The 144,179-nt window shown below is 35.6% G+C and overlaps 1 protein-coding gene and 3 pseudogenes across 3 annotated transcripts; 2 read left to right on the top strand and 2 right to left on the bottom strand.

The window, feature by feature from the left end:
- The first annotated feature begins 2,021 nt into the window (after positions 1 to 2,021).
- LOC118611196 lies at positions 2,022 to 2,140 on the top strand (annotated as a pseudogene).
- Positions 2,141 to 8,417: 6,277 nt separating this feature from the next.
- On the top strand, positions 8,418 to 49,024 carry TMEM168 (transmembrane protein 168). 3 transcript variants are annotated; one of them, XM_016138068.2, is made up of 5 exons: positions 8,418 to 8,530; positions 13,127 to 14,383; positions 38,749 to 38,891; positions 40,834 to 41,108; positions 46,257 to 46,867. In XM_016138068.2, exons 2-5 carry the CDS (start codon positions 13,256 to 13,258, stop codon positions 46,802 to 46,804), a joined length of 2,094 nt encoding a protein of 697 aa, XP_015993554.1. In that variant the 5' UTR covers positions 8,418 to 8,530; positions 13,127 to 13,255; the 3' UTR covers positions 46,805 to 46,867. The 3 variants fall into 3 exon arrangements, with proteins under 3 accessions (XP_015993554.1, XP_015993553.1, XP_015993555.1); XM_016138067.2 differs by lacking the exon at positions 8,418 to 8,530 and adding an exon at positions 8,676 to 8,898 and having other exon boundaries at positions 46,257 to 49,024; XM_016138069.2 differs by lacking the exon at positions 8,418 to 8,530 and adding an exon at positions 8,920 to 9,005.
- On the bottom strand, positions 44,676 to 44,794 carry LOC118611055 (annotated as a pseudogene).
- A 3,250-nt stretch (positions 49,025 to 52,274) lies between the features above and the next one.
- LOC107507071 lies at positions 52,275 to 54,569 on the bottom strand (annotated as a pseudogene).
- Positions 54,570 to 144,179: the final 89,610 nt, after the last annotated feature.

The following is a 144,179-nucleotide window of genomic DNA, read 5'->3' on the forward strand; positions in this document are numbered from 1 at the left end:
TCTGCCTAGAATTTCTTTTATTATATTGATTTGCATGGCTACTTTGTTTTCGTTATTGAGATCTTAGCTTACATGTTACCTCCTCTGGAGGACCTTCCCAGTCCACACAAACTACTGCAGTCTCTTCACAGAACTGTCGTCTCTGAATAACCCTACATGAAGTTTCTTTTTCCTTGTTTGTGTGTCATGTAGGCAAGGCCCTCATCTATCCTGTTTTGTATCTTCACCCTAGAAACGGCCTCGCATAAACTGGTGAGCAATACATGCAAATGAATTCATTTTACCAAGTGAAATGACACAGGACCGCTGCTGATACTTAGTTTACGAATTTTGGAGGGTGGTCTGATTCTGTTTTATTAATTAGTTTAACACAATGTATTCTCAAAATTAGGTTATAGCTCAATATATGCTTCAGAAAAGTGAACTGGCTTGTAGAAATATAGCTTAGGTCAATGATAAGTGACTTAGAGCTATATAATTTTTTCTCCGCTCTACTTACCCTTACCCATTTAAATTTTTTATATCTTTGTCTCAGACCCAACTTTCTTACCAGGTCTCAATACTATCCAATTCCTACCTCCCCCTTGTCGCCAATAAATAATTTAAGTTTGTAAACCATCATTAGCTTTACCACATATTTAAAAGGAAGATTTAGCTAATTGATCTCTTCAAATCCATAAGTAATGCTCCAATAGCATTACTGGAGCTCTAGTTTATTCACATAAAGGACACTACTTTCCAACTACTTTCCACTGGCTATGTATTCAGATCATTTCCACCACTAAATACTATGAGACCTTGGGAAAATAGTCACAGAGTAAGAATACAACACATAGTGACTTATTTATTTTAGCAAATAGCCTTTAATAACCTTGTTCCTTTTTTCTCTGTCTCGCCTCTTCTGTGCCCTCCATGCACATTGACCATTTCACCTCCATCATTACCACCCAATTCAAAATCTCTGATATCCACTCTCTAGAACTATGCTGAGCAAGTTAATCAGTGTTAAATTTTCTTATCTTCTATTTTCTCCCTCATGAATTCCCAGAAAATGATGTAAAAGATACCCAGTTTATTACAACCAACTTTGTAAGAGTTCAATGGAAACTGCAAGTTTCAACATAAGCTTGTCTTATCTCTTTAAAATATGAATTTGTAAAGACAGGTAACCAATTCTTCAGTATTTTTCATTCAACTATCCAGTTATTAAGCATAAAGTATGACAGTTAATATAAATTAGAAGAATCACCAATTTTGAGTAGGAAAGGATTAGGGATATTACAGCCTTAAATGATAAGGAAAAAAAATCCAAACACTTCAATTTCTAAAGTACTGACTTCTCTAGCTCTACAAAAGCACACCCACTGTTGCTTGGGCTACATTCCAAGTTAGGAGTATAACCTCATTCATGGAGAAAGTACTTGTCTGAATCTATCAACTAAAGTTATGGTACTACAGAGGTTGAATACAAGGACAAATTGGAGACTTGGTAGCCCCTTTTGACATGACAACAGCCTAGAAAATGACTGGAGCAATGCAAAAGATATATATGTGGAAAATACCATTCAGTTCTAAAGTCCTTTCAGTAGTCATAATAACAATTATCATTTATTAAGTAACTATTATCTATCAGGTCTTAGATGCTAAGTAAACAGAACATTGTCTCACTTTTATCCTCTCAAAAAGTCTTCGAAGTACTATTATCACAATTGTACTAGTGAGGAAACCGAATCTTTGAAATGTTAAGCCATTGTCTAAAGTTATAGAATTAGAAAAGTGGCTCAGCCAGAATACAACTTAGGTCTATCTGATTTCAAAGCTTATGCTCATTCACCACATTACCTGGGTTGCCTAATCAATGTAACTGAATGAGTATATCTTTTTGAAACTAGTTTCATAAAAATTGGGCACTATGTATATGATGCTGTGAGGAAGTAAAGTTAAATAAGATATAAGTATTTGCATTACACTGTGCAAGGCATTCTTTTACTTACCAAATTCTGCTATCAAGATAAATCATAGTTTACAGCCATGCCACCCTGAACTTGCCTGATCTCTTCTGATGTCAGAAGCTAAGCAGGGTTGGGCCTGGTTAGTACTTGGATGGGAGACTACCTAGGAAGACCAGGTGCTGTAGGCATTTAAAAAAAAAAAAAATTATATATATTATGCCTTCAAGATGTCTTTCCTTATAGGAAAGACAAAATACATACATGAAAAGTATAATACAAAGTAGAAAAGGACTGTCAGGGAAAAAATTGAAAAGGGAGTCAAATATTTTCTCATTAAAAAGTCAAGAGAATCAGACAGTTGTACAGGTGAGTTTTATTAAACTTCTATGTTCCCTTTCTGCTCTTCTTCTGCTCCCCAGGGGACCACATGGGGTCTACATATATCAGAGTACAATAGTGGCATTCAGTCACACATGTGTAATACAATAAACTGAATTATGTTTACATATTTGAGGTGCAGGCACCCTACTACACTAATGTAACATTCTAAATCTGGGGTCCTATTCCTAGCTGCAAGCCTAGATCACAGCCAGACCTGGGATCAGCCAGGCCTGGGACCCATACAGTAAAATGAGTATTTGGAATAACTTAAAACATGTATGTTGAATATTCTCAAAGAAGGGAAATGCCATCAAATAAGAAATAGGTTATAACATAGTAATAGATCTTTCAAGGGGGAAAAAGAAATTAAAAAAGAAAGGCTGAGGGAATTTTTTTTTTAATAGCCTGAGTAGTAAATTAGTAGCTGTGATATCGAACTAGATAATTCTTCCAGAAAACAGCACAAAAAAGTGGGGGGAGGTAAAAAATATGAAAGAAACATGAAGTGTAGATACAATTTCAATATATATTAGAAATAGGAGTTCCACATAAGAGAATAGAGAAAAGAGAACAAAAGGAAATACTAGATAAAATAATGGGCAATATTTTTCCAGAATGTAAGAATGATTAGAATCTTTCAATAAAAAATGATTGCTAAATAAAAATACAGTTTTCTTAAACAATTAAAAACATTACCTACAAAGGTAATCAAATTGGCATCACACTTTTCATCAGCATCTTTAGATGATTGCAAGACGACAGCATTATTTTCAAAATGTTAAAAGGAAAATTACTAAAAAAAAAAAAAAAAAAAAAAACTTAAGGCAAACTGTAATTCACTGACAGTGTGTGTGCAGAGCGTATTGTAAACTGACAAGGTCCTTGCACTCTGCAAGGACAATTAAGGGTTGCCTGGCCTCCACAAATTGCTTCTGAGAACAAGAAAGTACAAATGTAGCTGCAGGCAGAAAAACAAGTGAAAGTTATGATAAGATGTGGCTTTGGAGAAGTAGAAGAAACAGTATTGCTATGCCTTAAAGAAACTGCTTATGCCAGCAATTGTATGTTCTTGTATAAAAGCAGCTTGCAAAACTAAAACTGCCACTGCTCAACCATCAGTGGACAGTGGACCTCCTGATCCTAGCTTTCTGTCTTTTCTTAATCTCCCACCGTTCCCACTCAGGTAAATTTTCCAGAGCTGCACTGGACATGGCAGGATTTACCATTTGCTGGATGTGGCAAGTGAGAACACAAAATGGTTCCTCTCAGGCAAGAAAATCAGAAGTATGAATTAAGAGTCTTAAATATGTTCATATTCTTTAACCTATTTATGAATCTATTCCAAAATGATAACCAGAAATGCAATAAATCACAAGTTCAGTGAGCCAAAGTGCTCATCAGTGTATTATTTTTGATAGCAAAAAATAAATAAATAAATAAATAAATAAATCATGATTCAGCCATATAAGGAAATATTTGCCATTTCATTACAGTGGAAAGGCTAATAAAATAAGGTGCATCAGTTAAAATAGCAAACCCAAGTTCTTCAAACAATAATGACATTTATTATCTTAAGAATTTGGGAGGTAGAGAGAAAGAGTTTGTTAAGCTCTGACAAAAACTGCTTGTTTTCATCCGTTATTTATTCTCCCATCTTTCTCAGAAAGAGAACTCTGATTTTTGATGGGTATTTGGCCACTCAGAAACTTACCACTTTTCCCAGACTCTGTAAATACTAAATAGAGATCAATGTAATATAAACTGAAGTATCTTATATAACTTCCAAGAAGTGTCATTAAAGTGGGGGCGTGGGGAGTACATTTGCTTCTTGTACTTTTTCCTTTCTGTTGATTGGAGTTCAGAAGCGATAGCTGGAAATCAAGTAGCCATCTTCAACTACAAAGATGTCATGTCCTTAGTGGAAGTACAACAAAGAAGAAGTTAGGATCTTTAATACTAAGGAGCACCATATCTGTTCTGGAACACCTAGGTCTAGACTTTTACAAGACAGAAAAATAAACTGCTATTAAGCCACTGAGTTTTCTGTCATACACATCTGAACCTAATCCTAAAATCTGGGCTCTACCTTTAGTGTTTCTGATTCAGTGGATCTAGGGGTAGAGCCTGATAATTTGCATTTCTAAATAGTTTCCAGGTGATGCTGATGCATCTGGTCTAGGGGCCACACATGGAGAATCGCTGCAATAATGAAAGTAATAACTCAGTGGTTCTCAACTCTTTCTTCATATTAGAATCACTGGGGAGCAGAGCAGGGAAAGTCTTTAAAAACACACAATCTACCTTACTCCAGAGGAGACTTTAATTTAATTGATCTAGGCAGGGCCTGGGTCTGGGAATAGATTAAAAATCTTCCAGATGATTCTAATTATACCAGCATTCGACACTGTAACCTTTTCTCTTACTGTGAACAGCAGTAGTGAAACTGAAATGCCTGTGTTCCCCGAGGGAGGGGAATATTTAGAAAGTTGCACTTGATGGTCTAGGACATGAACCTAAAAGAAAGGTTTAATTGCCTGCTCTGGAACAGTCTTTTAACCTTGGTTGCTCTGTCAGTGAAATAGCGATGAAAATATTTACATCACTGTTTTTTTAAAGACTTAATTACACGGTATAGGTGAAAGCACCTTGTAATCTCAAAGTTTTGAGTAGAAATAATAAGGAATTAGGTCCAGCAGATCCAGATCATCTATGGAAAGAAAATCTGTTGGTTTAGCTCTTAACAGGAATTAAGAATTGAAAGTAGGAGGAAAACAAGCAAGAAGATATGAAGAAATAATGTAAGAGTCACCTGCGACTCCCTGCCACAGAGGACTGAAATGTATGATAGAATCATCCATTTCTCTATTTTTTAATTTTTAAAATTGTGATTATATTTTCAACAGATGTTCTTAGCCTGAAATAACTCCTCTGGGAGAAATTCCTGGCCTGGAAGACCTTGTCTTCATAAAAGTAAGTCTTGAGGAATGGTTGTTCCTGCTATTAGGATCTTGACACTCCCATTGATAACTATGCTTGAAATCTCCTGTCACTGAAGTGCTTCCCAGGTGGCTGTTTTATAACCTGGTATTTGGCTGTGAGTGTGCCAGATATCAGGAACTGACCCTGATATTTTTAGTTTGAGATTAAATAGTGCCCAGCAAAGGGGGTTTTGATTGTGTCCTGGAGGGCCTCATGAACCAGACTGAGTTTAGACTTTATTCTGTAGCCTGTAGAAGAAGTCACTTGGTTTTAATCCAAGAATTGGTGCTAAGAGTGTATCAGAGGGCCAGTGTGATGCATTGATTAGTCTGGGGTGAAGGTGATATCAAGATGACCAGCATAGAAGTTACTGAAGTAATTTAGGTATTAGGACCTCAACTAGGGTAGTGGCAATGGAAATTGAAAGGAAATAATAAATGCAAAAAAATATGGTAGGTGAAAATGAACACCTGGCCTTCACAATTGTCAAGTTTTTCCAGTAAATACTGGTAGCCTTCAACAACTAAAGATTGATGAGAGCTACCTGTCTCCTACCTTGCTACTTGGTAATGTCTACGGTGAAAACAAGTCTCTGCTTTAATGCTACTATGCAAATATTTATCAACAAGCAAGCATAAAAACAGTACACAAACAATATTTTGTGAGAAAGTACCAAACAGCAGTCTACATTCAGGGAGCCAATCTGGAAGGTGTTAGTCTGCTATAGTCAACAATGTTTTATACTACATTTATGCAAGGACAAAAGGGCCTATACAATATTCTAGCCAGCCACAAATCTTGAACACCTGTTATTTCCACAATGACAAATTATTTCTAATCTTTTATACTATTACATACCTCTAGTGCAGATTTACTTATATTGGAAGCACTTGTATATTCAACTTTGTAGTAGAGATTACTGATTAGTAGAGATTGCTTTATAGTAGAGATTGCTAATTACCCACCCCAGAATCTGCAGATTAAAGTTAGGTCAAACACATACACATCTCACTGAACTATTCTAAAGTATACTGATAACAGATGGGTACTAGACTTATGGGTTGATCACTTCATAAGTTATATAAATGTGTAATCACTATTGTACACCTGAAACTAATAAACATTGTATGTCAACTGTAATCAAATTTTTAATTTTTAAAAAAGTATACTGACAAGACAACAAGCATCAAAAATGGTTTCAAAGTCACAAAATCATGTTTGAGAAAGATGAAAAAGCACTGTTTTAATGAGGTATTAGTGCTGAGGAAAATAAAACACCTGTAGCTGATTTAAGCAAGAAAAAAATTTATTAGAGGATATTGGGTAGCTCAGAACATTGCTAGAAACTGAGGCTTGGACCTGCATGGCCAGAAAGTACAAACAATAACAAGACGATAGAGATGATGGGAGAGGGGTCTGTGGTTCCCATCATCATAAACAGGCATCTCAAATCACTGAATCACTAATACTGGCTGCCGATTCCACCACTAGAACTATTTTCAATTCTATGCTAGGAGCCTACTTTGCTATGCTCCTGCAGTTAACCATAGAGCAGTTTTCTGTGCCATTTTTGAGTCAATAGCTTCCATCTGGTGGACATTATTGGCTAATCAAGTCCTTCGCATTCCAGTTTCGGCCAACAGATTCCAAGGTAAGGAATTCTCCAAACATAGAAGAGGGGTTCAGGTGGTAGAAATGAAAAAAAAAAAAAAAAAAGAGAAAAAAAAGGTAAATGTCCATTAAAAGCAAGTTGAATTAGAAGTGATGACAATGTATTCAAGTAGAAACATCGAGCAGGTAATTGGATATTGACACTGTGTTTCCCACAGATCCAGAATTACAGATTTGGAAATTGGGTAGTAATTGCATTTAGAGTTAGATAGGAGTCTGAAGACAATCTAATTCAAACTTTTAATTTACATATTAGGGATCTGAGTCTGAAAGTGCTTCATCACTATAGATGCACTGCCCAACTCCACCCTCAACATCTATTAAATGAAAATGCAGAAATTCACACTCTATTAGGAGAGATAGGACAAATATATAGATAACACTAATAGAAAATAAGTAGGAGGAGAGAACTAGTGATTGCTGAAGGCCTACTTTTTTAAACCAATATTTAAGTGCCAACTGTATTAACAGGCACTATGCTCTGCCCATTAATGGTGAACAAACATTTACATGTCCCTGTAATTGAGAAAATGAAAGCAGGCGGGGTCCACAGAGTTGGGGGAGTGTGGTGGAAAATCAAACTGGGCATGAAAAGGGGCCAGACTACACAACAACTTGTCTGTACGTTTTTAAGGATTTTGAGCTTAATACTAAAAGGGATAAACCATCTCAAGGCTTTAAGGATTTTTTTTTTTTACATATATCATCTAATTCCTACAACCCTGTAAGGTAGGTATTTATGAGCATCCATTTACATAGGAGGAAATTGGGGTTCAGAGAGATTAATTGACCTACCTAAGAGCTATAAACAGAAAACAATGGTAGGGATAGAAGGTAGGAAAGCAAGCAGGGCTTCTCAAAGAGGGAAGGGGAATTCATACTTTTTGGAGGGCCCACCTCATGCCAGGAAAAAAAAAAAAAAGGTTTCACTGAATGTTCACAACAAGTTTGCGAAAAAGTTTCTGTTACCATATTTTAGATGGAAAACGCGAGGTCGCACGTAAGGAAGGGGAGGAACCAGGACTCAAACCCCAAGACCATCCTGCTCCACTGCTGCTGTGAAATGCTGCCTCCGTATCATCTCCTTACATTTATTTAGCGTGCTCAGAATACAAATTAGAATCACCTCTGGACTTTAAGAACCCTCAGTATTCGAGGCTGGTGAACGTATAAGAGATGGGGAATTCGGGGATAATGGAGTAGGTCGGAGGTGGGCGTTGTCGGTGGAGGAAAGACCAGGGCGGTATAGTAAACGGAGTCTTAATTTAAAAAAGAGAGAAGGGCTTTGAAGGCAAGCGTAAGGAGCCTGGGCTTTATTTAGACACAAAGCCATATATTATACGAAAGACATTAAAGGGCAGCAAAGCCTCCTGCAGTATTTACAGTCCACGTGTTGCAGTCCTGCCCGTCCTACCCGTTTCGGTCCAGCGCGAGGCGGCGACCTAGACGCTTGATGGACACTACCGGTCTGGTCCTTCATGGCCTTCCGACTCCCTGTTCTCCGCTGCTGATCTCAGGTCTCGAAAGGCGACGGACCTGCGCCCTAGGTGGGGTATCGCGTTCCCATAGCTTGGGAGACACCTGCCTTTTTCGCCTGCGCTGCGAGTTTGGTGGGAAGGGGGCCGAGCCTCTAGGAGGAAGCGCGCCGCGCAGTTTGACCCCGGCGGCGTTCCGTACCGTCGCGGATTAGGCGGCAGGAACATGGTGGCGGTGGCTCGGCGGGTTATGGAGAAAGTTACCAAAAGGACTGGCCTGTGCTAGTGCGTACAGCCTCGGGCCCAAGACCACATCCCCACCCTGGCCAGCCACCACCCCGTTTCGAGTCGTAGGCCCAGCCCTTAGGGCCCTCCTTTTACTGCGTTGCCGCCAGAGCCGATTCTGAAGATTAAGAAAGCGTTGGCAGCGGCCTAGTCAGGTAGGGGAGTTAGCGGGTAAACAGCAGGACGGCGAGCCCTGGGCACGGACACCGCCCAGGGCTCCCCGTGGTCTGGTCCTCAAGCTCCATCTAGCCGGCTTCCAGGGGTAGGATACTTACCGCGAGAGAGATTGACGGTGGGGCTTGGAGAATGAAAAGGGGTCCGGGGCCGGTGGGGGAAGTTGGAGGGGGGAGGTGCAGCTTTCCATATCCGTCATCATGTCCTCATTTAGCTGGACGCCGGGTCGTGTTCGTATTCTACCAAAGTGGAGTGGTGATCAAGAACTGCCAGGTTCCTTCTCGGACTTCCCACATCTTGTTAGGAGGCGGAATACAAGAATTGCTGTTACTGCCCTATTGCTGAGGGATTTAATAGTTGAGGCACCATTCTTCGCTTATGAGATGGGCTCAGGCAGTTATGAATTCATAGAACTGAAGCACTGGAATTCCCCGCCCCTGGCTGCTCAGTTTGATTCTTTCAGCTTTTGACACTTTCCCGATAGGACGGAAATAGTTTCTGATTTGAAAGATGATGCAGATGATATAGTGTATTCTCTGGTGAGCCATTCAATAGAGATAGGGCATGGAAGGGAACTTACTGATTTAGAGGACTTTGGATGAATTAAGTCAGGGCTGGAATAAGGCCGAGAGAGAAACAATCTGGAAATTTATGTTCTCTCCCTTAGCTCTCCTACTTATTAGCTCTGGGATATTGGGGAAATTGTTTATTCTTTTCGCATATTAATAAATGTCCAGTGACTGGCATTGTTATTAAGTGTAAGTATTTCTTAATTTGTCTTTATTTCTAAAACAAATATTTGTTAAATACCTACTTCATACCAGACTTTGTGCTAGACCCTGGGCATATAGTATTGAAGACAAATTTTCAGAGACTTTGTGATCTAGTGGGATATGCAAACAAGTGATCAATATTTTACTATTATAGAGGAAGTACAGGGATCATATAAATGGGCTAGGGGTGATCTCCTTAAGAAAACGACTTAAGCTGAGACCTAAAGAGTAGGAGTGAGCTTGGTGTGAGAACTGGAGTGGGGTCTGAAGGAGGAGTGGGAATGCCCTTGGAGAGGGAATAGCATTGGTGCAGTTCAGAAATGAAAGGTCAACATGGCTGGAATACAAAGTTCAAGAGGGCATTCATGAGGGCAGAGAGTTATTCATGTCTAACACAGAGTATCTTATAAGGCATTTTAAGTTTAAACGTGATTGCTAAGGGTGATGGGAAGCCATTGGAGGGTTTTACATAGTAGAGTGAAGTGACAAACTTTGGTTTTAAAAATGGCCCTAATTGGAGAAAGGCAAGAGTGGATACAGGGAGATGGTCAGGCATGAGACAGTGGTGGCCAAAATTGAGATTGTGACCTTGGGGATGGAAAGAAGTATAAATATTCAAGAGGTGTATAGGAAGAAGAGTCGACAGTACTTGGAGAGGATTAAATGTAGGTGATGAAGAAGAAGCAGCTCAGAGGAGTATATGGGTTTTATGAAACAGATTCTGGCAGGCATTAGTTAAGTTTTCCCGTGTGTAGACTGACTCTTTTTGAGATCCATTTTTACCTGCCTCTCGAGTAATTAATTCCCCAGCGATAGCAGATCAATTGAAAAGGATCATAATTCTCTCTAATTCAGGCTCATTATTTTGAAAAATGTCAGAATGGGAAAAGACTTTAGTAAATTAGCCATTTAAAAAAAATATTCCACCATGTTCATTTGGTTCAGAAGAATGGCTGCATATATTACATCATATGGATGTGCTGTATTTTATTATTTACATGTTTTCATTTACTTTTTTCTAGGTTTTTATCTCTATTAACAGTGAAGAACTGAGCTGGTGCTTTTATTTGTATCAAGTAGATTAACATATGTGTGTGTGGACTTAGGGAGAGATAATTGAAGAGATGGAAAAAGATGAGATTGCTCATAGAAAATAGGTAGTAAGAGAAAAGGTTGCTTAGGATCGAACATTAGAAGATTGGATTGAGAATGAACAGCATGCAAGGAGACTAAGAAGGAGAGACCAATAGTTAGGAAGAAAATCTGGAGACTGGTCTTTGGAAGCTTAAAGGATGGGTAGGTTTCAGAAGGTGAGAGGGTGAGAGGAGTCAACGATATCAAAAGTCGTTCGAAGATGTGCAGTATAATGAGTGAAAAGTACCCATTGGATTTAGGAACTTAAAAGCCATTTCAGAATTTGGCAAAGCTGTTTATTGTGTGGTGGGAACCACAGTTTTAGTGGTGTGAAAAATAAAGCAATCGAATATTAGCTGTCAAAAATACAGAAAGTTGAACCTGGAAGAGGAGATGAGGTTGGGTGAGGATAGTTTTTGTTTGGTTGTTTCTGTTTCTCGGTTTTTTTGTTTTTGTTTTTTGGTATTTTTGAAGAGAGCTTTGCCAGTGTTTAAATTCTATTGGAGAAGAGTGGGAGTTTGGAGAGAGGCGAGAGTATGAAGTTCTGAAAAAGACAAAGGGGAAGGGATACTTAGCATGGCTGAAAAATTTAGCCTCTGATAGGCAAAGAACATCTTTCTTTTGTTGTATTAGGAGATATAGGTAGAGGTGGGTTTGTGGTGCTGGAAACCCAAATTCCCTTCTGATTTTGTAGGCAAAGTCATCTGGTGAGAATGGAAGTGGGTTTCAGAGACATGAAGATAGGAAAGAGAGGTTTGGATAGTCACAAAATGGAAGAGAGTATTGACCAGAGAAACACGGAAGGATGTCTGTGGTTAAGTGACAACCATTTACCTTAGTGTGTAATTTTTTTTTTTTTCTCCAGCAGTGTTCATTCATCTGAACTCAGACTGTACCATCAACCGTTTGAGGATATATATTCCAACATACTTGTTGAATAATTATATAACACCACATAGGAGTGATGTTAAAAAAAAATGCACTGCCATCTATATTTTATCAGTTTCTCATACTTAAATAAAAAGATAAAGCCAAAATATACATGGAAGACATTTGATGTAGAGGTGTGTGGTAACCTTAAGTAAGAAATGATCGAAAATATAATTGAGAAAAATCAGTTACAATACTGAGCTAATTAAATAGATTCAGCTATTAAAGAATGTATTTGTTGAATATGTAGAAGTAGAATTAGTAAAGTTAGAAGTAGAATTAGTGGAATCTCCCACATATCCCAGAGTTGTCACCCAGTGATGTTCTTTAGCCAAATGGGTAATTAAGGGTTAATTCCAGCTTATCTCATGTTTCTTTTGGGTCTTTTTTTTAGTCTCCTGCTATTAAGAAAGTATAAATAAGCTGATCACAAGATAGCTACTTTTTGAATTTTTATCTGGTTGAATTCTCCATAGATATTCAATGTGACCAAGAACCTTTGTATGGATCCTTTCTTCTGAAATTTTGAAGAATTATCTAGCAGATAGTTAAATCATTTTTAGACCACTGTCATGTTTTAACTACAACTTGCAGGGGGTGGGAGGTACACTTAAGGTTGAAACAATCATCTGGGTTCTTTAACAAATAATCATTATGGTAACTTTTTTTAAGGTAAAATTATTACTAACTATTGGTTAACATTTCAACTTTGCGATTTTGCCTATAAAGGTCAGGGATTGGTTTGCTACAGAGATAGGTTTGATAATCAAAGTAATTTAGTAGAGATAAAAGTACAGGGAGATTATGGATCAACTTTAGGGACTGAGTAACACAGTCAAATTTTGCTTCTAGTAAATTTGTTAGTTAAACTATGTAAAGACTAAGACTTTAGAGCATTTTAGAGCTACCTTGTAAAAAGATGTAGAGAATTTTAGGCAAGTAGTAATGATCGCTTTTGTGGACACTGGTGCTTTTCAAATTAGAGGTAATGATGAAGTTTCTCAGTTGTATTTAAAACCTGAGAAGCTTTTCATTGTGCCAAATCCATCTGCTACAGTCTAAGTTGACTTTGTCTTATTTGCATGCTGTTTAATTAGGCTAATTCCTTACCACCTCCGGAAAAAGTTTCATTGTTGATAATTTAGTCATACAACCTTAGCATATGATGAGTAGAAAGCACATTCTTTTTGGTTTAAATAAACTACTGAGTTTTTAAGCCAGAAACAGTTATCATTAAGACACATTCAAGTCAGGTTTTAAACTGGGATTCTGAAGAAACTTTACTTCTCACTTATTATTTTGTATGAATAAGCTGCATGTGAAAGGTAAATTACATAAAATTAATGTTGAAATTTTTTTTTCTTCTTTTCAGATCACTATAAAGAAAAATTCCACCAGAGAAAATGCTAAAATAGGAGTTACAGATAAATGTGATTTGCCGGATGAAATACAAGCACTTAATTTTTGTAACGTGGGAAGAAAGCCCAAATTGCCAGATTACATGTGTAAATCATTGCGTTACTGCTTTAGTCATTGTCTCTATTTAGCAATGACAAGACTGGAAGAAGTAAACAAAGAAGTGAACATGCATTCTTCAGTGCGTTATCTTGGCTATTTAGCTAGAATCAATTTACTGGTTGCTATATGCTTAGGTCTTTATGTAAGATGGGAAAAAACAGCAAATTCCTTAATTTTGGTAATATTCATTCTTGGTCTTTTTGTTCTTGGAATTGCCAGCATACTCTATTATTATTTTTCAATGGAAGCAGCAAGTTTGAGTCTCTCCAATCTTTGGTTTGGATTCTTGCTTGGACTCCTATGCTTTCTTGATAATTCATTCTTTAAAAATGATGTGAAAGAAGAATCAACCAAATATTTGCTTCTAACTTCCATAGTATTAAGGATATTGTGCACTTTGGTGGAGAGAATTTCTGGTTACGTCCATCATCGACCCACTTTACTAACTACAGTTGAATTTCTGGAACTTGTTGGATTTGCCATTGCCAGCACAACTATGTTGGTGGAGAAGTCTCTGAGTATCATTTTACTTGTTGTAGCTTTGGCCATGCTGATTATTGACCTGAGAATGAAATCTTTCCTAGCCATTCCAAACTTAGTTATTTTTGTAGTCTTATTGTTTTTCTCCTCATTGGAAACACCCCAAAATCCAATTGCTTTTGCATGTTTTTTTATTTGTCTGATAACTGATCCTTTCCTTGATATTTATTTTAGTGGACTTTCGGTGACTGAGAGGTGGAAACCCTTTTTGTACCGTGGAAGAATTTGCAGAAGACTTTCGGTCATTTTTGCTGGAATGATTGAGTTTACATTTTTTATTCTTTCAGCATTTAAACTTAGAGACACTCATCTCTGGTATTTTGTAATACCAGGCTTTTCCATTTTTGGAATTTTCTGGATGATTTGCCATATTATTTTTCTTTTAACTCTTTGGGGATTCCATACCAAATTAAATGACTGTCATAAAGTATATTCTACCCACAGAGTAGATAACAATAGCCTCGATAGAATCATGGCATCCAAAGGGATGCGCCATTTTTGCTTAATTTCAGAGCAGTTAGTTTTTTTTAGTCTTCTTGCAACAGCGATTTTGGGAGCAGTTTCCTGGCAGGTAAGCATATAGTTTTATTATGTCTGTGCTTGTGATGTATGATTAAATGTTTGCTTCAAGTGTTAAATTATTGAAATTGAAAGGTCAATTTCCTGATTTCTAAAGGAGATTAGTTTTTGTTGCTTATTTAATTTTGTTCAAGGAATTGAAGTACTGAATGAATATTGATAGGATAATTTAGTTTGATCTTTAGCAGAGCAGTACTAAATGTTAGGAATACTCAACATGTGATGTACCCGCCTACCTTCTGGTTGTTCATTAACGAAGCAATCATAGATTAAAGATTCTTACAGAATATTGACATTCGAAGAGTGCTTAGAGATTGTACTTTAATCCTGTCATTTTACACATGAGGAAACTGAAAGCCAGAGAAGACATTCCAGAGTCACTTGTAATAGCCAGAACCAGGTCACCGAGCTTCTATCTAGTCTACTGATCTCCTCACTACAGTACATTTCTTTTACATAGCCATTTCTCTAAAAATTTAAATAAAAGGTGCTTGGATACATAACAGTGTATCAAGTATCTAATTACAGATCAGAGACTCTTCTAAGAAAGAAAAAATTAGGAAGGAATGTCTCTATTTTTGACACAGTCTAGTGGGAGGGGGTCTAGGCAGGCATGTAAACAAAGAATTATTACAGTGTTACAAATGCTCTAACTAGAGTACAACAGATTGAGATGTAGGACATAAAGGAATGCTAACTGAGCTTGGTGCAATTCTCTACTTCGCACCAGTTAATTGCTGCAGAATAATTTCTAGATGTGAGTATTTGAAGGGTGATATGGAGACTTGCCTAGGTGGCAGCCTGTGTGGGAGTCAACCAAATAACCAAATAATGAAAACATTGTGAGTGTTGCTTGAGGATATCTTCCTCACTTTACTTGCCAGTGCTAAGGACTATGAGAATGATGACGATGGAGAAGGTGGGAAACTAACAAGAGTTCTTCCTCTTCTCCTTATTAGCTCCTTTCCCAGTCCTACTTTTTGATTTCCAAATTAGCCTCATTCATACTTGACACCTTTCCAAATCAACAAATCCTATTAACCAAGTATTTTCTAAGTCAACAAATTCTTGTGGGGTTTTTTTGTTTCTCTTTTTACTGGTGGTCTTCGAATATAGTATGGATGCCACTGGAGACACACAAAAGCTTTCCAAGGAGTATGTCAGCAGAAAATTTTAAGAAAATCAATTTTCAGTTTTTCACCTTCCATTCTACTCTTTCTTAAAGTCGATCTCCTTGAGAATGCCTTTCAATTTAGGTGTGGAGCAGTATCTCATTGTGGTTTTAATTTGTGTGTTTCTAATGACATTGAGTATCTATTAATATGTGTCTTAGTCATCCATTTATCTCAGTTATTGAATATTCAAACCTTGTGCCCATTAAATTGTGTTGTCATCTTATTTTTGAATTTTAAATGTTCTTTTTATGTTATAGATACAAGCTTTTTATGAGATATGTGATTTGGAAATGTTTTCTCTCAATGTTATCTTTTTCTCTCAGTGATACCTTTTGAAGAGTATAAGTTTTTAATTTTATGAAGGCCAGTTTATCAGATATTTTATATGAACTGTGTTTTTAGTATCATATCTAAGAAATCTTCACTCAACCCTAGGTCACAAAGATTTTTTTCTCATAGTAGTTTTATTGTTTTAGCTTTTACATTTAGGTGTATGATCTATTTTGAGTTGATTTTTGTTTATGACATGAGGTAAGGGTCTATTTTTTTAAAAAAAATATGGCTTTCTAATTGTTCCAGCACCATTTGTTGAAAAAGTTACCCTCTCCCCTGTTGAATTGCCTTGATGCCTTTGTCTAGAATCAATTAAATATAAATGTAAGACTTAATTTCTGAACTTTCTTTTTTGTTCCATTGATCCATGTCCTTATGCTAGTACTGTGCTGTCTCGAGATATTTTCTGATTTCCCATGAAATTTCTTCTTTGACCTATAGAGTGTTTAAAAGTTTATTGTGTAATATAATTGGGGGATTTCCCATATTTCTCTTTCTGTTACTGATGTATAATTTAATTCCATGTAATTAGAAAACATATTTTAAATTATTTTAGTCATTTATTCAGACTTGTTTTATGGCCTGGCATGTGTTTTATTCTGGAGAATACATCCTGTTCATTTGAAAAGAATGAGTATTCATTGTTGTTGATCAGGTTGGTTGTTGGTGGTGTACATGTATCTATATCCTTGCTGATATTCTGTCTAATTCTGCCAATACTGAGAGGAATGTTAAAAATCTCCATAATAATTGCTAAATTGTGTATTTCTCCTTTCAATCTTGTCATATTCTTGCCTCATATTTTGGATCTCCATTCATAAGTGTCTATACATCTTTAATTATTATACCTTCTTAATATAAGTGATCTTTTTTAAATAATTGCGATAAACAGTTGAGTAGTTACAGAAACATAATGGTCTACAAAGCCTAAAATACTACCTGACTCTTTCAGAAAAAGTTTGCCAACTCCCATTCTAGGCCAGTGCTTCTCAAACTTTAATATACAGAGGAATCACTTGGGGGATCTTATTAAAATTCTGGAGATTGGAATAAAGTGATTTTGGGGGAGAACATGAAATTCTGCATTTATAAAAATCTTAATGGTGATGCAGAAACTCCTGATCAGAAGTACACCCATTGACTAGCAAAGTATTAATTTAACTGTTCAAGATTAACGTGAATCTACTTGAGTTTTGTCTGCATTCTCCAACTAGTTGCCATTTGGTAACTACTGCCTATAGGTGTTGTGTCTTTAAGGCAATTAAATTTTTTAAAGTTTAATTTTATTTGTACAAGTTCTAACCCTTTGGACTGATGAAAGTATCAGAAAATAATAATAGCGAAAGGCAAAAACTTAGAAGCTTTTTGAGGCCAGGACTATTTTGGGCATAAATCATCACTATTAATCCAAGTAACTTTTAAGGGCTATCTCAAATTCTTTAAATTAGGTTTTAACTTTTTTTTTTTTAATCGAACTGTTTTTGCTTAATCATTCCAAAATGATATCGATACTGATTAGTTTCTTAATATAATCTAAGCCCATTTTTCACATTTCTGTGGGTGTAATACTCAAGTACTAAACTGATTTTCCCCATTAAAGTATCCTTCAGTGGATTTCCACTGGAAAAACTTCTGCCAATTGGATGTGGCAGACCCAATGTGACAAGAAAAAAAATGAACTAAAAGAAGCCTTTTAAGTAGACCAGTTTAGTCAGTCATAGATAGATTCAGTGAAAGAGATAGATTGAAATCAAGAAACTAGGAGGAAAAGATAAAGGCCTAAACTAAGGTGATAGGGAAATTCTGTGCTAAGAATAAGACTAAGAATAATCAAGGGAAAAACTGATAGATCTTGAGAAGTAAAATATAAAGAGAAATAAATTGATGAAATATAGAGTTTAAGAATGTTCTGAACATGGTGGATAGTCTAAAAATGTTAAAAAAAAAATGTTAAAAGAGATTGAAGGGATCAGACGAGAATGTAGGATGGTGGGTTTTATTGAGTTCATGACTTAGTGGGCATTTTTTTTTTTAATTATATTTTAGGAAGTCAGATGAATTCATTTTACTACCAGAGAAGTAAAGCCAAACAAAAACATGAGATAATCTGCCTCATAGAGCACAATTGTATCTTAGAACTTAATTTCCCAAAATAGGCTTTTTCTCATTTAAAAATTTTTTGCATGTCAGTAGTTTTGGGTTTTTTGTTTTACTTAATAACATGATTTTTTTAATTAAGGAAAATTTTGCATACAGTAATGTTCACCCTTTTTAGTGTACAATTCTGCCATTTGACAAACCACTTAGTTGTGTGACCACCACTACTACAGTCAAAATATAGAACAGTTTCACCTCCTCCCAAAATTGCCTCTTGCTCTTTTGTAGTCAGTCCCTCTTCTAAACTAGTATTTGTCAACCACTTATCTGTTTTCTGTCCTTAGACATTTTCTTTTCCAGAATGTCATATACATGAAATCATATAGTATATAGTTTTTTTTTTCATTTAGCATAATTCATATAAGGTTCATCTATGTCGTGTATGTCAGTTTATTCTTTTGTATTGCTGAGCAGTAGGGGTGTATGGGTGTCTCACGGTTTGTTTAGTCATTACTCAATCGAAGGATATTGAAATTATTTAGTTTTTGATGCTTATAAATAATGCTACTGTAAATATTCATAGATAAGGTTTCTATTTTACTTGGATTGCTGGGTCATATGGTAAACATATGAATTATATGTTTAACTTCATAGGAAACTGCCAAACTGTTTTCCAACATGGCTGTATCATTTTGCATTCTTTCTAGCAGTGTATGGGAGTTTCAGTTGCTCCACATACTTACCAGTGTTTGGTATTGTCTGTTTTGTTTTTGTTTTTAACCATTCCAATAGGTGTGTGGTGGTAACTCTGTGATTTTATTTCTATTACCCTAGTGACTAATAATATTTAGTATCTTTTCATGTGCCAACTCACCACCCACATGTCGTCTTTGGTGAAGTACCTATTCAGATCTCGGCAATTTTTAAAATTGGATTGTTTGTTTTCTTCATATTGAGTTCTTTATCATTTCTAGCTATAAGATCTTTTATCAGATATATAACTTGCAAATATTTTCTCCCAGAGTATGGCTTGTTTTTTTCATTCTCTTTTGTTTTTTGAAAAGTGGAAATACTTAATTTTGCTATAGTCTAATTCATTGACTTTTTTATGAATCATCTCCTAATGTCGTATGTAAGAAATCTTTACCAGACGTCATTTGAGTGAAATATTCAACCCACCCCACATGGATATCTTGTTTTTCATTAGTTTTACTGAGTTTAATAACATTTTCGGAATGAGTCAGTGGTATTTACATGAAAAAGCTGGGATTTTACCATTAATTTTTGTTGTTTTGTTCACAATTTTAGTCCAATTTTAAAATGCAACAATACAGCTGTTGTTTTCTACAGTTTGAATTATGTTTATGGAGTGTGCTATTTACTTTTCCCCTTTATACTTTTTCCTTAAGTGAGTCATTAAGAAAGACACAGTGCTACAGCATTTTGTGGTAGTGTTTTTGTTTCTGTTAAAGTATAGTTGACATACAGAATTAGTTTCAGGTATAAAACATAGCGATTCACCATTTATATTCCTTACAATATGATCACTGTAAGTCACAATACAAAGTTGTTATGATAATATTGACTATTTTCTTATGCTGCACTTGCTGCACTTTATATCCCCATAACTTTTAAAAATGTATATAACTGGAGGTTTGTACCTGATATTCTCTTTCATCTTTTTTCATTTATCCTGCATCACCTTCCCCTCTGGCAGCCATGTTTGTTCTCTGAGAATCTGTTCATCTTTTGTTTTATTTGTTCATTTGTTTTATTATTTAGATTACACACATAGTGAAATCACATGGTATTTGTCATTTTCTTTCTGACTTATTTCACTTACCATAATACACTCTAAGTTCATCCTATGGTTGTCGCAAATGGCAAGATTTCATTATTTTTTATGGCTGAGTATTATTCCATTGTATGTATACTCCATGTGTTCTTTACCCATTTATCTATTGATAGATACCTAGGTTACTTCTCTATCTTGGCTAGTCTAAATAATGCTGCAGTGAACACAGGGTGCGTATATATTTTTGAATTAGTGTTCATTTTCTTCAGATAAATACCTAGAGTAGGTGTCATGGATGGTGTTGTAATTCTGTTTTTAAGTTTTGGGAAACTTCTGTACCGTTTTCCGTAGTGGCTACACCAATTTACAGTCTCACCAACAGTTCCTGAGGGTTCCCCTTTCTTCACATCCTTGCCAACATTTATTTGTTGACCTTTTGATAATAGCCATTCTGATTGGTGTGAATAATATCTCATTGTGGTTTTGATTTGCATTTCCCTGATAATTAATATTTCAGCCATTTATATGTATTCTTTGGACAAATGTCTGTTCAGGTCCTCTGACCAATTTTTAATTGAATTGTTCATTTTCTTTTTTTTTTTATGTTAAGTTGTATGAGTACTTTATCTATTTTGGATAGTAAACCTCCTTCACACATATCATTTGCAAATCTCTGCTCTCATTCAGTAGGTTATCTTTACATTTTGTTGATGCCTTCCTTAACTGTGCAAAGCTTTTTAGTCCCATTTGTTTATTTTGACTTCTGTTACCTTTGCCTGAGGAGAGATATCAAGAAATATATTGCTAAGACTGATGTCAAAGAGTTTATTACATGTTTTTTCTAGGAATTTTATGCTTTCAGGTCTTTAATCTATTTTGAGTTTATTTTTGTATGTGATGTAAGAAATCGATCCAGCTTTATATTTTTGCATGCACTTACCCAGTTTTGCCAACACCATCTATTGAAGAGACTGACTTTTCCAATTATATATTTCTGCTTTTTTTGTTTTATATTATTTGGCCATGTATGTTTGGTTAGTTCTGGGTTTTCAGTTCCATTCCATTGATGTCTTTATCTGTTTTTGTGGCAGTAGCATACTGTTTTATAGTATAGGTTTAAATCAGGGAGCATGACACCTCCAGCTTTGTTCTCTTTCAAGATTGCTTTGGGATCTTTTGTAGCTCCATATAAATTTTATGATTATTTGTTCATTTAATCTGAAGAGTGCTTGGGTAGTATGGACATTTTACAATATTCTTCTAATCCACAAACATTGTATATCCTTCCATTTGTTTGTGTTGTCTTCATTTTCTTTTTTCAATGTCTTATAGTTTTGCCTTTTTGGTTGAATTTATGCCTAGTTTTGTTTGGTTTGGTTTGGTTTTTTTGGATGTAATTGTAAATGGAATTGTTTTCTTAATTTCTCTGATAATTCATTATTAGTGTATAAAAATACCACTTACAGATTTCTGTATATTAATTTTATATGCTGCAGCTTTTTTGAATTTGTTTATTCCGATAACTTTTTCTTGGAGTCTTTTGGGTTTTCTACATACAGTATCATGTAGTCTGAGAATAATGACAGTTTTACCACTTCCTTTCCAATTTGGATGTTCTTTATTCTTTATTTCCTTTTCTTGTCTAATTGCTATGGCCAGGACTTACACTAGTATGTTGAATAAAAGTGGGAGTTTTATTCTTGATCTTAAAGGAAAAGATTTTAACTTTTCACCATTGAGTTGATGCTAGCTGCGGGTTTGTCATGAATGGCCTTTATCATGTTGAGATATGTTAACTCTATTTCCAATTTCTTGGGAGTTTTAATCATAAATGGATGTCGAATTTTGTCAGATACTTTTTCTGCATCTACTGAAGTGATCATATGATTTTTATTCTTTCTTTTGTTAATGTTCTGTATTACATTGACTGATATGTAGATAATGAATTATCCTTGCACTCTTGGAATAAATACCATTTAGTCATGGTATATGATATTTTTAATGTGTTGTTGAATTTGATTTGCTAATATTTGAAAATTTTAACATCTATATCCATTAGGAGTATTGGCATATATATATATATATATTTTTTTTTATGTCTGACTGCTGTTGGTACCAGGTAATGCTGGCCTGGTAGAATGAGTTTGTAAGTGTTCCTTTTTCTTCAGTTTTCATGAATATTTTGAGGATAGGTATTAATTTTTCTTTTTTTAAATAATTGGTAGATTCACCTGTGAAGCCATCTGGTCCTGAACTTTTGTTTGTCAGAAGTTTTTTGATTACTGATTCAGTTTTGTTATTAGTGTTTGTTCAGATTTTGTTTCTTTCTGATTCAGGCTTAGAAGATTATGTGTTTCTAGTAATTTATCTGTTTCTTTTAGGTCGTTCAGTTTGTTGGCATGTAGTTATTCATAGTTTTCACTTATGATCCTTTGAATTTCTATGGTGTTGGTTTTAACTTCTCTTTAATTTTGGATTTTATTTATTTGGGTCTTTTTTTATGATGAGTCTAGCTAAATTTTATAGATTTTGATCTTTTCTACTATTTTTTAGCATCTATTTCATTTATTCCCACTCTGATCGTAATATTTAATTTACCTTCTTCAACTAACAGGGCTTTGTTAGTTCTTTTTCTAATTCCTTTTGGTAGAAGGTTAGATCGTTTGAGCTATTTCTCATTTCTTGAGTAGGCCTGTATTGCTATGAATTTCCCTTTCAGAACTGCCTTTTCTGTGCTTCATAGATTTTGGATCATTGTATTTCTATTTTCATTTGTTTCAAGGTACTTTTTTGATTTTTCTCCTTAATCCATTGATTATTTATTAACATGTTGTTTAGCTTCCACGTGTTTGTGCTTTTTTCCCCCAATTTTTCTCTCAATTGATTACTAGTTTCAAATGTGTTATGTTCTGGGAAACGTTCCACGTGTACTTGAAAAGAATCTGTATTGTGCTGTTTTGGCTGAAATGTTCTGTAAGTACCTCTTAAGTCTATCTGCTCTAACATGTCATGTAAGGCCACCATTTCTTTGTTGATTTTCTGTCTGCATGATCTATCCATTGATGTAAGTGGGGTGTTAAAGCCCCCTGCTATTATTGTCTTTATTTTTTATATACCAAATACAGGTTTTTAGTTTGCAGTTACCATGAGATTTTTATATCAGTCTATTTTAAGTTGATGGTCACTTACGTTTAAATGCACTTTAAAAGCACTATGTTTTTATTTACCCCCCTCACACATGTTTGTTTTTTTAGATCATAGTTTACATCTGTGTGTGTATAGGTGTATCCCTAAATTTATTTTGATGATACCTATGATCTTAGTAGGTTTTTTTAACCTTCATACTACCTTTATAATTGGTTGATCTACTAAATGTTTGCCTTTATCAGTGAGTTTTTTTTCCCCAGTGTATTTTTTTAGCTTTGGACTTTTCCAATTAAAGAAGTTTTTGTTTTGGTTTGTTTTGTTTTAACATTTCTATTATTGTTAGTTTAGTTGTGATGAATTCCTTTAGCTTTTTCTTGTCTGGGAAACTATCTTTCCTTCAATTCTGAATGATAACTGTGCTGGATAGAGTATTCCTGGTCATAGTTTTTTTTCGTTTTGTTTTTTGTTTTGTTTCCATTTCATCATTTTAAATATATCATGTCATTCCCTTTTGGCCTACAAAGTTTCTCTGTAAACTCAACTAATAATAATATGGGGTTCCCTTGTATGTAACCTTTTCTCTTGCTGCTCTTAAGATTCTAGCTTTATATTTAACATTTAGCATTTTAATTATGACGTGTCTTGTTGTGGGCCTCTTGGAGTTCATCTTGTTTTGGACTCTTTATACTTCCTGGACTTGGATATCTTTTTACTTCACCAGATATGAAAGTTTTCAGGCATTATTCCATCAAATAGGTTTTCTGTCCCTTTCTCACTCTCTTCTCTGTTGGGACCCCTCCGGTACAAATATTGGTATGCTTGGTGTTGTCCGAGATAGTCCCTTAAACTATCCTTATTAAAATTTTTTCTGTTTCAGTTTGGTGATTTTCACTACCTTGTTTTCCATATCGCTGATTTGTTTTCCCACATCATCTCCCTTGCTTTTGATTTCCTCCAGTGTATTTTTCATGTCAGTTATTTTTCAGTTCTGAATTTTTATTCAGTATTTTCCTTTTAGTTGAAGTTCTCATTGAGTTCATCCTTTCTTCTCCTGACTTCCTTGAGCAGCTTTATAACCATCGTTTTGAACTCTGTTAGATTGCTTGTCTTCATTGTGTTTAGTTCTTTTTTTTTTGGAGGGGGGAGTGCCCTATTCTTTTTTTGGAACATATTCCTTTGTCTCCTCATTTTGGCTTGGGAAAGGCTGCAGTGCGAGCCAAAGTCAGTGTGTGACCAGTCTGGAGCTGCTCAGGAGCTTCAGCCAGGCCCTGTGAGTTGGGTGGGGCAGGGCAAGAAATCAGTGGAATGAAGGGGAGGGGCAAACAATGTTAGGTTAATGAAAAGTGACAGATTTGTGGCCAGCCAGATGGAAGGAGAGTACAACAAAATACAAATGGCACCTTCCAGCTGTTTTGTCCTCTGAGAGAGTTCCCACTGATCTCTGCCATCTCTGGCACTTGCCCTAAAGTTAGTCAATTTAATTTCTCCATATATGACCCAGGCACTTCTCAAATTGCTGTCTTCGTGCTGGAGCTTGAAGCAAGTGGGTTTCCTAATTAGCCCTTTAAGAGCAGTGGCAGTGTCTCAGTCACCCACAGTCCATTTCTTGGAAGTAATCCCTACTGGTTTTCAAAGCCAGATATTGTGGGGACCTCTTTTCTCACATAGATCCTCTAGGCTAGAGAGCCCAGTTTAGGGCTCAGACACCTCACTCCTCAGGGTGGATTATGCTGTTGATTTCCCTCCTGCTTGTAAATCATCACACCATGAGTGCGGGACCTGACCATACCTTGTCTCTGCTCCTCCTGCCCATCTCAATCTGGCTTCTTTTTGCTATCTTTAGTCTTAAGGTGGTTCTCAGCAGTGGTTGCTCTATATTTAGTTGTAATTTTGGTGTATTTATTGGAGGAGGTGAGCTTTGGATACCCTGCCATCTTGACTGGCAATCAATCTGGTGCTAGTTTTATTGCTCAGCTCTAGGTTTTTCTGAAATTAGAATAATTTATAATTCTTATAAAGATAAAAAGAGAGGCAAGTATCCATATACCCAAAGAAATATACCCCAGGTCTTGCTCTTTAGAGACTCTCATATGCTTTCATATGCCTTTCCTTATCACCCATTATCATTTGCAGATTTGGGGTTTGATGCAACTTTGTATAAAAGCCCTTTTGACTCAAACCAGAAAGACAGTTGATTTTTCTATATGCAAAACAATGAGTGTGACACATGTAACAAGACCTGCCTCACATAAAAGACAGGGATGGAATCTAGAGATGCAGCACAGTTTCATTTCTAGCAAGATGGCAGGTTCAGCCATATTACTTCACTCGGCATGGGAGCAGGGAGTTTTCAAATATGCTACCAAAACTAGAATTGTATATGTTTCATATTTTTTCTTTTGTTTTAGTTCTCTTCCTAAAGTTTTGAGCTATTTTAGTTGAAATGAGAGGGGGCAAGATTAAGGGTATACTTTTTTCCCCCTCAACTTTATTGAACTGTAATAGACAGTTGCTCGTATTTACATTGTACCGTTCAATGGGTTGTTTTTTTCAATTATAGTTGGCATGCAATAATATATTAGTTTCAGTTGTACAGCATAGAGATTAGACCTACATAACTCACAAAGTGATCACCCCACTAAATCTAGTACTCCTCTTCCCCTTTGCATATTTATTACATTATTAACTATTTTCCTTATGCTACATTTTATATCTCCATGTCTGTTTTGTAACTATCCATTTGTACTTCTTAATACCTTTGCCCTTTTTCCCCATTCCCCAACCTCCCTCCCACCTAGTAATCCTCAGAATATCTCTCTGTAAGTTTATTTCTATTTTTGTTATCATTGTTGATTTTGTTCTTCAGATTCCACATGTATGTGAAGTCATGCGATATTAGTCTGTCTCTGTCTGACCTATTTTATTCAGCACAGTACCCTCTAGGTCCATCAAAGCAATATCTTTTTCCATCCCTTCCTTTTAGTCGGTGTGTCTTTTAATCTGAAGTGAGTCTCTTGTAGGCAGTATATGTAGGGGTCTTGTTTTCTTATCCATTCAGTCACTATATCTTTTGGCCGGAGCACTTAATTCTTTTCCATTTGAGGTAGTAGTTGATAGGAATGTACTTATTACCATTCTTAATTCATGTTTTTGATTCATGTTTTTCTTCTTAAAGAAGCCCCTCCAACATTTCCTGTAATACTGGCTTGGTGCTGATAAATTCCTTTAGTTTGTTTTTGTCTGGGAAACCATCTGTCCTTAGACTCTAAATGATAGTTTTCCTGGATAAAGTATTCTTGTTTGTAGATCCTAGGTTTTCATTATGTTGAATACTTTGTGTCAAGCCCTTCTATCCTACATAGTTTCTTTTGAGAAATTAGCTGTCAGTCTTATGGGTGCTCCCTTGTAAGTAACTAACTGCTTTTCTCTTGCTGCTTTTAAGATTCTCTCTTTGTATTTAACCTTTGGCATTTTAATTATATGAAGTGTCTTGGAGTGGGTCTCTTTGGTTTTCTCTTTCTTGGGACTTTAAGCTTCTGGGGTAGTATGTCTGTTTCCTTCCCCAGGTTAGAGAAGTTTTCCATCATTATTTCTTCAAATAGCTCTTCAACTTCCTGTTTTCTTTCAGGTACCCCATGACATGGATAGTTTTACCTTTAATAGTGTCCCATAGGTTCATTAAATTATTACTATAGTCTTGGCTTTGTTTTTCTTGATGTTCTGACTGGGTGTCCTTGACTGCCCCATTCTCTATATTGGCTCAATCCTCTTTATACGCTCTGTTGATTCTATCTAATATACTTTCATCTCAGATAATGCGTTCTTCATTTCTGACTGGTTTCCTTTTATAATTTCCATTTCCATTTTAATGTTTTTTTCTCTTTGTTAAAGTTCTCACTGAATTCATCTACACTTCTCCTAAGCTCATTGAGCATCTTTATAACCAGTGTTTTTAACTCTCTGTTAGATTGCTTGACTCTGTTGTTTCTGGATCTCTGTTCTGTTCTCTCATATGGTTTCTGCATCTTTGTCTTCCCATTTTGACTGCCTTTCTGTATCTGTTTCTATATGGTAAGCAATGCTCCCAAATCTTCTGGTTTTAGTCCTGTGGCTTTAAGTGGTAGGTGTCCAGTAACACAGTCCTGAAGAGTGGTTCAGGTACAGGCCAAGTACCAGCCTATGTCCCGCTGCAAGCAATCCACAGATGCTGTACTTACAGTTGCTTCAAGAAACCACACCAGAAAATGAGGCCAACTGCCACCAGTGTGGGTCTTGGCATTTCTCAGCAAGGAGCACCAGTCTTGGAGAGGACACACCTGGATGTAGCTTGAATGGGGCCAGGAGTTGGGGGAGGCAGAGTTTCAGGGAGTCTTCTGGGTGGAGCAATCTCTGTTATCCAGTTCAGTGACATCTCAGCTATGGTGGTGCTGTGTCCCCACACTAGGTGCAGGGGAGAGCTCAAAAGAGGATAATGGATATAGGCACTGCTTCTGTCTGGGAGACAGACCTACCTCCAGCCCTCATTCCAACACCTCAGTGACCCCTGTAAGTCCCTGGTGCCCCCTGAGTAGCCTACCCACCTCTGGTGCTCAGAGCAAGCAGATCCGTTATCATGAAAATCTCACATACACGGCCCCTTAAGAGGCATCTGCAGCTGCAGGCTGCAGTTGCCACAGCCTCTGTCCCACTCAGCTGCTTGGGACTGGGCAGTGTCGCATCTTCACCCCTATCTTCCAGTGTTGCAGGTTGATTAATTATTTTTCTCCCTAGTTTTAGTACTTCTGTTCCTTCAGATTCCAGGTGACTTTACTTGTTGTTTGCTCTGTGTTTCTGTCACAACTTTGATTTGATTGCAAGAGGGTTGAACAAAGCCTCTATTATCTACACCTTTTTTTCCCATCAGGGTATACTTTTTATTTGATTTTTTTTTATTCACTTCTGCCAGATGCTGTGAAGCAGGAATAGATGCTTTTGTTTTGCTGCAACACCAATAACAATGGTCTGAATATTATTTTATTCATAAAGAACATTTTTCTTTCCCCCAACTGATATTCCAGCTTTTAATTTTTTCCTAAATTTTAATGGGGAGATAATTTTTTTCATTTTAATAATAGGAAGACCTTCCATTTATTAACTGTTGTGCTATCTACGTGCTGTCTACCATTCTGTGTACTTTATTTAATCCACATGGTATTATGAGGGCTCATGAGATAGGTACCATTATTATTCCCATTTTATAGATAAGAGACATGCTTGTGAGATTAGGAAACTTGCTCAAGACTACCTAGCTGGTATGAATCCAGGCAGTGTGCCTTCACAGCCTTCACTGTTAATCACTTTTCTTAGTTCCAGGTATTTTTAGAATTTAAAATGAGCATAGAGACTATTTGGTGTAGTCTGTTTATTTTGCCCATGGGAAAAGATATGATTCAGTAGACTGCCTGAGTTTGATTTCCATACCCGTGTTGTTTCACCTTCATTGAGACAGCAGTCCCCCCAAATTTCTATTTTTGCTACCTCTTTCAAGGGTACTCAAAAAAATTCTAATGCATTTACTAGGGCCTTAACTCTACACCAAGATTTCATATATAACAATAGCCATTTAGATGAAAAAGTAATACCCTTTTAGATTTCTGTTTTGATCATAATGAATTTCAGTTTTAAAATGCTTCATTGCTAATTATAGCTACCATTTTTTGTATGTCAGACCTATTTCACATACTTCAAATCTATAAAGTAAGCTAATAAAATAAATATCCCCCATATATAGATGCAGATTCAAAGGGTCAATTAATTTGTTTATGTACACATGATCATTGACTGAGCTGGGACTGAACCAGTCTAACTCCAAAGGTTGAGTCCCTTCCACTACTCTCTGTTTCCTCTACATAAGGGAAAAATAATCACTTGACTAAAGTAGCTTTCCTAATGTTCTTAAACTTCCTGAACTATGCAAAATTTTGGAAGTTGCCTATTGTTATTTAGGTATGGGTTTCTCACATTGAAAAGCATGATACCTTCATTTATATATTGTTTTGTAAAATACATTTATATGTTATTTTTCGGTTGGTGTTCATTTTTTTTATTTCTATTTATAATATTTCCCAAATCTGGCTTACTTAAGGTGACTCAGACAAAAATATTTAGCAACAATTATTATATCTCATATGTAAATGCCAGATTTTAAAAAATGAGATTCAGACTGGTATCTATATGTTGCATAAAAAAACTTGTTCTTATTACCTGAGAAATTTTAGGATATGAAAGTGTTAAATATTTTGACCATGACTTGAAGCCCAGCTGAATACAGAATTAATAGCTAAAGGATATTACTTACAGTTATTTACCGGTCTGCTCTTAAGTTCAGTTTATACATGCTTTGAAATTTGAACCATGTCTTAAAGTTTGATCATGAGCTTAGGTTGACTTGGAGAAGCAAAGGAAGAACAGTACCTACACTTATTGGTTTTGATCAAACAAGTCAATCATATTTGTTATAGGGAATTGTTTAAAATGTAAGTACTCCCAAGTCACAAATAACTTTTAAGTCGAAGCTAGAGAATAAATGTTTGCATGCCAGTAAAATTGGAGCTTTCTGAAAGTGGTGAATGGATAAAACATCATGAATTTATTTTGCAGCCCCTGGACATGTTTGCCATCTGTTAAGATTGCAGATGTATTGTGTTGCCAAACTGTTTGTGTGTGTTATAATATATTCGATGTTGTTTTTCTAAGCTTGCTTACTCAAAGTAACCTAATAAAAGTGTTTAATGATTTTTTCTGATAAATTCGCTTTTTAAAAATTAATGAAAACATTTCAATTTTCTACTAAGATTATAAAAAGCAAATAACAGTTTGTTGTTTATGAATTGTAATCAGTCAACATCTGAATATCTGGTTATTTAGTCCTGTTTTGGTAAGTATTATCATCAGGACATAAAGATACTGACTAACATCAATTAACATTTTAATTGGAATTTTAAATTACTTGAGTCATCTACGAATTGGCAGTTGAACTTTATCATTTATGTAGTTCACTGCTGAATTATAAACTGTTTAATAATATTTTTTTCTAATGGTAGAAACTACATTTTCATTTTACAATAAAAATCTTAGTGCTGGTAGCTTTGTAGAATTCTTGAAGGTAATGCAGAAGTCAGTAATAACCATTGGTATTCTATACACATGAATATTTAAAGAAAGGCCAGTCTCTACACTTATTTTAATAGTGCCAAGCTTAAAATAAATATTTCTAGTCCTGCTTTCAGATTTTCATTCTTTTCTGTAGAAAATAATAAAAAAAGATAGATTGCAAATGAATAATCTTAACCAAAGAAAAATAGTTTGACTGAACAAAACAAGAAGTGAATATTTTTGATGGTACAGCATTCTAATCTTTTACTATTTATATTTCAAAATTATTTATTAGATACCATAATCTTTACATATGAATGTTAATATATATATATATATATTTGTCTCTATGTTATGAAATTTCCCAGTAATTCTTGGTACAGAAAGAGTACGTGAACTTTTCATTCTTCTAGAAACTATCCTGATATTAAGATTAATGTACAAGGATATTTTTTTTAAGAGGATGCTATCGTAAGTCTGTTCTTTAAAATCCTATACTTATGTCTGTATAGCAAAATAAATAGACATGCCTGTAAGATTATTTAATCAACCAATTTCGTGTGGTCAGAATACGTTTTTAAGTGTATTCCTTTAGATAGCAATGCACTTTTCTTTAGAATTCTTACCACTATTTTTACTTTCTACAGATGCTTCACCTATCTGTTTTTCTGGCCCCTAATAGCATTTGAATTTGTGAGCTTTGCTTTACATTACAACATGATAAATTATTTAGTTTCTTATACTGCTATGTTGATCACAAAATTATTAGTTATGTGAAGTTAAAAGTAGAAATAATAAAATTGTCAGGTATTGGTCCCGCTATTCAGTAATTTATTTTTAGTGGTTCTGTTACATGAGTGGATGACATAATTTGAAAGTAATCCTTTTATGTGACTAGGAGTTTAATTATTTTAATTATAATAGATCAACATATGCAATAGGAGGTATAGAAATTGAAAAGAAAGTAATGAAATTATCAGTATTTATAGATAAGGTGATTATCTAGCAAACCTGAGAGTTAAGTGAAAAACCAGTTGAAAATGTTGTAGTAATAGTTGCGAGAATTATGTTGCGTGTTTAAAGTTGTAAACTATGTCATAAACAGTTGTTCTTTTTCCACCGATACTGTTATCATTAACCTACCAGTATAAAAATTATGTAAGTTTTTATGGACTTATATAACATAAATTATATGAGAGCATATAAAATGTGCTTGTAGTGAAAATACATATATTTATTTTTGGTTTTATACTTTTATTTTTTTATTTACCAAATCCACCCTCCCCACCCCCTTGCCCTCTGGTAACCACCATTCTCTTATCCGTATCTTTGAGTTTGGTCTTGTTTCTTTTGTTAGCTTGTTACTTTTTTGTTATATTTCCCATATAGGTGAAATTATACTGTTTTTGTCCTTTTCCAGCTGACTTATTTCATGTACTTTAATACCCTTGGGACCATCTATGTGTCCCAAATGGCAATACTTCATCCTTTTTATGGCTAAGTAGTATTCCATTATATGTATACCACATTTTCTTTATCTGTTCATCTGTCAGTGTATACTTAAGGGATTTCCATATCTTGGCTGTTGTAAATAATGCTACAGTGAATATAACGGTGCATATATCTTTTTGACTTAGTATTTTCATAGTTTTTTGATAACTACCCAGAAGAGGAATTGCTAGATCATACAGTAGTTCTAGTCTTAATTTTTTGAGGAACTTTCATACTTTCAACTAGTGAAATTGAACATCTTTTCATGAACCTGTTGACTATCTGTATATGTCTTCTTGGAAAAATGTCTAGTAGATAACTCTGCCTATTTTTCATCAGATTGTTGTTGAGCTATAGGAATTCTTTACATATTTTCGATATTAGCCCCTTATCAGAGATATTGTTTCCAAGTATCTTCTCCCATTCTGTTGGTTGCCTTTTTGTTTCGTTGGTGCAGAAACTTTTTATTTTGAAGTAGTCCCATTTATTTATTTTTGCTTTTGTTTCTTTTGTCTTCGAAGTCAAATTCACAAAAACACCTCTGAGACCAGTTTTCAGAAGCTTAGTGCCTATGTTTTCTTCTATGTATTTTATTGTTTCATATCCTACATTTAAGTCTTTAATCCATTTTTTCTTAATTTTCATATGTGGTGTAAGATAGCAGTCTAATTTTATTCTTTTGCTTACTGCTGTTTAGTTTTTTCAGCACCATTTATTGTAGAGAATTTCCTTTCTCCATACTTGGCTGTTTAGTTGTAATTAGTTGCCCATATATGTGTGAGTTTTTTGGGGGGACTCTCAATTCTATCTTATTGGCCTGTGACTTTTTCTACCAGTACCATAGTGTTTTAATTATAGCTTTGTAATATAGTTTGCAAATGGGGAGTGTGATACCCATGTTCTTTTTTTTTCTGGATTGCTTTGGCAGTTCAGGGTCTTTTGTGTTCTATACAAATTTGAAGATTTTTTGTTCTCAAAAACTGTCATTAAGATTTTGATAGGGATTCCACTGAATCTGTAGATTGCTTTAGGTAATATGAACATTTTAACAATGTTAATTCTTCCAGCTGATCATGGAATATCCGTTTCTTTGTGTCTTCAGTTTCTTTCATCAATGTTTGGTAGTTTTCAGTGTACAGATCCTTTACCTCCTTTGTTAAATTTATTCCTAGTTATTTCATTCATTTTGCTGTGATTGTAAATGGGATTGTTTTCTTCATTTCTCTTTCTGATATTTTGATGCGAGTATATAGAAATGCAACATATTTTTGTATATTGATTTTGTATACCGCAACATTACTATATTTATTTCTAACAGTTTTTTTAGTGGAGTTTAATGCTTTCTCTATATAAAAACATGTTATTCGCAAATAATGATAGATTTACTTATTCCTTTCCGCTTTTTATTTATTATTCTTGCCTAATTGCTCTGACTAAGATTTCCAGTACTGTGTTTAATAACAGTGTCAAGAGTGTCAAGTCTTGTCTTTCTCTTGTTCCTGATCTTAGAAGAAAAGACTTCGGTTTTTCACCGTTGAGTGTGATGATATCTGAGGGCTTGTCATATATGGTCTTTATTATGTTGGGGTACTTTCCTCCTTTACCTGTTTTATTGAGAGTAATTATCATAAGTGGATGATGTATCTTCTCAGATGCTTTTTCTGCATCTACTGAGATGATCATATGATTTTATCTTTTATTTTGTTAATGTGGTATGTCACATTGAACCATATTTGCATTCCTCAAATGAATTCTACTTGATCGTGATGTGTGAATCTTTTAATGTAGTGTTGTATTCAGTTCACTAGTATTTTGTTGAGAATCTTTGCATCTATTTTCATCATACACGTTGGCCTGTAATTTTATTTTATTGTGATGTCCTTGGCTGGTTTTAGTATCAGGGTGATGTTGGCCTTGTTAATTAGGAAGCATTTTCTCCGCTTCAGTTTTTTTGGAAGAGTTTGAGAAGGATAGGTATGAAATCTTCTTTGAATGTTTGGTAAAATTCACCAGTGAAGCCATCTGGTCCTGAACTTTTGTTTTGGGGGAGGGTTTTTATTTTATTTTATTTTTTTAAATTACTGTTTCAATAGCCTTAGTAGTAGCAATCTGCCTATTCAGATTTTCCAGTTCTTCATGATTCAGTCTAGGAATGTTCTGAGAATTCATTCATTTCTTCTAGATTGTCCAATTTAGTGGCACATAGTCTTTCATAGTATTTTTGAATAATTTTTTAATTCTGTGGCAGGCTTGTAAATGCTCTTTGATTTTATTTATTTGAATCTTCTCTTATCCTTAATGAGACTAGGCGGAGCTTTGTCAATTTTGTTTATCTTTTCAAAGAACTAGCTCTTCATTTCAGTCATTTCTATTTTCATTCTCTATTTTTCTCTCTGATTTTTATAATTTCCCTCCTCCTATGGGCTCATTTTTTTTCTAGTTCCTTAAAGTGTGATGGTAGATCGTTTATTTGAGATATTTCTTATTTTTTTAAGGTAGGCTTGTATTGCTATAAATGCCCTCTTAGTATTGCTTTTGGCTAATCCTCCAAATTTTGGTATGTCATGTTTTCATTTGGCTCTATCTTTTGATTTCTTCTTTTATTTCTTTTTTGATAAAATAGTTGTTCAGTAGCATGTTGTTTAATCTCCACTTATTTGTGATTTTTTTCCCAGCTTTCTTCTTGTAATTGATTTCTAGTTTCTTAGTATTGTGACGTGAATAGATGCTTGATATGATTTTAATCTTCTTAAATTTATTGAGACTTGTTATGTATCTGAACGCATAGTCTGTCCTTGAGAATGTTCCATGTGCACTTGAGAAGAATGTGTATTCTGTCATTTAGAGTTGGAAAGTTTGATAAATATTAAAAGACTACTGCAAATATCTATTAAGGCTACATGGTCTAATGTGTCGTTTAAGGCTGATATTTTGTAATTAACTTTGTGTCTGGATGATATAGCTGTTGATGCAAGTGGGGCATTGAAATCCCCTAGTATTATAAAACTATTAATTTCTATCTTTAGGTTGGTTAATTTCTTTATATGTTTTGGTGCACCTAGGCTGAGTGCCTATATATTAACAAATGTTATGTTTTCTTGATGGATTGTCCCCTTTATCATTATAAAATATCCATCTTCATGTTTTATAATCTTTTTGTCTTAAAATCTATTTTTTGTATAAATGTGTTTCCACTCACTTTTCTGTGGATACCATTTGCTTTCAGTATCATCTTTTACCCTTTCACTTTGAGGCAGTATTTGTCTTTGGATCTGAGATGGGTCTCCTAAAGGCAGCATATTTAGGTCTTGTTTTTTAATCCATTTAGCTACTCTGTGCCTTTTGATCGGTGAGTCCAATACATTTGCAGGTAAGGTGATTATCGATATATGAGAACTTACTAGAGCCATTTTATTCTTGTTTTCTAGTTGATCTATATCACCATTGTTTCTTTTCCCTTGTGTTTCTCTCTGATACTTTATTTCTTATTAAATTTATCAGGGTGATATTGGTTAATAAATTTCTATAGGTTTCACGTGTCCAATTCGATAACACATCATCCGTATATTGCATTGTCTGTTCACCACTCAAGAGTCGAATTGGTAGTTTTCTGTGATGCTTTTTAGTTTTTTTTCTTTTTTACATTTCATGTCTCAGCTCTGGATTTTTGTTTTGTGATTACCATGAGGTTTATTTAAAATGTCACATAGATAAAAGTCCTTTTTATTCTAATAGTGTCTTCATTTGCCTATATGACTTCAGTTTTTTCCCTCTTCCTCTTTTATGTTTTTGTGTCACAAATTGTCCTTCTTTATGTTGTGCTTTTGTTACCAAATTGCAATAATTATACTTATTTTTAATGCTTTATGTCTCCCTTGTAACCTTTGTGTTATAATTGTTTAATACCCTACTCTAAAATAGAGTTGTAATTTCCTGCTTTTTTCTGTCACCTTACTCAAAGTTTTGTATACTTTTATCTTTTTGTTTCAAGTAGGAAAGCTAATTTCAACATTTCTTGAAATGCTGATCTTATGTTGGTAAATTCCCTTGGACTTTATTTCTCCTTCATATCTAAAAATAACTTTGCTGGATATATTATTCTTGGCTAGTGCTTTTTCTTTTTCAGTATTTTGAATATGTTATTCTACTCCCTCCTGGGGTTTATACTGAGAAATCTGATGATAATCTAATTGTATTTCCTTTATAGGTTACAGTCTTTTCCCTGGCTGCCTTGAAAATTCTTTATCGTTAACTTTTGAAAGTTTTAATATAATATGTCTTAGAGAGGTCTTTTTGCATTTAGATCATTAGGTCTTCTGTTAGCTTCTTGTATCAGATGTCCATCTCTTCCTAAGATTGGAAAGGTCACATCAGTTATTGCTTTGCATAGGTTCTCTGATCCCGTCTCCCTCTTGTCTCCTTACGAGATACCCATTTTTTTTTCTTTTCTTTTTTCCCACCTTTTTTCTTTTTTTTTTTTTAAGTTTATTGGGGTAACATTGGTTAATATAATTATGTAATTTTCAGGTGTACATTATATTATGTACATCATGTATATTATAGTCCTCTCCTGAATTTGCATCCTGACCTTGTGTCCTGTTATGATCCAACCTGGATTAAGTGGTCAAACCGTGATTAAGATATGTAGTGTGGTAAAGCCCCCAATTCTCTGGAAGAAACAAACAAAAGTCCTCTTGGAGAAGGTACCATTTTCCTAGGCCTGAAATTAGCCATATAATGATTTTTTTTTTAAATACAGTTTTTAGCTCCTCAATATAATTAAGCATACATAACTGGCGTTAAGACCAAGAAACAGCTGAACCAGCAGAAGGGACAGGGAACAAAATGTGCTGAGATATTGAAATGATCAAACACAGATAGAAGACCATCATAAAAAGTTCATAATAAAAGCAAAGGAATTACATAATGGTGGGAAGTTGGAAACTATAAAATGTGACACGGCAGATTTGAAAAAGAACTAAACAGAAGTTAGAATCAGAAAATAAAATGCCTGAAATTAATTCAGTGTACAAGCTTAACAGATTAGATAAAACTGAAGCAAGCATTAGTGAACTGGAAGGTATAGTTCAGAAGAACTATATGAGGAGCATAGAAGAGGAAAGAAATAGAGAAAATTCTATACAGAAGAAAAGGGTAAAACTCAAAGAGGATACACTAAGAGCTCAATCTGTATTTTATTGAAGTCCCAGAGAGATAGGAGGAAATAAAAGCCAAAGGAAATATTTGAAATAATATACAAGTAGACCAGTGAAACAGAAGAGAGTACAAAAACAGATCCCTTAATAATTGATTTATCACAAAGTAATGTGGAATGGTTGATATTTTTAATAATTGGAAATTGAGTCTTCATATAGAAAAAATAAAATTGGGTCTTCATATAGAAAAAATAAAATCATGTCCATATAAGACGGTGAACTTAATCGATAAATGTTTTGTGTGTTCTGACTGTTGCCCCATCTCTCTCCCTCTCCTAGAGTCTGTTCCATGAGACACAACAATTTTGAAATGAGGCCAGTTCATAACCCTGCAATGGCCTCCAAGTATTCAAGTGAAAGGAATTGTGCATCTCTCACTTTAAATCAAAAGCTAAAAATAATTAAGCTTAGTGAGGAAGGCATATCAAAAGCTGAGATAGGCCAAAAGCTGGGTCTCTTGTGCCAAATAGTCAAGTCGTGGATGCAAAGAAAACGTTCTTGGAGAAAATTAAAAGAGCTATTCTAGTGAACACTTCTTGCTGATATGGAGAAAGTTTTAGGTGTCTGGATAAAAGATCAAACCATTCACGACGTTCCCTTAAACCATAGCCTGATTCAGGGCAAGGCCTTAACTTTCTTCAATTCTATGAAGGCTATAAATCAGTAAAAAAAAAAAAAAAAAAAAAAAAAAAAACAGCAAAATATTTAACACTTCATCAAAGATGAAATCCAAATGATCAGAAGTATTTAACATAATCAGAAAACTAAGTACTTATTTTGGTTTTGTTTATCATAACAGCAAATTAAGAGGAATCTAAATAGCAATAATGGGTAATAAGCTAAATAAAATTTCATACAGATAATAGGAATGCCATTTGGTCTTCACAAGTGATTTTTAGAGTTAATAGGTCTACAATATATTCAAAAGTTTACAAAACACTAGATGTCATCTCTGGTAAAAAATATATATTTTCATGAACATATATTGCAGGATGTTTGAAATAGTTTAAAAAGATAGTACCTGTGTATGTGGATGATAGTACTTGCAATAATTTTAGCACTTTTTTACTTTGTATTTTCTAATATTTCTAAATTGGGCACGTACTGTATTATGTAATTGGTAACATAGAACATACCAAAAATAGGGCATTTTGTCCATTTTTCTTTTGTGGGAGTCAGCTTTCTATTTTATATTAAATTCTGATCAAATGAACCACCTTGCACACAGGACCATGACTGTGTAGTATGTGCTGTAGCAACACAGAATGTAGAATAGTATCAGTATTGTAAAGATATAGAACAGGACTGAGTAACTGTCATCCTTAATTTTCTTTTCACTTAAATGGGTCCTAAGTGTCCTTTATTTATTTATATATATATATTTTTTACAATTTTATATTTAGTCTATAGATAGTCTACAACTTTTCAAAGGAAAGCTATAAGATAAATTTAATTCATTTTGATAGCTTTAGGATCTTAAATTTTTTTAAAGATTTTGTTCCCTTAATTTCTGGACTTTTCACAGAAAAAAAAAAGAGTACCTCCTGAAGTTTCTTTTTGATAAAGTAAATGAATGTGTTATTTGAAAAATGGTTTGGGTCATGTGGGTTTTAAGAGGAAAGAATTTGTTCTCTGGCTTTTTCTCAGACTTATCAAGAGCGGTTATGTTTTTGTTTTGTTTTTTAGTTTGAGTGTGTCATTATCTGACAAATTTAAAAACTATGTGCTGTGTTTTTTTTGCCATGACTTCCAAGAAGCTTAGAGGTAAATTTAGGCTTCACTGCACATCCATTTATTCTTGTCTGCTTCAACTTATAATTGATCTTAGATCATTCATTGTCCTTTTTATTCTTTTTGGAAGTAATGGCCAGAAATGTAAGTAAATATTCATGTACGTAAATATATATATACATGCACACACGTAAATACCATTACACTATGTAAACATGCTATTTTAAATTTCTTTTAGCCAGCAAATGGAATCTTCTTGAGCATGTTTTTGATTGTTTTGCCATTGGAATCCATGGCTCATGGGCTCTTCCATGAACTGGGTAACTGTTTAGGAGGAACATCCGTTGGATATGCTATTGTGATTCCCACCAACTTCTGCAGGTACAGTAATCTAGTATACAGTAATTAGTAATAACTACTTGATTCTTAACATTTTCTTAATATTTGTATGACTATAGTTATAAAATTTGATAGCTCATGTTCTCAAAACTAATATTTTCAAAATATAATGCTGTTGCATTTTTTTTATTCCAAATGTTTAAAAGCCTTTACTCTGAGTAATAATATAATCTTCAGGATTCAATTTAAATATTTTTTTTTGTTAAATGTGATTAGCTTTTATTTTAGCTAGAAATCAGGAAATATGAATGGATTTTCTAAGGAAACATTCTACCCTTTCTTTAGAAAGGGATATCTTGTTTAAGGAAATATCCCATGAAACAACATAGTGAAATATAATAGAATGTACACTGGACCTGAGAGTCCTAAATTCTAGTTGCCATAGGCAAATCATAACTTCTCCGAACCTCTCAGTGTCTTTACCTAAAATGTAAACAACAATACCTATTCTGCCCATATCAGAGAAATGTTATAAAGAACTAATGAGAATATGAATATAAAAACACTCTGCCCACTAAAAATTACAAATATCAGAAATTCAGAAGATTGGCAATATATTTTTTATATATAGTGTGTATATAAATATCTATATTTGTGTATATATATAATATATATTTGATTGCAATTATATTTCAAAATAATTTTTGATCCCAAATATGTGGCAGATCTCTCTAAATCTGTAAATATTAACACATTAAAATTTTTCTTTTATATAGTTAAGTACCTTTGTAATAGAAAAAATGAGTTCTTTGCCTTTAATGAATTCTAATGACCAAGTAAGTTTTCATCATAACTTTCCTTGGGGTGGGGAGGACTTGAAATCAAAAAATTTTTATCTGATTTCAAATATTTGATATAAAACCCTCAAATAGACTATTTGTATTAAATATTTTCCTCCATGTTAAAGACTTAATAAAAAGTTGAAGATTCTCATGAGAAGTAAAATAGATTTAGAAGGGTCCTGTAAAGTAAGATGTGACGACTGCATAGAAAGAGTAATTTGCACAGTTAGATTTTTATTCCATTATAATTTTCATGTATTTCTTTTTCTTTTTTCTTTTTTTTTTTTTTTTGTAATTGTTAAGTATTACAAACCTGGAGTAAAAGTTTTATTCTTTTAATGAAAACTGAAGTGTTGTAAGAATAATATTGATAATACATGAAGCAAAATGTAAAGTTTTCAAAATTCCTGATAGAAATTCCTTTTCTGGTAGGAGTGATGGTTTCCTTGTGCCCTTAATTTTGATAGAATTTTGATTTTGCTAGTTGTAGGACCTTGTTTATTATCTTTACTATAGAGTACCATTGTAAATTTGTTCCAGGACCTAGATTTTAATAATTGTTCTTAAATGCCATTTACTAATAGGTAACTTCTTCTATAATTAATATATCTTATGTTAGTTAAACTTGAGCACAGCTTTATAAAGATATTTTTAAATATAGAAATTAAATAAATATATAATTTAAAATATTACTTCCATATTTTATTAAAAATGTTTTCTCAAGAAAGAAAAGTCTTCATGATAGTCCCCACCCAGTTGTTCTTAAAACATTTTTGGAGTAAAATTAGTATAATTTCGCTTTTAATAAACCTTGTACAATACCTGTCATTTGGTGAGAAGATATGAATAAAGAACAAAGAGTTAGTACTATCAACATTTGGAGATATTATTCTTTCAGCTTTAAGTTTGATTATAGTTTTATTGATAATAAATATAATTTTTAGAAACTAGGCTTTGAAAATCAAAGCCTAGTTCTTAGCACTATAGGAATTTTAGAAAAGATGATTTTTTAAAAAGCCTTGCCATTTAGTTGACAGCAACTATTATGATTCCTAGGTAATTAATTATAAACGAAGGACAAAAATGAGACATAGAATGAATACTTCTTAAACACCAAAGTAATCTTTTTTCTCCTTTTTCAGTCCTGATGGTCAGCCAACACTTCTTCCACCAGAACATGTACAGGAGTTAAATTTGAGGTCTACTGGCATGCTCAATGCTATTCAAAGATTTTTTGCATATCATATGATTGAGACCTATGGATGTGACTATTCCACAAGTGGACTGTCTTTTGATACTCTACATTCTAAACTGAAGGCTTTCCTTGAACTTCGGACCGTTGATGGACCTAGACACGATACATATGTTTTGTATTACAGTGGGCACACCCATGGTACAGGAGAGTGGGCTCTTGCAGGTAAAGTCATCTCTGGCAGTTTTCACTATTGGAGATATACCTATTGTGGAAATCTATCCTTCACAATGAAACACTAAATTTTCAAATTCTCAATTTTCCACTATACGGTTTACCAAGTATACTATGACTTGTTTTTTTTTCTTTTCTCTAGCATAGAGGTAAATGATTTTATTGGAAGAAGAAAATCTGACTGATCTGAGACTTATAATCAGTTTCACTTTAATGTATTTTCAGAATTATTAGAAATAGTAACATTTTTCATGAGCCGATTAACTTGACTGGTACTTTTAAGTCTAAATGTTATGGACGCTGAATTTAATAGTCCTTCACATATACAGTTTTATTTATGTTAGAAAGTTCACTAGAATTTTGAAAAGCAGCTGATGTAATATGGTGGGAGAATCACCTAGGTCAAGAGACTTTGGTTTTGGTCCTAATTTGCCACAGTAGTGTTATGTAGGTAAGTTACTTAACTTCTCTGGCTTTGGTTCTCTTATTTGTAAAATGAGAGGGTAACATTAAATCTCCAGCCAAAGGAGAAATGAGATCTCCTTATATTATATGTAAATTTGTTTGTTGGTTTTCCCAACTAAAATAGATACCCTGTAAGTCAAGGACTTTGTTTTATGAATTATTTGCTTTGTATCTAGAACAGATCCTGGCGCATATTAGGGGATTCCTAAATAATTGATAGTTGAAACCATTAAATCATGAAAAAAAAAAGGGTAATTTTCTTATTTTAGATTAGAAATAGTTCTTTTAAGTTTAACTATATCCTTTTTAAATAAAATATTTTAGATGTTTTATACCAAGAACACATAAAAATAATAATCCAAAAAATAAATATAAATAGTGTTTCAGATCAAACAAGAATATAAACGCAACTATTATAGAAGGACAAAGGCAGAGCCAGTACAGGAACTCCAGAAAGAAGGAAACAAACTCAAGGTTAAAGTAGAGATGATTTTAAACCACCTTGGTGTCACTAATTTCTTGCCAGATTTATAACCAGAGTTTTATGATAAAGAAAAATAATGTAATTTTTTGTTTTTGTAAATAAATATTGAATAACTCAATGACTGGCAAACTAACATTTATTGGGCACATTTGAAGCATAACCACTATGCTTGGTACTTTATACCCATTAGATTTAGTCTTCACTTGAAATCTTTTGAGGTAAATACTGTCACTTCTGTCATCTACATTTTTTAAAGGATGTTAAAACTGAAAGTAGTCACATAACTTATTTATTGGTCATACTATTGATAAGTGAGGGAACCATGATTCAAGCTCAGATCTGCCTGACTCCTAAAATGTATTTTTTTCCCCATTGTACGGTGTTGCCACCAAGAGCAAAAAAACACAAAAACCAAAAACAAAAAAACCCAAAGGTAGAGAAAAGGCATATTCTGGTTAAACAGATGTTTTTTTGTTAGTATGGTTCACCCATTTTAAAAATATACAATGTAGAAGAAGGTAGTCAACATTAAAACTACTCGAATATAGTTTATAAAACCTTAACTTTTTAATAAATCAATATAGCAAACAACTTTTTAACTTTTATGGCTGATTTAATTCCAGGTAAAGTATTCTGTGTACTTAAGAGCACAAGAGAAAAAGTTCTAGTTAATTAAAAAATCTTCAGAGATGTAGAATTTCAGAGCTAAAAGCAGGAATTAATTACTGAAATGTTCCTGAAATGCTTATAATAATAAACTATCCCCAAATGAAATGGGAAAAAGCATAATTTTGGTGGTTATGCATAAATCTTTAGTTATTGTTAGATATTACAAGAAAGTAATTTTAAAAGTAAACTTGTATTTATGTGAAGGATTTATTAATATAAACATTTTTCAAAAAGTTTGCATTTTTCTTAAATCTTAAAGTTTGTTTAAAGTATATTTTTAAAAATATAGCTTTGGAAATAAATTCTAGGTGTCCAGTTTAGTAATATTTGTGTTAGCCTTTTCTCGTCTTAGGAAAAGTAAATAAACAAGATATATATATATATATATATATATATATATATATATATATATAGTGTGTGTGTGTGTGTGTGTATCAGTATTCTGAAATTTTCATTCACTATCAGGAATAATTTATGAAGATTTAAAAACTCTAAAGTTAGGTTATATTTTAGGTAAATGTCAAGCAATTACTTTCTGGAATAGTATCTTTATTTTTTTTTAAGTACTGTTACCAATAGACCATTATCGAGAATTTCTCTGTTAACCAAGATTTAATCCTTATGTGTAACTTTCTTTATCAGAGACTTTATTGTTAAAAAATAGAAACAAACAAAAAAAAAAACCAATGGAGAAAGCAAAGCTTGATAGGGCCCTCCCCTAGAGGGGTAGGTTTTGTTCTATAATTCAGCATTTGTATACTTACACCTGAGGCACATGGCTCACTTGCTGGTAACCAGATTAAACCAGGCCCAGAGGCTGAGCCTTCTTTTCAGTCAGGTCCTGCTGGAGACACAGCCCTCAAAGGCCATTTCTACCTCAGAAATAGCATTGAACACCCCTCCTCTGAAGAAGATGCTTTAATCCATTCTAAACCAAGTGACACAAAGAACTCTGTGCTCTGAGAATTTTTTTAATAGTTAGCTTTCTAAAAACCTCTATATAACAGGAGAAACATCATGACTGGATTTTATGTGAGTTAGCAAGTTAAGAGCAGAGTCAAAACAAAATATGACTGCAAGAAAAAGAACATATATTTGCCCTTTATTCCATACTCATAGTACTTCTTAGATTATGTAGTCTTATACTTATGGGGTTTTACAACATGGACCCTGATATTTTTGCCTTTTTGCTTGATGGTAAAAAACAATGATAGTAATGACAGAAATAAATGAAAAAAATGTAGATTATCTGCAAAGTACTTTATCACAGACAGAGCTTTTAAAAAGCAATCTCGGTTACTTGAACTGCATCTGATGATGGTTTTATGAAATAAATGTAAGTACTTTACATCTGGAACAAAAGCCATGAACCAATTCATAGGGGAAAGCAGAGCGAAACAAAACAAGAGAGGAGAAATAGTGTTTAAAAGGCTTTAGTGCTTCTCTAAGTCTCTTGTTGATATCTAAAGAACATGTGTATAAGAGAATTAGTGTAGAATGTGCTGAAGAATATTTATTGAAATAGTGTGGAAGACAAATTATATAGTCATGTTTTACGGCAGGTGGAATTTGTATAATAGCACTGTAATGTCATCCTCTGATCTCTAGAGAAATTTAATAGAATTGTCAATAATGAAAAGTTAACATTTGACTATCTTTGGAAAGGTATCTTCAGGAAGTATTTAAGACCAATTTATAAAACAAGTTTTCATTGTTAGAGTCTAAAATATAGCAGGCCGAAGAATAAAAGAAAATTAATTATTCATGAGGAATGTGATATACCCTGACTTAAGAGGATATATTACTAATAGAAGCTAATTTATTATTTTAGGCGAGGCAACCCTTGGTTGACCTCACAGATTACAAGGACCTTGTCGTCTTACAATCCCTATATATTTATCTGTCTGTCTGTCTATCTATCTATCTATCCATCCATCTATCGCCTACAGCACCAGGTCTTCCTAGATAGTCTCTTACCCAAGTACTAAACAGGCCCAAACCTGCTTAGCTTCCGAGATCAGACAAGATCGGACTTGTTCAGGGTGGCATGGCCGTAGACTACTAATAGAATCTAAATTCTGAAGGATTCTTTCTCACTTTAGTGTTGTCATTTTGATAATTTAGCAAAGAGTATGATTATTCTTGGTAGAAGTGTATTATCTGATATTAGGTTTTGGATCTTGCACTAGTAAATTGTAGCATGTTAAAACTTTCTAATTATAAAAATAACATGCTCAGTGTAACAATTTTGGAAAATATAGAAAAATATAACAAAAGCCATCTGAAATCTAAACACCCAGCAATAACTACTGCTATTATTTTTGTAGATATAATTCTGTGTCATGCTTCTTCTAATTTCGAATACTTTCACGTCATTAAAATTTCTTTATAAATACCATTTTATTATAATTTTCTAATAAGGTTTTATCATAATTTATTTCCATTCCTCCTAGCCATTTCAGATTTTACACTGTCTTAGATAAGAGAGGGAAGAGGGTCTTTATATGTAATTGTTTGCCCCCATTTCTGCTTTTTTTTCAGGATAAATATCTGGAATTGTAGTGACTATATCAGTGTACCATTAAAAGAGCCAGGACTAGGGTAAGGTGAGGATAACAGTAGGCCTCAGGCATGAAATTTAAGAGGGCGGCAAAAATTAAATAATCGAGGTATTTAATGTAGCATTTAAAAATCAAAATTAATGAAAATGGAAAACCTATTAGCTATAAGACAGGTTTCTAGTTCAAATTTGTTTACTTTAGACCTTTCTGGGTAACTATTTTTAATCCTTTGTTGTTTTTCAGGTATAAAACTGATTTAACAGTAAAGTTATTCTAAACTCATTCTCGGTACAGAGAAGAAGAGTTTCATTTAGTAGCTATCTACATGTGAGGACAAGGTAACATTTTATTAGTGGTATAGAACAGGATTGGCAAACCTTTTTCTGAAAAGGGCCAGATGTTTTTGGTTTTATGGGCCATAAGGTCCCTTTTGCAACTACTCAACTCTGCCATTGTAGTTGAAAAGCAACCATATACAAAATGAAAATGAATGTGATTTATGGAAACAATGATACGAAATTTTAATTTTCTATTTTTTCCCATGAAAAATACTGGATTTTTTCAATCACGTAAAACTGTTAAATTAATTTTTAGCTCTTAGTCTGTACCAAAACAGGTAACAGGCTGGATTTGCTGCTTTCAATGTAGAATATTAGCTTTCCTTTATAATTTTTTTTTCACAAAATTTAACTTTATAAAATATTTTCTTGATTTATTATAGCATGTCCTATTTTTTTTCATATGAGTTGTAAGCATGATTAGTTTTGTTGTTGTTGTTGTTTTACCTGAAATTGAATGTTTTTGTTTTAAAAAATTTTCTGAAAAGATACTTTGGAAGGAAGATCCTATTTTTTTCCCACATACTTAAATATAAGAATTTAAAGAAAATACACTTAGAAAAGTATTCTTAATGAGAGGGTTCAGAAATTATTGCTCAAATGAATTTCCTTTCGTTCACAGGTGGAGATATACTACGCCTTGACACACTTTTAGAATGGTGGAGAGAAAAAAACGGTTCCTTCTGTTCCCGCCTTATTATTATATTAGACAGTGAGAATTCAACTCCTTGGATAAAAGAAGTAAGAAAAATCAATGACCAGTATATTGCAGTGCAAGGAGCAGAGATGACAAAGTCAGTAGATATTGAAGAAGCTGACCCACCTCAGCTAGGTGACTTTACAAAAGACTGGGTAGAATATAACTGCAGCTCCAGTAATAACATCTGCTGGACTGAAAAGGGACGCACAGTGAAAGCAGTATATGGTGTATCAAAACAGTGGAGTGACTACACTCTGCATTTGCCAACAGGCAATGATGTAGCCAAGCACTGGATGCTACACTTTCCTCGTATTACATATCCACTAGTGCATTTGGCAAATTGGTTGTGTGGTTTGAACCTTTTTTGGGTCTGCAAAAGTTGTTTTAGGTGCTTGAAACGGTTAAAAATGAGTTGGTTTCTTCCTACTGTGCTGGACACAGGACAAGGTTTCAAACTTGTCAAATCTTAGTTTGGAACCCAAAGTGGAATATTACTGAGAGTTCACAGTATCAGTTATTATTCACTTGCCATTTTTTGTACATGTTTTTTATTTTTGAAAAATATCTTGCTACTTCTGTTGCTGCTCTCACTTTGTCTTTTCTCAAGTATTATGATATATATAAAATGTTGAGAATAAGCATCATTTTATACTAAAAGTATGTAGAGAGTCATAAATTCTGACTGTAAATGCATAAGAGATGTTAAAAATAATGCACTTTGAGGAATGTTTGCATATGCCCCTTATTAGAAAGAAAACACTGTCTGCTCTGCAATGGCCAATGAAGAATTAGCAATGCCTTATTTTTGAGGCGTAGATTAGAGGATGTAGACCAATTTGTTTACTCTTGTTAAGAAAACTACAAATTTGCTTACAGAAGACCCTTGGTAGAATTACAAACTCTTTCTTCGAAAAGGAAAAAGGAAGAAGTCTGCCTGAAATTAATGCAAAATTTGCTTAAAGTCGATCACATTCAGATGTCTTGCTTGTGACCCGTTACCAGTATAACAGAGAAGGCCAAACCATTGTTTAGATCAAAACATTTTTTGTGTGTGTGTAGGTCACTCAAGAGGCTAGAGCTTATAAGTTGCTCCTGCATGCATTGTTGGGGGCCTCTGAAAGTACTGACAATTTTAAGTCTTTCTCAGGGTAACCATGTTTTCTTAACAATGTGTTCAGCTACAGATTTCTTCCAAATAAACTGCCTTCTCTTTCGAAAACTCATATCAATGTTTTATCTGATTAAAACAGGCACTGATCAGGATATTTTCTAAGAGGTAATTTACCTCCTATTTCCTTCTAGTAATTCTTATATTCTAAGTTTCATCTCTGGGAAATAACAAGAGAGGAATATAATTAAATTGGTGGTAATCTAATCGTTGTTGTTTAAATGCATCACTTATCATCATCAAAGCCATTTTTCCAGCCTCAGAAAGATGAAATAATGCCTCTACCATTTTCTACTTGGTAACTTGAAAATTGAAGTTTCAGTTAGAAGTCACTAAGCATCAGGGAACTTGTATACCACTATCTATGCAGCATTGTTATAATGTGAGTGTTTCTGTGTTTTGAATATGATTTTCCTAATGCTTTGAATAAAATTTTGTTAAAAACTAATTTTTCATGTTATGTGCAAGTAACAGATATTGAATATTTTAGTATATTAAAAATGATAGTCATAAAAATTGCCCATGCATTAGAGTTTATGGTTGGTAGTGGGTTGATTGGAACATTTCCAGTATTTGGTTACATATTTATATCAACATCATCCAAATGAAATGTAGTATTTCATTACTATTCAGAAATAGTATAACAGAAAAGCCAAATGTTAAAAGTATTAGCTATAAAAAAACAGTTAAATTAATGTGAAGTAAAATTTTTTAAATTTCTGAGCCAATATTGAGCAGATTAGCTTTAACTAAGCATATCTCTTTTACTCTGAGGAAGCCAAATATAAGGGTATATTTTGCTTTTAAGTAAAGTATTATTAAGATGGTACTAAAAATCATATTCAAAAGATAGTGGATACTTTTACAGCCATAAAACATATTTTCTGTGTACTTTCATATCAAAAAAAGTTCTGGGCTCAAAATGTGACTTGAGCCAGTTTATTAACCAAAAAGTTATGGAATATCCACTTCAGTGATTTCTCCTACCCAAACAAAAAACTATAAATGACTTAAGAGATAGAGCCCTAAATTAAAACCTGCCAATTTTTAAACATTAATGTAGCTGATAGTATAGAGAAGGAATAGTATGGGAAGGATAAATCGATTGATCACTTTTACCTAAAGATTTAAAAATAGATACAGTTAATGAGACTAATTTTATCATGGCTTTCATTTTATATATCATATGTTTTGGTAGGAGTTAGTTGGAATGATAAGGATTATGTTGGGACAAAACTGCCATTCCAGTAAAAAGAAAGAATATGGAGGTATTTTTCAACACAGTGTTGACTTGTATCCTCACATGATATCTTGCTAAAACTACAAAATGACTACCCCCTAAAAACATCTTTTTTAAAAATGTACACTATTATGTGATAAAGAGCTAAGTTCTTTTCCCATAACTTTTCATTCAAAAATTTGTTTTAGTTTGCTCTAGCTCAGCTCTTTCTCTGGAATGCTTATATTTTATCTTTGCTTACTGTTACTCTTGCTCTTCTTAATAAATACAGTATACAGAAAAGACCTTTTCAGAAGATCATTTTTTGACCAGTGTTTTCATAAATTCTATGCATTTAAAAAATTACATTGTTAATTAAAATGAATTTATATTTAGTGAATTAGTGGATTTAGTAAAATCTTCATTAGAATCTATTTTTAAGTGCATATTTTGTTTTTAAGCTTTGGCTTAAATATATTTGTTGTTTGGGGTACAGACTTTTTATATGTGTTCTTTCACATTCTTTCAAAGTAATGTTCTGCATTACCTGTCCACAGGTAATGTGATAGTTAACATTATATTTGCCAGAAGAAAATGGTTTAATTTTAAGAATGATTAGGTATAATTGATAGTAAATGTTCAAAGGAGTTACATCTGTATTTTTGAACATCTCTATTGGAAACTACTAGACTGTCATCTCTTTTCCGACAGAGGCTTATATATCTTGGTATTTCTGGTACGCAGTTATCCAGAAGAGTATTTTTTAAATTTTTTTGACTGAGAGAATGAATTTAGAATCCCAAGGAGAAATTGGAATAACATGATTGTAAATTACTACATTTTCTTTATAATTTTATTTTTAGTGGATATTATTTCAAGATCATCATTAAGTTAATAATTACTAAAGACTGTTATGGAGTCAGCAAAACTAAAATATCTCACATTTGCAGTTAAAGAGTAGTGTCAAGATTAGGGAGGAAAAACTCAGGCAGATTTGAAAGAAAACATAGTTGATGTCACCAAAAAATAGCTTTTCGTGAATTGAATTCATTTTCATCATGTTACCAGTATGATTAGGATTGAATCTTTTGTTGATTTTCTCTTAGAAATGAAAATTTATCAAATGGAAATTATTTTTTTTTAAGTCTGATGAACAAAAGAAATTTGGCCCTGCATATTAGTGACAACTAGACTGTAAATTCAGAAAAAATTGGCCTATAAACATAAGCAGGCTCAGGACAAGCTAGGGCAACTACAAATATCAAATTTTTTCACCATCTTCCCTATTCACTAATTGCAATTCATAGACATAAAATATGAAACAAATTTAAGTAGTTATTGTTTTGAGCAACTGCTTGGTTGATAAAGTAATTTACATTTATGTTTATTAAAAAATACTGTTGTTACTTAGACCAAAGCTGATTTCAAATTGAAAACTACTCTAAGCGCTTGGGTTTTTTAATGTTATACATAAAAACCATTTTGATTAAAGAAATCAAATTTACTAATTATCTTGTGTGATGACCTCAATATTTTATAAGTATGAACTTAAAAATTAATTAGAATAAGTGACAGTTTTATTAAACTTTTATTAGGTGTTCTGGACCCAAAAATATTGATCTATCCCAAGTCAAAGTTATTTAGCAGTGTGCCAGAGATAAGAAACATGGCATTGCATATTTTTAGACCAGCAATGTTTATTTCATGTGCAGTAAATATATTTTTATATTAAAACATACCAATGTATTGATGAGCAAGATTTACATTAATTTTTAGTCTAAATCATGAGTCTTTTAAGTAATTTTAATCTTGCAGTAAAGCATTTATTGTATTCTCCTCACCCCTGTACACTGAAGATTCTTTATTTTTTCCATAACTTTAATCTTATTTTTTATTATTTTTTTAAATTAAGTTTATTGGGGTAACATTGGTTAATACAATTATATAATTTTCAGGTGTACATTATAATTTAACATCTATACATTCTATTGTGTGATTACCACCAGAGTTCAATTTCCTTCAGCTACCGAAGAGTCTTTAAACACAATATCAGATGTTAATGACACTATACAGAATATTTCTTCTTTTCAAAAAAAGGAATTCTTTGTTTTATGGATTGTAAATGCAAATAGCACAATGAATTTTCTCTAAATAATTTAGTGTGTGTATATATAAAATAATATAGAAATTCAGATGGATGCTATTTTAATGCATTTTTATAATAGATATTTCTAGATTCTTTGGAGTCCTTATACATATTGATTTCTTGTTTTACACAACTAGATATTGTTAAGGAAAGTAGGATGGGGGTTTTAATTTGTAATCCACACACACACATTGATACTCATTCTCACCTATTTCTCCTACCTAATTAGAAAAGATGTTCCTCTTTCTAACATCTAACCTGTGGATTATTTTCTTTTCCATATAAAATAAGTATTTGATTAATAACAATAAAAATGGCAATGGCTATCTATTGAATGTTTACTATGTTCTAGGCACTGTGCTAAGCACTTCTGTGTGCATGATTTTCTTAAATCCTAGCAACCACTTTTTATTATGGATATACTTTTTATGAGTGAGGAAACAGGCAATGAACTTAAGTAACTTTCCCCCAAATAACATAGCTATGGCTAAGAAATTGGGTCTCAAACTCAGCCAGATTTTATGTTGTGGGAACCCCTTCAGGCCAGGAAAAGGAAGGTTTTACTTGAGTGTAAATACTTACGTGCCCTTTAGAGAACTGTTTTGAGTATTTTGTCAAGGGGATAAACACCTGGCTATAAGCACATAAGCATAGGGAAGAGGGGCAACAGGTCATTTTAAAGACCTTCAATCATTAACTACACTAAAACCAACCCACTTCTTAGCCCCACCCTAATTTTCCAATAATCTCTGATACCAGAGCCTTTCTAGGTTTGTGATGGATTGGTCAGACTCTCATCACCAGAAGCATCTTCTGTGAGGCCGCTAGGGTACAGCTTGTTCTCTACCTTCCCAGTTCATACTCTTCTATTTTGTCTTCTGGATGTATATCAAAATCTCTGGTCTGGTGATAGATTCTCCCATTTCTCACATCTTGATGGTATAGTCACTTGTCCCATTACTACAAATAATTCTTTTCCTATTTAATGGGAACTGGAGGAGATATAAAGTCATGTGTTCACTGTCTTGAACTCAAAGCCAATGTAAATTTCACACTTAAAAAACATGGTGAAATTGACTTCTGATCAGGATGTAAAATAGAACTTTGATCCAGTGGAAACACAAAAAGTCCAGGTAAAATAAACATACTCTTTATTGGAGCTATTTCAGAGCAGAATATACAAGCAAATCTGAAATACAAGCAAAGATGAAATCCAGACAGGGATGAGTTCATTAAATAAGCAGAGATTGAAGCAGCTACTATACCTAGGGCAAATGACTGAATGTCGGTGGTTTAGAAGTGGAGCTGCCATATACCAGAAGATTTTGCAGGAAAAGAAATCAACTAAACTTTTTTTTTGGCCAATATTAAATACAGTTTTATTTACAGTTTTATTAAGGCATCGCATTTTCCACTTTACAATACAGTGTCTATAACGTACATCATTATTTCCTTTTCCTGTGCACACATATTTCATATTCAAGTGTCACGGACACCCTGTTATTTACTGTAGAGCACCTCAACTTTAAAACTGCCATGGAATTTGCTACAAATTTTAGTCCTTCGATATTTTGTGTGAAACTGCTGAATATGTGCTCAAGGTTTGCTCAGTTAACCTCTTTGTTAGTATGCCCAGAAGAGGCACCACCTGTATGAAAGGCTCTACTACCAGAGAAGCCCCTAAGCTTCTTTCTGGCATGCCTCCTGCACTCTGGTATAGCCTGGTAATAATAATGGGGTTGCAGACTATTTCCAACTCTTTCTGCTGATATTCAGATTCTTCTCTGTTAGTTCTTATCAAGCCAGGTGATGATTTCATTGCACTTGTCAAGAATCTTCTGTTTGACTTCATTAATGATCTTGCCTTGAAGTTTTTCATCTTCAACAGTTGCTTTCATGTTGAATACATAGGATTCAAGTGAATCCTTGGAAGACACCTTGTACCTCTGCTTCTCATCATCAGCTTTGTACTCCTTGGAAGACACCTTGTACCTCTGCTTCTCATCATCAGCTTTGTACTTAGCTTCCTGGACCACATACTCTGTCTTCCCTGCTCAGACAATTTTTGTCATTAGTGATGGTAATCTTGTTCTCTTTTCCTTTTACTCCTATTTATAGCAAAGACACTGAGGATGCCATTGATATCAATATCAAAAACGACTTCAATCTGAGGAAAACCATGAGGTGCAGGAGGCACGCCTATGAGTTCAAACTTGCCAAGCAGGTTATTATCCTTGGCCATGGCCTGCTCACCTTCATAAATCTGAATGAGCACACCAGGCTGGTTGTCAAAATAGGTAATGAAGGTCTGTGGCTGCTTGGTTGAAATGGTAATATTGCACTTGATGAGGACAGTATGACTCCATCAGCAGTTTCAGTGCCAAGAGAAAAAGGAATGATGTCCAGCAGCATCAAAACAAACAGATTTTTAGATTTTCAGATGTGTCTCCAGAAAGCAGACAAATAGTGTCTGGACAACTACACTATAAGCAACCGCCTCATCAGGATTAATGCTCTTTTTCAACTCTTTTCCATTGAAGAAGTCCTGTAGGAGTTTCTAATCTTGGGTAGAACCACACACCAAGACAATATTATGGATCTGGGACTTGTTGAACTTGACATCCTGAAGGGCTTTCTCTACAGGGTCCAGGGTGCCATGAAAAGGTCAGCATTCAATTATTCAAATATGGCATAGAGGTATAGAAGTTAGTTCCTTCATAGAGTGAATCACTCTCAATACTGGCCTGGGTACTGGAAGAAAGTAGTACGGAGGCAACAGCCCTCTTGTTCTCACTAATGTCATGCTTGCAATTGAACTCTGCAATAAAATGGTTGACCAAAGTATTCTCCACCTAAGTGAGTGGCCCCAGCTGTAGATTTGATCTCAAAGATTCCATCTTCAATTATAAGAATTGATACATCAAAAGTGCCACCTCCCAAGTCAAAGATCAGCACTTTCAGCTCTAACCTGTTTATCTAAGCCGTAAGCAATAGCAGCAGCAGTTGGCTATTGACAATTGTAAGTATGTTAAGACCATCAGTAGTTTCAGCATCTTTGGTAAACTGACACTGAGAGTCATTGAAGTAAGCAAGTACTGTGATGATAGCATTTGTAACAGTCTTCTCAAAGTAGGCTTTTGCAATATCCTTCATCTTTGTCAAAACAATAGACGATACCTCCTCTTGATAGGAACTTTTTGTCTCTTGTACTTTACTTAGACTTTGGGCCTACCAACATCATTCACCACCATGAAGGGATGATGCTTCATATCAAATTGGAAAATAGCATCATTAAATCTACATCAATCAGGCGTTTGGCATCAAAAACAGTGTTAGTGGGGTTCAATACAACTTGATTCTTTGCGGCATCACTGATAACGCATTCAGTTTTCAGTAAAGTTGACATAACATGGAGTTAGTTCAGTGTCCCTAATCATTGACAATTATTTCCATTTTCCCATGCTGGAAGACACCCACACAAGACTAGGTGGTGCTGAAATCAATGCCAACTCCAGGGCCCTTTGACATGGTTGCTTCGGTGTACACGCAGCTTGCAGAGAAGAGAGATTTGGATAGCTGCCCCCATGTTCAATGACAAAACCAACTAAGCTTGATAACATTGTGAGATGGGTCTGCAAGGGCATTAAGTGTCTAACCAAACAATTCTGCCTCTTCCCTGGAATTTTGCCAAGAAAATTGCAATGGAGGAGGGCCTAGTAAGCAAAGAGTTCATGCAGCTTTGTACATCACACTTAATTGCCAGAGTTGGAACAAAATTTGACTTCAAACTAAAACTGAGACCCAACTCATTCCAGTTAAAATGTTTAAAGAAGTTAAATTGCTCAGTCTCTTGGCAGATGAGGCATGGGAGGTTAGGGATTAAACTAAACAAAGGTGAACTCAATGTAATTAAAGCTGCAGCTCAGCAACAGCTCAGTTCACCTTGTGAGGGATTTTGAAAGATAAGTCCCTCACTCTAACGACCACAGAATGAAAGGCATGCATTATGAACGGACACAAAATTATGTTTTACTCTCCACTGTTGTTTTTTTTTTGAATGCCTAATACAGAAAACATTTTTTAAAATTATAAGTCTAATGAAAAGGGAAGGAATTGGACTCATTATCAAGAGTAAGCAGTCATTAGAGACTTGTAGATTACTAGCAGACAAGAACTTTAAAAAAAAAGTGTTTTGAGGAATTTACAGAAAAAGTGGATAATATGCAAAGAGGAAATTTCAGAACCAAATGTATATTCTAGAATTAATACATAGAAATAGAAAAGTCACCAGATGGCACTCGTGTGTGTATGTGGGGGTAGGAGGGAGCAGTTCCTGACAATGGATATCAACATATGGCAGGAGCAGTCCACAAAGAGTGACCTGGTGTGAGCTCAGGAGGGCATCCACACCAAAGATATGGGAGAGATGATGGTGAGAGATGGGTTACATAAGGAGAGATTCATCAAATATGAACATACATTAAAGGTAATGGGAATGGATTTTTCTGTTGAAAGGAATTGCAGATATGGAAATGGGAGAGACCTAGAATGATTCTGAAGGTGCTGAATTGGAAGAGGAAGTATTAGGTAGATATAGAAATTAATATAGATGTAAATCTGTAAGTGTATGTATGCACGTGTGTATTTTTATACATATAATCCCAAGCTTTGTTTACTAAAAGAGCCTGAGATCAGTAGCGATGAACACATCTAGATTATAGATCACAGCTGCTGAATATTATTCTCTACTGAAAGGAATCAGGCATCTTTGGAGAAATAACTGATTACTTCTGATTACTTTTTCTGGAGGAGCAAAACAAACAAGATAAGCCTGGAATATTTGTTAGTTCCAGAAAGCAAACAGTGCTAAAAGAATAACAGGGACAAGTCAAAAAGGCTTGAAAGTCAGCTTGAAGCAAATCCTATTGGCAAAAGTTGGAACAATTTGAGCATTAAAATAATGATACTAATAGACAATAGCCCATAAAGTAAAATAGGAACCTGTGAGCTCATACTGAAATAAATAGAAAAATAAATTAATAATTGAAAACTTTGATGAACAGGATAATTACACTAAAGAAGCATAATACAAAATCATTAGAGGAGATAGAGTACTAAAAAAATAATACTTGATTAATTCAAAAGAAGGTAGAAAAGAAAAGGAATGAATAACCGATAGGACAAATGGAAAACAAATAGCAAAATTTGTTCAGATTTAAAATTAACTTTATTGCTAATTATAGTAAGTGTAAATAGACTAATGGTTTCAATTAAAAGTCAGTAATTGTCAAACTAAATAAGACTTTTGCTCCTTCAGCACGTTTTTGGGTTACCTAACTTTTTGTTGTAGAAAAGTGTCGTGCAATGCACAGGATTACTGAGGATGTCTAACAGCATCCCTGGCCTCTACCCATTAGAAAGCAGTAGCAGCATCCCTCTCCCTTTAATAGTGACAAAAAAAAAAAAAAAAATGTCTCCAGATATTACCATTTGTCACTTGGGGGACAAAATCAGGACCGATTGACCAATACTTGGTGAAAACCAAAATCCAACAATATGCTGTATATAAGAAATACATGTAAAATATAAAGACACTGATAGTTTTAAAGGATGGAAAAAAGAATACAAATATTAATCATAAAGTTGTTACTAATATTAGTACAAATTTGAAGACAAAGAGTATTTCCAGAAATAGCGATATTTCACAAGAATAAGATCTACCTATTTAGTTAAATAATTAGGAGCTTTTGGTCAATGTGGAGGAGTAGGAAGACCCTGTGCTTGCCTCCTCTCACAACCATGTCAAAACTACAACTGAACTACAAAATAACCATCTTAGACTTGAGAATTCCCTGAAGTCTAACTGAACAGAGGTCCTATAATTAAGGATATACAGAAAAAGCCACTTCGAAACAGAGATACAAAACAAGCTGATCCCACACACACACAAGTGTGGCGAGAGATCAGCTATTGAGAACCTCCTGAGAAGTGAGAGGTCGCAGCCCCATATCAGGCTCCCCAGCCCAGGGTTCTAGTGCCTGGAAAAGAAGTCCTCACTTCTTTTCACTTGTGGCTGTGAAAAACAACAGAGATTGTGGCTAACATGGAGGGCTGCTGGAGCCATAGGCTTCCTCTTAAGGAGCCCATGCATGAAATTATTTGTTCATGACTCATTTGCTGTGAGCTCCAGCACTGGGGAGTAGAGTAGCTCAAAAGGCACCAGGGATACCTGGGGAGGAACTGAATTCTTTGGCTTCAAGGCAGGGTTAGTGGTGTAGCTTTCACACAGAAGTGCTTATAGAAACGATTGTTCCTTTGTTGAGCCTACTCCTCACCTACGTGCAGACACAAGTGAGTCCCATATCTGAATCTCTAGGAACCTAGCTAACACTTTTTCCCCCACCTTGGTGATTCCCTGAGAACCCATCCCACCCAACTTGTGGGCCCACCCAAGCCACTTCCAGGCTTTTTCAAATAAGTGGCCTGTCTTGGCTCATGCTACAACTTTCTAAAATCTCTCAAAGGTTCACAAATTCCAAGCCTTGCCCTATACCACTTGCTCAGCAGCCTAACCCTGTCACTAGCAGCAACTAGCCTCAGTTTGCAGCTTAGCCACTTCCAGACATCTACAAGTCCAGAACAAGTGGCAACCATCTGCAGATTAGCGGAGTACAGGCAGCAGCTGACCTTGGCCTGCAACAGTACCTCTCCCAAGAAGCCCCATAACAAACACACCCAGTGGCCAGCTTCAGACCACACCAGCACACCACCCAACCACCTACACAAAAGAAACACCCAAAGGGCAAACTGTGCAGGCACCAGAGTCGTGCTAAAGTGAATTCTATGCCATAGAGTCAGCCCCTGCATAACAGCACCTTCACTGTAGTCATGGCCAATCCTCATGACCAACAGTCTGAGGATCAATCTCTCCTACTGATGTGCAAACAGCAACCAAGTCTCAACAGGAGAGCACACACAACCCACTTGAAAAACACATCAGTGGCGCCCAGCTCAGGTGACCAGGGAAGACTGGCCCTGGGCCTTGCAGGACACCCACTATGTAAGGCCACTCTACTAAGACCAGGAGAAATAGCGGGCCCATCGAACACATAAAAACAAAGGGTGGCAGCCAAAATGAAGAGACAGAAATGTCCTAAATGAAAGTACAAAACAAAGCTCCAGAAAAACAATCAAACAAAATGGAGACAAGCAATCTACCAGATGCAGAGTTCAAAATACTGGCTATAAAAATGCTCAATGAATTTAGGGGAAGAATAGATGAAATCAGTAAGAACTTTAGCAAAGAAAATGTAAGAAAGAACCAGTCAGAAATGAATAATAAAATAACTGAAATGAAGAATACCTTAGAAAGAATCAATAGTAGATTAGATGAAGCAGAGGATCAAATCAACAATTTAAAAGACATGGTAACAGAAAACACCCAGTCAAAACAGCAACAAGAAAAAAGAATCTAAAAAAATGAGGATAGTATAAGGGACCTCTTGGACAATATCAAGCTTACCAACATTTATGTCATAGGGGTGCCAGAAGGAGGAGAGAGAGCAAGGAATTGAAAACCTATTTGAAGAAATAATGACTGAAAACTTCCCTGACCTGATGAAGGATATAGACATACAAGCCCAGGAAACACAGAGAGTCCCAAATAAGATGAACTTAAAGAGGCTCACACCAAGACACATCATAATTAAATGCCAAAGGTTCAAGACAATCTTAAAATCAGCAAGAGAAAAGCAAAGGAGCTCTCATAACAATCAGCTTATTTCTCAACAGAAACTTTGCAAGCCAGAAGGGATTGTCATTAACTATTCAAAGTGATGAAAAGCAAAGACATACAACAAAGATTATTCTACCTGGCAAAGCCATTATTTAGAATTGGACTGATAAAGTGCTTCCCAGAGAGAAGAAGCTAAAGGAGTTAATCACCACCAAGCCAGTATTGCAAGAAATTTTGGGGAGACTTCTTTAAAGAGAAGAAAAAAAATTAAAAAATATGAATAATAAAATGGCAATAACTACATATCTAGCAACAATTACTTTAAATGTAAATGGATTAAATGTTGTAACTTTTAAAAAAGTGTGGCTGAATGAATAAGGAAACAAGACCTTTACATTTGCTTCCTACAAGAGACTCACTTTAAATCAAAAGACACATAGAGATTGAAAGTAAAGGGATGAAAAAAGGTGTTTTGTGAAAATAGAAACAAGCAGACAAAAGTTGGGGTAGCAATACTAAGACCAGACAAAACATACTAAAATCAAAGACTGTAACAAGAGGCAAAAAATCACCCATTAATCCTACTTCTGGGTATTCATCTGAAGAAACTCAAAACACGACTTGAAGGGACATATGAATCCATATGTTTCTTGCAGCATTATTTACAATAGCCAAGATATGAAGGCAATCTTGGTGTCTATCGATGGATGAATGGATAAAGGAGACAAATGCCATATGTCACATGTGTAAAAAAACAAACATACCAACAAAACAGAAACAAATTTATAGAGAACATTTTGATGGTTGCCAGATGGGGAAGAGTGAGATATTGGTGAAAAAGGAGAAGGGATTAAAAAGTACAAAGTAGTAGTTAAAAAATCATCATGGGGATGTAAAGTATAGTATAAAGAATATAGTCAATAATATTTTAATAACTATGTATGGTGTCAGATATATTGGGGTGATCACTTCATAATTTGTATAAATGTCTAATCACCATGTTGTATGCCTGAAACCAATATTGTATGCCAACTGTAACTGAAATATAAAAATGTATTTGAAAATTGATCTACCTATCAAAAGCACTTAAATATGCATGTGCCTAATAATAAAACTTCAAAATACATAAAGCATAAATCAATAGAAACAAAGAAGATAAAATTATTTCGAGATTTAAACACTGCTTATTCAGTAATTGCTAGAATAACTAGATGAAAGTCAAAAAGGTTATAGAACATTTGAACAATGCTTTTAACCAAATTGACTTAAATGATACTTTTCAACAGTTGCAAAATATGCATTCTTTTCATTATGCCTGGAATGTTCACCAAGATAGGCCATATTGTTGACCAAAACAATACAACTCTCACTAAATTACAAGTGACTGCAATGAGACAAAATATTGCTATACTACAAAAGAAATAAAAATCAATAATGAAAATGACTAATGAGAAAGACAAAGATATCTAGAAAAATCCCCAAATATTTGAAATTGACATACTTAAAAAAGAAAACAAACAAACAAAAACAAAAAACTCCTGGGCCAAAGATGAAATTTTAAATATTTTAAATTAAATGTCAAAATTCTCCAAAATCATTTGTTTTCATACCCTTTCTTTGCTGGCACTTTAAGTAAATGATAGAGTAAAGCCAGCATTGAGTCAGAATTATTTACATTGTCAGTACACAGAATATAGATACTCATTTTTAATGTACATATAGGTCAAATGATATCTGGAAAGAGTTTGTCAATTAATAGATATGGTTAAAGCATATTTTAGGTAACAACCAAATCATAAAGATTTCTCCAAAGATTTATATATAAGAAACTTGAAGCTCTTTTTAAATCTAGGGCCCCTGGGATTCTTCTTGTGGAGGATTACAGATCCATGTAAAACCTCCAACACAAGAAAGAACTCAGACCCTCCTCACATGGAACCCTACCTCTTGAGAGAAGACATTTCAACTAAGTGACCGGTCTAACTAGGAAGTGATTCTCCCTCTTGAGTACCGTAACTGAAGCCCCTTACCTAAGTGATTAGGACTATTTAACAAGAGATACAACCGAGCTTATTCTGGCACTTAAAAAATAGATATTCCTATCCTAGCCTAGAAACGGTAATTTGCTCTGGCTAAGGTAAAAGTCTTCCAATTACACAACTTCACCAAAATCCCTGAAGCACCTTCAGTCTCACTCAAGTCCTTTCATCTGGTCCATCTAAATTTTTACCTAAATTCCAAACCAGTAATTCTTTTGGACAAATGCACAAATCAACGTTTTTACACTCGATAATACGCGCCAAAATTTTGATTGGTTATACTTGCTATAATAGATTGAAAAATTCTTTCTCATCCCACTTCTCTTTGGATAGCCAAAAATAAAAATGTATTGATTAAAACAATTTAACTGATTTCCTGCATCCTTGGGAAACCATGTACCCTTCATTTTTTAAATTATTAAGTTTATTGAGGTTACATTGGTTAATAACATTATATAAGTTTCAAGTGTACAAATTCTATTATACATCATCTGTAGATTGCATTGTGTGCTCAATATCCAAAGTCTAGTCTCCCTCCATCAGCATAAATTTGACCCCCTTTACTATCCTCATCCTCCCCCCACCTTCCTTCTCTCCTGGTAACCAACAGGTAGTTTTCTGTCTATGAGTTTGTTTGTCTGTTTTTTTTTTTTGGTTTATTTGTGAAATTATATAATTCTTGTCCTTTTCTGCCTGACTTATTTTGCTTAGGATGATTCTTTCAATATCCATCTGTGTTGCAAATGGTAGTATTTCATTTTCTCTTATGGTTCAGTAGTGTTCCATTGAATATATGTACCACATCTGCTTTATTCAATCATCCATCAAAGGACATTTAGGTTGTTTCCACATCTTAGCTACCATGCATAATGCTGTAATGAACATAGATGTACATATATTCTTATTAGTAAATGTTTTACATTTTTCAGGTAGATACCCAGTAGAAGGATCGCTGGGTCATATGGTAGATTTATTCTTAATTTTTTGAGGAACCTCCATACTGTTTTCCAAAGTGGCTCTACCAACTTAACATTCTCACCAGCAGTGTATGAGTGCTCTTTTCTCCATATTCTCAACAGCTATTATTTCTTATTTCATTTATAATAGCAATTCTAACAGGTGTGAAGTAGTATCTTATTGTTTTGATTTGCATTTTCCTTATTGCTAGTGAGGTTGAGCATCTCCTCATACATCTGTTGGCCATTTATATGTCTTCCTGGAAAAAGTGTCTGTTCGGGTTCTCTGCCCATTTTTTAATAGGATTGTTGGAGTTTTTGTTGTTGTTGTTGTTGTTGTTGAGTTGTATAAGTTCTTTATATATGTTGGAAAGTAACTCCCTATCACAGGCGTTGTTTGCAAATGTCTTCTCCCTTTTTGTTTGTTTTCTTTTTATTTTGTTGATGGTTTCTTTTACTGTGCAGAAGCTTTTTAGTTTGATGTAGTTCCATCACTTACTTATGCTTTTGCTATCCTTGCCTTTGGGGTCAAGTTCATAAAATCCTCCCTGAGACTAAAGTCCATAAGTTTAATACCTATGTTTTCTTCTATGTATTTTATTGTTTCAAGTTTTATATTTAGATGTTCAATCCATTTTGAGTTTATTTTTGTGTATGGTGTCAATTAGCAGTCTAGTTTCATTCTTTTGCATGTGACTTTCCAATTTTCCCACCACAACTTATTGAAGCAGCTCTCTTTTTTTCATTGCATATTTTTGACCCTTTTGTTGAAAAATTAGTTCCCCATACACATGTAGATTTATGTCTGGGCTATCAATTTCGTTACATTAATCTGCGTGTCTGTTTTTTCTGCCAATACCATGCTGTTTTGATTATTGTAGCTTCGTAGTACAATTTGAAGTGATGGAGGATGATACGTCTGGATTTTCTCTTTCCTCTCAGTATTGCTTTGGCTATTCAATGTCTTTTGTACAAATTGAATTTCATACAAGTTTCATACAAATTGCATTTTTTGTTTACATCTTTGAAAAAATGCAATGGAATTTTTATGGAGATTGTATTAAATCTGTATATTGTTTTATGTAAAATGGCTATTTTAACTATATTGATTTTTCCAATTTGCGAACATGGAATGTATTTTCATTTCTTTATGTCTTCTCAATTTCTTTTAACAACGTTTTATAGGTTTTTTGCATCTTTTGTTAAATTTTTTTCTAAGAATATTTTTTGTTGTTACAACTGCAAACAGATTTTTATTATTTCTTTTTCCGATAGTTCATTGTAAGCATATAAGAACCAATGGATTTTTGTACATTGATTTTGTATTCTGCAACTTTATTGTATTTGTTTATTATTTTTAATTTTTTTTTTGGTGGATTAGTAAGGGTTTTCTATTTAAAACATCATATCATTTGCAAGAAGTGACAACTTTACTTCTTCATTTCTAATATGGATGTCTTTTAATTCTTTCTCTTGCCTGATTGCTCTGGCTAGGAATTTCTATACTTTGTTGAATAACGTAGGTGAGAGTGGGCATCTTGTCTTGTTCCTGATATTAGAGGAAAAGCTTTCAGTTTTTCATCATTAAGTATGATATTAGCTGAGAGTTCATCATATATGGCTTTTATTATGTTCTATCTTGTCAAATGCAGAAGACAGTGGAATAACATATTCAGAATTCTAGATGGAAATGCTACCAACCAAGAATTATATACCCAGAAAAGCTTGAGAGAATTTAGATCTGCCTACCAAAAAATGCTAAAGACCTTATACTGAGAGGAAATGAATGACTCAGAAGAAAGGAAGAACACCAGAAATGGTAAATGTGTGGGTAATTGTAAAAATTTGTACAAATATTTTTTCTTTTATTTTTTAATTACTTTAAGAGATATTAGATTGTATAAAACTGTAATTATAATACTATATCATTGAGTTTATAAAGTAAATTGATGTCATATATATGACACTAATAGCACAAAAAAGAATGAAGGAAAAACAGTTACATTGGAGCAGAATTGGTCTATTTTACCAAAATTTGTCTGCATTAAGCTAATGTACATTGTGATCAGTTTTGTTGCATACAGTAATCTCTAGCACAGCCACTAAGAAAATAGCTCAAAACAGTATGCTTAAAAATTTGACAGAGGAATTAAAATGATATACTAAAAATGTTTGACACAAAAGAAGGCTGTAAAGGAGAAACAGATAAACAAGAAATATATGAGTTATGTAGAAGACAGCAAAATGAAGATACTTCCAAAGAAATAAATAATTATATTAATGTGATTACACTCTAATTGAAAGGCAGAAATTGTCAGACTGGATAAAAAAGCAATATCCAAATATATGCTGTCTATAAAAGATACAACACAGTTTTCAAGACACAACTAGTTGAAAATAAAAGGATATTAATATAGTTGGAGTGACTGAATTAAGACAAAACAGACTTTAAGTTAAGAAATATTTTTAGAGACAAAGAGAGATGTTTCATAATGATGAGTCAGCATATCATGAAAATGAAATTTTAAATTTATAGTAGCAAAAGAGACTCAAATCGCAATGAAAACTAACAAAATTAAAGGTGATCTAGATAAACAACTATAATTAAGGATTTCAATGCTGCATGTTAAAATTGAATGGAAAAAAATAGACACAATCAAAATAGATATAGAAGAATTAACAAATATTAATTCATTTAACCTAACTAGTATAGACTGTGGTAAATTGAGATGTATGTAGCCATCCACATTCTACTCAACAAGGAATACACAGTCATTTCAAGTACAATTGGAACATTCTCCAGAACAGACCATACAGTAAGCCATAAAACAATCAAAGTATATTCTCTGCACAACTAAATTAAATTACAAATCAATAGCATATATAAATTGGAGAAATCCCCATATCTTTGGAAATTAAATAACATGCTTATGAATAATCCATGAGACTGAGAAGAAATCACAAGACAAATTAGAAAACATTTTAAAAGGCACATTTCAAAAAGTATAGGATGCAGCTAAAGCAGTACTTTATGTGTGTGTGTATGTGTGTGTGTGTGTATAAATACCGATATTCGAAAAGTATCAAATCAATAAACTAAGCTTCTAATTTAAGAAGAATAGACAAAGAACAAATTAAACCTGAAACAAGAGAAGAAAAACAAATAATGGGTAGGAAAATAATGAGTAAGGATATTTTTCCAACTCATTTGAAGGAGCTAGTTGTACCTTAGAACTAAAACCAAAAACTTTATAAGAAAGGAGAAAAATCAACATAAACATAGACACAAAAACTCCTAAAAAATATTAGATATTGAATTCAGCAACATAAAAAGGATAGGATTATATACCATGACGAAATGGTATTTATCCCAGGAATGCAAACCTGGTTAACAAATGAAAATCAACTAATGTAATAAAGCACATTAATAGAATAAATGCAAAAACCACATGATTATCTCAATAGACTCAGAAAAATCATTCAAGAAAATCCAACAACAATTTATGATAAAATTTCTTAAATTAGAAATAGAAGATTGCTTTCTCAGCCTGATAAAGAGAGTCTACAGAAATGTATTAATTGCTTTCTATTCACCCCATTAGTGAAGGAGATATTCTTACCCTAGGGTTTCGGGCACGACTGAATATATAACACCTGCTCCTCGACAAATGAGATCAACATCAGTTTATTAGTCACATATACATATAGTTTAGGGAAGCAGTACACTATGTGCCATAAAGGGCCACATAGTGTTCGCATTGGGGAACAGAGTGAATAATCACGGGTTGTGGGAGGCAAGCTCTGTAGTGTCAAGAGGGTGACGTACCCTTTAGTGCTTGCAAGAGGATGTGATTGGTTTGTTTGAATAAGCCCATCGCCTGCCAGGGAACTGAAACCTGCTACTGCAAGATGAGCAGGAACTCCATCTGGTCTGTTTGATAAGAAGGATTTTTTTTTTTTTAAGCTATAAGACTATATCCATGAGAACAGAAGGGGGAGAGGAATCTGTGGTTAGGCTATTTGAGGCCTTCCCAATTTTACTGGATGACAAGGCAGTTTTTATATGAGGATAAGTTTTTATTTCTCTGTGGTAAATACATAAGAGTGCAACTGATAGGTCATATAGTAGTTGTATGCTTAGTTTTTAAAGAAACTGGCAAATCGTTTTTTCAGAATGGCTAGGAATTATCTTTTAAAAAGTAGTTATGTTTATTGTTAACACTGACTGGATAAGAGAAAGACAAGGAAAGCAAGGTCTTATTTGAAGACCTCATTCAAACTTAGATATTTTTCATGAAAAGGAAACTCAAAGTCTAATCATACCCTTAATTATTGAAAAATGACAGTTAATTATTAACAAAGTATCTTTGAGAGAAAAGCAATTTATTAATAAAGTTAACTCAACATTTACAAATATTTTTAATGTTGACCTAGAAGTTCGATATCAGTAGTACTTCTATAGTATATTGATGTTATATTTAGCAACCTCTGAATATTTTACTCAACATTTTTAGATTGAAAATATGGGAAACATATTCCATATATTCCCAAATATGTAAACCTATTTATCTTGATTTGTTATTATTAAAGAGCAAGCCCTCAGAAATAAAGACATATTGTTTTTTTTTTCCAAAATAAGATAAACCGTATCCTTTGATGTTGAAAAATCAAACTTTCAGTAGATTTCTGAGTGCCTACTAGTTTCATTGTGATATCACGAGAGAGTCTGTGGTGAAAAGATGGAAATAGTTCCTTCCCTAATGGAGAATACAGTGTCTGGTGAAGACAGACATTCCACAAGTGATTACAATGTTAGCAAGCAGAAGAAAGAAAAGCTATAAATATGTACATAAAGGGACTCACTGTGATATGGCAGAAATTGTAGGCTAGAAAAAATAACATCTGAAAATGATTTTGAGTTAACAGAGTCAAATGAAAGAGGAAGAATGTCACTAAAGTGAAAAGAACTTTGGCATATTTCAGAAGTCATTGAATGTCACTGTGGTTGAAACTCAGAAGAGTCAAGGGATGGAAAGCAGGAGCCAGATCATGATGGGTCTGGTAGGCATTAAATTTTATTCAAGTTGCATTTGAAAAAATTTTAAACAAGGGGCTGTCATAATCAGATTTCTACTTTAAAAGTACAATGCACTTTTTCAACGATTTGTATTTGCTTATGTCAGGCACCGGGAAGTGCTTCCTATCTGGATCTTCTTTATTTTTCAGTTTGGGATTTTCCTGCTTGTGGGTAGTATAAATTCAATAGATAGTAAAAATTCAAACCCACAAATTACAAATAAATAAATGGATAGGTTTAAAAATTCTCAGAAGGGACAATATTATTGTTGTTGTTATGGTTGTTATTTTTTTTTTTTTATCACCCAGTGCTATAGCCCAGACAGATTTCCTCTTAGTTTCCGTTTGCTGGCTGTAAATTTTTTTTCTTTTTTCTTTTTCCAACATGTATGATTCTTTTGTTATAATTAATTAATTTTTTTGGTGACATTAGTTAATAAAATCTGATAAGTTTCAGCTGTACATTTTAACAGTAAGACATATATGTATTTACATTGTGTTTTCACCTCCCTCAGTTAAATATTTTCACCCACCACATATTTGACCCCTTTTACCAGATATACCTCCACACTCTTCCTCTTCTCCACCATCTGGTAACCAATAGTCTATTGTCCATGTCAATGATCTGTCCTGTTTGTTGCTTTTAGGTTTATATCCCACATATAAGTGATATCATGCGATTTTCAACTTTTTCTTTTTTAAAACATTTTATTTATTTATTTTTTTAACATTTTATTTATTTTTTTATCACTCTCCCTCCCCTCTGGTAACCACTAGTCTATTGTCCATATCCATGAGTCTGTTTGTTTGTCTTGTTAATTTGTTGCTTTTTGGTTTATATCCCATATATATAATATCACGTGACTTTCAATTTTTTCAATTGGCTTATTTCGCTTAGGATTATTATCTCAAGGTCCAACCACGTTGTCACAAAATGACAGTATTTCATCTCTTCTTATGGCTGAGTAATGTGCCATTGTATAATATGTACCACAGTTTCTTTATCCAATCATCTATCATAGGACCCTTCGATAGCTTCCATGTCCTGGCCACTGTGAATAATGCTGCTATGAACATCAGTGTGCAAATATCTTTTCAGATATGGATTTTCAAGTTTTGGGGGTAAATACCCAGTAGCAGGATTGCTGAATCATATGGTAGATCAATTTTTAGTTTTTTGAGGAACCTCCAAACTGTTTTCTGTAGTGGTTATACCAGTTTGCAGTCTCACCAGCAGTGTATGAGGGTTCCTTTTTCTCTGCATCCTCTCCAACATTTGTTAGTGCTTGTACTGTTGATAACAGCTATTCTAACAGGTGTGAGATGGTATCTCATTGTTTTGATTTGCATTTCCCTAACAGCTACCAATGTTGAGCATCTTTTCATATATCTGTTGGTGATTTGTCTTCTTGGGAGAAGTGTCTTTTCAGGTCTTCTGCCAATTTTTAAATTGGATTGTTTTTGTTGTTGTTGTTATTGAGTGGTATGAATTTTTTGTATGTTTTGTATATTAGGCCCTTATCGGAGGCATTGCTTGCAAATATCTTCTCGCATTCAGATGGATATCTCTTTGCCTTGTTGACAGTTTCTTCTGCTGTGCAGAAGCTTTATAGTTTGATGTAGTCCCATTCATTAATTTTACTTCCCTTGCCTTTGAGGTCAAATTCACAAAATCCTTTTTAAGTCCAAGTCCTTGAGTTTAGTTCCTGTTGTTTTTTTTCTATACATTTTATTGTTTCAAGTTTTATATTCAGGTCCTTAATCCATTTTGAGTTAATTTTAGTGTGCAGTGATAAACAACAGTCTAGTTTCATTCTTTGGCAGGTGGCTTTCCAGTTTTCTCAGCGCCATTTATTGAAGAGGCTTTCCTTTCTCCACTGTATGTTTTTGGCTCTTTTGTCAAAAATTATTTGACTATGTAAATATGGGTTTACTTCTGGACTCTCAATTCCGTTCCACTGGTCCATGTGTCTGTTTTTCTGCCAATACCATGCCATTTCGATTATTGATGCTTTGTAGTTCATTTGCAGTCAGGCAGAGTGATGCCTCCAGCCTAATTCATTTTCTCAGGATGGCTTTGAGATTTTGTGGTCTTCTGTGCTTCCATACAAATCTGATATTTTTTGTTCCATTTCTTTAAGAAATGCTGATGGGAATTTGATGGCAATTGCATTAAATCTGTATGATGCTTTAGGAAATAAGTTCATTTTAACTATGTTTTTTCTTCCAATCCATGAACATGGAGTATTTTTCCATTTCTTTGTATCTTCTTCGATTTCTTTTAATAGGGTCTAATAGTTTTAATTATATAGGTCCTTCACATGTTTTGTTAGATTATTCCTAGGTATTTTATTCTTTTTGTTGCAATTGAAAAAGGAATTATTTTTTCTACTTCTTTTTCTGATACTTCGTTATTAGAGTATAAGAATGCTATGGATTTCTGAACATTGATTTTGTGTCCAGAAGCATTATTGTGTTTGCTTACTGTTTCTAGTAGTGTTCTTGTAGAGTCTTTAAGGTTTTCTGTATAGAGAATCATGTCATCTGCAGAACCTGACAGTTTGACTTCTTTGTTTCCTATTTGGATGCATATTATATCTTTCTCTTGCCTGAATGCACATGCTAGGACCTTCGATGTTATAATGAATAACAATGGTGATAGGGGACAGCCTTGTTCCTGATCTTAGAGGGAAGGTTTTGAGTTTTTCACCATGAAGTATAATTTTGGCTAAGGGTTTATCATATATGGGCTTTCTTATGTTAAGTTACTTTTCTTCTATACCTATTTTGTTAAGTGTTTTGATCATTAATGGATGCTGTATCTTGTCTAAGGCTTTTTCTGCATCTATTGATATGATCCTCTGATTCTTATTTTTAATTTGTTCATGTGATGTATCACATTAATTGATTTGTATATGTTGAAGCATCCCTGTGCCCTTGAGAGGAAGCCCACTTGATCATGGTATATAATCATTTTAATATATTGCTGTATTCGGTTCATTAGTATCTTATTTAGAATTTTTGCATCTGTGTTCATGAGAGATATTGGTCTGTAATTTTATTTTTTTTGTTATCTTTACCAGATTTTGGTATCAGAGTAATATTGACCTCTTAAAATGAGTTGGGAAGTTTGTCTCCTCTTAGATTTTTTGAAAGAGTTTGAGGAGAATAGATATTAAATCTACTTTGAATGTTTGGTAGAATTCACTGGTGAAGACATTTGGTCCTGGACTTTTACTTTTTGGAAAGTTTTTAATGGTTGTTTCAATTTCCATACTGCTGACCAGCCTATTCAGATTTTCCAGTTAAATTATTGATTCAGTCTAGGAAGACTGTATTTTTCTAAGTACTGGTCTATTTCTTAGGTTATTGGATTTGGTGTTATATACTTTTTCATAGTATTCTTGTATGATCCTTTATATTTCTGCAGTGTCTGTTGCAATTTCCTCTTTCATCTCTGCTTTTGTTAATTTGTGCCCTTTCACTTTTTTCTTTAGTGATTCTAGCCAGGGGTTTGTCAAGTTTATTAAGGTTCTCAAAGAACATGTTCTTTGTTGCATTTCTTTTTTCTTTTTTACCTTTTTTTTCTTTTTTCTTTTTTTTTTTGGTTTTCAATTTATTTCATTTCAGCTCTAATTTTTATTATTTCTTTCCTTCTGCTGACTTTAGGCTTCATTTGTTCTTCCTTTTCTAGTTTTTAAAGAAAAACATTAGGTTGTTTATTTGGGCTTGTTCTTATTTTTTGAGATAGCCCTGTAATGTTATAAACTTTCCTCTTATGACCGCTTTTGCCATGTCCCAAATGTTCTGTTATGTTGTACTATCATTATCACTTGTTTCTATGTATCTCTTGATCTTTTTATTTCTTCTCTGACCCAGTTATTCTTCAGTAGCATGTTGTTTAATTTCCATGTATTTGTGATTCTTCCCACTTTTTTTTTTTTAAGTTGATCTCCAGATTCAAAGCATTATGATCAGAGAATATGTTTGGTATGATTTCAACTGTCTTATATTTGTTGAGGCTATCTCTGTGTCCCAGTGTGTGGTCAATCCTTTACAATGTTCCATGTGCACTAGAGAAGAATGTATAAACAGCTATTTTGGGATGAAAGGCTTTGTAATTGTCAATTATGTACAGTTGGTCTAATGTGTCATTTAAGCATGTGATTTCCTTATTGATTTTCTGTTTGGATGATCTATCCATATTTGGCAGTGGGTTATTTAGGTCCTCTACTACAATTGTGTTTTGGTCTGTTTCTCCCTTTAATTCTATTAGTAATTGCTTTGTATATTTTGTTGCTCTCTGATTGGGAGTGTAGATATTAATAAGTGTTATGTCTTCTTGGAGTATGATTGCCTTTATCATTATGAAGTGTCCCTCAGTATTTTTATATATCTTTTTTATTTTGAAATCCACTTCATCTGATATTAGTATTGCTCCTCCTACTTTTCTTCAAATGCTATTTTCTTGAAATATCATTTGTAACCCTTTTACTTTGAGTCTGTCTTTGTTTTTGGAACTGAGATGTGTCTCCTGGAGACGGCATATGGTTGAGCTTTGTTTCTTCATTCAGTCTGCAACTCTGTGCCTTTTTATTGGTGAGTTCAGTCCATTTACATTTAGGGTGATTATTGAAATATGAGGTCTTATAGCCATTTTATCTTTTGCTTTCTAGTAGCTCAGTGTTTCCATTGCTTCCTTGTCCTTGTGTGTCTGGGTTTTTTTGTTTGTTTTTGGTTGTGTTTTGTAGATTTTCCCTCTGGTCATTCTTGTTTTATGTTATATATACCTCAGTTCTGAATCTTTGGTGTGTGGTTATCATTATGAATATGTAAAGGATAGTTATATATATATATTTATATAATATATATATAACTATATAATTATATACATACATACATATATGTATATATATGTATATATATGTATAGGTATGTATATAGTCATCCATTTTCTTCTGTGTGTGCTTTATCTTCATTCCACTTTGAGAATTTGGATCTTAGAATCCTCCCTTTTTCTGTCATTGTTGTGCCAATTTGTTCCTATGTATGCTAAAGGTTCATTACTGTCCCACATTAACAAATCTCTTCTTATTATTTAAGCTCATAATGCCCTGTTCTTAGTAAGGGTTGCACTCCTCTGTTTCTAGTTGCCTGCAGTTGCCTTACTTTTAATTATGTATTTTTTCTTGTCATTTTGTTTTAGGTGAGCTGACCCCTTTTAGTATTTCCTTTTACACAGACCTCATACTGGAGAATTCCCTCAATTTTTGTATGTCTGGAAAGGTCTTTATTTCTCCTTCATATCTAAAGGAGAGCCTAGCTGGATACATTATTCTTGGTTGGTAGTTACTTTCACTTAATAGTTTGAATATTTTATTCCATTCCTTTCTCATTTGTGGGGTTTGTGCTGAGAAGTCTGACGATCATCTAATGGGTTTTCCTTTATAGGTTACCATCTTATTTTCCCTGGCTGCCCTGAAATTTTTCTTTGTCATTGATTTTTGATAGTTTTAAACAATGAGTCTTGGTGAAGACCTTTTTGGGTTGAGATAATTGGATGTTCTGTTGACTTCTTGAATTCCAAGTTCCAGTTCATTCCTTAGATTTGGGGAATTCTCATTAACAATTTTTCTGAAAACACTTTCTAATCCTCGTTCCTTTCCTTCCCTTTGAGAATGCTCATTATTCTTATGTTTCCTCTCCCAATGATATCAGCCAGTTCTTGTATTTCTCTTTCATTATTTTTCATGCTTTAGTTTCTCTTGTCTTCCTTCTGATTTATTTCTAAATTTCTGCCTTCACTATCACTGATCCTTTCTTCCATTTGTTTGACTCTATTTCCCAGCTTGCTATTTTATTTTTCATGTCTTTCAGTGTGTTCTTTATCTCCCAAAATTCTATTTGATTTTTTGAGCATTTTAATCTCCTTGATAAAGAACTGTGCCTGCTCATCTAGTTGTGTTATCAATTCCTGAAATTGTTGATATGATTTGTTTTGGAACTCACTGATTTTTTTCACAGGTTCCGTCCTGAATTCTCTGTTATTTAAGTTGTGTATTTCTATTTCTTTAACTTATTTTCCTAGAGGTTTTTCTCTTTTTTCTTAGATGCCTTGTCGCCTTGGTTTTTCATGGTGTTTAATGGACTATTTCTCTGCCTGAGCATTAATGGAAGTACATTATGCTTTTTTTTCTTTCCAGAAAGAAGATTTATTATATGAAGGTTTCTCTTTAGCCTGTTACATAGAAGGTGTTTTACTTTTGGTTTCTAGTAGGTAGTGTCTAAGCCTCTTGGGTTCCTGCTTTGTATAAAGTCTTAATAATGCCTTTTTTTTTCCTTATAGATAATCAAGCACTCTTGCTACCCTCCATCTCAGTCCCTGTCATTGTCATTTGCTCAAATTCCTCTCAGGCTCCGCAGTGTTTGGTCTCGGAGGTTATGGGAGTAGGGACCCTATAAGTTGGGGGATGAGCCTGCAATTCAGCCTCGTGTCTTGTTACCGAGGCTGGTTAATATCAGCTGTTATTCCTTTGTCATCCCCACTTCTCTGCTGTCCCTACTTCTCTTCTTTCTACCCTGATGACTGGACACTGCCGCCAACCAAGTATAGCTCACAGCTCTTCCAAGAAGTGTTGTTCAGTGAACTCATTTTGCCTTCTCCCCTCCCCTCTACTCCTACAGGGAGCTCTGGCTGCGAGAAGCAGCTTCTTTGTTTCTCCCAGTCCACCATTTGACACCTTGGGTTCTGACCTGTGGTAGGCCTTATTCACAGATCCCACTCTCAGACGTGATGATATGCACTTTAGGTGTTTTTTGTTGAGTTTTATATGTTCAGCTTATTGTTGTTTCAAGGGGAGAAATCTGGGGACATTTATGATATCCTCGAGACTTTTTCTTACACCTTAGTTCATTGAAGTCATAACTCCTTCTATAGGTTTTAATTTTATATGTGTTTCAGGCTATTTCCTTTATTCGCATGGACAACAAGACTTAACCTTTTATTTCCTTAGCAATTACTGTAAATGTCAATGCCCTAGATTCCAGATGTCAGTATTTTCTCCAGGGTGGCCAAACTTCTATGTTCACTTGCAGGCTTGATTTCAGCTTACAGTGTTTGTTTGTTTGTTTATGAGTTTTTGTGTGTGTTTTTTTTTTTTTGGTTCTGAGGAATTTTCCCAAATATATATATATATATTTTTGCAATCAGCCTTTTTATTAAAATGTATTTGTATTTTCTCCAGGGTGGCCAAACTTCTATGTTCACTTGCAGGCTTGATTTCAGCTTACAGTGTTTGTTTTTCTCCAGGGTGGCCAAACTTCTATGTTCACTTGCAGGCTTGATTTCAGCTTACAGTGTTTGTTTGTTTGTTTATGAGTTTTTGTGTGTGTTTTTTTTTTTTTGGTTCTGAGGAATTTTCCCAAATATATATATATATATTTTTGCAATCAGCCTTTTTATTAAAATGTATTTGTTGTTTGGAACCTGTGTCTACTTCAGGAAGATTGCTTTTCAGAATACAGATACCATAATACTGTTAAAGTATATCCTCATTCTCTCCTAAGTATGAGATCTTTCCCTTCATTAAATTGGACCTCTGTTTAACATATAATCTGGTCATCAAGCAATCAGTAAATAAGTAGAAATCTCATCCACATTCTTTAGGCTATGCCCTTGTACTTTTCAATATCCTAAGGACTTTTAGAATTTGATGAATATTTTTTCAGGATATTCTAGACCGCTAATTGTGACCAGTAGGCACGATCGAAACAAATATCAAATGCTGTTGGTGCTCTAGCATGTTACCAAAAAATAAGAGTGTGAATTTCTCAGTTTTATGGTCCTCCCCTCATGATCAGATAGCTACAGGTAATTAGGACTTGTAGTTTATTACTTACTAATTCACTGCACCATGACCAGTGACCATAATCATTGCTGAAACAATGAACTCTATCTCAGAGGAACACTGAAGTTCAGCTGGCTTTCTCACAATAAAACATAACTTTTGCTTTAGTATCATTATGAGTTTAATAAAATCTAAAATATTCCTGTGAGGTTGAATTTGATAAATCAAGTCAAGCTAAATAGTTCTAATCAGACTGCCCCTGTGGGTGCAGACCATGTACCTGATTCACATGTCAATCAAAGTTTGAATTTTCTGCCTGTAGTGGAGAATTCAAGCCAGGAAAAGGGCTAAGACCAGCCTTGGTGCTTGGCACAATACTATTACTAGGGACAACTATTAACAGCCACATCTGATCTTAGTTACTAAGTCCTGGATTTTTTTTTAACTCATTTCCAATACCTTGCCTTATGTGTGTTTCCAGGCTATATATAACCAGAGATGGGACAATTCCCATCAGGAAAAGAGAGAAATAAAAACAAGCAGAGAAGACATGGTACTCAGTCGGTGCCTATCTCCTGACTCTGACATGACCAAGCCTCTCTGGTTGTTTCTGACTTGCTCTCCCCTCTTTGTTGACTTCTTCATCTAGTGTTTCTCAAATTGTTGTATGCACCAACATCAAAAGAGAATTTGCTTAAAATATATTTTAAAAGTCCTCGTTCCACTTTAAAACTAATGAGTGAGAAACTGAGGATGGAGCCCGGAATACTTAGCATGTTTCTCAGGTGGTAACACAGATGGTCCCAGCACTATAAATTGAAAAACAGTCTTAAGTTCTGGGTCCTGGCTGACTGGAATTACTCTGATTCTTGGTCCTCTGATATTTGCTCACTTTGTTCTCTTGACTTCCTGTCTACATCCTTTCAAACTATTTGGCTCTGCCCTCGACTGCCTTCCAGCCTTTATCTAACTGGGCTGTAGGTCCTTGCTTCAGCTGCCCTGCTACTGAGGCCCACTTTATGCAGCTTGTTGCTACTCTCCCACCCCCTTACCACAGCAGATCACATCTGTGGTGGCCACAGAATTCAGCTCCTGACCAAAATCCTATGCGTGATTTTTTTCAGGTCCGACCACAGGCAATTACAAAGGCTTTACTTGGCAGGTCTAATGAGGGAACACTTCCCTTTCCATACCAGACTGTATACAACTGATGCATTAAAGTCTCTGAAGGGAATTTTTGTCAAGGACTCAAGCCTGTCTAGCTAGCCAGGCTCACATATTTTTGCTTTTCTAGTCCAGGCACTCTTCAGCTAAGGGGCCTCTGTTGATGTCTCCTTATGAGGGGAGGACTTGGAGACAGGTTTTCCCATTCAGATTCAGTGCTCTATACTTTTCTACACCTAAACCTCATTTCTTTCCCTTCATTCTCCCATGTTCAGCACACTGTTCACATGGGGGGAAAATGAAATAGGGGACAGTCTATGCCTTCTCCAGTTTTAGCTTTTTGCGTGTACTACTGCAGTAAGCGATTAAAGGCTTCATTGTTACTTTCACTATGGCCTGTTGCTTTAACTATCTACTTCAACACTGAATACCTCAGCTCTCTCTTCAGCTTAGTTGAGCTACTGACACTCATGAGAGAGCTTGAGCCCAAACTACTTACTTTCAGAAACTGTGTGAGATAATTAATTTTTGTTATAGTAAGTTGTTAACTTATGGGGAGATTTTCGACACAGTATTAAATAGCTAATGCTAGAACTTTCTCACTTATTTTCTTATGTACATCTGGACTTCCAATCATTTCAAAATGTTTTACCACTTATTATCCCATTTATTGCTAAATATAATAGCTACCATTTAAAGAAAACTTACTTTGTGCCAGGCACTGTATTAAGTACTTAATAGGCAGCGTCTGAGTAAATTACCACAACTCTCTGAGATGTATCCTTTTATTACCTCTGCTTTTTAGGTAAGGAGATTGAAGATGTTAAATAAATTGCCCCAAATCACATGAATTGGAAGTGGAGTCAGTATTCAAATCCTTGTTCCTGCCACTACAAGAAAATAGAACCCAGAGAAGTGACATTTTTTGTGGCTATTACTGGAGGCAAAACCAGAACTCCAGTCCCCTGATTTTCAATCTAAGAGTTTGTGAACAGATTTAGTATCTGTTCTCAGCTGCCAGCTGGTCAGAGACTTGTTCAGAAGTTTGGTGCCAGGAAGCCTACTCGGATGTCAAAGTTGTATACACCTATATCTTCCTCTGTTACCCTGGGGACAATAATCTGACTGGATATAGAGTCTTTGCATTCCGATGACCTGGATTAAAGCTTCTCTTTATGTCTTGACTACACTAGACAAAATTCGCTTCAGCATGACAGGAGAAATAGGATTAAGTTACACAAAATAGGGATAGAGTTAAAACTGTCCCAAGGACATTGTCTAGATGGGAAGATACACCCAGGGGTGGGTGGTATAATTGTGGAGAAATAGGAGGATTTTAGGAGTATGATTTTCAGGAATTAAAAGTTTATTGATTCATAAATTGGAATCCGTGATAATTCTGGGAAGCACTGAGCTAAAGCTATATATCATGGTAAAATAAGAAGCTGTATTTATCTGCATGTTTATAGGATGCCATTAGAAGGGGAAGGATTACAATTTTAGAGAGAACAAAGACTTCAAACTCTTAAATCTTTGGAGCACTTGAAATACTCTCTGTGGAATAAATTTGACCAGGCTCTAAAGGGAAGTTGTCATCAATGTCATTAGTTCACTGGGGAGTTTGCAGAAAATTCAGATTCCTAGGCTTCTCTCAGATACTAAATCCATAGACTTCCCATGGGCCTAGGAGTCTATTTCTTAAAGCAAACACCAGATTGTTCTAACGCAGTTGATTCATGCACAGTTGTTTGGGGATCTTTGCTAATTTAATTGTATAATCATGCATCTTATCCATTTATTTATCTATTATTTATTAACAATACATTAAAAACTTTTGGTGCCATAATAATTAAATTTTAGAAATGTTTTCAGAAATGTTTTATGAAATTTGCCATTAGTTCACACTGAAACTTTATCATTTGTTGATTTAGCACCACTGAAGTTATACCAGATTAGTAAAATTTCATTTGCAACTTGTATTTTCCCACTCCCCCAGACTTTAAAACTAGAATGATATTATAACTTAAAGTTAAAACTGTAATTTGAAGACTCAACCCTGCTCCAGGCTCTCAAAACAGTTCTCAATCAGTAAAATTTGAGAAATAAATGACTGCAATTATACCTTATGTCTGGATGTTTTAGAAATTATCTTTGTACCCAGCACCTGACTTGAACCCCAGTTCCAATAGCAGGATCATCCCAGCACAAGGGTCCTTCCTGGTTCCTTTTCAATTTCATTAGCAGTGTGTGTGTGTGTGTGTGTGTGTGTGTGTGTGTGTGTGTGTGTGTGTGTTCTGATCCCAAAGACTGAGATTCCAGCAGAGGACCAGCAATGGGTCTTTTGAGCAATTTGGCTTGGCCTCTGACATTGGCCTGGTACAAAAGTCCCCCAATGGTTCTCCTGTCTTCATGGATTACATTCTGTATCTACCAAGGAAACTTCTCTAATTATCTGCCATACTCTGCTGAGTTTGACTATCCTCTATGGCCTTCCTTCAACCCCGTTCAAGGTCTGATTGAGATTGTGTTTTTTAAAGCCTTGAAAATCACAAAACAAAGAATTTTCTGAAACATCATTTGCCATATTTAAGATATATTAAATTTCTTTACAAAAAACCTCTGAATTAATTTAAGAAATAAAATGGGCTGCTAAAATCACAACACTTGCATTTTTAACAAAATTTTAATTTTCTGTGTGTCTTTTTTTGTTTGTTTTTGTTTTATTTTCAGGAAAACCCAAAAATAATTTATGGAATTTACATTTCTAATTACATTTGCAGCATACTATAGGGTTAATTCAGAATACAGCCCCTCCACATACTTAGAAGACTGATAGCTGCCTGGCCAGCAGCCAAGGAAGGCAGTTTACAAAGACCTTTTAGTAGTGTCTATGGTCAAGGACATTTTCTACTGCTCCCGTAGATGTTATCTATTCCTATAACCAAGCATCACATCTTGTTCCCATCCATCTGAGAAGATGACTGCTCCCCCAATGAGATAACCTGTCCCTCTGCTTGTGTGCAGAAGAAACTCTGCTTGCACGTGGTCAGCAGCAGTTTTCCTTCTTGCATCTCTGACCACTGCTGCTGCAGCTTTCCTGCCTTGTGAGTAATAAATGGCATTTCTCACCCCTCTGGTTCTCCTGGTGGTTTTTATGGAATATCCAAACCCAGGTGCCAGTTTTAGGCCTGGGGTACCTGCATTACACATATAAAAATATAGTTTCTTAAAATGGCCTCCTGTCAAATATATATGATTTTTCTATTTGTCTACTGTTATAGTAATTGACTAAACACAAGATTGCACTGATTATGCTTTCCCTTTACAGGCATAAGCAGCTGTGTTTCTACTTTTGTGATTTTGAGGTTTTATTAAGAAGTTTTCAACATGTAACTCAAGAGCAGTAGTCAGTGTAAGCAGCCAGGCACTAGCTGGCAATTTTTTTTACTGATGAAGGGAATATTCCATTAACATTTACATGTGTCATGTAGAAGGAAGGATACATGGATGCACATATAAAACCACTGCAACCGTAATAATTGTAACAAATAAGAAGAAGACTGCTTACTTTTCAGGAAATAATGGATCAACAGTAAAAGACCTGAATTTAAGCAAGATCATAAGCCCATAAACCCATTACCTTTTACCTCTCTCTCAACTGAAAACTATGAATAGTCTTGTTTTTTGACTTACCAAGTTTGGTGTAAGTATCAGAAAGGGTGGAGGTAAGAAAGGCAGGCCCACTGAGGGGAAAGGGAGAAAGGCTGACAGAGAAAGCCACCAAGAGGTAAGGAGAAAATCTATGAAGAGAAATAGCCAGAAAAAAAGAAATAAAGGGAGGAGACAGGGGAACTGACTAAGGTAAGGAGAAATAGAATGGATAAGAAGCTCAAAAGTCATTCAGGACGTATACGTTATCCAAGCCTCACTTAATTACGGTTATTTATTTCTACAGTTATTTATTTCTACAGCCTCATGAAGAAAAATATTGGAAAAGGGGCTGGTTTAAACAACCTGGTTTAAAAAACAGAAAAGGTGAAAAACCGTCATTTAGGACAACATGGATGGATCTGGGCATTATGCTAAGTGAAATACATCAAATTGAAAAAGTTGAGAACTATATGATTTCACTTATAAGTGGGATATAAAACTAAAAGCAAGAAGCAACCAAGACAAACAAAAACTCAGACACAGACAACAGTTTAGTGGTTACTAGAGGGAAAGGAGGAAAGAGGATAGGTAAGTGTAAAGGGGGTCAAATATATGGTGTCGGAAGGAGATTTGACTTTGGGTAGTGAACACATAATGCAATATAAAGATAATGTATAATATAATCATCATCATCATCATCATCATCATCATCATCATCATCCCTGGTTCTATCATCTACCATCATGATGACCTATTTCACCAACACTTTCTATTAAACAAGCTTTCAGATTGGAAAGTTTAGTTGAATACGCCATTGGAATTCTAGACAAGTGACATTTGGGGATAAGAATTGTGGAAGTCTTTAGGGCTTTTCACAGATATTTCTGTTTCCCTTATTTCTGGGTAAATGGCAAGAATGCTCTTGCTTTTACCTTTGAACTCAGGTGTGGTCAAGCTACTTACTCTGGCCAAATGAGAATTGCAGTGATCAAGGCCATATTTTGAGATAGTATGGTCTTCATCTGTCTATTTTCTCTTGTTGGTTCCCCCATTTGTTGGTCCCCTCACTTGTTGGCCCCCTTAAATACTACATTAAGAACTGCTTAGTGCCTTAACTTTCTCTTATTTCCTTTAATAATAATAAAAAAATAAAGCTTTACATTTTCCTCACACTTTTCACTTGGTCTCAAGTTATAAAGTATAATAAAGTGTTTTTACATTGCTTTCTAAGATTGTAAATTTTCTTTTGATTTTCTCTTTGGTGTAAGGTGTATCTAATAATAGATTACTTAATTTCCAAGTGATACATTATTCATCAGTTTTTTAAAACATATTTCTAGTTTAATTGGATTATAATGAAAGAATGAGACCTGTAAGATATCTATGTCTTCAAATTTATAAGGTTTTATTTGTAGATGATTGTAACAGTGTAAAAAATGCATTGCAATAACATCTTCCTTGTTCACATGTCCCCTCTTTATTCCGGCCATTACTACTTTGGAAAATATGTTGTTATGGTTATTGGTATCAATTCCTCAGTAAGTCAGCCCCAAGCATAGGGCAGGGAGTGATATCTCCAGGTGCCAGCTGCCTAGGAGTAAATAGCTGCAAGGCTCCCAAGAAGAAAAATAGAACAATATTGCTGCTGGAGTACAGATAACATAGCTGTCCACCAGAAACCATATTTCTTTGTGCTAGATGCTAACAAGCTAACTTCTGCTTTTGTAATCTGCTTGCTTGCTTGATCAAGGCCAATCAGGATATAGTTTCGGGCTTTATAAGCTGCCTCCTCCGGAGGCTCGGGGCTGACTCTCTAGTGGGGAAGGTCAGTCGCCTGCTGGCTAATGAAGGCTGACTCTCTAGTGGGGAGGGTCAGTCTCCGGCTGGCTAATAAAGGCTCGTAATTAATCTCAATTGGCTCCGTGGGTCTTAGATTTGAATGCTCCACAACAATGATAATATATTTTTGTTTATTTTTTGCTTTTTAAAAAATTCGTTGAGGTGACCTCGGTTACTAAAATTATATGTTTGAAGTGTACAATTCAATAATACATCATCCTTATATTTTATTGTGTGTTCACCATCCAAAGTCAAATCTCCTTCTAACGCCATATATTTGACCCCCTTTACCCTCATCTACTGCCCCCCTTCCCTGTTTCCCTCTGGTAACCGCTAAACTGTTGTCTGTTTCTGAGTTTTTGTTTCTTTGTGTTCATTTATTGCTTTCAGTTTTAGATCCCACATATAAGTGAAATCATGTTGTTCTCAACTCTTACTGTCTGACTTATTTCACTTAGCATGAGTTTCTCAAGATCCATCGGTGTTGTTGCAAATGGTAATATTTCATCTTTTCTTATGGTGAGTAATATTCCATTATATAAATGTACCACATCTACTTTATCCAATCATCTATCAAAGGGTACTTCATTTGTTTCCAAGGCTTGGCCACTGTGAATAATACTGCAATGTATATTGAGATACATATACCTTTAGGGATAAATGTTTTCATATTTTGGGAGTAGATATCTAGAATAGGGATTATCTGGTCATATAGGTAATTCTACTCTTAATTATTTAAGGAAATTCCACGTTTTCCAGAGTGGCTATGTCACTTTACATTTCCACCAGCAATGTATGAGGTTCTTTTTCCTCCTCAATCTCTCCAGCACTTATTACTTGCCTTGTTGATGATAGCCATTCTAACAGCTGTGAGGTGATATTTCATTTGCTTTTTATTTGCATTTCCCTAATAGCTGGTGAAGTTGAGTATCTTCTCATATGTCTATTGGCCATTTATATGTCTCCTTTGGAGAAGTGTTTGTTCAGGTCTCCTGTGTATTATTTAATTGCCTTGTTTGGGTTTTTTTTTTGTTGTCGAGTTGTATATGTTCTTTATATATTTTGGATATTAGTCCCTTATTGGAGGAATTGTTTGCAAATATATTCTCTCATTCAGTTAGTTGCCTCTTAGTTGTGTTGCTGGTTTCTTTTGGTGTGCAGAAGCTTTTTAGTTTGATATAGTCCCATTCATTTATTTTTTATTTCCCTTGCCTTTGAGACCAAATTCATAAAATCCTCTATAAATCCAAGGTCCATGAGTTAGTACTTGTTTTCTTCTATGAAATTTATTGTTTCAGGTCTCATATTTAGGTCCATTTTGAGTTAATTTTGGTGTATAGTGACACATAGAAGTCTAGTTTCATTCTTTTGCATGTGACTTTTCTATTTTCCCAGCACCATTTATTAAAGAGGCTTTCTTTTCTCCATTGTATATTTTTGGCTCCTTTGTTGAAATTTAGTTGTCCATATATATGTGGGATTATTTCAGGGCTCTCAATTCTGTTCCATTGGTCCAAGCATCTGTTTTTTTGCTGATACCATGCTGTTTTGAGTATGGTCACTTTGTAGTATAATCTGAAGTCAGATAGTGTGATACCTCTGGATTTCTTTATTTTTCCCTCAAGGTTACTTTTGATATTTGGGGTCTTTTGTGATTCCACACAAATATGGTGATTTTTTTGGTCTATTTCTTTTAAAAATCTCATTGGAATTGATGGAGATTGCATTGAATCTGTATATTGCTTTGAATAATATGGCCATTTTAACTATGTTGATTCTTCCAATTCATGAACATGGAACAGATTTCCTTTTCTTTGTGTTTTCTTCATTTTCTTTAATAATGCCGTATAGTTTTGTTAAGTTTATTCCTAAGAATTTTATTCTTTTTGTTGCAGTTGGAAATGGAATTGTTTCTTCATTTTTTTTCCTAAAAATTAATTATTGTTATTATATAGTAACACAATGCAATTTTGTACATTGATTTTGTATCCCGTAACTTTATAGTATTTGTTTATTGTTTCTAACCATTTTTTGTTGGAGTCTTTAAGGTTTTTTATGTAGAAAATCATGTCATCTGCAAAAAGTAACAATTTGGATTCTTTATTCCCATGTTGAGATCTTTTATTTCTTTCTTCTTGCCTGATTGCTCTAGCTAGAACTTCTAATACTATATTGAGTAAGAGTGGTGAGAGTGGGCCATCTTGTCTTGTTCCTGATCTTAGAGGAAAAGCTTTCAGTTTGTCATCATTAAGTATGATATTAGCTGAGAGTTTATCATATATCACCTTTATTATGTTGAGGTATGATCTTTATATACCTATTTTATTAAGTGTTTTAATCATAAATGAATGCTATTATCAAATGCTTTTTCTTCATCTATTGATATGATCATATAATTTTTATTTTTTATTTTGTTAATGCGTGTATCACATTGATTGATTTGCATATGTCAAACCATCCTTGTGCAACCAACCATTGCAGAATGAATCCCACTTGATCGCGATGTATATTTTTAATGTATTGTATTCAGTTTGCTAGTATTTGGTTCAGGATTTTTACATCTGTATGCATCAGAGACATTGGTCTGTAATTTTCTTCTTTTGTGTTATCCTTACCAGTTTTGGGTAATGTTTGCCTCATAAAAGTAATTTAAAAATATTGCCTCTTCTTCAATTTTCTGAAAGAGTTTGAGAAGAACATGTATTAACTCGTCGTTGAATATTTAGTGGCATTCACTAGTGAAGCCATCTGGTCCTGAACTTTTACCTTTTGGGAGGTTTTTGATGATTATTTTGATTTCCCTACTGTTTATTGGCCTATTTAGATTTTTCTGCTCTTTGTGATTTTGCCTAGGAAGGTTGTATATTTCTAAGAACTTATTCATTCCTTCTAGGCTATTGAATTCTATGACATATAATCTTATAGTATTGTATGATTTTTTTTGTATTTCTGTGGTATCTGTTGTGAGTTCTTTTTCACTTCTGATTTTGTTTATTTGTATTTTTTTCTTTTTTTCCGCAGCGAGTTTAGACAGAAGTTTGTCAATTTTATTGATTTCTTTCAATAAAAATTTCAACAATTTTTTTTGTTGCATTAATTTTTTCTATTTGCTTTTGTTCTCGATTTTATTTAATTCTGCTCTAATTTTTACTGTTTTCTTCTTTCCGCTGGCTTTGGGCTTCATTTGGTCTTTTTCTTCTAGTTTTTAAAGATGTAATGATAGGCTGTTTATTTGGGACCTTTCTTGTTTCTTGAGATAGACCTCTAATGATATGAACTTTCTTTTTAGTATTGCTTTTGCTGTGTCCCAAAAGTCGTAATATGTTGTACTTTTATTCTCATTTGTTTTTACATATCTCTTGATCACTCCTTTATTTCTTCTTTGACTCGGTCTTTAGTAACAAGTTGTTTAATTTCCATGGATTGGTGGTTTTTCCCATTTTCTTTTTGTGGTTGATATGACATGAGCATCTAATTTTTGTGTTCAGAGAATATGCTTGGTATAATTTCAATCTTTTTGAATTTGCTGAGGCTAGTTTTATGTCCCAATATATGGTCTATTCTTGATAATGTTCCATATGCACTAGAGAAGAATGTATAATCTGGTGTTCTGGTCCTTTAAATGTCAATTATATTCAATTGGTTTAACGTGTCATGTAAGACTGATTTTCCTTAATGATTTTCTGTTTAAATGTCTGTTTAGATCTATCTATAGCTGTTAATAGATATGTCCCTTACTATAATTGTGTTTTTGTCATTTTTTCCTCTTAGTTCTGTTAGTAGTTGCTTTATATATTCTGGTACTCCCTGATTGGGAGCATATATATTGTTAAGTGTTATATCTGCTTGCTATATTGTCTCCTTTATCATTATTAAATGTCTATCTTTGTTTCTTGTTCCTTTTATCTTAAAGTCTATTTCATTGGATGTATATATGGCTACACCCTCTTTTCTTTCGTTGCTATTTGGTTGAAATATCATATTTTACCCTTTCACTTTGAGTCTATATTTGAGTCTCATAGCCGAGATGTGTCTCTTGACGGCACATATGGTTGGGTTTTGTTTTATGATCCAATCTGCTACTTTGGGCCTTTTTATTGGTGAGTTCAATCCATTTATGTTTAGGGTGATAATTAATATATGAAATTTTCCCAAAGCCATTTTACCTTTCATTTTCTGTTAGCTTGGTGTCTCTGTTGTTTCTTTGTTTTTGTGTTTCTGTAATAATAAAATAAATTATTTTCTAATTTTTCCCTCTGTTTTCTCTTTTTTTATGTTAGATGTGCCAGTTCTGAATTTGTGTGTATGTTTGTGTGTGTGTGTGTGTGTGTGTGTGCACACATGTGTGTATGGTTACTGTTACATTTGTGTGGGAAAAAGTGCTATATATACAGTAGTTCTTTTTCTTCTGCATGCATCTTATCTCTATTCTCTTTCGCAAATTGAGACCTTCACTCTCTTTCCTTTTCTGTTTTTGTTGTCACAAATCATCTCTATATATGCTGTAAGTTTATTTCTGAGTTGTCTTTATCTCTTTTGAAATGTTTTTACTATCTTAACCATTATGTAATTTCCTGTTTCTGTCTGCCTGTTAGTCATATTACTTTTTTAGTTTTGTATTTTTTGTCTTTTTGTTTCGGGTATAATAACTTCTTTCAGTATTTCCTGTAATGCAGACTTGTGTTAGTAAATTCCCTTAGCTTGTGTATGTCTGAAATGTCTTTATTTCTTCTTCGTTTCTAAAGGAGAACTTTGCTGGGTATATTATTCTTGACTAGTAATTTCTATCTTTCTGTAGTTTGAATATTTGATTCCACTTCCTACTAACTTTTAGAATTTCTTCTGAAAAATCCCATGATAATCGAAAAGGTTTTCCTTTATAAGTTACCATCTTCTTTCCCTGGCTGTCTTGAGAATTCTTTTTTGTCATTTATTTTTGGCAGTTTTAAGAACGTGTTTTGTAAAAGATCTTTTTGAATTGAGATAATTAGGGATTCTGTTTGCTTCTTGGATTTAAAAATCCAGTTCTTTCCATAGGTTTTGGAAATTCTTATCAATTATTTGTTTGAATAAGCTCTCTGTTTTCTTTTTCCTCTTTTCTCTTTCTGGTATATCCATTATTCTTATATTGCTCTTACAGGTGAAGTCAGATAGTTCTTGTAAATTTTTTTCTTTCTTCCTTTTTTTTTTTCTCTCAAGACTCTTTCTTTTTCAATCAGTGTGAATTCCAGATTTCTGTCTTTGATATTGCTAATTCTTTCTTCCATCTGGTCAGATTTATTTCCTATTCTTGCTATTTAATTCTTCATCTCTTTTATTGATTTCTTAGGCTCCGGAGGTTCTATTTGTTGTTTTTTTTAAACAAGGTTTATTTTTTCTGGTAAAATGTTCCTTTTGTTCGTTGATTTTATTTCTGTTTGTTAAACCGTTGAGTTTCTTCAGAACTGCAATCTTGAATTCTCTGTCATTTAAATCACACATTTCCATGTCTTTAAATTTATTTTATAGAGATTTTGAAATTTTTTTGAGTTGTCTTGTTACCTTGGTTATTTATGGTATTTAATGAATTATTTATCTGCCTAAGCATTTATGGGAATGAAATTCACTCTCTTTGTTTAGGGTGATACCTCTATTTAGCAGTTTGATAAATGTGTCTTTCTTTTATTTTCCAGTAGGTGGTGGTGAAGTACAAGTTTTTATTTTTTCTTGCATTGTTGGCTTCTCAGACCTCTTAGGGGCTAGTGAGAAAATGCTATGTATTCCCTGGGGAGCTGAGCAGCTGCTCTGCGACAAGGTCGCCTCAGTCTCCAGGCACCACCTTCCCAGGTTCTCATGATGGGAGATAGGGTTCTGAGCTCATGAAATCCCAGTTCTTCCTCTGCAACCAGATGCTCCAACTAGCTCTATACTGCCCATGGAGTCTCAGGTGTCTCCACTGGGATCAGCCCAGATGGGTGTGGGCAGCGTGGGCTGGGAGAGTTCACTCTTGCATTTGTGACTTTGTTCTTCCAGTATTGGTAGCTGCCAGACCTCAGCTGCCTTGCCTCTGTATCTTCACTCCTGTATTGGGATCAACTACAGTGTATCTCAGCTGCTCAGAAACTATCTTTCTAATTCTTTTGGCTGCAGGAGTTGTGCTCTGTAACCTGACATTCACTGTGACAGCTTCCCCTGGGCTTGCTACTAGCTCCGGGAGGGTAAGAGGAGGTGATTAGGTTTTTTTTCTGCCTGGTAATGGTGGCTGCTAGACCACAACTGCTCAAACTCTGTTTCATCTGTCTCATTGCTGGGTTCAGCCATAGTATGTGCTGATCACTCCTGCAGGAATGCTCAAGGCTATAGAAAGTGAACCTGTAGCCCTATTCCTCCCCAATTCTGAGAATTGCAGTGAGCTTTGGGCTTTATTCATAGCACCCATATCCACTCTTTTTCCTTCCCTACTCCATTTTTCACTCTGATTTGCCCATCTTCAGATGTTCTGATGTGTAGATCTCTTAGATATGTTTGTATATTAAGCAGGAAATCCTTTGTCAAATTATTGCTCTTCGACCTGTTGTAACTTCAAGGGGAGAGACCCGGAGAAACTCACCACCATGCTCTTGACATCACTCTCCTTAGAGAACATTTTTTACTGGGAAAACTTCAGCAATATGGTTGGATTCCTTCTATACCTTTAAAAAATGTGATCTCATTTAAACTAATATGTGAAATCTACTTTTCTAATTTATTTAAAATTGAGATTAAACATTAATATATCAAGACATTAGATTGTGCATACACTATAATCTTTGGGGATTATGTTGAATCTCTGGTGGAATTCTCTAAGCTGGACATCGAAGTCTGAGTCAGAATGAATCTATAGGAGCAGAGTCTTTAAGTCTAGTTTGTGTATTTCCTGTACAAATTATCAAAAGTGGCAACAAATTTTATCTTATAAATCTATGTGAGAGAAAGAAATGTAAAAATAGTTTTCGTGTGTCATTGACTAGAAAAAAAAATAACCTTGGAAACAGAAAGCTGAGTTTTTTTCATAACTTTACCACTTACCAGCTGTGCGACTCTCAGTAAAGTATTTAATTATCCTAAGCCTAAGTGTCCAGATTTGTAAATGACAATAAAAGTATTTACCTTTGAGGTTGTGAAATTGAGCAAAGGAAGATAACCAGCACTGTGTTTTACGTAATGATAATGAAGAAACTCAATAAATTAGCTCCTTCCCTCCATTCCTTTCATGAATAGGTAGTATAATGATTTTAGAGGACTAGGTGCTGATCCTAATTCCCTCATTGTCTCCCTGTGCTTCCACTTACCCACCTGTATTAAGTTACTGGGGATCATGGCATTCTCCGAATTTTCTTGTGAGGACTAAGTGAGAACTTTCATATGCAGTACTTAGAACTCTGCCTGACACATATGCTAAGTGCTCAAGGAGAATGTTTATTATTATTAGTGATAATAATAATATGTAAAATGGCATTGAAAAGCAGAAAATTAATTTTTCCTTAATCTTGCTATATTAGGCATAAATTTAATGGGGAAAAATTCTGTTCTTAACAAAAGTCTCTTTATGCATTTGAGAGTGATATCATCATTTTAGGAAATGCAGAAGACACTGTGGTTGGTGGAATTTGTACCTTTCTTCATTTTTCAATTTCTCAACACAGAGTTCATATAACTTTTATAGTCAGAAAAATATTTACTTATAAATAAAAGCACAAGGCAGCATAAGATATTCAAAAAAATGGCTTATGGCACTTCCTGATATGAACTTAACAATGTGTTATGTTTTCAGGATGGGAGTACATATGTATTTTACATGATGCTGCCACTGGAAACACTTTCAGATAAATGTACTGTGAAAAAACTAGTGTATTATACTCTTACGATTTGCACATTTTAAAAAATTCTAAGCAACAGCTCCTCAGGTTTGCCTTTGGTATGGAGGAAATCCTTGCAGCATTTCTTAATTGCTGTATAGCTTTTTATTTTTATGGAGACATATTACAAATGAAAATGACTCTCATAGAGCTGAAAGATAAAAGTGGTATCAAAGTACTTATTTTATTATTTTTTTTTTTAATAGCAAGCTTTGGTCTAAGTTTAAACTAAGACACAGAAGTTCTTTCTGCCCTTTTAATAATATCATCCATGACATTGTGTAAGTTTCTTGAACCTTACCAGTGCCTCTGAGAACTGACCAGTTCAAAAACAAATAAGCTGAAGCAAGTTTGCGATTCTATAATCACACATTATATAGATTCCAACACAGTACAGCTCCAAACCTTAACTAGAATAGGAGTTTAATATTTGAAATGGCAGACACATTCTTTTATTTTACAAACTAACTATAGTTCCCTTTCAAAACAATGACACATACTGCTTTTGGGTTCCAGGATACTGTGAAATTTTTTGTCAATCAGTTTACATTCCTAATCAGTTAAGAACAAATCTCCTGGCTTCTGGGTAAAAAGTTGCATTCATAGCCAAGAAAGGCAACATAGGTAGAAAAATTACAGGGCTGACTCCAGTAGCCTGTCCCTATTGTGATGTGTTAAGGTACACCAAATTATACAGAAATTCATTTTAAAATTTGCAACCACTGTTATATTTTCCAATGCTACAAGTTATGTGTCACAATTTTAAAGTCCTTAAATAGATACTCATTTCCAGAATGAGTATGTATTTTAATCTTGACACTACTGATTCTAAATATGCTTATTAGACCTGCAAGAGGTACCGAGGCACCCAACACATTGAACCAAACCAAACACAGCTCATTGTTCTGCTTCAACCATAGAGATTTTTTTTTTAAATCTCTTTATTTGGTCTAAGGTCTCCCTCTATTTTGTGGCATTGGCTAAAGTCAAAATATATAGAAGTCAGAAGAAAGCAGAAGGCTTTTAGCTGACTCTACTTATTCCAAAACTACATTGAGACTCATCAGAAAGAGAAGGGACCTGGATTCAGCTCAGACTTCTAGGCGCATTGCAGGGAGCTTCTCTACTGGGAGTCACTTAAGCACTCTGTGCCTCAATTCCTAATTAATGAGATAAAATAAACCAGCATGAACTCCTGAGGTTATTTTCTCATTGCTAACATTCTGCCTAAGTTCTGGGCAAGATTTCTGGGGATTGACCCAGAAACACTTGGAGGAACAATAATTCACTCTTTTCTGCCTATAAAAAACAAACAATAAAATATCGGAAATAAAATAAAATTTAAAAACAAATAAGAGAAAAATATAGTAACATCTACTGCTATTTATACTTAATATTTATAATGGTTTTTGTAAGTCAAAATTACTATCTTCCCAAATTTATTTTTTTAATTCATCACTTTCCTCCATTTTTTTGAAAGACTTAACCCTCTTTATTTTGTGCTCATCATTCAGGAAAGTCTCTCCTAGCTGGGGTCTTAGTCCTACTTTTATTCTCCTTCTTCCTGAATATGACTGTTTCCTACTTTAGTTTCTCTTCCTTCTTCCTCATCTCTATGTATTTACTATGCTATAAGGTTCAACTTCACTTTCTCTGCTCTTTTTTCTGTATATTCACTTACTTGGAAAAATTATACTTTCTCACCTATTAACTTACATTTTCTATGTTAAAGATTCTCCAAATCATATCCACAGTGCAGGTTTCTCATATCACATATGTCTGTCTGTCTATAGGACAGATGTTTATATGTCATGACATCACATCATTCTAACATGTCTGAAAGTAAATCGATCATTTCCTTCTTCTCCTTTTGCCATAAAAAATCCAGGCTAGATCATCTCTCCAGTTTTTCATTTTCCCTAATAACACTACTCTTCTCTCAAGTACCTAGCCTCAAAACATTTGGAAATTTTTTGGTTGTTATATATTGCTTGGGTTAAGAGGAAGTCAGACTGCTTGTGTTCAAATCTCAAGGTAGCCATTTACTAGCTTTATGACCTGGGAAGGTAATTCAATCTTTCTGTGTCTCAGTTTCCTCATTTGTAAAACTAGAATGATTATAATACCTACCTCATAAAATTGCAAGAAATAAACTGTTACTATATTGTAAAATGTTTAGCGCAGTGTCTGGTAAAGTGTTCAGTAAAAAATAGCTAACCAAGTAAACAAAAACAAAGTATATTAACACCAGGAAAAAACAAACTGCATAAGAAAGGAAATGTAATAATGTATATGTGGTTCATCCCTGAATAACAATTATTTCATAATGATATAAATATTGAATGTGCACTTAATAAAAAATTGTGGAACAACTACATTGGATGAAGTTACTGTATTTGTAGTGTATGTTCGGTTGAGATTGTGTGTGTGATATTTTGTGTCTGAGAGAGATGTATATAAGAGTGCTAAACTATCATCTTCCATTGTAGAAAGCCAATATCTAATGTCTATAATAAACATCAAGAAATAGCAATATATCGATCCTTTGGAAACATGGCGGAGTGAGAGATGTCCTCAGATCGCTCCCTTTGAAATAATAATAAGATGAATATCTAAAACTTAACAAAAAACACCCAAGTTATACACCAGCATGTCTGAGAATGTGATCTGTGCATAAGAGCTACCACGGATCAGAGCCCTGGGTGTCAGGTGGTGGACTCGGAGAAAAGAAGCTGCCTCTTATAGCCACTGGGGCTCCTTGCAGGAGGAGGGGAGGGGAGAAAGTGTGCGGACTTCCCTGATCAGCCTCCCTAGAAGTGTCAGAACTTCTAGCAGCCGGCAGCAGGGCCCAGGCATCAGGGCAGAAAACAGAAAAGCAGAATGGGACTGCGGAGAAACAACAGTTGATTTTTACCTGCTGAGGTTGCAAAACCAAGGCTGAGCCGCAGCCCCCAACTTCCAACTCAGAGGGCCCCTCCCCCCATACCCTCTGAGACCAATCACGGGGGAGCCCCAGGGGAATTCGAACAAACATTAGGAAACTGTTGCTAATAGTGACCGAGACTGAAACTGAGAGTAGCAAATGTGATTAAATATCTGCAAGAAAATAAAAAAGACTTTTAGGCTTTATATAAAGCAGGGATCCAAGAGGCTTAGACACCACCTACTGGAAACCAAAAGAAAAGCACCTTTTTTTTGCAGCAGACTAAGGAGAGAACTTTATATGATAAATTTTCTTTCTGGAAAAACAGCAGAATACACTTCCATTAATGTCCAGGCAGATAAATAGTCCATTAAATGCCATGAAAAACCAAGGTTACAAGGCATCTCAGAAAGAGAGAAAAAAAATCTCCAGAAAATAAGCTTATAGACATAGAAATATGTGACTTAAATGACAGAGAATTCATGATGGTACTTCTGAAAAAACTCAATGAGATCCAAAACAGCTCAAATCAACAATTTCAGAAATTGAAAAAATAACTAGATGAGCAGAGCAAGGAGATTAAATCCCTAAAAAGGAACCAAATAGAACTTTTGCAGATGAAGAACACACTACAAGAGTTGAAAAATGAAATAGCAAGCTTGGGAAATAGAGTCAACCAAATGGAAGAAAGGATCAGTGATATTGAAGACAGAAATCTAGAAATAAATCAGAAGGAAGAAGGGAGAAACCAAAGAATGAAAAATAATGAAAGAGAAATTCAAGAACTAGCTAATACCATCAGGAGAGGAAACATAAGAATAATGGTCATTACTAAAGATGAGGTAAAAGAACAGGAACTAAAAAGCATTTCCAGACAAATTGTGGACGAGAATTTCCCAAATCTAAGGAATGAGCTGGAGCATGGAGTTCAAGAAGTCAACAGAACAATTATCTCAATCCAAAAAGGCCTTCATCAAGACAGATTGTATTAAAGTTATCAAAAATCAACAACAAAAACAGAATTCTCAGGGCAGCCAGGGAAAAGGAGATGGTAACTTATAAGGGAAAATCCATTAGATTATCCTCGGACTTCTCAGTGCAAACCTTACCAGCCAGAAAGAAATGGAATCAAATATTTAAACTACTAAGTGAAAGGAACTACCAACCTAGAGTAACACTTTGTAGTATTATTTGAAGTCAGGCAAAGTGATACGTCCACCCTTGTTCTTTTTTTCTCAGGATTGCTTTGGCTTCAGGATATTTTGTGTTTCCATAGAAATCTGATGATTTTCTGTCATTTTATTTTAAAAATGCCATTGGGATTTTGATAGGGATTGCATTAAATCTGTATATTACTTTGAGTAAGAATTTCTATTTAACTATGTTGATTCCTCCAGTCCTTGAACATGGAATATCTTTTCATTTCTTTGTGTCTTCTTCAATTTCTTTTAATAATGTCTTATAGTTTTCAGTGCATAGTTCCTTGATATGCGTTGTGAGGTTATTCTTAGGTGTTTTATTTTTTTTGTAACAACTGCAAAATAAATTTTTAAAATTTCTTTTTTTGAAAATTCATCATTAGTGTGAAGGACTCCTGTAAATTTTTGTACATTGATTTTATATCCTGATACTTTACTATATTTCTTTATTGTTTCTATTTTTTTTTTTAGTGGAGACTTTAGGTTTTCTATATAGAGAATCATGTCATCTGCAAAAATTGACAATTTGATTTCTTCATTCCCAAATAAAATGCCTTTTATTTATTTCTCTTGTCCGATTGCCCTGGCTAGGACATCCAACACTATTGAAAAAGAGTGGTGAAGAAGACAGCCTATCTTATTCCTCATCTTAGAGAAAGTTTTAGTTTTTCACCATTAAGTATATCAGCTGAGGGTTTGTCATTATGGCCTTTATTAGGTTGAGGCATTTTTCTTCTATACCCATTTTATTAAGTGTTTTAATCATTAAACGGATGCTGCATCTGGTCAAGTGCTTTTTCTGCATCTATTGATATGATCATATGATTTTATCCTTTATCTTGTTTATGTGGTATATCATATTAATCAATTTTCATATGTTAAACCATCCCTGCGTCCCTGAAATGAAACCTACTTGATCATGGTGTATAATCTTTTTAATATTTTATTGTATTTGATTTGCTAGAAATTTGTTTAGGGTTTTTGAATTTGTATTTGTAAGAGATATTGGTCTATAGTTTCCTTTTTGTGTGTGTTATTTCTACCAGATTTTATCATTAGGGTGCTGTCGGCCTCATAAAATGGGTTAGGAAGCATTGACTTTTATTCAGGTTTTTGGAAAAGTTTGAGAAGGACAGGTATTAAATCATCTTTGAATGCTTGGTAGAATTCACTAGTGAAGCCAGCTGGTCCTGGACTTTTACTCTTTAGGAGGTTTTGATAATTGTTTCAATTTCCTTAATGTTTATTGGTCTATATAGGTTTTCTAGAAATACAACTCTTGAAGCATCTCAGTGTAAACCTATAAATATAGTTGCTCAGACTGAAGAAAAAATAAGAAATTAGTGGTTTATTTTAAAGCACAAACTGCTGTTCTGGCTCTAAGGCTCTTTGCCAAATACAGATACAAATCTTAATTATCTTCTCCACAAACATTAGTAATAAAAAGCCCTAACTATCTAAACAAATAAACTTATTTTAACTGTTATAAATGAGTGAAGTTTTGCCATATTATACTGGCCTCATGGCAAAAATTTTAAAAACAAAACTATCAGGTCCCTTTCAACATGTTCATGTGTTAATTATGTGTTATTTTATACCTCAGAATATGGAGAATTTGTCAATGAGCTATTTAATTGGGTTAAAGGAACTGAGCCCTTATATAAAAATTTCACAAAAATATAATAGAATCTAATCTAAATGCTATCCGGGATCATGTGATCTGATAAATTATTTGATATTAAAGTTGGTTTGAGTTTGGTTTGGTTAAACAAGAATGACTTTAGAGTTATCAACATTAAGTATAAAGTTTTATTCCACCTGGGTTTATTAATCAAATAATTTCAGGTTATCTGTTATAAAATTCATCAACAGAAAAATTAGCTTGAAATAATAATAATTGACTTTGATGTCTTTTTTTTTAGTTAACTGGGCCCAAAATTTATAATCAGAATCTAGCAGCTATTGTTTATAGAAGCTTCTCATACTGCCTATAAGGGAAAAGATGCAGACAGAGCTTCCAAGCCTCCTGCAGTGACTTCGATGTCTTATGAGTTTTCATGGGTAATCTAAACATAATTGTTAAAGATTAATAAACTAAATATATGGGAGTAAATTTAACTTTTGGTGGTGAACACACAAGGCAATATACATATGACATTGTTGAATTATACACTTGAAACATGTAATTTTATTAACCTATGTCACCTCAATCAATTTAATTTAAAATAATAAAATAAACTAAATAGATGTAAAGAAAATAAAATGTTTAGGTGAAATATTTTTATCAATAATTATTTATGTTATATACACTGAGAACTGTTTATCAAAATCTTTTGGAACTTGAAACTTTAGAGTTTTGCTAAGTTACATTAAATGATGTCACATTAAATTTATTAATATATATATTATTTCTAAATAAAATACTGAAACATTAATTGTTAAGTGTATCTACTTTCGACTTCTTATTTCAGGGAAACTAAAAGATAAATCCAGATCTATAAATAAATGTTTTGTGCTTTGTTGAGGAAGCATATGTTTCTAAAAATTATTAAATACGTTTGCTAGTAAAAGAACTTATGTTTCTAGAGGATATTAAATGTATTCATAAATTTGCCAATCTAAAGAATGCTATTTGCTTACTCTTTAGTTGCCACTAGATATTAATGTTTCTCAGGATTTAGAATTATAGTTAATATGGAAGAAAATAATATGTGCTCTCAGTAGAAGAAGATATAAGGTATGGAAATGCATTTTTGAAAGAAATTAAAAGAAAGTAGTTTGTCCTAATAAGTTGGTTATTTCTAAATGTGTAATAAGAGGAAAACTAAGAGGGACAAGGAAATTTGTGGAAGATTTGTGGAAAAGGAAACAAGAAATAAATTTTGTGCATAGTCAAACTAAGATTGGAATTGATTTATTTAACTTTATTATCAAAGTACACTCCTAAAAAAATTAGAATTTGGTCTTCTCTCTTTGCTAAAAAGGACTATTTTCCTGTATTATTTGTGTGCTATTAATAAGATATTATAAAGGGAAAGCAAAGGTTTTGTGTTTTATTAAAATGATTTTCTGCGTTCTGTATCATTAGGTCTTTAATTGCTTAGGTAAACCAAGTTATCTTAATATTAAAAGAGCTAAATTTTATTTATAACTATTTAACTTATTTGCCTGTGAAGTGTTTCATTGTTACCACAATTAAATATATAACTATTGTTTCACAGTAAATTATGATCTTATTTGACTGTTTTAAAATTTTGATATATTTAACAATCTTCCCCCCTTAATCAAAATTAGTTTTTTCCTTAACGTGGATATAACTTTGAGGTTTTTCAGAAGGATCACTGAAACATTTCAAGGAAAATTATATTTATTAAAAAGGTGATTCAAACTAGACATATTCAATACACTAAAATTATATAGAAAGCATTGCCAAATAAGAAAATTATGTTGTATGCTTATATTATTTTTTATTAAAATAAATGATCTAGAAATTATATTAAATTTCTAAGATGTATAATGTCCTTATCATGTTTTCATTTGCGATTGTAATTTCAAATAAAAAATATTGTTTGTTGGATGTGGTTCTATAGTGTAGTGGTTAGCACGTCTGCTTTACATGCAGAAGGTCCTGGGTTCACACCCCAGTAGAGCCACAGTCCATGGTCTATGGCCATGCCACCCTGAACAAGCCTGATGTCTGCTCTCAGAAGTTAAGTAGAGTTGGGCCTGGTTAGTACTTGAATGGGAGACCACCAGGTGCTGTAGGCATAAACGATAATTACATAATAAAAAAATTTAAAAATATTGTTTTTTGCAGAGAAATAAGCAAATTTGTCAATTGGATTTTAATCAGAACTTTAAGTCTTTATCGTTTATAGCAAGAGTCCCCAACCCCCAGGTTGCAGACCTTACCATCAGTGGCCCATTAGGAACCCAGCAGCACAGCAGGAAGTGAGTGGCGGGTGCATGGAAAAAGCTTCATCTGTATTTGCAGCTGCTCCCTAGCACTAGTATCACTACCTCAGCTCCACCTCAGATCATCAGGCATTAGGAGCTCCAGTCCCTGGTGCCAAAAAGATTGGAGGCTGTTGATTGATTTACAGAGAGTCATTGTTTTACTCTGATACTTATTTAATCCTCAGAGATATTCATGGAGCAGACTATAATATGTAGGTTTCTAATAAACTTTTAGATCGTACCATAAAATGGGTGAGGATTTACAGAATTCTGAGAAAAAAATGGATTCATAAAACTGCTAACAAAAAGTTCAAGACCAATAAGAATTGGTCACATGGGGCTGAATGAACCAATGCTAATGATTACAATTTTGAGTTTTTATTTGAAATATTGCTGGTTCTTTAATATTGGTTTTCCAGAATAAGGACACCTTTGCTCTTATACTGCCTATGACTTAGAGAAATTTGGTAAATTATTTTCATGGTAATGTTGTTATTTGCATAAGTTCAGTAAGAATCTATTCTTGTAACAGCACACAATTGAAAATTGGTTACCTTATCAATGCTTTGACTGGAATATCATATTAGAGAAAAACATGTACCGATAGATACAGATATGACCAGACAGCTGTGAGGAATTAATAGTGACTATGGAAGCCAATAATCCCTTTGGAAATATCAGCCTGGTACCTTGTCAGCAGGGTTCCCAACAGTCTTACTAGGTAAGTAAGGAAGGTAATTTCCTGGCTGGTAAAGGAACCTCAGGATATTTGGGGGACCTTGAAAAGAGAAGAATTCACCCAAATGTATAGGCATTAGAAGCAAAGTCTTATGTAAAGTCCTTTCCTTGGTTTTTCTGGCCTCAAGTTCAATCTGAAAATTCCTTATGAAAATTCCCAGCAGAGCAGATTTTAAAGTCTATACGGCAGAGTTGTCCACACTGAGCCTCCAGCAAGTCATGAGTTACAGTTCAGATATTCTTACTCTAGCATTGGTTTCCTCTATGGTTTCTGCTGGTGAATCTGCGCAGATGGCTCCATGGCTTGATTAGTCTATGGAGAATGCATCTACTTGAGCCTCCTCTACCTCATTTCTGTGGGATTTTAAGAGCAAAGACAGCCTCTCCTTTAAATTCCTCTTAAAAAGCAGAGGGAGAGTTTGGAGAAATATGGCAAAGTGAGAGACGTCCCCAGCTCTTTCCCCCTGAAACAACAATAAACTGAACAATAAACTTCACTAAACAAAAAACAGCCAAATTGCACACTGGCACCTCTGAGCGTGGGATATGTTCATAAGAGCTACCATAGGGATCTAAGAGGCTTAGACGCCACCTACTGGAAACCAGAAGAAAAGTGCCTTCTTTGCAGCAGGCTAAAGAGAGCCTTTATATAATAAATTTTCTTTCTGAAACAAAACAAAACAAAACAAACAAAAGTAGAATACAATTTCATTAATGTCTAGGTAAAGAACTAGTCCATTAAACACCATGAACAACCAAGGTGACAAGGCAACTCAGAAAGAAAGAGAAAAATCTCCATAAAATAAGTATATATATATATATATATATATATATATATATATATATATATATATATATATATATATAGAGAGAGAGAGAGAGAGAGAGAGAGAGAGAGAGAGAGAGAGAGAGAGAGAGAATTCCCAATGGTACTTCTGAAAAAACTCAGTGAGCTCTGAAACGAGTCATATCAACAATTTCAGGAATCAAAAAAAATCAAGGAGATTGAAACTCTCAAAAAGAACAGAATAGATCTTCTGGAGATTAAAAAAGAAAAAAAAACACTGCAAAAGTTGAAAAATGAAATAGCAAGCTTGGGAAATATAGTCGACCACGTGGGGGAAAGGATCAGTGATATTGAAGACAGAAATCTAGAAATAAATCAGAAGGGAGAAGAGAGAAACCGATGAATTAAAAATAATGAAAGAGAAATACAAGAATGAGCTGATACTATCAGGATAGGAAACATAAGAAAAATAGGCATTATCAAAGGGGAGAAAAAAGAGTAGGGACAAATAGTAGACGAGAATTCTCCAAATCTAAGGAATGAGCTGTAGCTTGGAATTCAAGAAGTCAACAGAACACCCAATTAACTCAACCCAAAAAGGCCTTCATCAGACACATTGTATTAAAGTTATCAAAAATTAATAACAAACATAAATCTCAGGACAGCCAGGGAGAATAAAATGATAACTTATAAAGGAAAATCCATTAGATTATCATCAGATTACTCAGATCAGACTTTACAAACCAGAAAGAAGTGGAATCACATATTCTAACTATTAAGTGAAAGGACTCACTAGCCTAGTATAGTGTATTTAGCTAAGCTCTCCTTTAGATGTGAAGGAGAAATTAAGACCTCTACAGACATACAAAAAGTGAGAGAATTTCCTACTATGAGGCATGCACTACAGGAAATACTGAGAGGGGTCAGCTCACCTAAAACAAAATGACAAAAAAAATTTACATAATTAGGAATAAGGTGACTATCAGGCAAATAGAAGAAGAGTGAAACCCTTACTAAGAACAGGGCATTATGAGCATAAATAATAAGAGAATTGCTATAGCAAAATAGTAGTGAGTGTTCAGCATTCATAGGGCCAAACTGAGAAACAATGACTGAAAAGGGAAGAATTCAAAGATCCAGATTCACAAAGGGGAATGGAGACGAGGCACATGTACAAGAAAACGAATGACAGCATATATATGTATGTATGTATATATATATCACTATTTGTAATGGTAACCATACACCAAAGATTTAGAACTTTTGTATATATGACATAAAACAAGAAGAACCAGAGGCAAAACCACAGAAGCCAACTCAAAGAAAATGAAAACACAAGGACAGGAAAGCAATTGAAATGCCAAGCTACCAGAAAGGGAAAAAAAATGACTTTAAGAAGACCTGATGTCTCAATAATCATCCTAAATGTAAATGACTAAACTCACCAATAAAAAGGCACAGAGTTGCAGAATGGATCAAAAAACAAAACCCAACCATATGCTGCCTCTAAGGGACACATCTCAGCTCCAAAGACAAATACAGACTCAAAGTGAAAGGTTGGAAAATGATATTTCAAGCAAATGGCATTCAGAGAAAAGAAGACAAAATAGACTTCAAAATAAAAAAAGGTAAAAAAGATCCTGAGGAACACTTCACAACGATATAGGGTATCATGCACCAAGAAGACATAACACTTATTAATATCTATGCTCTCAATCAGGGAACCTCAAAATATGTGAAGTAATTACTAACAGAACTAAAGGGAGAAACAGATCAAAACACTATCACAGTAGGGGTCCTATATACCTCACTTTCAGAAATTGACAAATCATCGAAACAGAAAATCAATAAGGAAATAAACATTCTTAAATGACACATTGGTACAATTGGACATAATTGACCATTACAGAGCCTTCCATCCCAAAACAGCTGCTTATACATTCTTCTCTAGTGCACATGGAACAGTCTCAAGAATTGACCACTTACTGGGACACAGAGATAACTTCAAGAACTATAAGAAGGCTGAAATCATACCAACCATATTCTCTGATCGTAATGCTTTGAAACTAGAGAGCAACTGTAAAAAGCAAGCAGAAAGAACCACAAATACGTGGAGATTAAACAATATAGTATTGAATAATAACTGGGTCAGAGAAGAGGTAAAAAGAGAGATCAAGAGATACATAGAAATAAATGATAATGATAGTACACATATCGAAACTTTTAGGAAGCAAAAGAGGTCATAAGAAGAAAGTTCATATCATTACAGGCCTGTCTCCAAAAACAAGAATGAGCCCAAATAAACAACCTAACACTTCATCTTAAAAACACTAGGAAAGGAAGAACAAATGAAGCCTAACGTCAGCAGGAGAGAAATAATCAAAATTAGAGAAGAAATAAGTGAAAATGAAAACAAACAAACAAACAAAAAACAATAAAAATAAATAAATGCAACAAAGAGCTTGTTCTTTGAGAAGGTTAATAAAATTGACAAAGACCTGGCTAGACTTACTAAGAAAAAAAGAGAAAGAACACAAACATAATCAGGGACAAAAGGGGGAAATTACGAATGACATTGCAGAAATACAAAGGATCATGTAAGAATACTATGAAAAAGTATATAATAACAAATTTAATAATCTAGAAGAAATGGACCAGTATTTAGAAAAGTACAACCTTCCTAGATTAAGTCAAGAAGATGTGGAAAATCTTCAGCAGTATGGAAATTCAAACAATCATCAAAAACTTACCAAAAAGTAAAAGTCCAGGGCCAGATGGTTTCACTAGTGAATTCTACAAAACATTCAAAGATTAATACCTATTCTCCTCACGCTCTTCCAAAAAATCGAAGAGGAGGCAATACTTCCCAACTCATTTTATGAGGCCATTTATTACTCTCATACCAAAACCTAGTAAAGATAATACAAAAAAAGAAAACTGCAGACTGATGTCTCTCATGAACACAGGTGTGAAAATCCTAAATAAGATACTAGTAAACCAAATTCAGCAACATATTAAAAAGATTATACACCACGATCAGGGGGCTTCATCCCAGGGGTATAGGGATGATTCAAAATACACAATTTGATTGATGTGATATACCACATAAACAAATTTAAAAAAAAAAAGAAACATCAATAGATGTAGAAAAAACCTTCAACAAAATACAGCATCCGATTATGATCAAAACACTTAACAAACTTGGTATGGAAGGAAAGTACCTAAATATAGTAAAGGTCATATATGACAAACCCTCAGCCACTTAATGCTGAAAAACTAAAATCTTTCCCTCTAAGATCAAGAACAAGGCAAGGCTGTCCACTGTTATTCCATATAACATTGGAGGTCCTAGTGAGTGCAATCAGACAAGAGAAAGATATAAAAGGCATCCAAATAGGAAACGAAGAAGTCAGACTGTCACTATTTGCAGATGCTATGATTCTCTATACAGAAAACCCTAAAGACTCCACGAGAACACTACTAAAAACAATAAACAAATACAATAAAGTTTCTGGATGCAGAATCAACGTTTAAAAATCCATAGCGTTTCCATACTCTAATAATGAAGTGTCAGAAAAAGAAGTGAAAAATAAAATTCTGTTCGCAATTGCAATAATAAGAATAAAATACCCAGGAATAAATCTAACAAAACATGCAAAAGACGTATATAATGAATACTATAAGACAGTATTAAATGAAATAGAAGAAAATAAAAAAGAAATGGAAAGATGTTTCGTGTTCTTGTGTTGGAAGAATTAATGTAGTTAAAATAATCATATTACATAAAGCATTATACAGATTTAATGCAATCCCCATCAAAATCCCATCAGCATTTTTTTAAAGAAATAGAACAAAAAAATCATCAGATTTTTATGGAAGCAAAAAAGACCCCAAATTGCCAAAGCCATCCTGAGAAAAAAGAACAAGTCTGGAGGCATCACTCTGCCAGACTTCACATTATACCAAACAGCGACAGCAATCAAAACAACATGTCATTGGCAGAAAAAAAAGAAACATGGACTAAGGGAACAGAATCGAGAGTCCATATTTATATGGGAAAATAATTCTTGACAAAAAAACCAAAAACATACCGTGGAGAAAGGGAATCCTTTTCAATAAATGGTGCTGGTAAAACTGAAAAGCCACCTGCAAAAGAATGAAACTAGATTGTTGTCTATCAGCACACACCCAAATTAATTCAAATAGATTAAAGACCTGAATATAAGACCTGAAACAATAAATTGCATAGAAGGAAACATAGGAACTAAACTCATGGACCTTGGACTTAAAGGGGATTTTATGAATTTGACCTCAAAAGCAAGAGAAGTAAAAGCAAAAATAAATAAATGGGACTACATCAAACTAAATGCTTCTGCTCAGCAACAGAAATCACTAAGGTAAAGAGACAACCATCCAAATGGAAAGATACATTTGCAAGTAATACCTCTGAAAAGGGCCTAACATCCAAAATATACAAAGAACTCATACCATTCAATAACAACAACAAAAAAGTGATCCAATCAAAAAATGGGCAGAGGACCTAAACAGACACTTCTCCCTAGAGGACATACAAATGTCCAACAAATATTTGAAAAGATGCTCAACATCACTAGCTATTAGGAAAACGCAAATTAAAACCACAATGAGATACCATCTCATATCTGTTAGAATAGCTATAATCAACAGGACAAGTAATAACAAATGTTGGAGAGAATGCAGAGAAAAAGGAACCCTCATACACTGCTGGTAGCACTGCATATTGGTACAGCCACTATAGAAAACAGTATAGAGGTTCCTCAAAAACTAAGAATTGATCTACTATATGATCCAGCAATCCCTCTACTGGGTATTTACCCCAAAAACTTCAAAGTCCATATCTGAAAAGAAATTTGCACAACTATGTTCATAGCAGCATTATTCACAGAGGCCAAGATATGGAAGCAACTGAAGTGTCCTATGATAGATGATTGGCTAAAGAAGCTGTGGGGCATATATGCAATAGAATACTACTCAGCCATAAGAAGAGATAAAATAATGCCATTTGTGACAATATGGATGGACCTCGAGATACTCATGCTAAGCAAAGTAAGCCAGACAGAAAAAGCTGAAAATCACATGAAATCACTTAGATGTGGGATACAAACCTAAAAGCAGCAAATGATTAGGACAAAGAAACAGAGACTCATTGACATGGACTATAGACTAGTGGTTGCCAGAAGGTAGGGATGTGGGGGAAGGGGGAGACAGATGGGTTTTAAAGGAGGTCAAATATATGGTGACAGAAAGAAATCTAACTATGGGAGGTGAACACACATTGTAAATAAATATATAGATATAGATATATAGATATAGATATAGATATACTTTACTGTTAAAGTGTACAGCTAAAACTTATTGGATTTTGTCAACCAATGTCACCATAAAAATAATTAATTTAAAAAATAAAAAATAAAAATAAAAAGTCTATATGTTTAATTACTATTCTGGCTACTCCTATGTAAATAACAGGTCAAATTTATTAAAACTAAATTTATTTCTCAAACAAATTAGCCTTAATTTGGCTATCTTTGGTAAAAATGAAAGTAATTATAGAGATAAAAAATTATGTATCTATAATACACCTTTGTGGAAATTAAATTCTAGTGATTGGATTCTGAATTCCTCCAATAATCGGCTATGACTTTCCAAACCTACATTTCTAATTTTTCTCTCATCCCTCTGACTTGAAATTATTGAGAACTAAACTGCCCTTTCCCCAAAGACATGAAAGCAAAAGTTGAACAACTTGATACTAACTTCAGAAAAATTACCACAACAGCTCATATATATACAATCTTCATGCCTATTGCAAAACAAAAATATTACCAGAGACATTCAAATTGCAAAACAGAAAAATCTGCCAGATTGTCACTGCTGCCTTCCCTCCATCTGAAGATGCTGCACACTAGACATCTAAAAATCCTGACTGGCTGCCTTCGGAAGTCAGAAACTGGGATGATAGTCTGCTTTAATCATTAATCATTATTTATTTTAATTCCATGCATATGCCTCATGTTAAATACCTGATTGTACTATAGTCTTAACTTTGGGAGCCGCTTGCACCATTGTATACTGAAATGACAAACAATTGTTTAATTGAACTGACCTATTCTCAAGATATAGTGGTTCTAAAGTTGATATACAATGAAGTCTTCGTTTGTCCTTTCCTGATGCTTCGACCTAACCATTGGCACAAATAGAACATGACTTTAACCCGTACTTTTCCTCTGAAGAACATTTAGGCCCAGGGAAGACATTGCCGTGCTGGTAATGAGGGGCTTTAAACTGTTTTGTTTGATCTATGATGTTTTCTGAAAGAAAAATTCTGATCAAAAGGAAGAAGGGCAGAAAGAGTGGTTATAGGTTATATGTAAAATGGAGTCACTTTAGCTGGTTGCTAAAATGATAAACATTATGAAGGTTTGTGTATGATGCAAGAGGAAGACTCTATTCTTATTCTAACTAGACATGGAAATTAAACTTTTTGAAATTTCCAGTCCTTCATCAATGCCTGGATATACATCTGGACATATCCCAAACCACCAGATAACCCTCTGATTATCCCCAGAAAGACTCATATATATATCTAACTTATGTACTATGGAGAGCCGGTTGCAAGTTGACAAGGTTCTTGCAATCTGTGAGGTCAACCAAGGGTTGCGTCACCTCTAGAACCCTCCTAAGAATGGGGGAAGTATGAACTAATCAGAGAAAAATGCAGTGTTACTCCAAGGCAGGGATATGCTCATAGCCTTGAGCAGATGGAAATGCAAAATGTTATAGCAGGGTGTATAAGTCAGGTGGGGATAATCTTATTTTAGTTAGCAATTGTATGCTCTAGTATAAAAGCAGCTTGCAAAAATAAGACTGGGCCACTACTCCATCACCAGTGGATAGTGGACCTCCTGATCCTAGCTTTCTGTCTTCTTTCTTTTCTCAATCTCCCACTGTTCCCACTCAGGTTTATTTTCCAGAGCCACGCTGGATGTGGCAGGATTTACTACTCGCTGGATGCGGCAATGTGCCCAGAATTCTTGGTACCCATATTCTGGTTTGCCTGACATTCATCATTCAGACTTCCTGACATCTGACTAATAACCATCCTGTATCAGTCCTAAGGCTAAGAATGTAGGACTGATAATTCTCAAAAAATGTACTTTTAACTATAAGTACTTTTCATTTTTCCTTCTTCTCTGGAACACTTCTGGATTTTTGCCTACCTATGTTCCCTGTTTATAAATTCTAAGACCCCAAATAAATCTCTATTTACAGTGAAACATCCAAAATCTTTATAAATTTGTTCAACATAGATATTAGATGAGTTAAGAAGCGCCAGGTCCTGGCTTTTCCAGTACAATGCAAATACCTCATTAAAACCCCTAATCAATTCAAATGCACATATTTCCACTGACGGCTTAGCTAAAAAAGCTAAGGATCTATGCCTTGCCAGGGTGGAGACTTTCTGCTGACCAGCCATGATTCTTTCACTAAGAGACACCTAAAGTCTTGACTGCTGGAGAAACCCAATTTTCTAGCTGCACATCCAATTAAGGACTGATTATCCCCAGGTGGGGGAAGTCTCCCTCCACCTCTTAAGACTGTATAGGTGGTTGGGAACTACCCCAAGTTTCCTTGTCTACGGGGTACCATGTTCCAGTGGTATGCATATGTAAGGAGCATGCAAGGGCTGCCATCTCTCTGGCTCACTGAAACAAGAAATAAAGGCAAATGTTAAGAGTCCAGGGGTCCCAGGATTTGTCACTTTGAGTCCAGAGCAGATCCTAATGAAAAGTCCTAACCTTCTCAAATGTGCATATTTCCCATGAAGTCTCAGCCAGAAAAAACTGGACATACTTGCCTTGTCAGGATTAGGCTAGTGGTTTTGCTGGCCATGTTTTTTCACATTAAGAGACACCTAAAATTCTTAAGTGCTGGAGAAGCCCAGGACCTCACCAGGAAACATGTAGAAATGGAAACTATTGCCTCCTTGAAGGAAGGCTCACTCCACCCCTGAAGGCTGTGGGAGTGGTCGAGGACCTCCCCTAGTTCCTTTGCCTGGAGGGTACTGGCTGCCAGAAGTTCACTCATGGAGTGTTTACTGCACATGGGTAGACCCTTTAGTGGCAGGCTATTCTGAAGCCAGGAACAAGAGACAAGTATCTGGAGAGGAGGGGGGTTCCAGGCTCTGGCTTTTCCAGTGCAAAGCAGATGCCTAGTTGAAAGCCCTAACCTACTAAAATGTGCATATTCCCTCTGTAGGCTAAGCTAAAAATAGCTAAACATTCAGTTCCTTCTTAGGGTGGGCTTTGGATGGCTGGACATTTTTTCCAAGAACCAGGCAGGTATAGGGAAAGGCTTAATTTCAGAAGCTAGTTTTTTGAAGGACAAGGCTTATGCCTAATTGGAAGGCTTACCTACATAAATATGCATTTTTCCCTTGAAGCCAGAACTGGGATAATCTGAACTGCCTTGCCAGGGTGAAGCCAGGTGCCATAACCAAAGTTCCTTCTAATGAGAAACACCTGGATATCTTGATCACTGGAGAATCTTGGGAACTGTTCAGAAACCAAGTTCCAATGGAGACCAACTAGACTATGGCTGCTTTAAAGCTGTTGCTTCACAAGGATCTGGGGAAGGGACCAAGGCTATGGAGGGAGTTATAAACATTTACAAAGAGTCCCCAGTCCTGGATGGCCCTTTGCACCTAATGAGCAGGCACAAACCATACAGCTTTTTAACACTGGACACCAGAATCAGGAAAGTGCAGGAAACGTATGGGTACTAGGAGTTGCTCTTGCGGGTACAGATCATAGGCCTAATTTAAAGCCCTCACCTATACATGTAAACATTTCCCCCAAGAATGCTGAGCTCTGAGGAACTGGATTGACTTGCCAGAACTAAATCTATTTGCACAGCCCAGTTTCCCTCTGATAGAAACCCTTGAGCTCTGATGTCTGCATAAGCCATAGACCAAAACGGTCAACCAATCTAAATGGGACTTATTGGACTGTGGTCACTTTGGAGCTTCTACCTCTCAACAATTTCTGGGAAAGGTAAAGTCTCCCTTCACCCTGAAGTTTATGCAGGAGTCTGTTAATGATTGCAAACAGCCACCTAGGCCTCAAAAACAAGGCAGTTGTAGTGAAATGGCTCTTGGAGTTGGCTCTTGGGTGGACAAGGCATAGTCCTAATTAAAAGTGTTCAATTACACACATGCACATTTCTCTTTTGAAGCCCAAGCTGAAAAATCTGGACTGCCTTACCAGGGTAGAGCCAGGTGGCCTAACCAAGGTGCTCTCTAATGAGAAACACCTGATGTTTTGATGGCTGGAAAAAGGACCCCATCTGGCAGCAAGTTCAAATGAGTACTGACTGGACTGTGGCCACTTTACAGCTGCTATATCACAACAACTTCTGGGATAAATGGAGAATCCCTTCACCCCAGGAGGGTTGGGAACCATTCAGAAGAGCTACCCGACTCCAGTCCTAAAGGGCCCCAGCTGCCTTAGTCCCCTATTGTGCATGCACAAACCATGCAGGTTTTGGATATCAGGTACTACTAAGCATGTGTAGGGAGAGGCCAAGTCCCAGAAGCTGTGTTTTAGGTGGACAAGGCATAGGCCTAAATAAAAGACCTCACCTGCACATATGTGCTTTTCCTTCCCTGAGGTCTAAACTGGGAGAATCTGCACTACCTTGCCAGGAGTAAGTCAGGCAATACAGCCAAGGTTTCCTCCAGTGAGAGATACCAGAATGTTTTGATGGCTGGGGAAGCTGGTAGTCCATCACAGTACAAGTCCAAATGGAGACTAAGTGGACTGTGGCCACTATAAAGCTAAAGCATCACAGTGATTTTCAGAAGAAATGGGGGCTTTCTTTATGCTGGAAGCTATGTAGTGAGTTGGGAACTGGCCCTAAGAGCCCTCCAGTCTTAAAGAGACTCTGTCTACTCCAGGCACATATTCATGCTTAGGCAATGCAGGTCAAGGATATGGGTACAAGAAACAAGCAGGTTTAGAAAGAGATATGGTCAAACAAAAAGAAAAACAAAACAAAAAACAAAAAACCTGGTACTTAAGGAATTAAGGTATAGGCATAATTAAAAGCTCTCAAATATACGAGCATTTCCCATTGAAGACAGGGCTGGAGGAATCTGGACCTCCTTGCTAGGGTAAAACCAGAAAGCAAGGCCAAAGTTCATTGTAATGAGAGATACCTGGATGTCTTGATAGCTGGAGAAGCCAGACAAATCACCAGGCAGCAAGTTTAAATGGAGATTAACTGGATTGTGACAGCTTTAAAGCTTGTACCTCACATTAATTTCTGGGAGGGGTGATGGTTCCCTCTACCCTGGGGTCTATGCAGCAAGCTGAGAACCATTCAGAAAAGCTTCTCAGGCTTGGATGCCCCAGCTCCACTAGGCACCTGTTGAGCATGCTCAAACCACTCAAGTTTTTGGCGATGGATACCAAGAACTGGGCAACTCTAGAGAGATGCTAGGTCCCAGGTGTTGGCTGTTGTGGGGACAAGGCATATGCCAAATTAAAAGCCCTCATCTACACATGTCCATTTCCCACTGAAAACTGAGCTGGGAGATGCTGGACTGTCTTGCCAGGGCAAAGTCAGGTGGCCTGGCCAAGTGTCCCTGCAATGAGAGACACTGAATATCTTGATGGCTGAAGAAGCTTAAGGTTTTATCAGGCAACAAGTTTAATGGGGGTTTACTGGACTGTGGTCACCTTAAATTTGCAGCCTCACAATGTTATAAGAGAAGGGTTAAGGCTTCCTTATCACTGAGAGCCATTCAAGGGACTGGGAACCACTCTTAAGAGCTTCTAGGCCTGAAGGGCCTGAGCTGCTCTAGTCACCTTCTGCACATGCACTGACCATGCAGGTCTGAGGCACAGGGTAATAGGAAACGAAAAGCTGTATGAAGAGGCCTGGTTTGGCTCTTGGGTGAAGTAGGTAAAGGCCTTGTTAAAAGACTTAACCTAAACATATGTTTATTTCCTTATTAAAAACTAAACTGGAAGAACCTGTACTGTCTTTCCAAGGGGAAGCCAGGTGGCCAGACCAAAATTCTTTCTAATGAAAGACACCTGATATCTTGATAGCTGGAGATGCTTTCAAGTTCAAATCAGTACTGACCAGACTGTGGCCACTTTAAAGCTTCTGTATCACTATAGTTTATTTCTACGAATGGTAGAAACTCCCTCTACCCAAGGGGCTATGCAGGGGATTGGGAATTTTTACAAAAAGTCCCCCAGATTTGAATAACCCAAGATGACCCAGTTGCCTATTACACATGAATGGGCCACACAGGTCCTGGGCTTTAGGCACCAAAATCCATGCAAGTACAGAAAGAGTTTGGAGCCCAAGAGCTGACTTTTTTGGGGTCAAGGCACGGACCTAATTAAAATCCTTCAGTTACACAAATGTACATTACCTCCACAGTACATAATCTCCACTGCCTGGCCAAGACGAGGCCTGGCAACTTGCTATGGTTCCTGCCAATGAAAGACACAGGTGTCTTGATGACTGAAAAAACTGGGGACTCCAATCAGAGAGCAGGCCAAATGGTGACTGAGTGGACTATGGCTACTTTAAAGCTACAGCCTCAGAACAATTTTTAGGAGAAATAAGGGTACCTTTTATGCTGGGGGTATATAGGAAGTTGAGAGTTGCCCCATTAAGATCCCTCTAGTCTTAAAGGGGCCCATCTGGCCCAGGTACGTATTGTACATGCATAGGCAATGCAGGTCAAAGGCTCTGGTAACAGGAACCTGGCAGGTGTAGGAAGAGGCCTGGTAGAGAAGGTGACAAGGCATAAGCCTAATAAAAAGCCCTCACTTACACATGTGGATGTTTTTATTTTAAAGACTGAGCTGGAAAAATCTGCACTGCCTTTCCAGGGCAAAGCCAGGAAGTCAGGTCTCAATTCCCTCTGAGAGACACCCGGATGTCTTGATAGCTAGAGAAGCCAAGGACCCCATTAAGCAGCAAGTTCGAATGGGGACTTACTAGGCTCTGGTGGCTTTAAAGCTGCCAGCTCAGTGATTCCTCGGAGTTGTGGGGGCTCCCTCAATTCTAGGGGCTACATAATAGATTGGCAACCATCCAGAAGTCAGCCAGACCTGGCAGGATTCTGGCTGCCCCATATGCCTGTTTTCCATGCTCAGATTGTGCAGGTCTTTGGAGTCCAGCGCCAGAAACAAGGCAGGTATAGGAATAGGCCAAGTCTCAGGAGCTGACCTTTTGAGTGACAAGGCATAGGATGAATTAAAAGCCCCCACCTACATATATGTGCCTTTCTCCATAAGGCTTAGCTGGGTGAACGTGGGCTGCCTTTCCAGGGAAAACTCAGGTGGCCCAGCTAAGATCCTCTCTAATGGGAGATACTTAAATATCTTGATGGCTAAAAAGCTAAAACCCCATTGGGCAACAAGTTTAAATGGGGACTGATGGGACTATGGCCATTATAAACTTGTAGCCTGAAACAACCATTTCCAGAAGTAGGCGCTCCCCTTATTTGGGGGCTATGTAAGGAATTGGGAATCCCTACAAAGAGCCCCTTAATACTAAAGGAATTGATCTCTCACAGGCACCTATGATGCTTGCATGGGCAACACAGGCCAGGAATACTAGCACCAAGAACCAGGCAGCTGTAGTGAGAGGCCTGGTCCCAGAAGCCATAGACTAATTAAAATCCTCATTTACATATATGCACATTTTTCCTGTTTAGACTGAGCTGGGAGAATCTGGACTGCCTTGTCAGGGTGAAGCCAAGCAGCCAGGTCAAAGTTACCTACAGTGAGAGACACTGATATCTTGATGGCTAGAGAAACTCATGATTTCACAAGTCAGGGAGTTTAAATGGAGACTATCTAGACTGTTGCCACTTTAAAGCTGCAGCCTCACAATATTATACCAGAGGATTGGCAGCTCCCTCTATGCAGAGAGCTATGCAGGTTTTGGGAACCATCCTGCTTTATGCACTTATTGCACAGATACTGGCTAGGTAGGTCCAAGGTACAGGGCAACATGAATCAAGCAAGTGTAAGGTGAGGCCAGACCCCAGAAGTTGCTTGTAGGGTGATAAGAAATAGGCCTAATTAACATCCCTAACCTACTAATATGTGCATTTCCTCCATGAAGGCTGAGCTATAAATTTCTGGACTGCCATGCCAGGGTAAGTCCAAGTGAGCTGGCTTTGATTTCCTCCAGTGAGAAACACCTGGACTTTTGATGGCTGGAAAAGCATGGGTTGCCATCAGGAACAAGTCTAAGTGAGAGCTTTGACTGTGGTTGCTTTAACACTGCTGACTTGATGCTTTTCAGGAAGGGTGGGGACTCCCTTTACTCTGGAGGCTGTGCAAGTGATTGAGATCCATCCTCTGAGCTGCCCAAGCCTAGTGGACCCTGCCGCCAAAGGTCTGTAGTCAGGGAGTTTACTGGGCACAAGTGGGTTGCCATAGGTCCTGGGCACCAGGGATCAAGAAGAAGGCAGGTGTACGGAGAGGCTGAGTCCAAGGAACTGCCTTTGGCTTTTGGGGATAACAAGGCATATAACTAAATCAGTCTTCGACAATAGGTATATACATTCCCAGATTAAGGTCTGATCTGGGAAAACCTGGAATACCTAGCTAGGGTGAGGCTAGGTAGGCTGGCCAGAATTTTCTCCAGTTAGGGACATCTAAACATCTTAATGGCTGGAGAAGCTTGGGATGCCATCAGGTACAGGGATGAAGCTTGGGATGTCCAAATGGAAATTTGGATTGTAGCAACTTTAAACCTGCTTCCTTATAATAACTTTTGGGAGGGGTGGGGGATTTTTCTATGCTGGAGGCTATATAAAAAGTTGGGAGCCACTCCCTGTGCCCCCAGGCCTAGAGGGCACTAGGTGACCAAGACTGGTCAGAGGGCACCTACTGCACATCTGCAGGTTGCCACGGATCTGGTGTATCAAGGTAATCCTAATGGTTGGAAGAGGCTGAGTTTGAGGAGCTGCCTTTCTTTTGTGGACAACAAGGCATGTGCCTAATAGAAAGCCCTCACTACACATATGCACATTTGCACCTTGAAGCTTTAGCTGAAAAAAGTCTGAACTGTTTTGCTAAAGAAAGCCTGGCAGGCTGGACACAGTTTTCTCCAATGATAGAAACCCGAATATATTAATGGCAGGTTAAGCCAGTCCCCACCAAAAAGCAAGTCCAAGTGGAGGCTTGGACTGTGCCCACTTTAAATCTGTTGCTTCACAACAATTTTCACATAAGGTGAAAGCTACCACCCCACTAAAGCCTATACAGGGCATTCAGAGCTGCCCTTGTGTACCACAGTATAGAAGATTTCAGCTGCTCAAGGCTGGCAGAAGGGATGCCTTCCATACATTCAAGGTCCAGGGCACCAGGGACCAGGAGCAAGACAGGTTTTGGGAGAGGCTCAATCTCAGGAGGTGCCTCTGGCTCTTGGGAATAACACAGCTGCAGAGGAAAGACTATTCCATGACATGACCATTGCTTAACTGCTGTCAGACCTGTCAGCTAGATCCTAACCAGAACATATTGCTTTCAAAAAATCCCTATAGAGATTGTCTGATTAACCCTTCCCCTAGGCCCAGAGCATGATGGTTTGTACTGGTTCCTGAAACAGGCCATTTCCCTGCATCCAAGCAATACTGTAAGGCATTTTCCCCCCTATCTGGGTTGGGCCATATACCAGTACTCCTATCCATCCTATCCTATGTAACCCTAGTGCCAGCCACATGGCACAGAGGATATCCACGTTTTCTTGCTGCCACCCTAGATGTACCCTAGATGTAAATTCTCTTAAAAAAACCTCAACCTTGTGCTGGAATTATCAGCCTCTTCCTACAGTTTCTAATCCTGAGGAACTTTGCATAACAGTTGGTGAGCCAGCCAGGAGACCAAAGGAATGGGCATCCATGGGGAAAATCTTGAGTTGGCCATCTACTTCCATGAGAGGGGTAGCCCATACATTAGATACATGTGGATTAGAGCATGAGTATGACAAGGACACCCTGGAAACGCCAGTCAATTTTATTCATTCTTTTGAAGAAATATACATTATACACTGAGGCAAAGAAGTAAAGCGCATGGCTGCAGCTGTGGGCTAGCCCCTCTTATGGCAATTTGGCTGGTCATCAATGCCTAGTTAGAGGCAGAAGCCAGGATTAGAAAATTAGAAGTGGAACTCAAACTAAGATAATAGAATGTCTATAACTCTGTTAGCATTGGTATTGGATCATGAATGATATATCTATTTTAGGTGATATTTTGAGGCTTCCAAATGCCATCAGGACTCTAAATTAACCAAGACACATGAACAATCAATCAAAAGAAGTAAAAATGGCTTCTGAGGCTTCTTATTCTTCTTCCCCATCTTCTTTACGGTGCAGACGTTTGGCAGCAGCCATCTTGTACTGAGATTCTCCCCAGATGAAATGCCTCTAGGCAAATCTGCAATTTTTAATTCAGGTCTTGTAAAACCACTCTCTTTACTTTATGAACTTTCCAACTTTACTGTGCACACTTGCTTTCTTGTGTGTATGTGTTTGTCAACAAGTCTACTTAAAGGGTACTGTTAAAAGAGAGCATCTCAAATCTTTCAGAGAAAATGAAATGCATTCTTTGATTAATTATAAATTGATATTTTTAAAAGGTTTTGCGAATAAAAAAATGGGGCCACATACTAAATCTGACAAGCTCAGGAGAGGCTACATGGTGGGCCCTATAAACTCAGAGACTGAAATTAACCACATAGGATGATCTGAACATAAAAATTCCTAACTAAAAGCAGGTCATGGTAAATAGTCACATAGCTTTCTTGACGAAGGTCTTTACCTTAAGCCTGTCTATTGTCTTTTTCCATCTAAGATAACATACCCTTGGAATATCAGAGTAATCCCTTTTTTTCAGAGCCTTCAGGGCACAACCCACCACTGCACCAGAGCATAAGACCACAGAACCCTTCATGGTTATCACGTCCTCTGCATACCATCTCTATGTGCTGTAAATGTTAATGATTAACTGTCCTGTACCCACTAATGTAAAAGAAATATGTATCCCTTTGTTTTATTTTATATCCAGATTTCTCCCCATCCCTCCTTTGCTTTCTCCTACCCCTTAATCTACCACCAATGGATGTCATGTAAACCTCATTACATTTCCTCTTTTGATCCTCATGTATAAAATAAGCTGCAAAACTCTCATTCTGTGGAGCATTTTCTTAATCCATTGAGATTTTGCTTCCTGGGGATTGTCATCAGTTTGGCTTAAATACACTCATTAAAATTTTATACAGGTTTGGACATTTTTACTTTGATAGCTTTAAAGGAATGCTTACAGCATGCAAAGATTAGCCATCCTAACAAAACCTTAACTTAGTTCATCTGGCAGAAACATAATTTGGATCTGGTTTTGCTTTTGAATGTTGTATTATTTTACTTCGGGTACAAAAACTAGAGTTTTTTTAATGTAAGAAACATCCAAACCTGTAGATAATTTTTATGAGTTTATTTGAGCCAAACTGATGACATATGCTGGGGAGCAAGATATCACATGTCCCAGAGAATAACAGTTTTGCGGTTTCTTTTATGAGTTTGAAATTAAGGAGGAGATTTAAGGAAGATTAGATGAAGGTGGGAGGAAGCAAGGTGGAGAGTAAATTACAGGATAGTTAAGATCATTTGCTCTCTTGTGGGGGGTTACATGTTAGAGGAGTGGTCTGAAAAGAGGCATTTCAGAGGTATGTTAACCTAGATGCACAGAAATAATGGACAGACCTTGTTTAATGCGAAGATAAACCTTTTAGTTCCATGTCTGGGGTGTGACTACCCACTGTGACTACATACCTGTTAGAAATTTATAATCAGATCACCCTGTGGGGTTAGTTTCCATAGAACATGCTTTTTTCATGCAAAGTTACCCCTTCTGGTCATCAATCAATCCTAAGAATGACCAACCTTCTGGTCAGATAGTGTAACCTCACAGTTCCTATCTAAGAAATCTCAGTATTGACATTGTCTTGATGACCACTGGAGATGGGGCAATACTGTAACCATGAGATATGAGTTGAATTTATATTTCCCCAAAAAGAGAAAGGCAGGTTAACGGGAAGCAGTCAGGTTTTATGGATTATAATGAAAAAACAAAAAACGACAACAAAAAACAAAAACAAAAAACAACAACAAAAAACCCCAAAAAACAAAAAAACAAAATTGAGTCATTTCTATCCTGCAACCTATCATGATCCAAGTTTTGCCTTCTCTCTCATTGATCTACATTTGGCATCTAGTATAACATTTATATAAACCGGTGGACTATATAGGAAAAAAAGACCCAAGAGAACATGTGTTAACTATTATTATGACTAATATCATTAGAGGACAGACAAAGACAATTAGACAAAATGGATTCTAAGTTCAATATCAATCCATATGTATACAGCTTTTTCAAGGTCTTGGATAGTTGTATACCTCTCATGTAAGGAGCTTCTCATCCTAGATGAGTCTTTGAAGTTCACTGTAGGTGGAGGTGAATGTTAAAGACAAGAGTAGATGTCCATTTGTAGTTATGCACCTGATATGGTTCCTTCCAATGAGGTTGAAAGAGTGTCTTTTATTTGACATCCTTTCTAAGAACAAACAAAACAAAACAACAACAAAAACAACTCCAGGTTGTCGTGGCCGCCAGCCCCCGAAAGACACATGGACCACCAGAACTTAGTGAGTTATAGGAAACACTCTTTATTTAGCCAGCTGGGTCTGCCAGGGGTACACAGACCCCAAATTAAGCAGCCCTAAAACGTAGAGGTAAGGGTTGTTAAGCCCAAAATCTCATTCTTCATTCTGTCTAAACAAAAAGGTCTATTTTTCTTCTATTCACTACCTGTCGACCCACAGGTTGGGTGTGCAAGCGGGTGTACAGAAGCAGAAAGCTTATTGTTAGAATGTACCTATGGGTGACAGCCTATGTTCCCAGGACATAGCCATTTTCCCATGGACACAGCCAAACAGTAATTTTTCTGCAAGTAATAAATTTCTAGCAGTCATTTTTCAGCCATTACAAGGTGACAATCAATTATTTTTAAAGTTTTTGTCTTCTGGGAGTTTGTCAAAAGAAAGCAGTTTCCTATTTGAGATTTCTTGAAAAGACTTTATCAAAACTTGACAATAGTGTAAGACATCTCCTTTCAATAATGGCAGCTCACAAGTTTCTTCATCTAATTTAAGTACAGCTTAAATGCACTATGAAGCATAAAAGAATATAAAAACTGATACATGAGGAGCCAGAAAGCAAGGAAGAACCAAGCAGCCATCTTGTGTTTCCCACAGCCCTGACTATCCTTTTCTTTCCCATCACTTATTTTCCCATGCAATTTAACAAAGAAAAGGTCTTTTAAAGTATTCTAGGAGCACTTCTGAAACACCACCAAATTATTCTTAATATGTTTATATTTTAACCCTTAAAACCTCAATTTCTAATAAAAATTAAGAAGTAGAAAATGAGCATTTTTTTAACTTAGCGGATTTATTAAGACATTTTATAGCCTCTAGAAATACAGTCTCTTTCACCGGCAAATATATTTAAGACATATTATAACCTCTAGAAATGTATTTTATAAACAGTAAAGTCAATCATTAACATGGACTTATTTTTGTGAGATTTGGCTAAAATATAAATATAAATATTATATTTAATATCAATACTCAAAAGGTGTCTGTTCTACTTAAATCAACTAACTTAAGAGATTTTTTTTTTTACTAAGAATTAATCTTATATCACGGGAACTTGAAAAACATTTGAGTTAGTTTCTATATTTTTGAGAATTTTAAAATATCCCATCCTTATAAGCACTTGCCTTTAAATTAATTGTAACAATACCATATGGAGGTGGAAAATTATCTCATACTTACAACATACATATGACATACACAGACAGACACAGAGAACAGTTTGATATAACTTTTGTTTTGGAGGCATTTTACAATATATATCTGTCTTTGACCAATCAAGTTCCAAATGGCCTGTCCCCCTTTTAAAATATAGACAATTTTTAATACCTCAAAAAATTGGGTTAACACCTAAACAATGTCATAGGTTGAAACATTAATCTAAATACTCTTTTCGAAACTTCTAGAGATTAATTAAATATGCTTTCCATTTTTCCTTCCTAATTTTATAGCTGGTCTTTCTAATTACACATGCAAAGGATTAATTTAGAAGTATCAAAGAATCTTCCTTTCAGCTATTGTATTTTTAAAATATTTTTTTCTTGTTTAATTATAATTGACATACAATATTGTACCATTTCAGGTGTATAACATAGTTATTAAGTGTTTATATAACTTACAAAGTGATCACCCCAGAATGCAAAAGATAAAATGGCTCTAGGAAATCCTTGTATATCAATAATCACACTAAATGTAAATGGACCGAACTCATCAATTAAAAGGCACAGAGTAGCATGTTGAATCAAAAAAGAAAACCCAACTATATGCTGCCCCGAGGAAAAGCATTTCAGCTGTAAAGAAAAACATAAACTCAAAGTGAAGGGGTGGAAAGCAAATGGAAAATAGAGAAAAGCAGGTAGAGCTATATTTATATCTGACAAAATAGATTTCAAGACAAAAAGGTACCAAGAGGAAAAGATGAACATTTCATAATAATAAAGGGAACAATATATCAAGAAGACTTATATATGAACACGAACTGGGAACACCAAAATATATAAAGCAACTACAAACATAACTAAAGAAAGAAACTGACAAAAATGCAATTATAGTAGGGGACCTAAATACTCCATTGATAGCAATGGTTAGGTCATGTAACAGAAAATCAATAAGGAAATAGGTTCTTAAATGACATATTAGGCCAAATGGACATAGTCAGTATTCATAGAGCTTTTTAATCCCAGAACACCAGAATATACATTCTTTTCTAAGTCACATGGAATATTAAAGGATAGATCATATGTTGGGACATGAAACTACCCTCAATAAATTTAAGAAGATTAAAATCACACCAAGCATATTCTCCAACCACAATGCTTAGAAATTGGAAATCAATTGAAAAAAAAGTGGGGGAAATGACAAATATGTGAAAATTAAATAACATGCTACCAAACAATGAGTCAAAGGAGAAATAAAAGAAAAGATCAAAACATACATGGAGACAAATGAAAGTGATAATATGACATATCAAAATTTAGGGGATATAGCAAAACTAGTAATTAGAGGGAAGTTTATATTGTTTCAGGCTTGCCTCAAGAAACAAGAAAAATCTTAACTAAATTACCTAACATTTCACCTTAAAGAACTAGAAACAAAGCACAAAGTCACTAAGAAAAAGAAAAATAATAAAAATTAGAATAGAATTAAACAAAATAGAAACAAAAAGACAATAGAAAAAATTAATGTGACAAAGAGTTGCTTTTTAGGAAAGATTAATAAAATTGACAAACCTCTGACTTTACTCGCTAAGAAAAAAAAGAAAGAAAACAAATAAGAAAAATCAGAAATGAAAGAGAAGTTACCACAGATATCTCCAACATACAAAATATCATACAAGAATATTACGAAAAAGTATATAACACTATTTAATAACCTAGAAGAAATAGACAAGTTCTCAGAAAGATATAACCTTCTTATACTGAATTATAATGAACTGGAAAATCTAAATAGAATGATCAGCATTAACGACAATCACAAACCTCTCCCAAAGGAAAAGTCCAGGACCAGGTGGCTTCACTAGTGAATTTTACCAAACAGTCAAAGAATATTTAATACCTATTTTCTCAAATTCTTCCAAAATATTGAAGAAGAGGCAATATTTCTTCCCTAATTTCACGAGGCCAACATTCCCCTGATACAACATCTGGTAAGGACAACACAGAAAAAGAAAACTACAGACAGATATCGCTGATGAATATAAATGCAAAAATTCTAAAGTACTGATACTAAGTAAAATAAGTCAGACAGAAAAAAAATTGAGAACTATATGATTTCACACATGTATGGGATATAATAAAAGAAACAAATAAGCAAGACAAACAAACAAAAACTCAGAGACACAGACAACATTTTAGAAGTAGGGAGTAAGGGGGGAGACAGATAACAGTAAAGGGGATCAAATATATGGTGTCAGAAGGATATTTGACTTTGGCTGGAGAACACACATGCAACATATATATGAACACACAATACAGACACATTATTGAATTATATACTTGAAATGCATATAATTTTTTGAACCAATGTCATCTCAATAAATTTAATTTTAAAATCTTAAAAAAAAGTAGTAGCAAATCTTTCTCCACTCTATTTTTAGCTTTTTTGTGGAAAAATATTTGCCTATGTAAATATGGGTTTATTTCTGGACTCTCGATTCTTTTTCACTGGTCTGTGTGTCTTTTTTTCTGTCAATACCATGTTGTTTTGATTACTGCCACTTTGTAGTATAAATTGAAGTCGGGAAGAGTGATGCCTCCAGCCTCGTTTTTTGTTTTTATTTATTTATTTATTTATTTTTTCCTCAGGATGGCTTTGGCAATTCGGGGTCTTTTGTGCTTCCACACAATATTAATGATTTTTTGGTTCTATTTCTTTAAAAAAGGCTCATGTTTGGGATTACATTAAAGCTGTATAAGGCTTTAGGAAATAAGGTAGCTTTAGGAAATAAGGTAGCTTTAACTACGTTGATTCTTTCAATCTAAGAACATGAAATATCTTTTTTGTGTGTGTGTCTTCCTTGATTTCTTTGAATAAGGTCTTATAGTTTTCATTATATAGTTTCTTCATGTTTTGTTAGATTTATTCTTAGGTATTTTATTCTTTTTGTTGCAATTGCAAAAGGAATTATTTTTTCCACTTCTTTTTCTGACATTTCATTATTAGACTATAAGAAGGCTATGGATTTTGGAACATTGATTTTATATCCAGAAACTTTACTGTATTTGTTTATTGTTTCTAGTAATGTTCTTGTGGAGTCTTTAGGGTTTTCTATACAGAGAATCATGCCATCTGCAAATAATGACAGTTTGACTTATTCGTTTCCTATTTGGATGCCTTTTATATCTTTCTCTTGCCTGATAGCACTTCCTAGGTCCTCCAATGTTATATTGAATAACAGTGGCGATAGTGGATAACCTTCTCTTGTTCCTAATCTTAGAAAAAAGGTTTTTAGTTGTTCACCTTTAAGTATAATGTTCGCTGAGGGTTTGCCGTATAAAGCTGTATATTATGTTAAGGTACTTTTCTTCTATACTGATTTTGTTAAGTGTTTTCCATAAATAAATGCTGTATCTTGTTGAAGGTTTTTTCTGCATCTATTGATGTGATCATATAAATCTTATTTTTAAATTTGTTTATGTAGCGTATCACATATATTGATTTGCATATGATGAACCATCCCTGTGCCCCTGAGATGAAGCCCATTTGATCGTGGTGTATAATTTTTATATTATGTTGCTGAATTCGGTTCACTAGTATCTTATTTAGGATTTTTGCATCTGTGTTAATGAGAGACATCAGTCTATAATTTTCTTTTTTTGTATAATTTTACCAGGTTTTGGTATGAGAGTAATAATTGGCCTCATAAAATGAGTTGGGAAATATTGCCTCCTCTTCGATTTTTTGGAAGAGTGTGAGGAGAACAGATATTAATCTTTGAATATTAGGTAGAATTCACTAGTGAAGCCATCTGGCCCCGGACGTTTATTTTTTGGTAGGTTTTTGATGATTATTTGAATTTCCATATGCTGATCGATCTATTTAGATTTTCCAGTTCTTGATTCAGTCTAGAAAGGTTATATTTTTCTAAGTACTGTTCCATTTTTTTCCAGGTTATTAAATTTGGTTGTATATACTTTTTCATAGTATTCTTATATGATCCTTTGTATTTCTGCAATATCAGTTGTAATTTCCTCTTTTTCATTCCTGTTTGTTTATTTGCGTCCTTTCTCTTTTTTCCTTAATCAGTCTAGCCAGGTCTTTGTCAATTTTATTAACCTTCTCAAAAAACCTGCTCTTTGTTACATTGAATTTTTCTTTTTCGTTGTTGTTGTTGTTTTCAATTTCTGCTCTAATTTTGAATATTTCTTTCCTTCTGCTGGCTTTAACCTGATTTGTTCTTTTTCTAGTTTTTTAAGATGAAGTGTTAGGTTGTTTATTTGGGCTCATTCTTGTTTTTGGAGATAGGTCTGTAATGATACGAACTTTTCTCTTACGACCGCTTTTGCCTGTCCCAAATATTTGATACGTTATACTATCATTATTATTCATTTCTATATATGTCTTGGTCTCTCTTTTTATTTCTTCTTTGACCCAGTTACTTTTCCAGTAGCATGTTATTTACTCTCCATGTATTTGTGATTCTTCCAGCTTTCTTTATGCAGTTGATTTCTAATTTCAAGCATTATGATCAGAGAATATGGTTGGTATGATTCCCACCCTCTTATATTTGTTGAGGCTATCTCTGTGTCCCAGTATGTGGTCAATACTTGAGAATGTTCCGTGTGCACTAGAGAAGAATGTATAAGCAGCTATTTTGGGATGAAAGGCTCTGTAAATGTTAATTATGTCCAGTTGCTCTAATTTATCATTTGAGGATGTTATTTTCCTATTGAATATCTGTTTGGATGATCTGACCATAACCTGCTGTGGGGTATTTAGGTCCCCTACTATGATAGCATTTTGTTCTGTTTCTCCCTTTAGTTATGTTAGCAATCGCTTTACATATTTTGGGGATCCCTGAATGGGAGCATAGATATTAATAATTCTTACATATTCTTGGTGGATGAGTCCCTTTATCATTATGAAGTGTCCCTCAGTATCATTCTTTAACTGTTTTATTTTGCAGTCCATTTCATCTGATATTAGCACCATTACCCCCACTTTTCTCTGAATGCCATTTGCTTGAAATGTCATTTTTTATCCTTTCACTTTGAGTCTATATTTGTCTTTGGAGCTGAGCTGTTTCTCCTGGAGGCAGCATATGGTTGAACGTTGTTTTTGATCTATTCTGCATCTCTGTGCCTTTTTATTGGTGAGTTCAGTCCATTTACATTTAGGGCGATTATTGAAATAGGAGATTTTCTTATAGCCATTTTATCTTTTGCTTTCTGGTAGGTTGGCGTTTCCACTGCTTCTTTGTCCTTGTGTTTCTATTCTTTCTCTCTCTTTTTTTTTTTTTTTTTTTGGTTTGCTTTTGTGGGTTTTCCCTCTGGTTCTCCTTGTTTTATGTTACGTGCTTCAGTTCTGAATCTTTGGTGTGTGGTTACCATTATGAAGATGTAAAAGATAATTGTATACATAGTCACCCATTTTCTTCTGTGCGTGCCTCATCTCCATTCCTGTTTGCAAATATGGATCTTTGAATCCTCTCCTTTTCAGTCATTGATGTCTCAATTTGGTCCTATATATGCTGACCATCCACTACTACTTGCTATAGCAAATCTCTTTATTATCGAAGCCTTTAATGCTCTGTTGTTAGTAAGGGTTGCACTCCTCTGCTTCTATTTTCCTGATAGTCACCTTCCTCCTAATTATGTATTTTTTTGGTCATTTTGTTTTAGGTGAACTAGCCCCTTTTAGTATTTCCTGTAGTGCAGGCCTAGTAGTGGAGAATTGCCTCAATTTTTGTATGTCTGTAAAGGTCTTAATTTCTCCTTCATATCTAAAGGAGAGTTTAACTGGACATATTATTATAGGCTGATAGTTCCTTTGACTTAATAATGTAAATATTTGATTCCATTCCTTTCTGGCTTATAAGGTTTGTACTGAGAAGTCTGACTATAATCATGGGTTTTCCTTTATAAGTTACCATTTTCTTCTCCCTGGCCCTGGCCCTGAGAATTCTGTCTTTGTCATTGATTTTTCATAATTTTATTTTTTTTTATTTTTAAACATTTTAATTAGTTTCAAGTATACAGTATATTGGTTAGACATCTATATATTTAGTAAAATGATCCCCCCAATTGTTCCCTCCATTCCCTGCTCCTCCACATAACCATTGTGTTAATGCTAGTTGCATTCCTTATGTTGTGCTTTCTATCCCCGTGACCCTCTGTCAGCTACCGATTTGTACTTCTTTAAGCCTTCGTCCCACTCTTCCGGCCCCACAAACTCTCCTTCCCTCTTTCCATTACCAAATTGTCCACTATATTTGTGAGTCTGTTTTTGATTATTTTGTTCTTTTCATTCCTTAGATTCTACATATAAGTGAAATCATATAATGTTTGTCTTTCTCTGTCTGACTTAAATACCTCTAGGTTCATCAAAGCAATATTTTTTTCCATTCCTTTTTTTTTTTTCCGTATGTGGGGTCTTGTTTTTTTTATCCTTTTAGCCGCTCCAACCCTTGGTAGGAGCACGTAATTCTGTTCCATTTAAGGTACTTACTGATAGGAATGTAGTTGTTACCATTCTTTATTCATATTTTTGATACATGTTTTTTTTTTTTCTTCTTAGAGAGGCCCCTCCAACATTGCTTATAATTCTGGCTTGGTAGTGATAAATTCCTTTAGTTTATTTTTTTCTGGGAAGCTTTTTATCTGTCCTTCAACTCTGAATGATAGCTTTGCTGAAGAAAGTATTCTTGGTTATATATCCTGGATCTTCATCCTGCTGAATATTTTTTTGCCAAGCCCTTCTGTCCTGCATAGTCTCTCTTGAGAAATCAGCTGCCAGTCATATGGGTGTTCCCTTATATGTATTTTTTTTCTCTTGCCGCTTTTAATTTTTTTTCTTTGTATTTAACTTTTGGCATTTTAATTATGATGTATCTTGGTGTGGGCCTCTTTGGATCTCTGATTTTTGGAATACTCTGAGCTTCCCGAGGTTTTATGTCCATTTCCTTCACCAGGTTAGGGAAGTTTTCCATAATTATTTCTTCAAATAGCTGTTCAACATCTTGATTTTCTCCACTTACACTGATCGGATGAATATTTGGAGCTTTAATAGTGTCCCATATCCTCATTAAGTCATCTTTATAGTCTTGGCCTCCTTTTCCTTGCCATTCTGTTTGAATGGCCTGATTGGTTTTCCTGTTCTCTTTATAAGGCATGTAATCCTCTTCTATATTCATTTTGCTTTCTTCTTTGTTTATTCCATTTAATATACTTCTCATCTCGATAATGTATTCTCTATTTCAGACTGGTTCCCTCTTATAATCTCCATCTCCATTTTTACCTCTTCGTTGGAGTTCTCTACATTTCCAAAAAGTTCATTGAGCATCTTTATAACCAGTGTTTTGAACTCTGTATCTATTAGATTACTTGACTTCATAAATATCTGGATTTCTGTTCATTCTGTCATATGGTTTCTGCTTCTTTGTCTTCCCATTTTGGCTGCCTTTCTGTGTCTGTTTCCAGGTAGTAAGCAAAGCTCTTAATTTTTGCAGTCTTAATAGTGTAGATTTGCGAAGTGGGAAGGTGTCCAGTGGCACAGTCTTGAGAGGGGTTCTGTTGCAGGCCAAATTTAGCCCAAGCCTCTACCCCTCTGGGGCCACCTGTCAAGATTCATCAAGCAATCCAAAGATGCTGTGCTTATAGTTGTCTCAAAAGGCCACACCAGAAACTGAGGCCAGCTGCCTCCAGTGAGAGTCTAGGTGCTGCTCAGCAAGGCATATCTGACTCACTGAGAATATACCTGGATGTGGCTTGGGTGGGGCCCAGGTTGAGGGAGGCAGGGTTTCAGGAATCCTCTGGGTGGAGCAACCTCTGTTATCCAGTTTGATCATGTCACAGCTATGGCGGTGCTGTGTTCCTACACTGGTTGTGGGGAGGGCACAACAGAGAATAATGGATTCCACCAGCAATTCTGTACCAAGCAAGTCTCGTCTAGACCCTCCGACAATACTTCCTTGTAAGTCTCTCATGCCCCCTGCACACAGCCAAACAGGCACTGGTGCTCAGAGCAAGCAAGTCTGTCACCGGGAAAATCTGTTCACGGATGTGACCACTTTAAGAGGCTTCTGCTGCTTCTTCTCCAGGAGCCTCCATCTTATTCAGCGGCTCAGGACTGGGTCACCCCATATCTTTGCCTGTCTTACTTTCTGCCAATGCTTTCTTGGATTTCTCCCTAGTTGTATGGGTCGTTCATCTAGATCTCAGGTGATTTTTCTTTACTGCTGCTCTTGGTTTCCATCACAACTTTGATTTGTTTGCCAGATGGATGAACAGAGCCTCTATCATCTACACCATTTTTTTTTCCTCCTCACTCTGATTTTTCATAATTTTAATACAATGTGTCTTGGTGAAGGCCTTTCAGGGTTGAGATAATTGAGTATTCTGTTGACTTCTTGAATTCCAAGTTCGAGGTCATTCCTTAGATTTGGAAATTCTCGTCTACTATTTGTCTGAAATTGCTTTCTAGACCCTGCTCCTTTTCCTCGCCTTCGATAATACCCTTTATTTTTCTGTTTCCTCTCCAGATGATATCATCTAGTCCTTGTATTTCTCTTTTATTATTTTTTATTCTCTGGTTTCTCTCTTCTTCCTTCCAATTTATTTCTAGGTATCTAGATTTCTGTCTTCAATATCGCTGATCCTTTCCCCCACTTGATTGACTCTATTTCCCAAGCTTGCAATTTTATTTTTCAACTCTTGCAGTGTGTTTTTTATCTCCAGAAAAATCTATTCTGTTTTTTTTTGAGGGTTTCAATCTCCTTACTCTGCCTATCTAGGTGTTTTTTTGTTTGTTTGTTTGTTTTGTTTTTGTTTTTTATTCCTGAAATTGCTGATATGACTTGTTTCAGAACTCACTGAGTTTTTTCAGAAGTACCATCAGGAAGTACTGTCATTTTAGTTGCATTTTTCTATGTCTGTAAGCTTATTTTCTGAAGATTTTTCTCTTTATTTCTGAGATGCCTTGTCACCTTGGTTGTTCATGGTGTTTAGTGGGCTATTTCTCTGCCTGGGCACTAATGGAAGTGTATTCTGCTGATTTTTCTTAAAAGAAAATTTATCATATAAAGGTCTCTCCTTAGCATGCTGCAACAAAGGTGTTTTTCTTTTGGTTTCCAGTAGGTGGTGTCTAACCCTCTTGGATCCCTGCTTTATATAAAGCCTTAATAGTGCTTTTTTATTTTCTTGTAGATATTTAGTATGCTCACCACTCTCAGTTTTAGACCCTGTCAGTGTTAGTTTCAGTAGCTTTTGCTCAGATTCCCCTAGGGCTCAGAAGGCATCTGGAGAGAGGCCCTCTGGGTTGGGGGTTGATGGTCAGTTTTGCAACTTTGGCTGGTAAAAATCAACTGTTATTTCTCTGCCATCCTGCTTCTCTGCTTTCTGTTCTGATTAGTGGGTCTTGCTGCTGGCCACATGGAGCACACAGCACTCCTAGTCAGGGCTGTTCAGAGAACTTGCTATATCTTCTTCCTTCCTGTCCTCCTACAGGGTGCTTTAGCTGCCAGAGGTAGCTTCTTTGTTTCTCCCAGTCATCACCCAGTACTCGTTGTTTTGATCTTCGGCAGCTCTTATGCACAGATTCCATGCTCAGACATGCTGATGTTCAGTTTGGGTGTTTTCTGTTGAGTTTTAGGTGTTCAGCTTATTGTTGTTGTTTCAAGGGGAGAGATCTGGTAATGTCACTCACTGCACCATTTTTCTCCAAACTCTCAGTTTTATTAGTACAATAAAACATTTTATTGGAAAAAGCAATCTATCTAGTCCAAGGGATAACCAGTATGGTTTTAGCCTTTTAATATATATTTTATGTAAACATACACTTATACACACATATAAATACATATAAATATATATCCTCTTCAGTCAATGATTTTAAAAAGTAAAAAAGAAATACACATATTTTAAACCCTCAAACCTATGTTTCTATAAATTCCACATAACTGCATAAATGGCAAAAAAGTGAAGGCATCATAACTGTGAAGGAAACTATAAAACCTGAAAAAAATGTTAATGTGAAGAAAACTGATACAGCATTAAGTGTTTTCTTAGTCTTCATAGTTTCCTGAACACAAGTACATTCAAAAGAGTGTCTGTGTGATAAATTTAGGTAAGATATTGCTCCTCTTTCTTCTCAGCCTTAATTTTAAATAGAACCTAGATTAAAAGACTTTATACCTGTTACATTACTCTATAAAAAAAAGATTTCCTATAACTTTGATATTAACTTAGAGCAATTATTATGAATATGTTTTTTAAAAGATAAAATATAAATAAAAGCAAACAGTCTTCCAGTCAAGATGGTACAGGAGGTAAATACTATATTCGCTTCCTTCCATGACCACATCAAAACTACCACTAAATTGCAGATCAGCCATCACTGAAAACTAGCCGAACATAACTTCTAGAACTAAGGATACAAAGAAGCTATGTTGAGACTAGTAAGAGGGGCAGAGGTGTGAAATGAGCAGGCCCCATTTCCATGTTGTGGTAGTTAAGAAATGAGAATGATATCTTGACAGTAAGTTCTCCCAATGAGCAAGGGGTCCCAGCCCCACACCAGGCTCCATAGTTGAGGGCTTTAATGCTGAGGACAAGTCTCCACAACATCTGGCTGTGAAAACCAGCAGGGATTGAAGGTAAGTGAGACAGAGGGCTTCTAGAGATGAAGGCATTCCTCTTAAGGGGCTCATGAGCAGACTCACTCACTCAAACTCATTTGCCTTGAATACCAGCCCTGGGACAGTCCTTCACAAGCACTGGGAACATACAGGTTGGAGCTAAATTTACTATCTTCAGAGCGAGGTTGGAAGGCACAGGGGTTAGGGCGGCTGGTGACATAAGTGCTAGAAGATGCCTATTTCTTTGTTGAGCCCTTCTCTACCCAGCCTGCAAGCACAGAGGGGCACCATATTAAACTCACTATTATACTGGTGAACACCATTAGTGCCTCTTGGCGATTCTCTGAGACCCCTCCTTAGCCAACTTTTCCCCAGATTTTCCACAAAAACTACCTAACTCAGCTTGTACTGTAAACTTTCTTAAAATCTCTCAGAAGTTTACAAACCCAAAACAAGCAGTGTCCGACCTCAGTGTGTCCTGTACCTCTTGCTAAGTCACTTTAAGCCTGGACCTAGTGGCAGCTAGCCTCAGTTCTCAGCTTAATCTTTCCCAGGTGATGTCAAACCTAGGACAGGCAGCAACCATCTGCAGATCACTTAGTACCTCCTACCAGGTGGCCCCAGGCTGTACACAGGCAGCACCAGAGCCCCTCCCAAAGGGCCCTAGACTACAACAGAACACCACCCAAGTAGCTTCACAAACGACAGTCCTAAAAGGCAGACTCAGCAAGCACCAGAGCCCTGCTAAAGTAATTCCAGCTCCATGGGGTCAGCCACTGTACAATAGCTTATCTACTGTAGTCATGGCCATTCCTCACAGCCAGACAGCCTGAGGATTATTCACTCTCACTGATATCACAATATCAATCAAAGTTCAGCTACAACAGGAAGAAATACAGATTCCAAAAAAAGGACACACTTGGAGATCCCACCCTACCAGGTGACCAGGGAGACTGTGCCACTGGGCCCCACAGGACACCTACTATAAAAGACTTCTCAGCTGAAACCAGGAGACATACCAGATCTACCTTCTACCTAATACATAGAATAAAGACAGGGAGTCAACCAAAGTGGGGAGACAAATAAAAGAACAGGACAAAACTCCAGAGAAAGAACTAACATGCGGAGTTCAAAATACTGATTATAAAGATGCTCAGTCAGCTTTGGAAAAGAGTACATGAACTCAGTAAGAACTTCAAAAAACAGATAGGAAATATTAAAATGGGATAAAAACCTTAAAAAGATCTGTCAGAAATAAAGACTACAATAATTGAAATGAAGGATACATTAGATGAAATCAACAGTAGATCAGAAAGGCAGAGGATCAAATCAGCAGATTCGGAAGACAATGTAGGAGAAAACACCCAATCTGAACAAAAAAAGAAAAAAAAAGAAAAAATGAGGATAGATTAAGAAACCCTTAGGAAAATATTAAGCATATCAACATTTGTATGACAGGGGTACCAGAATAAAAGAGTAATAAATTGAAAACCTATTTGAAGAAATAATATTGAAAAAATTCCCTACTGAGGAAGGAAATAGACATACAAGTCCAGGAAGCACAGAGAGTCCAAACAAAATAAACCCAAAGAGGCCCACAACAAGACAAATTTATAATTAAAATAACAAAGGTTAAAGACAAAGAGAGAATCTTAAAAGCAGCAAAAGAAAAGCAATTGGTTGTCTGAAAGGGAGCTCTCATAAGACTTCCAGCTGATTTCTCAACAGAAATTTTGCAGACAGATGACATTGCCATGAAATATCCTAAGTGATAAAAAGCAAGGACCCACAATGAAGATTACTCTACCCAGCAAGTCTACCATTTAGAACTGAAGGAAAATGAAAAGAAACTCAGACAGAAAAAAAGCTAAAGGAGTTCATCACCACCAAACCAGTATTTCAAGAAACGTTAAAGGAAGAAAAAAAAGACTAAAAATATAAACAATAAAATTTCAATAACTACATACCTATCAATTACTTTAAATGTAAATGTATTAAAGTTTCCAATCAATGACAGAGTAGCAGAATGAATGAGAAAACAAGTCTCATATGCTTCCTACAAGAGACCCACTTCAGATAGAAAGACATATACAGACAGAGACTAAAGGGATTGAGATATTATTTTATGCAAATGAAAAAAAAAACTGGAGTAGTAACAGTTATATCAGACAAAACAGGCTTTAAAATAAAGGATACAATGAGACAAGGACACTTCATCATGATAGAAGGATCCATCTATCAAGAGAATATAACCCTTGTAAACACATATGTACCCAACATAGGATCATCTAAATACATAAAGCAAATATTGACAAATATAATGGGATAGATCAACAGTAAGTCATAGTAGATGATTTTAATAACACATTGGCCTTAATGGATAGATCATTAAGACAAAAAATAAACAAGGGAACTGTAATCTTAACTGACACATTATACTGGACATTTTCAATTGATATTTTTAGAATATTTCAACCCAGAGAAGCAGAATATAAATTTTTTTCAAGTACACGTGGAACATTATTTAAGATAGAACACATATTAGGCCAAAAAATAATGTCAGAAAATTTTAGAAGACCAAAATCATATCAAGAAACATCTCGATCACAATGGTATAAATTTTGAAATCGATTACAAGAAAAAACTGAAAAACAGTGGAGGCTAAATAGATATGAGTGAGATAAAGGAGGAAATCAAAATGTACATTGAGAGAAATAAAAAAAAACCACATTGACTCAAAAATCTATAGAAACTGCCTAAGCAGTTCTAAGAGAAAAATTCATAGAAATACGGGCCTAACATAAAAACAAAACAGAAACAAAAACAAGAAAAATCTCAAATAAATACTCTAACCACACACCTAAAGAAAGGAATTACTTCTTTACATCTTGCCCTCTGTCCTAGGTACACATGGGAGCGAAATCAGAAGGGCCCTGTTTCTTTTGGTGACATCTTTCTCTTCCTTTGGCAGGCTAGAGGACAGGTTGAAAGGGCCAGAGTCACAGCATGTTAATGTGAGGTGGTCAGCCAGCGAGTGGCAGAGGCTAGAGTCCCGGGAAAACACAGCCCCAAAATTCTGAACTGTTCGGTGACGAAGGGTTGGTGGCTGCACAAGCCACTGGGCCAAAGGAGTCAGACTGTGGCATTTGGAAAGGCAAATTGCAGATGCAGACACTACTTGAATGGAGGAGTTTGATACAAGGCAGGTGAGTCTGACCTTCCTGTAGGCCGGTGGCTAACAGCTGGCCTCTGGCAGAAAGCCAGACAGAAGTCCTGAGCCTTCACTCATGTGTTCTCCAGGAATACTGGGACTAGTGGAGAGTGCACATCCAGCACCTCTGGTCTGGCCTGGTCTGAGGCTGAGGAAGAGGCTCTGTGACTCAGTAATGGGGAGCCACAGCACCATGTGTTATTGATGTAGTCTCAGCTTTAGGAAGAAAGTCTGAGCACTCATTTAAAGTTCAGCACACACAAATGCAACCTTGGCTGTGGAATTCAGCCCTCTGCTCATGCCACCATCATGATGGTTATCACTGGTTTCTCACCTTCAATGTCAGCAGGGATGAAGAAACCAGATCTCAGGGAAGGTGTAGGCCAAGAGTTGACCAGATGATCTCTCTCCCACTGGGGCCAGGCCAGTAAATGTACCTGCACTGGCTCATTTCACGTGTTTTTCTACAAAGTGAGTACAGAACCTTTCCTTTGCTTCAAGGTGACCTGAGGCTTCATCCTAGCCTTTCCTTCAGAATGGTTTGGTGAATTTCAGGTGATTGTTGCAACATGGTTGTCTGAGATTCCCTGCATTTCTCGTGGCTGGCCTAGAAATTTGAGCATTCTTGATGCATCAGCTGTGGTCAGGAAGACTCTGAACCAGCCATCATTGTACAATCGACCCCTAGGCCCCTTCGCCATCTCCCACCCCTTTTCTCATCTAATCCTTGTCTAGCATTTGCCCTTGAACCACTTACAAGGGTTTGCCTCAGAGAATCAGAGTGTCCTGGATTGTTCCTTATGGATTAGGGATTGTTTCAGGGAGAAATCAGAGCAAGGTTGTAGACAAAGATAAAAACCCTGACAGGGTAGGAATGTCAAACTGTTGGAAACTCCCTGTGTCCCTGGAGCCATATTTTCACCTGACACCCAGGAGACAGCCTCCTCAGTACCCTTTCCATGACAAGAATGTTCATTTTCCCACAACACTTCCTTCTTTGGTTAACTATGGAGAAAAGGAGCATCAAGTCAGCATCACAACTTTGTTTTCCTGCCTCCGTTTGGAACTAGCAGATCCATAATGTATTAAGGTGTAACTCCTTTTGCACTGAGAGTCAAACATCTCCCTTTCAAGTTCATCTTTCTTTCAAATCAAGGGATTCATGTCTTCCACATGTGCCCATTAAAAGGTCATGTACCCGATCCGCCTGTCATTTTCATCTTCTCACCTTACACCAATACCCTTTGCTACTATCTCTGTGACTCAACAGAATACCATCCATCAAGTCCACACAGCGATCCAGTTTGACGATGGTTATGTTGTCAGCAAAAATCCCGTCTTGGCCTTGGGGCCCAACACCTGCTGTGGACTCCCATTTGTAGCAAATGAAACCTAGCCTAAATACCTGGTGTCAGAACTTTAGGAAATTTTCAGGTGTGCTAACTCATTAGCCAACAGCAGTTTGGTCCATTGTGTGCTCATCGCCAGCTACCTGGTGGTTTACTGTCCTCACCTTGGCGCTGAACCTCTTAACACGTGTCATTGTCCTCTCACCGCCCTGAGGCTATGGTCATCCCTGGTCTGTTGTCTGAGCCTAAGAGTTCACTGTTGCTTATTTTGCTTCTTTACATCTTGCCCTCTGTCCCAGGTTCATGTGGGAGTGAAACCAGAAAGGCCCTGTTTCTTTCAGTGACCCTTTCTCTTCCCTCAGCAGTCTAGAGGACAGGTTGAAAGGGCCAGGGTCACAGCATGTTAATGTGAGGTATTCAGCCAGTGAGTAGCAGAGAACAGAGCCCCAAGAAAACGCAGCCCCGAAATTCTCAGAGCTGTTCAGCGACCACCCATTTTCGGATGAAGGATTGGTGGCTACACAAGCCACTGTACCGAAGGAGTCAGCCTGTGGCATTCAGGAAAACAGATTGCAGATGCAAACATGACTTGAATGGAGAAAGAGTTTGATGCAAGGCATGTGAGGCTGGCCTCCCAGAGGCTGGCTGGTGGCCAAGAGCCGGCCTCTGGCAGGAGGCCAAGCAGAAGTCCTGAGCCTTGGCTCTCATGCAGTCTCCAGGAACACTGGGGCTAGTGGAGAGTGTTCACCTTGTGCCTCTTGTCTGGCCTTGACTGGGGCTGGTGAAATGGCAATGCAATTCAGTAGTGGGGGTCCACAGCACCATATGGTATTTACAGAGTCTCAGCTGTAGGTAGGAAGACTGAGCACTCATTTGAAGTTCAGGACACATAAATGCAACCTTGGCTGTTGAATTCAGCTCTCTGCTCACGGCGCCATCACAGCAGTTATCACTGGCTTCCCACCTTCAATGTCAGCAGACATTGAATGTCAGCGGACATTGAAGGTCTCAGGGAATGCCTGGGCTAAGAGCTGGCCAGGTGCTCTCTTTCACCCTGGGGGCCAGGCCAGCAAATGACCCGTCATTAGAGGATCTGGGAGTCACTGCCCTGCCTCCACCCGGGAAACCAGCATCTGACCAGTCATAGGGGGAACTTCAAGATAGCTGGCCATATGGGTTCCAGTTTTCTCCCTGCCCTGACTGTCCAGTTCACCAACACTCATACTTTTGTTGCAAGTCTCTGGTCTGATAAACAAGGGGCAAGGAGCCACTCTCAGCCCTGTATTTTCCCCTGTGCAGGTTTTTCTTTCTCCCTGGCCCTGTCTTCACTTAGATCTTCTGCAATGTTGAAGCGGCCAGGCCCAGGGCAGGTGGAAACCTAGAAAGGAGCTCTGGCTGGGTATGGACAGTTGATACCAATTCAGCCTCTTTGGGCCCTTGAACTGGCTCAAGGTGAGTTGCCCACTTAACACTCCCAGGTGGGAGAATTAGCTCGCAATGCATCACAGCTGTTGTGCATGCGCTTGATGCTGGCCAGTCCATGGACTCCCCCATCCTCCAGCCTTTTGCTGTGTCCAACCATCACCCTCAAGTCTTCTTCTTTTCTCTTACTCCCTCCTTCCATTTGCCTTCTACTCTCACCTTTCCCCTTCATGCTCCTGCCCATTCTAACTCATATGATTTTTTCCAGCAGGCTATTTCCCTTTTCCTTCATATTTCTTTAACTCTTGTAGGCAATTCTACATTCCTCTGCTCACCCATTCTCCATTCTTCATTCTCCCAACAACTATGCCTACGTTCCTCACCACCTGTTTCACAGCCCATGTATACATTAGGCTGGGCCTGGTCTGAAAGAAATGTGTCAAAAGAAAGTGGAATCATCTCAGTCCTTTTGTGAGAGTTTTCTGAGCGTCAGATGATGGGGGGACTTTTATAGCTTGACTGCCTGAAACCACTTTGTACAAATTTTTAAGATGAAAATTATCACTCTCACACTTTGTATATATTGTAAGAATCAAAGTTTGCATCACAAACTGCAGGTATCAAGTCTCATTTTATAACAATACTGGAAGCAATAGTGCCACCAAGTTTGCATTCTGAATAAGGGATACCATTGAAGCACCATATCGAAACAGAAGCCTATAGAATGGAAGTGGCTTGATTCAAAGCCATTGCCACAAGCATTATTCATAAGATTTATCTAGCTTCCTGAGTAAGCAAACTTGGATATTAGCTTTATACCTTCTTCAGTGTGTCAGTTCATCATCTGAAACATCTTTGAGAGATGTCCTTCAATTTCCACACTACAATACTGTTCATTTATAGAACACATCACTGAGGACACAGTTTACAAGAACTTCCACTCCAGAAAAATTTCTTGTCACATTCTACAATGATACTACACGAAAGACACTATTGCTATCTGTTCTCCTCGACAAAGGAACACTGTACTGGATAGCTGTTTAATAATCGCTTTTGTAAATGACAAGCAAGCGGCCACTGTATTAGTACATGCTCATACAGTCTGTACAAATGGTAAGTTCAAGACCATGGATCTCTGAAGATTGCTTACAACCAGCTCTGTATACTGAAAACAAGTTGCATCATAAACATATCTACAGTCAAGTAGACTGGTTAAAATTTCACTTTAGTCAAGAACACTGGTGACAAAGAGCTTGCCTAAATCAAAAATGTATTACACAAATTACAAATAAGAACTGTAATCACCTCCTATATATTGTTTGAGTGCCACCTTACACTTCACAGCACACACCATACTAGCGCCGAATCGTTTACTGGCTTATGGATTGCAGCACACAGGTATTCCAAAACAAATTTCCTTTGCATGTGCTATGGACTGTCTCTAAAGGATATAGTTTTCCTTTGCCCTCCTCATGATGACAAATGAACCACTGTATTGAAACACCATACACATTTTTATTTCAATAGTTCGAGGTCGTTTCAGCATATACGCTCTCTACCAATACATGGTGGCCTGACCTCGCTTCATAGGAATTTCCAACATGAAAACTGCCAGTTTTCCCCAATCACTCTCACACTTTGTAGGTGTGTTGGAAGAGTCCATGGTTGCTTCACAAACTGCAGATATCATGTATCCTCTTAGAAAATTACTGCAGGTAATTACAATTATTTATTTATCACTTGCCATATAGGATCCCTTAAGAGCACCTCCTTGAAACAGAGCTTGGAGAATGGAAGTGGTTCAATTTAAAGCCATTGCCTCAAGCATTGTTTGTCAGAGTGATCTATCTTCCTGAGTAAACTCAATCATTAGAGATCCATGGTCTTGAACTTACCATCTTTAAGGGTCCACCAGTGTGTCGATGTCTCACCTGAAATGTCTTTGGGAGACAGTCTTCAATGTCTATATGCATTGCACAACACATTTACTTTTCAATTATGGAATGGCGTCATTGAGGACACAGCTTACAAGCACCAACTCTCCAGAAAGATTTCTCATTGCATTCAAAAATGACACTACACGCAAGACAGTGTGGTTTTCCATTCTCCTCGGCAAAGGAACACTATATAGGACAGCTGTTAAAGAGCTGCTTTTATAAATAAAAAGCAAACTGCCACCATATTAGTACATGTTCATGCAGTCTGTGCAGATGGTAAGTTCAAGACCATCAATCTCCACAGAGTATTTCCGATCAGCTCTTTGGGTCTGAAAAGAGGTTGAATCATATACAGAGTACAGTCACGTCAGACTGAGTTTAAAGTTCACTCCAGACAAAAACCCTGGAGAGAAGGACTCGCTCAAATCAGAAATGTATTACATGAATTACAGATAAGAACTGTAATCACCTCCTATATATTGTTTGAGTGCCACCTTATACTTCACAGCACACACCATACTAGCACTGAATCATTTACTGGCTTATGGATTGCAGCACGCAGGTATTCAAAAACCTGTTTCCTTTGCATGTGCTGTAGACTTTCCCTAAAGGATATAGTTTTCCTATCCCCTCCTCATGACGACAAATGAACCACTGTGTTAGAATACCATACTACATTGTTTATCACAGTGTATTGCAGTCTCTTCAACATATATGCTCCCTACCAAAACATAATGCTCTGAACCTGCTTCATACGAATTTCCAACATAAAAACTGCCAGTTTTCCCTAATTGCTCTCACACTTTGTAGATGTTGGAAGACTCCAAGATTGCTCCACAAACTGCAGATATTTGGTCGCCTTTTATAAAATTACTGCAGGCAATTACAATTATCTATTTATCACTTGCCATATAGGATCCCTTTGGAGTACCTCCTCAAAACAGAAGCTTGCAAAAAGGAAGTGGTTCAATTCAAAGCCAATGCCTCAAGCATTAATTGTCAGAGTGATCTAAATTCTTGATTAAGCTCAGTAGGAACCCAGCTTTAAGGGTCCACCAGTGTGTCAGTGCCTCACATGACACGTCTTTGGGAGACAGCCTTCATTGTCCATATGTATTCCACAACACATTTACTGTTCATTTAGGGAATGGCGTTGTGAAGGACACAGCTTACAAGGACCAACTCTCCAGAAAGATTTCTCATCACATTCAAAAATTACACTATATGCAAGACATTGTGCCTTTCCATTCTTCTCAGCAAAGGATCACTATAGAGGACAACTGTTCAAGAGCCTCTTTTATAAAAAAAATAAGCAAGCCAACACTATATTAGTACATGCTCATGCAGTCTGTGCGGATGGTAAGTTCAAGACCATGGATCTCTATAGAGTGTTTCCAACCAGCTCTTTGATCCCAAAAGGTCACATTATAACAAAGCTACAGTCATGGCAGACTGGGTTTGAATTTCACTCCATTCCAGAACACTGGGGCAAACAGCTTGTTCAAATAAAAAATGTATTACATAGATTAGAGGTAAGAACTGTAATCACCTCTTATATGTTGTTTGAGTGCCGCCTTAGACTTCACAGCACACACCAATACTAGCACCGAATCGTTTACTGGACTTCTGGATTACAGAACGCAGGTATTCAAAAACCTGTTTCTTTTGCATGTGCTGTGGATTGTCTCTAAAGGATATAGTTTTCCTTTACCTGCCTCATGACGACAAATGAACCCCTGATTTGTAACAACATACCACATTGTTTATCGCAACGTATTGTAGTCTCTTCAGGACATACACCCCCTACTGAAATATGGCATTGTGAACCCACTTTGTACAAATTTCCAACATGATAACTGCCAGTTTCTCCTAATCACTTTAGTGCTTTCTATATAGTTAAAAGAGTCCATGGTTACCTCATAATCTTCACATGTCATGTCTCCTCTTAGAATAATACTGAAGGCAATTCTTATTATCTATTTATTGCTTTCAATGTAGAGTATGTTTGGAGCATCTCCTCGAAACAGAAGCTTGCGGTCGAAGTGGCTCAGGTAAAGCCATTGCCTCAAGTGCTCACTGGGAACCCAGCTTTAAGGCTCCACCATGTGTCAGTGCCTCACCTGAAACTTCTTTGGGAGATGGCCTTCATTGGCCATATGCATTCAACACATTTACTGTTCATTTATGGAATGGCAGTGCTGAATATACAGGTTACAAAAACCTCCTCACCAGAAAGATTTCTCACCCTATTCAACTATGATGCTACACACAATACACTGTGGCTTTCCATTCTCCTCAGCAAAGGAACACTGTACAGGACAGCTGTTCAAGAGCCGCTTTTATAAACAACAAGCCAGCTGCCACTGTACTAGTACCTGCTCATGCAGTCTGTGCAGATGGTAAGTTCAAGACCGTGGATTTCTAAAGACTGTTTACAACCAGCTCTTTTTACTGAAAACAAGTTGCATCATAAACAGAGCTATAGTTGTTTCAGACTGGGTTTGAAGTTAACTCTGGACAAAAACCCTGGGGCAAGGACTTGCTCAAATCAAAATTGAATTACACAAATAACAAGTAAGACCTGTAACCACATTCTATGTATTCTTTAAATGCTGCCTTAGACCTCACAGCATACATCAACATTAGCAAAGAATAATTTACTGGACTTCTGGATTACAGAGGGCAGGTATTCAAAAACCTGTCTCCTTTCATGTGCTGCAGACTGTCTCTGAAAGAAATAGATTTCTTATCCCCTCTGCATGACAACAAATGAATTACTTTATTGAAACAGCATAGCACGATGTTGATCACAACTGCTTGTGGTCTCTTTAGCATATATGCTACCTTCCAAAACAAGACAGGCTAAGAAGCTTTGTACTTATTTCCTACATGAAAACTGCCAGTTTTAACTAACTGCTTTCATACTTTGTAGATGTTTAGAAAATCCAAAGTTACTTCACAAACTGCTGATGTCAAGTCGCCACTTAGAACAATCTATTTATATCTTGGAATAAGATGCATTTGGAGCACCATATGGAAGCAGAAGCTTGAAGAATGGAAGTAGCTCAATTCAATGGCATCGCCTAAGGCATTATTTGCCAGAGTGATCTAACTTACTGATTAAACACACTTGGATCACATCATTAAGGCTCCACTATTTTGTCAGTGTCTTATCTGAAACTTCTTTGGGATATGGTCTTCAATTTCCATATGTATTTCAAAACACATTTACTGTTTATATAGGTAATTTTTTTGAAATGTCTTTACACCACTCAGCCCATTCGTGGTCAGAGAGCAGGACTGTGCCACAGCCCTCGTGGATTCTAAATCCAACTTTTCAAAGGTAAGGATCTTGCCTTTTACCTTAACGATATGGCTCCCGTCGCAGCTGCTCACACAAAGTCCTTCATTGGGAAATTCCTGAACACTTATATCATCGGTTATACTCCCTCCAATGTAAGTGGCTTTGCCCTTCCAGCCAGGAAGCTTCATCTTCCAGATCATGTGAGAAAGGGTCATGTGGTTGGTGCTACTCATGACAGACCTCTTCAGCAGCACCTGTTTGATGGTGGAGTTGGTTCATCTGGCTAGAAACCTGTACAACTTGACCAACGGTCTTAGGTAGTGTCCTAGCTCTTGGGCTCCTTGTTCCAAACTTTTTATTCTTTGTTGTGGTAGATTTTGACTGCCATGATGGCCAGATTTTTCAACTTTTTTTGTGTAGAAGAGACTGGTAAGTAATATTCTGTTATGGAAAATATAACAACTTTACAACCAAGAATACTCTAGCTAGCAAGGTCATCAATTGAAATAGAAGGTAAAATAAAGATCTTCCTAGACTGGAAAAAGCTAAAATATGCATCACTAACAAGCCAATTTTACTAGAAATGTTAAGAGAACTTCTATAAAAAAAAAAAAAAAGAGGGAGCACCTATAAATATGAATAATAAAATGGTAGTAACTATATACCTATCAATAATCATTTTAAATGTAAATGGATTAAACTTTTTAATTGAAAAACTTAGGACAGTTAAATGAATACAAAAATAAGACCCGGGCATAAGCTGTCTAATAGAGACCCACTTCAGATAAACTGCCACACACAAACCAAAAGTAAAGGGATAGAAAAAGATATTTCACTCAAATGGCAATAAGAAAAAGATGGGGTACCAATACTTCTATCAGATAAAATAAACTTTAAAACAAAGGCTAAAATAACAGAAAAGAAGGGCATAACAACAAGAGAGATCAATATAACAAAGGACATATACACACCAAAAATAGAAGCACCTACGTATATAATGCAATTACTGACCAATGTAAAGGTAGAGTTCAATGGTAATACACTCATAGTATAAGATTTTAACACTTCATTGACACCAATGGACAGATCATTCAGACAGAAATTTGATTAAAAATCAACGGCTTTAAATGACGCACTGTACAAAATGGATTTAATTGATATTTTCAGAGTGTTTCTCCCCAAGCTGCAAAATATATTTCTTTCTCAAGTGCACATGGAACATTTTCCAGGATAGACCAAATATTAGGCCATAAAATGAGGGTTATGAAACAAGAAAGCAGAATTTACGGGGGGCAGAAACATGGCAGAGTGAGAAATGTTCCCAGATCTTTCCCCTTGAAACAACAATAGGCTGAACATCTAAAACTCAACAAAAAACTGCACACTAGCACATCTGAGTGTGGGATATGTGCATAAGAGCTAACACAGATCAGAACCCTGATGTTGGGCCATGGACTAGAAGAAATAAAGAAAGCGCCTCTCACAGCCACCAAAGCTTCCTGCAGGAGGAGAGGGAGAAGTGAAGATGTGGAAACTTCCTGGAACAGCCCTGCCTAGGACTGCTGTGAGCCTCCACACTGAGTGTAAGGGACCAGTCATCAGATCAGAAGACTGAGAAGTGGGATGAAACTTCAGAGAAACAACAGTTTCTTTTTTGCTGGCCCCAGCTGCAAAACTGAGGCTGAGCTACAGCCCCACTCCCAACTCAGACAGTCTCTCTCTGCATACCCTCCAAGATCAATCACCATGGAGCCCTGGGGGAATCTGAGCAAATGCTGCTGAGACTGTTGCTGACACTGACAGGGACCGAAAATGAAGATAGCAAGTGTGATTAAATATCTACAAAGAAAATTTTTTAAAAAGATGTTTTAATGCTTTATATAAAGCAGGGATCCAAGAGACTTAGACACCACCTACTGGAAACCAACAGAAAAGTGCCTTTTTTTTGCAGCAGGCTAGAGACATTTATCTTATAAACCTTCAGAGTACACTTCCGTTGATACCCAGGTGGAGAGATAGTCCATTAAACACCATAAACAACCAAGGTGACAAGGCATCTCAGAAAGAAAGAGATAAATCTCCAGAAAATAAGCTTATAATCATAGAAATATGCAACTTAAATGACAAAAAATTCAGGTTGATACTTTTGAAAAAACTCAGTGAGTTCCGAAACAACTAAAATCAACAATATCAGGAATTAAAAAAACTAGATGAGCAGAGTGAGGAGATTGAAACCCTCAAAAAGAACAGAATAGATCTTCTGGAGATAAAAATACACTGCAAGAGTCGAAAAGTGAAATAACAAGCTTAGGGAAAAGAGTGGACCAAATGGAGAAAAGGATCAGTGATATTGAAGAAATCTAGAAATAAATCAGAATGAAGGAGAGAGAAACTGAAGAATGAAAAAAAAATGAAAGAGAAATTCAAGAACTAGCTGATACCATCAGGATAGAAAGCAAGAATAATGGCCATTATCGAAGGCAAAAAAAAAAAAAAAAAAAAAAAAAGAGCAGGGACAAATAGTAGATGAGAATTCCCCAAATCTAAGGAATGAGCTGTAGCTTGTAATTTAAGAAGTCAACAGAATACCCAATTATCTCAACCTCCAAAGGCCTTCACCAAGACACATGGTATTAAAGTCATCAAATATCAATAACAAAGACAGAATTCTCAAGGCAGCCAGGAAGAAGAAAGCGGTAATTTATAAAGGTAAACCCTTTAGATAATCCTCGGACTTCTCAGCGCAAACCTTACCAGCCAGAAAGAAATGGAATCAAATATTTAAACTACTAAGTAAAAGGAACTACCAGCCTAGAATAATATATCCAGCTAAGGTCTCCTTTACATACAAAGGAGAAATTAAGACCTTTATAGACATACAAAAAGTGAAGGAATTCTTTACTATGAGTCCAGCACTACAAGAAATACTGAAAGAGGTCAGCTTATCTAAAACAAAATGACAAAACAAAAAATACATAATTAGGAGTTAAGTGGCTATCAGGCAAAGAGAAGCAAAGGAGCGCAACCCTTACTAAGAACAAGGCATTATAAGCTTCAATAATAAAGAGATTTGCTATAGCAAGATATTAGTGAATGTTCAGCATACATAGAAACAAATTGAGATAACGATGACTGAAAAGGGGGGATTGGTTCAAAGATCCAAATTCGTAAAGGGATAAGGCACGTGTAGAAGAAACTGGACAACTGTGTGTATATATGTATATACATATATATATATATAAAACTATCTTTTTCATATTCATAATTGTAACCATACACCACAAATTCAGAACTGAAGTATATGACATAAAACAAGAAGAACCAGAGGGAAAACCCACAAAAGCAAACCAAAATAAAGAAAACAGACTCACAAGGACAAGGAAGCAATGGAAACACCAAGCTACCAGAAAGCAAAAGATAAAATGGCTATAAGAAAATCTCATATTTCAATAATCACCCTAAATGTAAATGGACTGAACTCACCAATAAAAAGGCAAACAGTTGCAAAATAGATAAAAAAACAAAACCCAACCATATGCTTCCTCCAGGAGAGACAGCTCAGCTCCAAAGACAAATACAGACTCAAAGTGAAAGGTTGGAAAATGATATTTCAAGCAAATGGCATTCAGAGAAAAGCAAAAGTAATGGTACTAATATCAGATGAAACAGACTTCAAAATAAAAAAGATAAAGAAAGATATTGAGGGACACTTCTTCTTATCATAAAGAGAACCATGCACCAAGAAGACATAACACTTATTAATATCTATGTTCCCAATCAGGGAGCCCTGAAATATGTAAAGCAATTACTAAAAGAACTAAAGGGAGAAACAGACCAAAATACTATCGTAGCAAGGGACCTAAATACCACAGTCAGATATGAACAGATCATCGAAACAGAAAATCAATAAGGAAATAACATTCTTAAATGACACATTAGTCCAGCTGGACATAATTGACATTTACAGAGCCTTCCATCCCAAAACAGATGCTTATACATTCTTCTCTAGTGCACATAGAACATTCTCAAGAATTGACCACATACTGGAACACAGAGACAGCCTCACAAATATAAGTAGGTTGAAATCATATCGACCATATTCTCTGATCATAATGCTTTGAAACTAGAGATCAATTGCAAAAAAGAAATCAGGAAGAACCACAAATATATGGAAATTAAACGACATGCTACTGAAGAATAACTGGGTCAGGAAGGAAATAAAAAGAGATTAAGAGATACATAGAAATGAAAGATAATGGTAGTACTGATATCAAACATTTGGGACAGGCAAAAGCAGTCATAAGAGAAAAGTTCATATAATTACAGGCCTGCCTCCAAAAACAAGAACAAGCCCAAATAAATAACCTAACGCTTCATCTTAAAAAAACTAGAAAAAGAAGAACAAATTAAGCCTAAGGTCAGCAGAAGAAGAGAAAGAGCCAAAATTAGAGCAGAAATAAATGAAATTGAAAACAAACAAAAAAAATCAATGCAACAAAGAGCAGGTTTTTTGAGAAGGTTGAGAAAATTGATAAACCTCTGGCTAGTCTCACTAAAGAAAAAAAAAGAGAAAGGACACACAAGCAAAATCAGGGATGGAAGAGGGGGAAATTATGACTGATACTACAGAAATACAAAGGATCATACAAAAATACTATGAAAAAGTATATAACATGAAATTTAATAACCTAGAAAAAAATGGACCAGTACTTAAAAAAA

The sequence above is a fragment of the Rousettus aegyptiacus genome, unplaced genomic scaffold, assembly GCF_014176215.1.
Source record: "Rousettus aegyptiacus isolate mRouAeg1 unplaced genomic scaffold, mRouAeg1.p scaffold_m13_p_13, whole genome shotgun sequence".
Lineage (NCBI taxonomy): Eukaryota > Metazoa > Chordata > Mammalia > Chiroptera > Pteropodidae > Rousettus > Rousettus aegyptiacus.

Coding starts and splice junctions, on each gene's coding strand:
- TMEM168 (XM_016138068.2), top strand. CDS start 13,256: ATGTGTAAATCATTGCGTTACTGCTTTAGTCATTGTCTCTATTTAGCA. Junction 14,384..38,748: donor TGGGAGCAGTTTCCTGGCAG/GTAAGCATATAG, acceptor AATTTCTTTTAG/CCAGCAAATGGAATCTTCTT. Junction 41,109..46,256: donor AGGAGAGTGGGCTCTTGCAG/GTAAAGTCATCT, acceptor TTTCGTTCACAG/GTGGAGATATACTACGCCTT.